Source organism: Lemur catta, chromosome 2, assembly GCF_020740605.2.
Source record: "Lemur catta isolate mLemCat1 chromosome 2, mLemCat1.pri, whole genome shotgun sequence".
In the NCBI taxonomy this organism is placed as follows: Eukaryota; Metazoa; Chordata; class Mammalia; order Primates; family Lemuridae; genus Lemur; species Lemur catta.
Genome location: NC_059129.1, coordinates 23,209,440 through 23,349,756, shown reverse-complemented (window position 1 = coordinate 23,349,756; position 140,317 = coordinate 23,209,440). Strand labels below are relative to the sequence as shown.

The 140,317-nt window shown below is 48.7% G+C and overlaps 5 protein-coding genes and 1 long non-coding RNA gene across 13 annotated transcripts in view; 3 read left to right on the top strand and 3 right to left on the bottom strand.

Moving 5' to 3' along the window:
* Positions 1–17,977, bottom strand: part of KDELR2 (KDEL endoplasmic reticulum protein retention receptor 2) — an 18,142-nt gene extending 165 nt beyond the window's left edge. Inside the window, exons 1-5 of one of the 2 annotated variants that reach the window (XM_045541302.1) lie at positions 17,735–17,977; positions 7,918–8,018; positions 4,538–4,696; positions 3,111–3,363; positions 1–1,903 (exon numbers count right to left, since the gene is read on the bottom strand). The exon at positions 1–1,903 is cut by the window's left edge and continues 165 nt beyond it. In XM_045541302.1, coding sequence (XP_045397258.1) covers positions 1,869–1,903; positions 3,111–3,363; positions 4,538–4,696; positions 7,918–8,018; positions 17,735–17,825 — 639 coding nt within the window. In that variant the 5' untranslated portion in view covers positions 17,826–17,977 and the 3' untranslated portion in view covers positions 1–1,868. The remainder of the gene's footprint in view (positions 1,904–3,110; positions 3,364–4,537; positions 4,697–7,917; positions 8,019–17,734) is intronic. The other variant, XM_045541303.1, reaches the window with a different exon arrangement.
* A 14,760-nt stretch (positions 17,978–32,737) lies between these two features.
* Positions 32,738–64,352, bottom strand: LOC123631533 (Grid2 interacting protein). Of its 5 annotated transcripts, none has more exons than XM_045541266.1 (22): positions 63,922–64,352; positions 59,414–59,568; positions 50,705–50,953; positions 50,400–50,485; positions 47,597–47,666; positions 47,169–47,263; positions 46,620–46,803; positions 43,919–44,073; positions 42,625–42,774; positions 42,325–42,422; positions 41,990–42,107; positions 40,948–41,303; positions 40,140–40,556; positions 38,318–38,405; positions 37,515–37,592; positions 36,798–36,994; positions 36,324–36,479; positions 36,093–36,179; positions 35,604–35,733; positions 35,393–35,511; positions 33,183–33,347; positions 32,738–32,940 (listed from the first exon to the last, which is right to left on the bottom strand). In XM_045541266.1, exons 1-22 carry the CDS (start codon positions 64,315–64,317, stop codon positions 32,869–32,871), a joined length of 3,621 nt encoding a protein of 1,206 aa, XP_045397222.1. In that variant the 5' UTR covers positions 64,318–64,352; the 3' UTR covers positions 32,738–32,868. The 5 variants fall into 5 exon arrangements, with proteins under 5 accessions (XP_045397222.1, XP_045397226.1, XP_045397224.1 ...); XM_045541267.1 differs by having other exon boundaries at positions 32,869–32,940; positions 42,625–42,771; positions 63,922–64,317; XM_045541270.1 differs by lacking the exons at positions 59,414–59,568; positions 63,922–64,352 and adding an exon at positions 58,329–58,378 and having other exon boundaries at positions 42,625–42,771.
* Positions 64,353–80,928: 16,576 nt separating this feature from the next.
* LOC123631553 lies at positions 80,929–87,253 on the bottom strand. Its single transcript, XR_006733187.1, has 3 exons — positions 87,015–87,253; positions 85,273–85,317; positions 80,929–81,028 (listed from the first exon to the last, which is right to left on the bottom strand). It is a non-coding gene; the product is annotated as an uncharacterized LOC123631553 (long non-coding RNA).
* Positions 87,254–87,354: 101 nt separating this feature from the next.
* On the top strand, positions 87,355–101,277 carry ZDHHC4 (zinc finger DHHC-type palmitoyltransferase 4). Of its 2 annotated transcripts, XM_045541297.1 has the most exons (8): positions 87,355–87,400; positions 87,868–88,279; positions 88,625–88,749; positions 89,517–89,590; positions 90,004–90,182; positions 92,440–92,565; positions 94,525–94,769; positions 100,923–101,277. In XM_045541297.1, exons 3-8 carry the CDS (start codon positions 88,633–88,635, stop codon positions 101,211–101,213), a joined length of 1,032 nt encoding a protein of 343 aa, XP_045397253.1. In that variant the 5' UTR covers positions 87,355–87,400; positions 87,868–88,279; positions 88,625–88,632; the 3' UTR covers positions 101,214–101,277. The 2 variants fall into 2 exon arrangements, with proteins under 2 accessions (XP_045397253.1, XP_045397252.1); XM_045541296.1 differs by lacking the exon at positions 87,355–87,400 and having other exon boundaries at positions 87,661–88,279.
* Positions 101,278–102,483: 1,206 nt separating this feature from the next.
* Positions 102,484–116,658, top strand: C2H7orf26 (chromosome 2 C7orf26 homolog). The gene is made up of 6 exons (XM_045541293.1): positions 102,484–102,948; positions 103,474–103,695; positions 105,702–105,867; positions 110,337–110,864; positions 112,304–112,343; positions 115,860–116,658. Exons 1-6 carry the CDS (start codon positions 102,757–102,759, stop codon positions 116,059–116,061), a joined length of 1,350 nt encoding a protein of 449 aa, XP_045397249.1. The 5' UTR covers positions 102,484–102,756; the 3' UTR covers positions 116,062–116,658.
* Positions 116,659–127,938: 11,280 nt separating this feature from the next.
* ZNF853 (zinc finger protein 853) lies at positions 127,939–134,814 on the top strand. 2 transcript variants are annotated; one of them, XM_045541279.1, is made up of 3 exons: positions 127,939–128,340; positions 129,101–129,218; positions 131,560–134,814. In XM_045541279.1, exons 1-3 carry the CDS (start codon positions 128,329–128,331, stop codon positions 133,635–133,637), a joined length of 2,208 nt encoding a protein of 735 aa, XP_045397235.1. In that variant the 5' UTR covers positions 127,939–128,328; the 3' UTR covers positions 133,638–134,814. The 2 variants fall into 2 exon arrangements, with proteins under 2 accessions (XP_045397235.1, XP_045397237.1); XM_045541281.1 differs by having other exon boundaries at positions 129,096–129,218.
* Positions 134,815–140,317: the final 5,503 nt, after the last annotated feature.

Sequence of the window (140,317 nt, the reverse complement as noted above, 5' to 3'; positions counted from 1 at the left end):
GAATGGTGGTAACAACTATGCCTGTTTTATTTTTACTTCAGTAGAATGGCTACAGATGCCATCGATATGCTGAGGTTCCAGATCCTGTTCTGCGCATGGTGCTCTTCAATGAACGGTCCCAGCTTGCATTTGACCTTTACGTGCACAAAGACAGGTGTGAGCCTCCCCCCCTACCCCCAGTCTGGGCAGCAAGCAGTCTGATCGACTTACTGCGACTGGACTTTCCACCCTTCCACACTCTCAGAATCTCTCAAGGATGATGAAAACAGACCACAGAAACTAAACGAAGACTAGGATGCTGGAACAAAAGATACTCTGGCACACAAAAGCATAAACATGAGGCAAGGGGGGAAAAGTAAAATGAGGGAGACAAGATGGGAGGTTAAACTATGCAGTTACACTGCCAATTTGGAAAGATGTTAAGACACACGCTGTATAAAAATAAAACCCATCCTGCTCCCTTCCTCCACAAGATGTTTTAACGCAGAAAGCAAAAATACTAGATCCTTCTTGTAGTAAGCACTGTTAGTATTCAACACTTTAACATTTATGGTGCATCACATAAAAACGAAGTCAGCCTTTTGCATAAATCAAAAAATGTAGCAAATCAATATAATGGCAAAATCAGGAGGAAAAAATTCTAATATTTTCACAAAATACAGAAAGCTTTACAGAGGAAGTGGACTTTAAATGTTTGTAGCCCTATGGAGCTTTTGTTGCCAATTGAAAAACAAACAAAAAATCATCCCAACAAAGGATGTTCCAAAAGCCTAATTCATAAAAAAGACAGTTTATTCTGTGTTTAATGTTTGTTTAGGATGGTAACACAAGGTAAGTCATGCAAGAGCTCAGTAAAAAAACAAAAACAAAAAAAACACAAAAAGAAAGAATATAAGGAATGGTAATTGGTGCTGCCAATTAAAAAACATTATAAATCATTTTACTACCCAAAAATGATACGAAAAACTGTTTGAATCTGAGCATGGGCATGGTTGTAGTAATCTTTTGTAAATTACTGTAAATTAAAGTGAACTTGTGTTCATGTCCTCAGAGGAGTAGAGTCCTATATCCAAAATATATCATTAATGTCCCTCCTGCCCCACACTCAGATGGCAAGTGGCCAGCACCCCTGCCCACTGAATTCTTCAGTACCCTCAGGACAGTCTCAACTGACACGTCTCACCAGGGAAGGAGGGCAGGCACCTTTGGTGACTCTTAAATGAGACTCCATCTACATTCAGAATCTTAAAATTTTGGTAATGAAAACCATAAGGCTTGCAAGTCATCCTTACCGACCTTAAATGTAGTGTTTGATGTTCAAGGAAGGATTTCCATGTCAGGTAGGAGTAAATTTGAACAGATTTACCGAATTGAACATAGTGTCTCAGATTTCAAACAAATATAACTCATCTTTTGGCAAAAAATAAATATAGTGGAATGCAAGTTTGATAGATGGAAGAATATATAATCTACCAACTGTCAAGGAGTACAATTTCATTGCAGACACAAAGACTCAACAATGTCAGAGAATTTTTTAAAATAAAAAAAAAGTTTGCACTTATTCCTCACAAAATCTTCACTTTTAGAACTATTCCAATTGAAGCTACACACTGAATTTATTAATACAGCATTAAGTTTCTTTGTGTAAAAAAATCTTTGTACATAGTAATAAAAAAAGATAAGGCAAGATGCATTAAACAGAAACCTTCTGGTTCTTTTCCTCTGTGTTCTTACAGAGCCACTGATGACTATCTGCAACAAAAGAGTTAAGTTTCTGTTTTTCCGTATCAAGCATCTTATGCCTTTGCTGTGGTAAGAATTCTGTCCGAGCACCCTGAAGGACAGATGCTGGTGATGGTCTTTGGCACTTACGCTGGCAAACTGAGCTTCTTTCCCTTGAGTACTAGAATTTTAAAGAGAGGAAGACAAAACAAAAGGTTACTGATATTGACAAGCTTACATTTTCCTTCTTCCCATTACTAGAAGTATGTCATACACAAGATTCTACATAGTAAAGTATATGGGAATAGCAACTGTATTTAAAAAATATAAATTTGATTGAAAGCGCCACAAAATTCATAGCAGCTTTTTGTTATCATGACTTTCACCCTAATCAACATATATTAAAATATAACTTATACAGGGAGGTCTATGAAATTTGGGGTATTAAAAAAGTATCAGATAAGATGTATATGCTCTTTTACCTAGTAATTCCACCATCAGGAATTTTACTGTACAGCAGGAATTCTTAGCCTGGGATCTGTGGTTGGGTTTTAAGGGCTCATAAATCCCCTAAAAGTATATGCATAAATTTGTGTGCATATGTATAAATATACATTTTCCTGAGCAAGGACCATAGCTTTCATCAGATTTTTGTAGAGTCCACATGTTCTACATTCATATGAATGCAAAAATATACAACGTAAGTGAATTATGGTACATATTCACATGAGATACTCTATGGCTATTGAAAATTATGTTTGTCTGTTTATTTTAGATACAGGGTGTTGCTCTGTCACCCAGGCTGGAGTGCAGTGGCATAATCATATCTCACTGTAACCTCGAATTCCTGGGCTCAAGTAATCCTCCTGCCTGTCTCCCAAAAAGTTGGGACTGTAGGTGCATGCCACCACACCTAGCTAATTTTTAAATTTTTTGTAGAGATAGGGTCTTGCTATATAGTCCAGGCTGGTGTTGAACTCTTGGCCTCAAGTGATCCTCCTACCTCAGCCTCCCAAAGTGATGCAATTATATACATGAGCCACCACACCCGGCCAGATTTCTACTTATTGACATGAAAAAATGTGAGTGGGATAAAAAACGGGGTATAGAATAGCATGTATAGTTTAAATCATGCATCTATGTATATACATAGTGAGATATCTGGCATTATGTTTACGGAAACATTAATTAGAGATTATCTCTGAGTGGTAGGATTCCAGGTAATACCCTGATCCAGAATTTTATTTGGCAATCATTAAAATGTTTTCTGAAGCCAGTTCTGCTTTGGAGAGTGCCAGATTAGAAGAGTGTGGGGCAAGGGAGCTGGGCAAGCAAGCTCCTAAAAGAACACGTGACTGTAGGAACAATGCAGGTAGCACCCGACATACCTTTTGTAATGTACAAGTAGAAGAAGTCACAGTATAGAATGGTCTGGACTACGCCGGCCACAACAGCAATGAGGTCAAAGAAGCCCTCAAAGTAGAAGCGCCAGATCCAGTTGACAAGATACAAAGCTCGATAGAGGCCCAGGAAGAACAGGTAGTGGGTGGTGATGGTCTCGGCCTCGCCAGTCTTGCTAATCATAAAGAGCTGTGGGAGGATAGCCACTGATTCAAGGTAGATGGAGAAGGTCCATAAAATCTGGAAGAGAAACAGCAAACTTCAGTCAGGATCCAGTGCCCACCAATATTACAGGGAACATTCCTGACTTACTGTAAAGCAGCTTTAAAAAAGTGGGGATTCTGAGGGTGTGGGCATCTCAGCCCAAAACAGAGCAGTTTGGTATCTGTATAAATCACAGAAATTTAAGGAACATTTAAGGGTCAGGGCACTGCCAATGACAAGCTGGGTAACCTCGTCATTTACCTCTTTGAATGTTCATTACCTTGTCTGTCCAATGTCTTGTTCTTCCCTGTACAATTTTCTGTGAATCTACATATAGATGTCCCTCCTAGATAAACTAAGCTTGCCCTAATCCAGATCTGGGGTCCCAAATCAACCCTGCTTTCCACCAAGGTTGACAATACTGATAAACAGATTCCTTCCACTTCCTCACTGCTGTTTTCCCTCACCAACTGATCTCACCAGACTACCTAAATATTTTCACTGATTTTCTTAATCGTTAAACTTTTTGGTGTGGTTGAATCAAAGCTGTAAAAAACTGGAGTTGTAACTATGCAGACTCTCTGCTCAACATGTTACTTTATTCTGCTGATGACAGAAGGACTTGCAAGTAGTCCTTGAGTGTTTTAAAAGTCCAGGCACTCCCAGCACCTGTCAAACGCCAAGAGCAGCACTGTAACCTGATAAAACTCCAGAATACTAAGCAGCAGCTCTTAGGAGCAGAGCAGAGCAGAGCACTGCACAGTGCCAGGAGCACCATACACCACCTTTCATAAAGGTGAGGAGTGCAGCTGCGGTGCTTAGGAGAGTCACAGACACGGTATCAATGTGCAACTGCTGTACATGAAGAGGAAACAAAATTTGGGTCAGAGTAGGGAAAAGACCATGTTCTTCAAACACTGGGACAGGCAGGGCTCTCTGTTTGGTACCACAGAAGTCAAGCTAATGAAATACAGTTTCAAGTTTATATTCTAAAGGAGTTAGGCAATAAGCTGCCTGTAGACACCCAAATACTTGGGTGCTTAATTTTTATCCATGATTTTTTTTTTTACACCAAATAGTGAATGTTGCACCAGAAGTTTGGGAAATTAGAAAACAAAAACCAAAAAATCCACAAAAACTCACATTATCTGCAAACAGGTCTATTTACCTAAGGAACCAGACATGACCACCTAATAACCTCTGAACTAACCTCAAGTGGAGAAAAATCATGATTGACTAGGAATGAGAGGCCTCCCACAGGGACCACCAGAAACTCCACTCGGAAGGTATCGTGATTTCCATCGTAGGTAGCCTTAAATTTCATGTAGATCAGGTATACTGTGGCATAGGAGCAGGCAATGTAGATAAGCTAAAAAGAAAAGAAAAAATACCAGGTTGTCAATACCTTTCAATGGTTCCAACTTCCTTAGCTTTTTATATTGCCCATGTATTTAGAAAGGCAAGATTTATTTCTCCTTGGCTTTAAAGTGTGGTTTTTTGTTTTTTTTTTGAGACAGAGTCTCACTCTGTTGCCCAGGCTAGAGTGCCGTGGTGTCAGCCTAGCTCACAGCAACCTCAGACTCCTGGGCTTGAGCAATCCTCCTGCCTCAGCCTCCAGAGAAGCTGGGACTACAGGCATGCGCCACCATGCCTGGCTAATTTTTCTATATATATTTTTAGCTGTCCGTATAATTTCTTTCTATGTTTAGCAGAGATGGGGTCTCGCTCTTGCTCAGGCTGGTCTCGAACTCCTGAGCTCAAACGATCCACCCGCCTCGGCCTCCCAGAGTGCTAGGATTACAGGCGTGAGCCACTGCGCCTGGCCTGTCCAGCTAATTTCTTTCTATTTTTTTTTTTAGCAGAGACAGGGTCTCACTCTTGCTCAGGCTGGTCTTGAACTCCTGAGCTCAAATGATACACCCACCTTGGCCTCCCAGAGTGCTAGGATTATAGGCATGAGCCACCACGCCCGGCCTCCCCTTGGCTTTAGGATAGTAAAATTCACTTTTGGTGGGTATATAGTTCTATGACTTATATAACCACCACCACAATTAGGACACAGAACAGTTCCACACCCCCAAAATTCTACTATGCTGCTCCTTTGTAGTCAAGCCTCCCTCAGACTTAACCTCAGAACTCATACATTCTCTGTCCATAGTACTGCCTTTTCTAGAATGCCACATAAATGGAGTCACACAGTGTGACTTTTGAGTCTGGCATCTTTCAGTTAGCATAATGCATTTGAGAGTCAATCAAATTTGTGGCAGGTACAGCAGGTCCTTGAATAACGCTGTTTCAAAAAAAAATTGATCCCTGACTGTGTGGAATATGCATGTTCTCCTATCTCTGTGGGTTTTCTCCAGGTACTCAACTTTCCCAAAGTTGTGCACATTAGGTGAATTGGCATGTCTACAATGTCCTGTCCCAGCATAAGTGAGTGTGGGGGGTGTGTGTGAACATGCCCTGCGATGGACTGGCGTCCCATCCAGGGTTGGTTCCTGCCTCACACCCTAAGCTGCTGAGATAGGCTTCAGCCACTCGTGACCCTGAACTGGATGGAATTGGAGAGTTGGAAAATGAATGAATGAATACAAATTATTGTAAAAAAAAATTTTGTAAAATCTATGATAATCATATGAATGTGTAACAATAAACAATGTGGCATGAAAGCACTCATCAAGCCTGCCATATTTGATATTATCTGCTTTTGACCTGGCTCCTTACAATTTTCACTTTGCAAACATGTATTCCTTGGTTTAACCCACCACCACTATAACCACCATCTCTTACTGATTCACCAAAAACTGGGTAATTATCTTGTTTTTATTAATCTTTCTTAGAAGTATGTATAGCTTACACTTATTTCAGTGTTTAATATTAGAAGTCTTTTGGTCTTTACTTAGAAGTTTGGTGATGTTTTTGTGACCAGAAATATGCCATAGGAACTTGTTTATATCAATTAGCCTATGGTAAAATTGGTTTCATTATATTTCCTTTCAATTAGAGTCACACTTCCAAGAACCTATTGATGATATTAAGTGAGATTTACTATACTAATAATTTGTTTCTTTTTATTGCTGAGAAGCTGTCCATTGTTTGGATGTACCATAGTTTGTCTATTCGCTCACTAGTTAAAGGGCAAGTGGATTGTTTCCAGTTTGGGGGGATGATGGATAAAGCTGCTATGAATATTTGTGTACAAGCTTTTGTGTGAACATAAGTTTTCATTTCCCTTGAGTATATACCTAGGAGTGGGACTGCTAGATCATATATTAAGTTTAACTTTAAAAGAAACTGCATTTTCTTAGTTTCTTATAAATCAGACTCCTATTACCTATTCCAAGAGCCCCTACACTTTTCCTTCACAGTACACATTTATTTATTTAGTAATTTATTTGTGCAGTCATTTATTTAGTATTGTGATGCTCCGTCTATTATCCCCCACCAGACTGTAAGACTTCTCCTTGTTTTCTTCCATATCCTCAGTGCCTGACTCTGTAGGTATTCACAAGCATGAATTCAATGACTATGGGAAGGAACTGAGGCTCACTTAGTCCAGTACTTCCCCACGTGTGGTACGTGGACCACCAGTGGCATACAAGATGTTAAGTAGTATGCCAACATTTTGTATTTTTTTTTTTTTTTGAGATAGGGCGTTGCTCTGTTGCCCAGGCTGGACTGCAGTGGAGCAATCACAGCTCACTGTAACCTGGAACTCCTGGGGCTCAAGCAATCCTAACTCAGGCTCCCAAGCAGCTAGGTGTGCTATCACACCCAGCTAATTTTTAATTTTTTTTTTTGGGTAGAGTCAGGGTTTCACTACGCTGCCCAGGCTGGTCTCCAACTCCTGGCTTCAAGCAATTCTCCTGCCTCAGCCTCCCAAAGTGCTGAGATTACAGGCTTGAGCCACTGCACCTGGCCCAACGTTTTGTATTTTAATAGTTATACATTTGTTTTAATGTGAATTAGGAAAAATACATGACAAAGGTGTCATGGAAACCAATGCATAAAACGAAAAGGTTTAAAAAATATATTATTAAGTAAATTATGGTACATATTATTTAAGCATGGCAAATGTAATAAAGATGACACACAGCAGAAATTTAAGAAGAACTGACTAAGTGGAAAAGAAAAAAAGTAGAAGCCTACACACAGTTCCTCACACAGCAGCAAAATGAGACACCGCAACTAGGAGTCCTGGCTTTAATTCCTTGTTATGTACCAACTTGCTGGATTTCTCTGGGGAGTCTGTAATTTTCCACTGCTTGAAAATATAATAGTTATCCCTCTCTCTTACAGGGTTATCAAGAGCTTTAGAAGATTTATCATACTTGAGGAACTTAAAAAATCTCTAACTTCTAAGTACTTTACCTAGAAACTGTTTTAAAACAGAAAGAATATGCACAATGACAGCTATTTATTCCCAGTTATACGTACAAGGTGGTCTAAGATATTTAAAGGCAAGAATAGCATATTTAGATATTATTCTTGAAGATTTTTAATTAAGACTACAAAGTTGACATAAATTAACAGTTTCCACAGGTCTGTGCATTACAGATAAAACACATTCTACTGGATGCCATACCATACCTTCATAGATGTATTATATAACGAAATAAATGAAGTAAAAAGATCCAGGTAACGAGTTGTGAAGACCAGTGCAAACAGAAGCTGGCTTTTCCCAGAAATACCTAAACAAACAAAAAGAAAGTATTAGAAAAGCCCTGAGGAGTTTCATGATCCTGTAGATCAGCGGTCCCTAACCTTTTTGGCACCAGGGACAGGTTTCATGGAAGACAATTTTTCCACAGATGGGGGTGCAGGGGGAGGAGGAGGTGGAGCTCAGGCAGTAATGGGAATCACACTGTGCAGGAAGTACAGCTAGGGGAAGTGGGGCTCTTGGGGTCAAAAGCCCAGGTCTGGGGATGACACAGAATAAATAAGAGCAGTTTTAGAGGTTTTTTTCCCCTTAACATTTTTTTTTTTTTTTTTTTTGAGACAGAGTCTCACTTTGTTGCCCGGGCTAGAGTGAGTGCCGTGGGATCTGCCTAGCTCACAGCAACCTCAAACTCCTGGGCTTAAGCAATCCTCCTGCCTCAGCCTCCCTCGTAGCTGGGACTACAGGCATGCGCCGCCACCATGCCCGGCTAATTTTTTCTATATATATTTTTAGTTGTCCAGATAATTTATTTCTATTTTTAGTAGAGACAGGGTCTCGCTCAGGCTGGTCTCAAACTCCTGACCTCGAGCAATCCACCCGCCTCGGCCTCCCAGAGGGCTAGGATTACAGGCGTGAGCCACCGCACCCGGCCCCCCTTAACATTCTTGAACATGCTTCTTTTGGGAGGCTCTAACAACTTTTCTGTCTTACTATGATGGGTGAATGGGGGACTATAGCAAAGTGACTTTGTTATGCCACCTCCAATATACCAGGATATACATCATTCAAATGAACATTATATTTCTCAAATATATCACCTTAGGTAGGAATAAATTTCTTTCAATAATTCTGCTGTTATTTAGTGTTGTAACTTAACTGTTACCTTTGGATCTTTTTTCCATTTTAAAACAATATCTCCATAGTGACAAATCTTTTGAGAATGGAGTTGGGATCTACTCTGATTAAGGGGACGAGGAATCATGTGAGGAACACTGACTCCGGTAAGAGTTTGAGCAGTAACTCCCACTGGAATAATGGCATGACCTCCCCCAAGGTGACTTCTTTGCTGAGGGCAGCATTTACTTGAATGTTAAAATTTTTTAGAAACTCCGTCTCTTAGAGTCATCACACAACCAACCTATTAGTATAAAAACGTTCCTGGATGCTATGGCAACATGAGGGTAGGAACCTGGAACTACAGCCAATCTTTTTTAATGCCTTGAAGCTGTTTCCACTTCCAACCAATCAACCCACCTCCAGAGCACTGTGGCACAGCCAGACTCAGCTGGGAAGACTTGAAGTTCACAGCGTGTGCACATGGCTTTTCTGACATCTATATTTGGCCAAATATTTACGTGACAAAGGACAAGAACTATAGGTTTCAGATACTGGAGAGCCAGTATCTGAAGTAAGGAAACTAATGGTTGACTAAATGTCAGAAACCACCCACCCTCATCTACAATGCAAACATCAGACCACTGCACATTTTAGTAAGTATGTATTTAACAGAAATGTCACTGCACTCACATCCTTCACAACACTCCTCAGAATGTGAAAATCTCACTGTTTTTTAATATTTTACAATCATTTTGCAGGTTGCTGAAACTAAAAGCCTGGATGTAAGAACGTTACTTTTTAAAAAAGTTTTTTAAGAGACAGAGTCTAGATCTGTCACCCAGGCTGGAGTACAGTGGCGTCATCATAGCTCATTGCAGCCTGGAACTTGTAGGCTTGGGGCATCTTCCACCTCAACCTCCTGAGTAGCTGGGACTAGTTGGGACTATAGGCGCGTGCCACCGTGCCCAGCTAATTTACTTTTTAGAGACAAGGTCTTGTTATGTTGTCCAGGCTAGTCTTGAATTCCAGGCCTCAAGCGATCCTCCTGCCTCAGCCACCAGGGTCACTGGAATTACAGGCATGAGCCACCGTGCCCAGCAAGAATGTTACTTTCTCAGTGTGAATAATTGCAGTCTCAGCCTGTTCACAAGAACACCTAAACAGAAACTGAAAAAAAAGTTGACTCTACCCTTCCATATCCATCAATAGAAACCAATTTTAACGGCCAAAGGAGGAGATACAGACAGTAAATCTGCTGCTTATTTTTTTCCCCAGTAATGGAGAACATTTTTTTTTCTATCAGAGATCAATGATCCAAAGCAGAAACAACGAGGCTGATGCTAACATAGAGAAATTGGAGAGAGAATACAAACGGGGGAAGAAAGAATAGGGAGCAGGCAGACCACATTTGATATTTGTTGAAGGCCTGAGAGATAAATTTGCAGTTTATCTCCTATATGGTTCTTTCCCACATTATAAATAAAAACTTACAGGATACAGATAGGCAAATATTCTCATAAATAGTTTATTCTAATGGAACTTTGAAAGGCAAGCAGATTTGAAATTTCATCCTCGTTTTCAGCATTCCTATACTAAAAACCAGGCAGGGACCATCATATTGCTTTTACCAGCCTCCTTTGAGACCTGACTCACATACCACCTCCTCTGGGAGGTCCTCTCTGAAGACACCTTCCCACAGGGCTGCTGATTCATTCAACAAGCACATAATGGGGACTACTTCATGCCAGCTGCCACCCTAGCAGCTCCAATTACAGGACTTATAAAAATACACTGTGATGATCTGGTTCCTGCCTCCCCTTTCCCAAACCCCCCCACTCGATACCGAGACCTCTAAAGGCTGGGATCATGCCTTATTCCATCTTATATTCCGTGTGCTGGGCACTGGACCTGACACACAGCAGGGCTCAGAAAATATCTGCTGAATGAATGAACAAATGGACAAAAGAAAACAGAATTCATTTTATCTTTATCATGGCAAATTCTCATTTTGTGGTATTTTGGGATAACACTTCTGAAGAATTTCCAAGTCATACTGTGTCTCTTTGACTGTAAATAGGCAATGTGCTCTGGGCTCTGCCCTAATTTACTACCGGCTATAGGGTGGGAGAGCCCCCTGAGTGAGTGTGGGGCAGAGAGAGGACAGGCAGCATGTGGTCTGAAGCTTGTCCCATGGTATAGAATCCATGCAGGAACTGCCAAGCTGGAAATCTGAGGATGCTTACACAGTTCTACACTGTTCTCCTTGGCCTGGGATCTTGATTAGCAAGTAGTAGCTTTTTCCTTTAAAACAGTAAAACTAAAAAAAAATAAATAAAAAATAAAACAGTAAAACTGTCCTGTCTTCACAGGAAGTTGGGGATCCCTGCTGAAGACAGAAGGGGGTAGGGCAGGAAATCTTCTGTGGGGGAGAGAGTGGAATACCTGCTACTAAGTCAGAGAAGCTTCCATAGTCAGTTTCTGTCTGTTTTGAGATCAAAGCATGCAAATGCTATCAGGTAATAAGCTCTCACAGAATACTCCGGTAAATGTTTCTGAAACTGATGTCTCAATATCAAATGTACCAAACATCCGTATTAAGAAGTATAACTTGTTAAATGGAAATCAGTCATTAAACATAACATCATTCTTGTCTTATCCCACTGGACCAAGTTAAATTTATTATTATTATTATTATTTCAGAGACAAGGGCTTGAGAGTCCAGTGGTGTAATCATTGCTCACTGTAGCCTCCAACTTCTGGCAGACCTCCTGCCCTAGCCTCTCGAGTAGTTAGGACTGCAGGTGCACATCACCACACTCAGCTAATTTTTCTGGTCTTTTTTTTTTTTTTGTAGAGATGGAGTCTCACTATGTTGTCCAGGCTGGTCTTGAATTCCTGGGTTCAAGCAATCCTTATGTGCTAGGATTATAGATGTGAGCCACCATGCCCAGCCAAAGTTAAATTTAATAAAAGCCCACAACTATACACTTCAGTGAGTGTTGTTTTAAATTATACTGCAGGTTAGAAGTTGCATTTCTTATATTCCTATTGGTTTATAGAACAGATCACTCAACCAAACAGAAAAGCTTCAATCAATGATTCTTGTCCTGGTAACAGCAGGGAATGCAACCAAGCAATATAGGTTAGACCACCAGGAAAATATATCCAGCAACACTGAACAGCTGCGCTCCTACCCATGGTTCCAAAGGATCTGGATATTCTAAAATCCATTAGCTTTCCCTGGAATCAGCAGCCCAATAGTTGAGAACTGTTTTCATAACAGTTTTTCACTTTTCACTTATCACAGAATGTGAGTTTGGAAAAAAGAGGCTTTCGAGTCAAAGAGGGTCTAAGTTCAAGCTTACCCCTTGAGGCACAGGGTAAGCCTGGGCCCATAATATACTTGGCCTCCCAAACCTAATTTTTTTTTTTTTTTTTTCTGAGATAGAGTCTTGCTCCGTTGCCCAGGCTAGAGTGCCACGGCATCAGCCTAGCTCACAGCAACCTTAAACTCCTGGGCTCAAGTGATGCTCCCGCCTCAGCCTCCCGAGTAGCTGGGACTACAGGCACTGCCACCATGCTGGGCTAATTTTTCCTATTTTTAGTAGAGACGGCGGGGGGCGAGGGGGAGTCGTCATCTGGCTCTTGCTCAGGCTGGTCTCAAACTCCTAAGCTCAAGCAATCCTCCCGCCTCGGCCTCCCAGAGTGTTAGAATTACAGGTGTGAGCCACCGTGCCAGCCCCAAATCTCATTTTTTGCATCTCTCAAATGCAGACAAATTATACCAACTTTGTGGGATTGTTGGAAAAAGAAAAAGTTAAAGTGCTTTACACTATACCTGCCCCTGGAAATGCTTGATAAATGACAGCTCCTACTATATATACTGTTTTGTCTTTTTTTCCCCTTATTTTCAAAGAAATCCTTGTTGATTATTTTATTAAAAATTACAACTGGGCTAAAATATATGGAATAAAAAGTGAAAGGACCTTTCAACACCCCTCCCACCTCTACTTAAGTGTAACTTTCCAGGCTTTTTAAAAGTCCCTTTCCCAATGTGTGTTTGTGTGTGTACCCACGTATGTGTTTACCCCTTAAAATGCAGTCAATCTTCTGCTTTACAACTTGTTTTTTGAATTTAATATCTCAGATTCACCTTTCCCAGCTGTTAATACTTATAGCTCTAGCTCATTCTTTTTAATGGCTGCACAGTGTTCCAGTGTGGATGTACCACAATCTGTGCAACTACTCCATTAATGGACATTTGGGTTATTCATAATTTTTAATTATAAAATTTTAAATTATATTTATAATACCGCACAAACATCTCTATAGGCAGTGTTTTGTACTTATTTAGACCCAACAAACATTTTTATTCACGTATATATAGTCTGTTCACACAGGTGACAAGTTCTGTAGTACAGATTCCCTAGAATTGTTGGGATAAAAGACCTGAACATGGAGGGGAGAGGTCGGTCAATGGGTACAAAGTTACAATCAGATAGGAGGAATAAGTTCCCGTGTTCTATTGCACAGTAGACTGCCAATGGTCAACAGTACGGTATTATATATGACAAAATAGCTAGGTGAGAGGTTTTTGAATATTATCACAAAGAAATAAAGCAAGCATGACGTGATGGATATCCTAACTACACTGATTTGATTATACAACATATACATGTACTGAAGCACCAAACTGTGTCCCATAAATATATATAATTATATTGTATCAATTAAAAAATTTAAGAAAATTAAAAAAAATCCATAACCCAAAATAATGCAAATAAAACACATAAACTGAAAAAAAGACAAACATTTTAAACTTTGATAAGTATTGTCAAATTTCTCCTAGAAAGGCTATGCCAATTTACATATCCACTAACGTCAGATGAGAATGCCTTTTTCTTCACACCTTTCCCTACATTAGAGGTCGTAAACCTCTTTTACTTTTTCCAGTGGGCAAATAACAGTATGCACTGCTGTTTTAATATTCATGTTCTTAACTCCTAGTGAGGCTGAGCATTCTTTCATGCTTAATTGGTCCTTTGTTAGTCTTCCGTGAACTGCCAACTTTGCCCATTTTCCTATCAGGCTTTTTTTACTTGCAGGAGTACTTTATTATGGATATTAACCCTTTGCTACTTAGATATATTACAGATTATTTCTCTCAGTTTATCGTCATTAACTTTGAAGATATTTTGAATTCATAAATTAATTTAGAGAGATGTATCACCTTGCTTCCTCATCAGCCTGCCTGGTCCCATCCAGGACCATGGTATGAAAATACATGCAGGTTATCTTCTTTGTCCATCAGCGAAGTTTTATACTTTTCTTCACAGAGGTCTTATTCACGCCTTGTTGGAAAGCCAGAGGATCCTTCTTGCCACTTTATACCCATAAGATTTACTATCTAGACGGTTTGACACCCTACATTTTTATCTTTTCCTATATTTCATATCATTTCCACTCCATTGCTCCTTTCTTGAGAGCAGAAACTTTAATATCTGCAAGCTGCTGCTCTGAATTGTATGCCAGTGCCTTGCACATAGTGGGATGGTCAAAGAATGTTTGAGAGTAATGATTGCTCAAGAGACTGGTTCTCAAAGAACCAAGGTGACAGCTGCTACAAAGAGGGAGCTGACAATGTGAAGCAAAAGCTTCTTGAAGTACTCAATGTTGACAATAAAAGATGAGGTGTTTCCCATTTACTTTGGAAATACAAACTGTCCAATTATGTGAAATGTAGGGACACCAAATGCCCTTGTATAGTGTTTGGTAAAATGAAAAGTTTACAACCTAAGTAACAACAATCTAAGTAACAGTGGAAGGAAGGGAGGAGAGAGACTAGGGAGGAAAGCTCAGGGCTCATGGATCTCAGAAGGATTCCACTAGTAATTTAAACACAGTAGATACAGCACTATCAAAAACTATCAGCCTATAGGAAAATTTACATATGAAGCCCTTTATCTAAAAACCACAGCTTGTTCTCCCAAGGTTATCCAGGTCAGTGTTTGGGACAAAAATAAATTGAACATACTGTGGATTAAGCTGCACTGATAATTCAGGAATATGAGAAACTCACATTTCATTTTGGCACCCCTCTGTAGCAGATAAAGCCACAAGAGAATACAGATTCAAACAAGATCAACTCATTGCCCCCACTTTAAAATAGGTACTTAAAAGCATCTGTTCTGGAATGAGACTGCCAGGAAAACAGAATCTCTAGCTTCTTCATTAGCCTGGCTCATCCTTGATCCTTAAGGGAAAAAAGCATCCTGGTTCTGAGGCTGCAGGCATGTTCAAAACAGGTGCCAAAATCCAAAAATGAACCTCAATACCAGTATTTTCAAAATGAGAAACACAACCTGGATATACATGTCTCCTATTCCAGTTACTTGAGAAACTCGTATCAAATTCTTACTCTTTCAAAAGTCTCTGAACAACTTTTATAATTTAATATGGAAAAACAAAGCAGGCTGTCAAATTTAACATTTAATTCTGAATAAATGATCTTGGCGATTTTGATTTTTAAAAGACCAGGAAAACTCAAAAATCAGAACAAAAATCATCCTAAGTCTGAGAATGAGAATAGTTTAACAATGCCCAAGGAATACTTGGCAAACACACATGAACTTGACTCACCTATTTATTTTCCTTTTTTAGCATTTTAGCTAAAGTATTTTATATTTTCCTTGATACTCCTAAATCTCTCAAATGAAAATAGTGAATATTAAAAAGTAAACAAAATAGCACACCCTCTCCCTTTCTCCTTGTTACTCAAGGTTCCCTTAAGAATTCTATTTCTAGAGTTGCAGTAAATTCTCCCAAACATCTCAGTTTGAATATCAAGTTTAAGAGACAGCACACTTCAACGCTTAATGACTTGCCAGTGGAGGGGAATCTGAGAAACATATGGAAGACGACGAAGAGACTCACACAGATTTTGGAACAAAACTAAAGATTAAAAATAACATCATCTGGGCCAGCCGCAGGGGCTCATGCCTGTAATCCTGGCACTTTGAGAGCCGGGGTAGGAGGATCGCTTGAGGTCAGGAGTTTGAGACCAGCCCGAGCAACAGCAAGACCCCATTTCTACAAAAAAACACAAAAATGAGCCAGGCGTGGTGGTGTGCACCTATAGTCCCAGCTACTCGAGAGGCTGAGGCAGAAGAATTGCTTGAGCGAAGGAGTTTGAGGTTGCAGTGAGCTATGATGATGCCACTGCACTCTAGCCCAGGTGACAGAGCTAGACTCTGTCTCAAGGAAAAAAAAAAAAATCATCTGAGTGCAACCAAAAAATGACCTAAGCCACTGGTCTGGCATCAAATGTTTAAACTAAAATTACTTAGGCTAAAGTAGACAGACAGTTATCTAATCCTTAACTGTTAGTTACTAATTGTGTTCAATCTAGCTCTATCACTAATTCACTCACCTCCCTGAGACTCAGTTCCCTCCTCCAGAGAATGGGGACAACAGCACCTACCTCCTAAGGTTATTTTAATGATTACCTGGGATAAGCCATATAAAGCACTCAGAAGACCACTTAGTACATAGCAAGTGCTTCAACATCAGTACCATAATTAATGCAATTAATTTGCTATCATTGGAAACCATACAATTGAGCCTCTCGGATCACCTCCAAGTCCCACACACTGTTACATGGACTTTGTAACATTCGTTGTGATGGCTCAAAGGTCATTCTTGTTTTTGGTTACTTCCTGGATCTCAGCTAGGTTCCAGGGAGATAGGTGAGGCCTGCAGACAGCAGAATCAATGATGTGGTGTTACTTTAGATGTGGAAATTTTTAGAAATAAATCTGGTAAATGGAGTCTCTTTCACCTAGGTCCTTTAGGACTCCATCTTTTACTGCCTTTGTAAAAAACTAAGTTCTTGAGTTCAACAATAGTTATTCTGCTGAGGCCATATCCATGAAAAATAAGTTTAAGGAATTTTTAAAGAAATTATTTTAAAATTTGCGATTTTTATACACTTAGGATTAATTAGATGTAAAATTCCACGGCTATGATCTGGGAAGATTCGTTTCACTGCCTCCCAGCAATGCTTGCATGAAATATGTACTCCTGAAGAGGGAAGCAGCCAACTCACTGGTGACGTGGAGCAAGGAATTGCATGAGACCTCCTCAGTACCGGCGCCGCAGACTTAAGAGAATCCGTTATTAGATGGAGGCACTCGGAGTTTGACAAACCAGTTCGCTTCTCAAAGCTGCATTAATTACGCCAAGAAATTCACTTAAGACCTCCCCACAGCTCCTCCCGTGGCAGGTGTGATCCTGGACCCGAGGGCTTGGGTGAAACCCACACAGTTCTAAAGACAGGCCCGACCTGACCCCCTAACCTAGAGCCCAGTCCTATAAGGGGCAGAATGGGGAGTAAGATGACCTCTCTCCCCGCGCGCCCCACCTCCCGAGCTGGCTTGGCTGCCACGTCAGGCCGAGCCAGCCCTGGTCCTGCCCATCCTCCTCCCGCCCGTCCCATTGATTCGCGGGCTCCCTGCACCCCGGACCCTCCACTCAGAACCCCGCCCGAGCGCCTGGAGAAGTGCCCCATCAAAGCCCAGGGTGGGGACACGGCCGACGGACTCCCCACCCCAAACTTTTCAGACAGAACAGGGCCCCGCGCCGTCCAGTTAGCTCCTCCCCACCACGACAGTTCAAGTTCGCGAGCGGAGCAAGTGCGGAGCGGGGCCCGGCGATGCGACACCTTGGCCCGGCCTCGCGCTCACCCCGAGAGCCCACAGGCTACCCCCCGGGGCCTGGTACCCGCCCCTGGCCAGCCGAGGGGGTGTGTCTGGCCGGCGCAGGCCCGCTGGGCTGCGGGGCGGCGGAGGTCGGCGGCTCCTCCAGGCGACCCAGCCCCCGCCCGAACCTCTCCGGGCCTCCCCGGCCGCTCACCGGCGCAGGAGCGCGTCTTCCAGATTTTCAGCAGCAGAATGACAATGGCCGCCAAGTGGGACAGGTCCCCGGTCAGCCGGAAGATGTTCATGACGGCGGCGGTCGGCGCAGCGCGGCTGCCCCGGGGCTCGGCGGCTCAGGCGGCGGCTGCGGTCCCTAAGAGGAAGCGGCGAAGATGGCGAGAGCTGGCGCGACGTGGCCAGGGACGTGGCCGAACTGCCGGCGCGCGCGCGAGGCAGTCTGGGAGAGCGGGCCTCTAGGCCCCGCCCGCCGCCCCGCCCCTTAAAGGGGACGTGCCCGAGCGCAGGCCCGCCCGGCAGCCTGGGGGTCTGCCTGCGGAAGACCCCGGCTCCTCGCCGACTTCTCGCTGCCGGCTTTCCGGCCTCCCATCGGATGCCTGCGCTTTCCTTTAATTTTTGAAATGATCCCTTTTTGTGAGAGTTTTTTTCTTCCTCTCACTTACCATAAGAGTTCTACAGGCTTATTGCATGAAAAAATATAAGAGGAAAAAAATTAATCCGTAATGGCGTCACTCAAGATAAGGTCGACATTGGAGATGTTGAGAATGCGGTTTGTGTGGGGGTCCGAAGATTTTATCAGTCTAGGGACTGTCTTTAAGAAGGAGAATGCAACATTAGAACAGTGAACATTTCTGTAGGATGAGAAAGTCACAACAAATCACAAAGGAACCAAAGCTGACAAACGACCTGCTTACAGAACGTGCGGTGCCTGGTGCAAAATGAAAACGCGGGGTCCCCGGTTCAAAAAGCAGGGGAGGGGGGAAGTGCTCTTAAAGTACTAAAAGATAAAACTTTTTTCCATTGCAGTCTCCCTCTCTCAACTTGCGGTGTTTATTAACGTGGTTCTCAGTAAAGAAGAAATAAAAATTTAAATTATGATCATGAATTTTTACCGTTTTGTCTTTATATCGGGCAATGTCAGTTTTGAATGTAAATATCAGAGCATTTAACTCAGCTAAGGAAGCTCTGAAAGTGCACAATTCGTGTTTCATGGCTTGTCCATGGAGGGTGTCTGCAGCTGTCCAGAAGAAATGGACACAGGCCAGACCCAGGAAGACTGGAAGGAAGGTGGGGAGGAGGTGGGTCCATCAGGCACCGAGCAGGCCAAGGGAGCACACCCGCCTTCAGGCGTGGGGTTGCTGGATGGGACAGTGCAGATGCCCACGTGTGCCAGGGGAGCACTTGACAGTCTACACCGAACTTGGACAGAGTATGCACTTGGGCCTGATGGCTGGTTCCCTCTCCCACCAACTGACCAGCCAGGGCAGGGAGGGTGAGTCAAGCATCACCCTTTTCCATGCACCACCACTCCAAGCCCTGGCAGACAGCAACCCTCACCGGCATTGCAACCTCCATGCTAAGTACCTGGATCAGGGGTGGGTGAGAGACTTGCCCCTGCTGAGTTGCCCGCTAAGTACACCATGGTGACGGACAGCTACCAATATGACCAGAGAGGCCACAGTTTACCCACTCTGACCTGACCTGACCCACTCTGCACCTGCACCCAGGCCTCCACCTGAGTGGAAGGCAGCAGTGGCCACTGGGCAAGGGCGGGGGCGGGGGGTAGAGCCCAGCCTGCCAGATTGCTGGGGCAGAGGGAGCAGGCTAAGGAGAACCCATCATGGGAAGGCAAGGAGGCAGCAAGAAGTGGAGCCGTGTGTGTGTGCAGGCTTCAAGTCTCTGTTTCATGCTCTGCTGTCTCATTGGCCTTCACTTGCAAAACACAAATTCAAAGATAAAATTATTAAAAATTTCAAGACAATGGCTGCAAAACATTAAACTTTGAGCATGGCTCCTTCCAAGCACTGGACTCTGGGAAACTGCCCTGGTTTCTCTCCCATGAAGCCTGCTCTGCTCACAGATACCACAAAGAACACAAAATCCAGAAAATATTAATAATACTTTTATTAGCTACCTCACATACTTCAGTAATAGCCTTTCTCTTTGATTGCCTCTTCATATAACAATGATTTTGACATATTTTCTACAGAGACAATAAAAAAGTTGTCTTTAGCATGGTTGATTGAAAAAAAATTTTTTTGATAGTTTGGAAACATTTCTTTCATCTTCTCAACTCATTCTTGGTAATATCATGGAAATTTTTAGGACCATTGTCACATTTGGGAAATTTTCAACCATGTTTCTTTCATATAAGAGCTGCAAGATTTCAGGATATTTTTGGTTTCCTTGTGCAGGAAATAATATGTAATACTTTTTGAATTGGTGATACTAGTTAACCAGCTTGTTGGCACTCAGTGTTGTATTTCATGGTTTTGGTGGTTTTGGAATATGTCCACAGATTACTTGTCACTTCCTTTAAGAGGTGAAGCTTAATTACCCTTCCCTTGAATGTGGGCTGGACTTAGTGACTCACTTCCAACAAACAGAGTATGATAGAGATGGCAGCTGGTCACTTCTGAGACTAGGTTATAAAAGTTATTGTGGCTTCCTCTCCCTTCCTCTCTCTCTCTCTCTCACACACTCTCACTCTCTCTCTCTCACCACTCAATCTGGAGGAAGCTAGTTGTCTGATCATGAGGACACTAAAGCAACCACATGAAGAAGTCTTATTAACAGCCAGCAAGGGGCCTTCTATGTATAGCGACGTGAGTGAACTAACTTGGAAGAAGGACTCCAGCCCCAATCAAGCCTTCAGATAAATGCAACCTTGACCAATGTCTTAACTGTAACTGTTGGGGAAATATAATGAAAAATAAAATCTTCTGCCCCTAAGAAAGACTTCCCTGGGATGCAAAACTGGCAAGAGGCTTATTTAGCTTTTAAAAAGACTTACAAACATCCGAAAGAGATAAGAAAAAAAGATTTATGATTCCAACTTTTCTAAAAGAAATGCTAAAAGAAAACATTTGTGGGAGGGTCTTTTTTTGGCCCCAGGGAAAACTTAATTTTTTTTAGATTTTTATTTATGAAACTTCATAAAATTTCCTGATCCAGAGGCACCCAGCTAAGCTGCTCCCAAATTTCTGGCCTTCAGAAACTGTGAGATAATGAAAATTTGTTGTTTTAGAGTGCTGAGTTCTGCAGTAATGTGTTACCCAGCTACAGACAACTAATACAGGGTGATGCATAAAATATGCAATTTTATCCAAAGACACATGGGATGTTTGAGTTCTGCCAGGGTTTGTACCTCACACAGAGGTACAGAGGAATTTGATCATTCTATTTCACTGGATTCTCATTAGAAAACAAATGTTCAATGGAGTTCCTGTAACTAGAAAAGGAAATATACATAAAATTTTTAAAGTATAAAAGAGAAAAAAAAAAGAAAAAGAAAAGTAGATCATGTGTCCATAATGGTATTTACTGGATTATCAAGTCTAGTCATATAGGAGAGAATTTCCATTTTGAGCTTCACTGAAAATCAAGTCTTCCACTTACTATTTTATGATTTTACTGGTTGGAAAGATTTTTTTGCAAACTGGCTTCTGACTCTTTACATTTCACACCTTGTTTCCTTTCCATTAGCCACACACAGAGACACAGAGATGCACCACTCAAGAAAGGGCTCCCTACATACTTCAGCAAGTCTTACTCAGTCACCCAGGCTAGAGTGCAGTGGCCTGATCATACTCATTGCAGCCCAAAACTCCTGGACTCTAATGATCCTCCTGCCTCAGTCTCCCATCTAGCTGGGACTACAATGCATACACTACCATGTCTGGCTAATTTTTCTCTTTTTTGTAGAGATGGGGTCTTGCTCTGTTGCCCAGATTGGTTTCAAACTGGCCTAAAGCAATCCTCCTGCCTTGGCCACCCAAAGTGTTGGGATTGCAGGCATGAGCCATCACACCCAGCTGATCAGGCATATTTGAAAAAGAACCAAATTGAACTTTTATAAATGATAAACCATAATAATTGACATTAGAAACTCCATAGGTGAGCTGAACAGGGATTAAACATAGCTAATGAGAGAATTAGTGAACTAGAAGTGAGATATAAAGAAATTAAACAGATTTTAGTACCATGAGGCAGAGATGGAAAATATGAAAGAGGGAGTTTGAAAGAGAGAGTTAAGAGACAAAGAGAATAGAGTAAGAATGTAATGAAAATGTTGAACTGAAATTTCAGAAGGAAGAAAAAATAAAGAGGATGGAAGAGAAACAATATTCAAAAAGAAAATAGAGAATTTTCTAGAACTGTTGAAATACCCCAATTTTCAGATTCAAGAATCTCAAGTGATATAAAGAAAATGAAATCTCTTTCTAGATAATGTAGAATTCCAAGGGCAGAGAGAAATCTTTGAAATCAATCATGAGAAAATACAGATAACTTACTGCAGTATGTTGAATAGTGCCCCTCCCCAAAATCATGTCCACCAGAAACCTCAGAATTTGGCCTTATTTGGAAATAGGGTCTTTGCAGATGTAGTTAGTTAAGATGAAGTCATGCTGGATTGGGTGGGCCCTAATAGAATGACTAGTGTCCTTATAAAAAGAGAAACAGGCCAGGTGCAATGGCTCACACCTGTAATTCCAGCATTTTGGGAGACTGAGGTGGGAGAATTGCTTGAGAACAGGAATTCAAGACTAGTCTGGGCAACATAGCAAGACCCTGTCTCTAAAAAAAAAAAATTAGGCCAGCTGTGGTGGCACATGCCACAGTCCCAGCTACTTGGGAGGCTAAGACAGTAGGATCGCTTGAGCCCAAGAGTCTGAAGTTGCAGTGAGCTATGATGACACCACTGTACTCTGGCCTGGGTAGCAGAGGAAAATGCTGTCTCAAAAAAAAAAAAAAAAGAGAGAGAGAGAGAGAAAACAGAGAGACATAGAGAACACCATGTGATGACAGAGGCAGTGATTGGAGTGATGAATCTATAATCCAATAATTGCCAAAGATTGCCAGAAGCTAGGAGAGAGGCTTGGAACAGATTTTCCCTCAGAGCCTCCAGAAAGAACCAACTCTACCAACACCCTGATTTTGTACTGCTCACCCAGAACTCTGAGAGAATAAATTTCTGTTGTTTTAAGCCACCCAATTTGCAGTAATTTGTTACAGCAGCCCTAAGAAATGAACATACCTACATTTACAACAGAATGGTTATTAGATAGACAGCTGACTTCTCCAGACCAAAAATGGAAGTCAGAAACCAGTGGAATAATATCTTCCAGATGATGGGAAAATGTAACTGTCAACCTAGAACTGTATGCCCAGTGTTTTAGTCTGTTTTGTGTTGCTATAAAGGAATACCTGAGGCTGGGTAATTTATAAACAAAAAAGGTTTATCTGGCTCACAATTCTGATGGCTGGCAAGTTCAAGATCAGGCATCTGCATCTGGTGAGGGCCTTGGGCTGCTTCCACTCACACCAGAAGGTGAAGTGGAGCTGGTGCATGCAGAGATTGCATGGCGGGAGAGGAAGCAAGAGAGAGAGAGGGAGACAGGGAGGAGGTGCCAGACTCTTTTTAACAACAAGCTGTCACGAGAACTAAGAGAGTGAGAACTCACTCCCCACAGACAATCCCCCCAGGTAGGGCATTAATCTATTCCTGGGGGGATTCATTCTTGTAACCCAAGCACATCCCATTAGGCCCCACTTCCAACACTGAGGATCAAATTTCAACATGAGGTTTGGAGGGGACAAACATCCAAACTATAGCACCCAGTAAAACTATCTCTCAAGAACATGGGTGATGGCTGGGCGTGGTGGCTCACCCCTGTAATTCTAGCACTCTGGGAGGCCAAGGCAGGAGGATCGCTTGAGGTCAGGAGTTCAAGACCAGCCTGAGCAAGAGCAAGACCCTGTCTCTACTAAAAATAGAAAGAAATTAGCTGGACAACTAAAAATATATATAGAAAAAATTAGCCGGGCATGGTGGCGCATGCCTATAGTCCCAGCTACTCCAGAGGCTGAGGCAGAAGGATTGATTGAGCCCGGGGGGTTTGAGGTTGCTGTGAGCTAGGCTGATGCCATGGCACTCTAGCCTGGGCAACAGAGTGAGACTCTGTCTCAAAAAAAAAAAAAAAAAAAAAAAAAAAACGAACATGGGTGAGAAAAAGACATTTTCAGATATAAAAACAGAAAGAATTTACTACCAATGGACTCTCACTATAGAAAATGCTAAAGTAAAAAACGTACTTGAGGAAGAATAAAAATAACCCCAAAAGAAAGGTATGAGAAGCAAGAAGGAATGACTCTTTAGAATTGAGAATGCAGTTAAGGTAAGAATTCTGCAGTAGTAGAAACTTCAGGAGTCCCAGAAAAACACAAGAACTCAGCAGTCATCCTTCCATTCGGCAGAAAATGTGCCTCAAGGAGCCAATGGGCCGGATGACTCCCCAGGAGGGAGTTTTCCACTAGACAGGAAAAGAAACTGACAAAATAGAAAACATCTCCTATACTAGTAGTCCTTTAAGGCTACTCAGAAATTCAGCTCCTGAATCAGCATTAGTGTCCATTTACACAGCATTTTTCAGAAATATAAGTTGGTACTGAGTATAAAGCTAATCAAGGTCTTGGGACAAATTTCTTGAGAAAGGAGGAATGGCTCTGAACTCTTGGTAAAGGTGTAAATCTTCTCATTTATTTTTGCGACACTTAGATAGTTTTGGGCAACTAAGTAATGTATTTTCTGCAAGTATTGTGTATTTCAAACACATCTACCAATGGGTAAGTGTAAAAATCTTAGATCACCCTTAATATTTTGGATTACTTGATGACAAGCAGAACATTGCAAAATAAATTGATTTATATGCTAAGATGTTGCCAACTTTATAAATATTTACACATGGTGTGTACTTGTGTATTTCAGCAGTTTGACTAGAGTCCTGTCCTGTCATTTATTCCTTTTTTCCCCTGTAAATGAAAAAGATTCACAGCACATGACTACTTCTCATTCTTAGAAATAGATGTGGAAAGTGACCTTCTACCAGGGCAGTGCAGATGTAAACACTGAAAATATCAAATACTTGGAAAGAACTGTCCTCTTTTCAGCTCACCCTCCATTTTGGATAGAGTACGTGTACCTTTCTTTGAGCAAAGAGTAGGTTTTGTGAGCTACTTTTTGGGTAAAAATTATAGCACACTGGCTGATATTGACATGGTCATATGTAGGAGGTTTGTAATTCCTTTGTATCTCTGTTTTGCTCTTTCCTAGAGTTTATGAGATAAAGTTTTAGTCTCAAGTTAAGCGTCATGAAAACTATCTGCACACATTTCTGTCTGTTATGTAATGTAGTGATACAATATTGTATTTTTCCTCTTCTTGTTTCATTTTGTAAGTTTGCTGCTGAAATGTAAATCTCTGAGGTTATATCTGAGATTAATTTCTGCATACCAGGTATCTGAGTGTATTGTTTTCAGAAAGACTGGATTATTTTCTATATTCATTTTCGGAATAGTGTGAAGTTATTTGAAGAGAACAACACTCTGCAGTGTTTCACCAGTTAGCATTAAATTAACGATTGCTTAGAGACTCTTCACAGCCTCGGTTTAATTTTCTCATGAAGTAGATTTAATGGCTGATAGAAGACACTTAGAAATGGCAAAGCAGATGCAATGGCATGTACTTCATTCTTCTCTCCGACTCTGGAGGCTGCTTTTCTCTGCTTCTCTGGCCCCCACCCAGCAAGGTTACATTTCTTCTGTTCCAGAGAGCAGCCACAGTGAGGCTGGAATCCCTGGGTATTTATTTAATATTCTCCTAGAAAGGATTCTGATTGGCCCAGCTTAGGCCGGGGGCCCACTCAATATTCAATAAATGAGCCAGGTGGGCAAGGGTGCCTTGCAGGAAATGGTTGCTGAGGGTCCACTGGGTTTCCTGGAAGAAGGGGCAATGAGTGGGACCTGGGCAGACAGCTCTAGAGCTTTCCCCCAGCTCCACATGGCAGGACATGCTCACTTGCTGCATTGAAAACAGCCCAGGCATTGTCCAGTCTTGGAACTAAGGCCAGAGAGAAAGGTCACCTTCCAGGGACCAGTCCAGTCCAAAGCTTGCTTTTTGATTCTTCATCTCAGGCCCTGAGACTCACTTTTTCCAGGGTGGCTGATAACTGATAGTATCATTTTATATTCCATCAGGAGAAAACTCATCTCCCAGAAAGATGGCCACGTAGAAGTTTAACATCAGTATATCCCCCATCATATACATTCCTCAGTTTCAAGTGACATCAGATCTGGACAGCGACACTCCGGTCCAAGTTCTGTTACCTTTCTCTTGTTCCTTTTTAGTCTCTCCTTATCAAGGGTTCAGAAAAATCACATTGCACCCCAAGTCACCTTGTTACATACAATTATGTATTTTTCTTTTTTTAATTATTATACCATGAACATTTTTCCATGTCCTTGACATTTCCTCAACATTTTAATGGCTACATTATATTCCAAAATATGACTGTCACATTATTTATTTCACTGATCTCCTATTTTTGGACATTCAGTTTCCATCTGATCAACTCCACAATGAACAACCATGTGCCTCAGTGTCCATTTGCATTTCTGACTCCTGTGCGGTCCGTTTACTAGTGACTGATATAGAGCATTTCACCAGATTGGGGAGGGACAATAATGTGCTTTTCTTTTGGTGCTCAAATCACACCTATGGTAAGATTGCTCTGGCTCACACTGGCAGGACATCTGGTAATCCTCCTGGGGTTCTCCCCTAAAGGAGATTCTGGGGGGCTCCCTGAGAGATGTGGCCACGTGCTACAAACCTGACACCCTGGCGCACCTTCCGTGCTCTGAGCCAGCACTTCTGCCTCACTTCTCTAAGCTTCTTGAATTCTCTGAACCAATTCTCCCCTAACATGCACAAGCCCTGCCATTGCAACTAAGGTCACATGGTGGTGTCTGCCCAGTGCTCCTCGGGGGACAGCAGCACCTGTGGGTCAGTGGCCCAGGTCCCTGCTACTGGTTTGTGAGTCCCCAGATCCACCCCGAGGGCTCTCCCCTTTCACACCATACTGTCCTTCCTGCCCTGGATGCTTCACAGTGGGGACATCCATTCCCTCCTGTGGAAACCCCCTCACTAACCCCACAGAGTGTGTGGCCTGGTCCCACGGTTCACGGAAACACCATCATTTCATTTATTCAATGCTGGAGACATCAACAGTCTAGTCCAAATTTCTTTTTAGAGAAAATATTTTCCTTATCTTTCAGGGCACTATAACATAAAGATGTAGCATTTGCACAACTAAACAGACCTGTCATGTCTCAGTCTGTAGACTCATGTTTGGTTTTTTTTTTTTTTTTTGAGACAGAGTCTCACTCTGTTGCCCAGGCTGGAGTGCTGTGGCGTCAGCCTAAGCTCACAGCAACCTCAAACTCCTGGGCTCAAGCAATCCTCCTGCCTCAGCCTCCCATGTAGCTGGGACTACAGGCATGCGCCACCATGCCTGGCTAATTTTTTCTATATATATTTTTAGCTGTCCATATAATTTCTTTCTAATTTTAGTAGAGACAGGGTCTCGCTCTTGCTCAGGCTGGTCTCGAACTCCTGACCTTGAACAATCCTCCCACCTCGGCCTCCCAGAGTGCTAGGATTATAGGCATGAGCCACCGCGCCCGGCCTCACGTTTGGTTTTGTGATGACCTCACAGTCTTCACCCAGCACACTGTGCGGGTCTTGCCTTCCTGTGACTCAAAGGCCCATCCAGACGACTTTCCTAAAATGAAGGGCATCTTCCAAGTAAGGTAATCAGCACCTGTCCATCCAGAAACCATAACTGCCCAGCTAGCTCCAAACACAGTTCCCTTGCTAAAATTTAAAAAGACAAATCAAGTTCCTGCTTATGGAGTGTCCCACCATACCCCAGGCTCGAATGAAGATGTCAAATGGAATAAATGTCTTATTTCCAGTGTTGTCAAACTTGAAGCTGGGCTCCATTTGGGTCACGGAAATGTTTCCTTTGGCTCATAACTGATAATCTTACATAAAGTTTTGAATTGGTTGCCAACATTTTAAAAATCAGGACATTTTCAATAAAAACCTGGATTTCTGCCTTATGTTGCCAGAAGATGAGGCAGCACAAGGCTCACCTTCCCACGTGGAAGTCCACCAGCTAGAGGGGAGTAGAGACACCGCCTGCCCCAGGACAGGGCACCCACCCTCCAGGTCCCTCAGTCCCCAGCCCTCTGTCATCTCTCCTGTCCCTATGTGTCAGCTCCCCTTCATCCTTGGCCTGGAGCAGTTGTTTTCTTATTTGTCTTACTTCAAACAATGTTTGCATTCCTTGTCAGTCCTCTGCACGCCTAATTTGCAACCGTTGTTTTACAGCTTTTTGCTAAAATGTTTTCTAGAAAGGAGCCAGTCATTTTCTAGAGCAACTTGGTAGTCCCCTACCCTGATGCAATTTTGGTTTGACTTAATGGGCAATTAATCATTGAGCACTTGTATGCAAAGGCTGCAAGTGGCTGGGCTGATGCGAAATCAAGCTGATGACAGTGAATATACACCTGGCAGCTGAACCCTGGGTGTGTGTGAATTTGTCAAGGGTGGGTAAACAGTGCTGGGTGCTGCTTCAGGGTCAAGGTAAGGACAGGTTCTCCCTGTGGCTTCCTGTCAGGTGCCATAGCAGGCTTAGGGGAAGGAGGGGCAAGAACGCCAGGCTGCAGTGTGCCCCGAGGTGAGTGGATGGCGAGGACACAGAGGCAGCGAGTGGAGACAATCATTCCGAAAACTTTGGCTCTGAAGAGGGAAATGAGAGAGCAACAGCCACCGGGGCCAAGAACTGTTCTGGGGATGGACAGCAGGGGAGATTTTACATGGGAGGGGGAAGAGCCAGTGGAGAGGGATTCGTGGTCACTGATGGGCTGAGAGCCCTGGGGTCTTGGGGAGGCAGGTGTACAGCACAGACAGGGAATTAGCTCTGCATTGGAGGAGCCCAGAGAGAGGCCTGGATGCCCTGCGGTGAGGATGGGGCAGATGCAGAAAAGCTTGCAAAGGGGCCTGGGAGGGGGAGTCCTGCCTGGTAGGATCCTTTCTCTCTTGCTTTCCTTTTTTTTTTTTTGAAACAGAGTCTCAACTCTGTCGCCCCGGCTAGAGTGCAGTGACATCATCATAGCTAACTGCAACTTCAAACTCCTAGGCTCAAGCGATCCTCCTGCCTCAGCCTCACGAGTAGCTGGGACTACAGGTGCCCAAAAACCATCACCAGCTAATTTTTTTCTGTTTTTAGTAGAGAAGGGGTCTTGCTCTTGCTCAGGCTGGTCTTGAACTCCTGAGCTCAAGCGATTCTCCTGGCTCTGCCTCCCAGAGTGTTGGGATTACAGGCGTGAGCCTCCACCCCTTTCTCTGTGAAGCATCAGCTCCCCCAGAGATCTTTGAGGCCTCGTTGGGACTAGGACCATTATATCTCTGGCACCTGATAAGAGAGTGTAATGGTCTGAACTGTGTCCCACACATGTTAAAATAACCCCCAGTACCTCACTATGTGAGTGCATTTGGAGACAGGATTTTTGAAGCGGTAGTTAAGGTTAAATGAGGTCATATGGGTGGGCCCTAATCAAATAGGATTAGTGTCCTTGAAAGAAGAGAAAGAGACAGCAGAGATCCATGTGCACCAAGAAAATCCCAAGTTAGGAAAGCAAGAAGGCTAAGAAGGCAGCGTCTGCAAGCCAAGGAGGACAGCCTTGGGAGAAACTAAACCTGCTGACACTTTGATCTTGGACTTCTAGCCTCCAAAATTGTGGGAAAATAAATTTCTGTTGTTTAAGCCCCCTGATCTGTGGCATTTTGTGAGGACAGCCCTAGCAGACTAATACAGGGACAGGAGGGGGTGAGAAAGAAGCAAGGGCTTTATGATGAAGTCACCAGCATCTGTGGCCCTTGGAATACGGATATATAAAAAAGAAGTTGTATTAAGTAAGACAAAGAAGATATTTCCACTCAGAAGATGGGCTTTTAGATTTAGACAGACTTGGTTTTAGATCCAGCAAGTCATAACCTTCCTGAGCTTCAGACTTTTATTTGTAAAAAGGAGATAACAAAATTCACTGCAAAGGGTTGTTGTGAAAGTAAAATGAAATGAGATACGTAAAAACATCGAGCACACTACCTAATAAACATTAACTGATATTATTATCTGGAAAGGTGGTGTATAAGTAGGTTATGTTATTTTGTCAGTATTATTGAGAGATAAGTAAATTCCTGGGCAGAAGTGCCTGTATTCACACCTTGTCATTTGGTGAGGAACTGGAGAGGGTGGGGTGGACATGGTACACGTGTTGGCTCACATCTAGGGCTTTGCACTGTATAGACTCACCATAATATATAACCCTAGGGAACCAAACTCAAGGTGACCCATAAGATGTTTGCACCCAGCATTGTGCCTGGCACATGGCAGGCAGTCAAAAAGTATTGGTGAATGCACGTAGGAAGGAAGAGGCCTCACTGAGCATGTTAAAAGACTGAACATCTATAAGCAATAGTTGATGGGTGTATTAGCCAACCCTCTTAGGGTTGCAAGTGGCAGAAACCCACTCAAACCAGCCTAAGCCAAGAAATTAAAATAAATTTTGAAAATTTAAAAATGGAGGGGGAATTTGTTGGTTTGGAGACTGACAAGTCCAGATGTCTACTTCAGGCATGGTTGGATCCAGGGACAGAAAGCTGTATTATGGTGATCTTCTCTCCTCTTTTTCTCCACAGTATTGGCTTTATACCCAGGCAAGCACCCTCCACCTGGTGGTCCTGGTAGCCCCTCCAGGCTTCCACCCCTAGACACCCAGCAATTCCAGAGGAAAGGGAGCCTCCCTTTTCAAACAGTTCCATCTGGAGTCTTGGAGTGACTCTGAGCCACCCAGCCAGAGTCATGAGACCATCCTCATCCAATCAACACAGACCCAGGGCCTAAGAGTAGGGGAGGGACAATTTCCTAAAGGAAGAACAGGGAGCTTTTCCCAGCAGAAGAGTGAGACTGGTTGCTAGACATGCACAGACCACTGCTGTCCACTGGACTGAGTATCTGGAGAGGAGTCGTGGGTGACCAGGTGAGAGAGAGAGAGAAGCATGCTGTCTGGAGGACACATGGGAACAGGTAACCAGAGCTGTGCTGGGTCCAGGCAGGACAGGAGACACTGGGGATTTCAGGAGGCTGGGACCTGCACCAGAGTGCCTGGCTAGGGGCGTATGTTGTAGATTGATTGCAAAAATGGCTCTGATTCTCCATCCATTCCTGAATCCACACACTGTGTAATGTGATTTTGCAGCATCAGGAGTGGAGCCCATTTTTCTCCCCCTAGAATTTGGGCTGGCCTTGCCACTTTGACAATAGAATGTGGCAGAAGGGATGGTGTGCCAGTTCTGAGCCTAAGCCTCAAGCCATCTTCTGTGCCTTTCCTTGTTAGTCTTCTTGGACTGCTGCCTCCATCATGTAAACAAGCCTGGCCATTTGAGTATAAAATGAGAGACCACATGAGGCTATCCTAGCTTTCCCAGCCAAGGCCTCAGACATAAGAGAGAGCTCTCCGTGATCAGAAAAGCTGCCTGGCTGACTCACAGCTGACTGCAGATGCATGATGAGCCCACTGAGTCCAGCTCAGATGAGAACTACCCAAGTGACCCACAGACTCATGAGCAGTAAGTGGTTGCCATTTTATGCCAATGAGTTTGGGGACAGTTTGTTACATAGCATTGTGGCAAACAGATAACCAATACAAGGCATGTTAGGGAGAAAATCTAGCTAGGGCTTGGCTTGCCAAACTATATAATCCTGAGCCTGGAATTCCTGGAGGGAGCATGTGTTTCTAACTTGCAGGAAAATGCCATATGGGCTACCTGGGTGTGGGGATCACCCCTGGTGGAGTCTACAGTCTCTACAAATCTCATCTGGGGATTTTAACTGACCTTCCGCAATGTTTCCCAGAGACACAGGCATTGGGAACTTGCAGAAACTACCCAGTTTGAGCCGCTGGGGAGAAATGTACCCCACTAGCCATAGTTCCCCCCTTGAAGTATATATTTCGGTTTAGACATTTGTATGTGGTAGTTGTGAGCAGGGAACAAAAAAAGAATAAAGATGGCCTCAAAGAAAGGCCTGTGGGAGGCTGGGAAGAATCGAATGGGGTCCAAATGCTACCCAGGAGCAGCGCTAGCCATTTGACCATAGTGGGAGAGAAGGAACCCAAGAGACAGGTTTAAAGCGCACTTCAGATTTCTCTGGAAAAGAGAGAATAGCTAACAGGGGCAGCTGCCGGATGCAGGGATCTACCTACTGGAGAATGAAAAAACTGAAACAAGTCACACACCCTCCTACCCACAGTGCACCTGTTCTTAGCATCCACATAACTCCCTTCTCTATCCCCAGACACATATAAAACAGCCTCTCAAATCCCAAACATGTCCCAGGTTGTGTCATCTGCCCCCAAACTTCCCCTGCTCACATGACCTGTGAACACGCATCAGGTGAGAATCTGGCAGTGGGCCGCCAAATCCTGCTCCCCAAGGGCCTAAACATCTCCCCGTTCTCTCTGTCCCTACTGTGACAATCCCCATCCCACTCCCAATCTCCCGGCTTCGAATCTGGCCACCTCTAAGGTGGTTTGAGTTTGTTGTCCACTGGAATAAAACCTCAATTCTGCATAGAGGGTCAAGACCCAGGCTCGGCGCGCATGTCCCCGGGGCGCTGGTACCCGGGCTCTGCACCCCCAGCCTTCGCTCTCAAGCCCTCTGTGTGGCGCGCTCAAGGGCACGCCCTTTCCTCGTGGGGGCCCCCCACGAGCGGGTTGAGAAAGGGGTTCGCACGTCCTGGGACTGTCCAGACAAGCTGTCCAGCCGATGCGACGACAGACCCTGCCCCAGGGTGGCAGCACTTTACAATCCACCCACGGACCCCCAGAAGGACAGTGGCGCAAGAAGCGGATGGAGCATGGGGCGAGCAAGCGAGCGGTCGGGGAGTCTGCGCCGGACCGGGGCGGAACGAGGGCGGGCGGAGAGGCCCGGGCGGAGCGCGGTGGCTGAGGTAGCAGGAGGCGCGGCGGCGGCCGGGCCCTTCCCTCCCGAAGCCGAAGCCGGGCCGCTCTGGCCGGCAGGCGGGCCGCGTGCTCAGCGCCTGGGGCGCAGCGGCCCCGGGCCTCGGTGGCGTCTGGGCAGCCCCATTGGGCGCAGCCTCCGGCGTCCGTCTCTGAGCTCACGTCGCGGAGGACGCGGCGTGGCCGCTGTCACCATGCCAGGGGCGAAACCATCCCGGAGCTGCGCGGGCCCTCCCCGGCCTGCAGGTCGCTGAGCGCTCGCTGGAGAGGGGAAATACAGGGGGACGGGTGGTCAGGGGTCCCGGGAGCCTCCGACAAGTCTTCTTCCCACCCCAGACCGCCAGCGCTGAGGTTGCGTCCCCGCCCACGGGGAAGGGGTACACGTGTCACTTTACTGGGGGCCCTCTTCCAGCCCGGGCTTCACGGGTGCAGAGGACGCCTCTCATTTGGCCTCTGGCCCTGACCTCTCCGAAGGGGCCCCTTAGGCCTCCACCGTGGCTTACCTCGAACTTGCTCATGAACTCCGCAAAGATGCCGAAGAATGCCTCGGAGGTGGTGGCCTTGGAATCCTCCCCGAAGAAGGCCAGCGCCTTGCCCAGCTCGTCCATGGCCTCGCGCTGCAGCCCGTCCAGCGCCCGAAGCGCCGGCTGGGCCGTCTCCAGGAAGGACTGACAGCGCCTCCGTTAAGGAAACAGCCACCCGCTGGGTGCCCCCAGGTCTGGGTGACCCCAGAAAGCACACTACCTGCCACATTCGGGCTCTGGCTGAGTTCTTCGAAGGGCCAGGCCCTATGTCAGTGGGGAGGAGGGCCCTGTTCAGGGTCTCCAGTCCCACTGCCTAGTAAGCTCATCCTGGAACCTGTCACAGCCCTTGTCAACTCAGGCCTTTCACTCCTGCTCTCTCTGCAGGGCCTGGGTGGCTCTCTCTTCCTTCGGACTCTGCTCAGAGGCTATCAGCCCCTTTTTCTCCAGCCACCCACTTACAGTGGCCCTTCTGTCACCCAGAGACAGGGTCTTGCTCTGTCACCCAGGCTGGAGTGCAGTGGCCCAATCAAAACTTTTTGCAGCCTCAAACTCCTGGCCTCAAGCAATCCTTCGGCATCAGTCCCCCCAGATAGCTGGGACTATAGGGGCACATCACCATGCTCAGCTAATTTTTAAATTGTTTGTAGAGACGGGAATCTCACAATGTTGCTCAGGCTGGTCTCCAACTCCGGGGCTCAAGCAATCCTCCTGCCTCATCCTCCCAAAGTGCTGGGAGTGAACCACCATGCCCGGCCCTCTTTTTCTATAGCGTTTGTTGCTATCTGAAATTGCTTGCAAGTTCATTTTCTATCTCCTAAGTGCAGGCTCGTTCCCAGTATGTACCTCTGGTGCCTAGAACAGTGTCTGGCACACATCAATTCCTGGGAAAAGATTCAGTGGCTGAATCGCTATCATTTTTTCAGCACTTAAAACTGTGCCAAGCTTTGTTCTAAGCCTGCTACACATTCTTATTTAATCATCATAATACCTCTAGGAGGTAGATTATCTCTATTTTACATGTGAAGAAACTAAAGCACAGAGGACTTTAGCAATTATCCCAAGATCACACAGCGAGCACAGTGTCAGAGCCAGGGCTGAACCCACTTGCATCATAATCAGTTAAGGAGCACAACAGCCCCCTGTGGTAGGGACTCTCATTACCTCTCTTACTGATGAGAAAACTGGGCTCAGAGAGGGTAAGCGACTTGCCCAAAGTCACACAGCCAGTGAGCAAATGAGTCAGGATTTGGGCTTAGTCCTGTCTGATGGGCCAGGTCAAGTCCCTTTGCAGAGGCTACCCTTAATGACCATCCTTCCTCTCTCTGGGGACCCCCCAAGCCCAAGGAAGCAGGCAGGTACCCCTAAACAGAGGGATGTTAGAATGGACAAACCCTCACTTGAACAGTCTCAGTTTCAGTATCTGCAAAACATCTGGGTGTTATGTGGATGCAACAGGATGGGAGAGAGAAGTGCATTGCACAAGTCACAGTATTTGCTCAGTGATGCTCTGCAAAGCTCTAGTCGGCAATCCCTCCCAGGTAGCTTGCCTGAGAGGAAGTGGGGATCCGATGTCAAATTCCTACCTGGACACTCACCCCCACCAGACACCATGCTCTGTGGTTGGGGATACATGATGGGGCTTTCCTGGTGGAGGCCCTTGTGTCCCAGCCATAGGCACAGTCCCCAGAGCTCTGCTCCCTGTCCAGCTTTAGCCTCAGCAAGGAAAGCCCTATTTTGTCTTTTGAGGGTGGGGGAGCAGGGAGAGGTGCCACATGCCCTTCTCTCCATCCTCCCCATCTGGGCTTGTCTCCCCTGCTGGCCGTGCCCTCCTGGGGGGCTCAGTGGGAATGTCCCCTCACCCTGGAGGGGACTTTGGCTGGCAAGGCCTGACAGGCTTCTCCTTGTATCTTGTGACTTAGGTCTGGGTTCCATTGCCCACAAGGACAGATGAGGCAAGGCAATGGCTTTGGGGCACTCAAAAGAGCTCCGGTTTCAGTTACACACAGACCTGACATAAGCACTTGGATTCTAAATGACTCCGGATGGAACTTCTTTAAGGACCCTAGGATGCCACAGAACCATGTGCCCAGAATCTCTTCTGGGAGTCAAGGTCCACTGGACCCATAGCCAACTCCACCCAACCACCCCAGGGTCCAGCCTGGTGCTGGGACAGGCTGCTCAGAGGATACCGCCATGACCACAGCAAACTTGTCCTCACTGGAGGGGGACATGCTCTGGCATGCAGCCTGTATCTCACTGATGGTGCCGTGGAGGTCAGCCAGGTCACTGGTCAGGGCCCGCTGGTTCACTGTAGGGAAGGGGACCAAAGTCTCATGGGGCCACCCTCCCAGCTCAGGACAGCATGCCTCTGCCTCCCCACCCATCCACCCAGCAGCCTACCTTTGGCAGCCAGGGGCACGGTGGGCAGGTCCTGAGCAAAGCCCAGGAGTTCGGGGAAGTGCTGGCTCAGCGATTTGGCAAGGATGTGCAGGAAGGTGGACTTCCCATCCACCGTCTTGGTGGAGTTGAGCTGCAAGTGAACCCCAACACACGTCCTCCTCAAGGGCCCCATCAGATTACTGGGCACATGGGCCCAGCTTCTCCTGGACTGGGGCACCAATTCCAGGCCTTTGCCACTCTCTTTGCAACTTCCCTGCCCTCTCCATTTTTCTAGATCCCTAGGCTTGGCTTGGGGAAGCCACCTTCCCCCACACCACCCCCAACCTTTGCTGCAGTCAAGTCCTGGCCTCAGTGCAGCTAGCTTTCCTCCCAGCAGGAGGGCCCTCCTTGGTCACGATGTTCTCTCCTCCCCTCTGCCACAACCCGAGTTAGGCTTGGCTCAGCGCCTCGCAGGCAGAGCAGGCCAATTCTTGTCAACTGGCCCCTCACCTCCGTCAAAAAGTTGATCTTGAAGCCCGTGGTCTTGTTGGTTTTGGGCTGTCCGTCGTTGAGATAGTTGCCCATGGCCAACACAAACTGTGGAGAGAAGGTGGGCCGATCCTGCCCAGGTCCTTGACCCTGACCCCACCCCTGGCCCAGCTGTCTGGATGGGCCTCCAGGCTGGAAAACCCAGGGGGCAGAGGAGCAGGTGGGGTGACCGGGCAGGGGATGGCCCCTGACCTCGAGGATCTTGGCGAGCTTCCGGCTGTTCTTGAGCTCGAGGGAGGCCTGGCGCAAGCACTCGAGGCTGCCTCGGATCTCCTCTGTCTTCTCCTGTAGGGTGGCCTGGAAGTGGAGGCTGCGCAGACGGGTCTTGTATTCGGGAACCGACAGCATCTGCCGCGAAGGCAGGGCCAGGATTCATCCATTCCCCCCAGGGGACCCACTGTCCCACCGCATTCTGGGTTGGGGGCCAGCTGGCTGCCTGGGCCGGTATGCCCATAGAAAAACGAGCGTCAGACCCCTAGGGAGACTCATCCCATCTACCTGGGACCCCGGGTGGGAACTGGGCATTAGAGGTGCAAAACTGGGACTCAAGAGGCATGAGCACGGTGGCGGTACCCGAGGGGCGCGGGGCCGAAGCAGCCCCCCGGCCGCAGCGAGGGCCCTGAGCCGGCCGGGGCCGCCGGGCCGTGGGGGTCGTGGCCGCGGCACCTGCAGGACAAACTGGTCGGGCTCGCTGAGGCGGCCGGGCGCCTCGCGGAAGGCTTGGTAGCGCTGCTCCTCGTCGGCGTCGGGCGCGAAGAGCAGCAGCTGCGCCAGGTGCGCGGGCTCCAGGCGCCGGGGCTCCATGCTCATGAGCACCTGCCGCAGCTCGGCCGGGCTCAGCTTCAGGTGCGCCAGGAGGATGGCTGCGGGCGGGGCCGAGGGTGAGCTGGGGCGGGGCCGGCGCTGCGCGGGGGCTGGGCTACCCGGGCACCGGGGGTGGGGGAGGGGAGACAGGCACCGGGGGCGGGGCAGGGGCCGGGCGGGGGCCCAGAGTCTTCTCCGTCCTTCCGCGATTAAAGCGCAAGGGCGAGGTTCTCGAGGACGTAGACTAAGAGGCTGGGTGGGGCCGGGAACCCGGGCGGGACCTGCGAGGAGGAGCCTGGACGATCCGGCTGGAGGCCGGGCCCGAGCTGGGCGGCCGATTACAGAGCGGGCGAGGCCGATACAAGGTGCGGCCAAGGCCGGAACCTGCGGCCAGGTGGATCCGCCTAGCTGTGGGGCTTGGGAGGGCGCCTTCACCCAGCCGGGCGACAGGTTTCCGGATCCCTGCAGTCTAATCTCTGTCACCCACCCTGGCAGGTCTGAGGCTCTGCCGCCCAGAGGGTGGGCCACCGCCCTCCCCCTGAACTTCCTTGGTGGGGGGGGGGGTACCCGGCCCCTCACAGGTGTTGTAGGCCTTCTTGTGGGACAGGATCTCCACCACCTCCTTCTTCCTGAAGGGCTCGGGCCGGGGCAGCGGCTCTGGAAGGGAAACTGGACAGTTTAAGGAGGGGAGGCGAGGCCGAGGCTGCCATGGGAGGGCCCGGGAGTGGTGTGGCCACAGCCAAAGGCCAAGACCCCACCCCCCTGCACGAACTTGACTGAATCGACTCCAGGTGTCCACAGTCCCCTCATTCCTCAAACCGTGGACCCTCAGGTCTGGTCAGACACACAGCATGTGTTGTGTGTGTCCATCCCCCCCCCCACTGCCATTTCCTCAAATGCCTTCTCTCCCCTGAGCCTTTGGGACAGCGGTGGCAGAGCTCATGACCTTTCAGATCATTCCGGGCTGCTTGGAGTCCCACCCAACAACTAACTGTAGGGAGATGCCCAAAAAGGGGCAAAGGTGACAGGAAGATGTATCTGTGGGTGCCTCCTGTCCACCCTATACTGTCTGTGTGACTTTGAGCAAATTATCTCGCCTCTCTGTGCTTCCTCATTAGGAAGGGGGTGATCACAGTATCTACCTCACAGAATTGTCATGGGATTAATTTAGAAGTGACAGTGGTCAGCACACAATAAATGCCAGCTATTATCATCTCTACTCTGAGACAGAAAAAACTGAGGGTCCGAGAAGTCAACTCCAGGCTTGCAGGTTTGAAGATGAATTAGGTAAATAGTCAATGCAGCCCTCAGGGACTCTAAACCTGGGGATGCCACAGACGGTGTGGTATCTGGGGTTCCCCCAGGGCCACTAGGACACTCACTAGTAGGTTTCTGGGTGCCGAAGTGGAGCTCCAGGTCGAGGTATTTCACCATGTCACTCAGCTTATCATAGTCAGAGTCTTCCCCAAGCTGCAAAAGAGGGTGGAAAGTTCAGAGTAGGAAGAACAGCAGCAGCCGGACTGCTCTTCCCCACATTCTGTCCTGGGGGCTCCCTGGAGGAAAGCACCATCAGGCCCTGGGGAGAAGCCAAGAGCAGGAGGAGACTACAGAAGCCAAATCATCCAAGTCATCGGGTGGTGAGCCAGCTCCTCTTGTGGTCAAAAATACACTCACACACGGAACTCTAGCCATGCAGAAGCCAGCAGTGCGGCTGCAGCAGGGGATAGAAAGGAGCTGTGAAGAGGTTACAGCCAACCAAGAGGCTGAAGGAGGTGGCCAAGGGGTCTGGCCCTGTTTCCAGGTCTTCTTTGCTGGGAGTGAATTCACTGGAGCTGTGCTGGACAGAGTGAGCTGTTGCTGGGGGAACTGAAGCTGTGAAAGCCTAGGGGCTGGATGCTGGACAGGTGGCCCAGATGACAGATGACCATCTGGGGCTAAGACAGAGAGGGAGGTTGGGGCAGTTGCCAAAGGGAGAGAAAGACAGGCAGAGAAATGGCTGCATGGTGGGTGCACCAGGTATGGATTTGGACTTGGCCAGATGTGTGACCTGTGTCCCCATGTCCAACTTCAGTAACTACTGGAAGGATCGTGCTGTGGAACAAGGCTTGAAGACACATCTAAGCCTGATAGGAGTGAGGTCTTCAGGGGACCTGTAGGTTCCTGTCCGTGGCCTTGTCCCACTGAGCATCTTTATTAGCAACATGGAAAGGCTCCCTGGAGATACAGGCTGATATCATCTTGGCTGCGAGGGCAGAAGACAGAACCAGGACCCAGGAGATGGCAATGGGGAAAAATGACAAGCATGCCCTGCACAGTGTGGCTCCATGTGAGAGCATGCTATTGGTCCCAAAAAGATGAAGGGACTGGGGTTGAGTATGATGGTGGGCATGAGCACTGGGATGGGGCAGCCTCAGAAGCTAGAATGGCTGCAGGCCGTATTAAAAGGAGCATGACGTTCAAGTCAAAGAAGGTCATAATCCTGTTCTGTCCTCTAAGCTGGTCAAGCCCCCCTAGGGGTTCCATTTGGGGCCTGCTCTTTGACAGGGGCATGGCCACTGGACTGTGGGGCTAGAAACCACATTCTAGGGAAATGACCTAAAAAAAAGGGATAGAGTGAGAGCCCTGTTCGTCTTACATGTTGGTTGATCTGTGGACAAGGGAATATATTTGCTCTGCCTGATTTCAAGGGCCAGGTGGAAAACGGGGCAGGGGAATCTTGGGGAGATGAGATTTCAGAATATACAAAGAAGGATGGTTAAAATTGTCCAGTTAGGGAAGGAGAGCTTTGACAGGTAGTGAGGTCCCTATCACCGAAGGTGTTCAAGTATATACTGGCAGTGTTGCATGGGAGGAAATTCAAGCATCAAAGTGGAAGGGTGCAGCAGTTTGGGGCAGCTGCCCTTTTAAGAGTCCAAGAGAACTAGTCCAGCCTCAAGAGTGACAGGTTGCAAGGGTGGTTGTGGAAGTATTTACAGGTGTCAACAGCACATCTTTGGCTAGACTGGCATCAATGCCTGCATCGAACACCAAGCATGGGCATGTCCTTGGGCTGGGCCTCCACTCATCCTCTGCCCGGGGAGGGGAGGAGCAGGGGATGTTCCAGCTGATATTGGAAGAGGCCCAGAGGATGGGTCTTGTCTTCCATGCTGCTGCCCAGGCCACCCTCCCCTGGTTCAGGACACTGGGGGGCCCCAGGTCACCCACCTGACCCCAGATGGTGCCTTCTGAGTTCTCCACCTGCTCCCACCGCAAGCGCTTGACACTCATGTGGCTGGTCTCGCTGCGACGGTGACCGAGGCCTCGGGCTAGCAAGGGAGGTGCACAGGGCACCGGTGGGGGCAGGGGTGGTGGGGGTGGTGGAGGGACAGGGTGGCTGAGTTGGGTGAGGGGCTTGGCCAGTGCCTGAGTGGGGCCCCGGGGCCCTTCAGAGGTGCGGGAGCTGGGCTTGGGGTCGTGGAAAGGAAGGGGTGGTGGCGGTGGGGGGCTGAGAGGGGGTGGGGGGATGTGGTCGGAGATGGAGGAGTAAGTCAGGGAGCTGCCTTCCTCGCTGCTGCTGACACAGTCACTAGCGCTGCTCCGCTCGTTGGTTACAAAGCTGCCCTGGTCATCGTGGAAGCTCATCTTGGGGTAAGAACGAGGAGAGGGGAGGGTGAGGCTAGGCCCAGAGAGACTGGAGCAGGTGCGTGTGTGAAGCATGGAGCAAGGTGAGGGAGAGTGGGCTAGCCCGGGGACAAGGATAGGACAGTTGAGGGTTAGCCTTGGGCTGTGGGTGAGATACTCTGAGAGGGTGTAGGATAGCCTGGGACAAGGGGTGTGATTGGGATAGCTTGAGCCAGGGAGTGGGCTAGCCTGAAACAGATTCTAGGACAGACTGGGGCAGGCAGAGGGGTAGCCTGGGAGGCAGATCTTGAGGGCAGTGGGCCTCTTGCAGGAGCCTAGGGACATGGTTCGCCTTGCAGACCTCCACACCACACCTTACCTGCCCACCCTCCATGCCTGCCTGCATGCCCACCTCCTCATAGTCATTCTCGGGGGTCAGGAAATCGTCCACGATGGTGACCCGGGGGCCCAGCTGCTCGCTCAATGCATCCAGGAAGCGGTCAGTATCTCGGCTTCGCACAGGCCGGGAGAAGGTGAAGAGCTTCCTGCGGCTGGGCGGGCGGGCAGGGTCCGGGCTTGGGGGGCTGTCGGGGCCCATGGGCCCAGGGCCTGGCTGTGGGGAGGGCGCCCTGCTGCTGTCCAGGCTGGCGTAGGGGTGGGACTCGGAGCTGCTGGGGGAGGCCAGGCCCCCCGAGCACAGCGGGTGGTAGCAGGGGGAGGGCAGGAGCCGCTCGCTGTGCCAGGAGACGCTGGACAGGGTCCTGGGCCCTGGGGTGGGGGATGGAGCATGAGGACCCCTCTGCAGCCAGCACCTGGGTCCCAGGTGCAGGCTGGAGGGAGGGCCCCAGGGCAGGTTGGCTCTGTGTCCTGGGGCATTCCCCTTTCCCTCTCTGGGCATGGTACAGGAAGACCCTGGGTGACCAAAGGCCAAAGCAGGTGAGGTGGAGCACAGCTTGGCACCAGGACAGGATAGGGATGGGATCTGGGGTCCCAGCCAGGACCCAGTGAACACAACTCAAAGGGCCAAAGACCTTCTCTAGCCTCAGACCAAGGATCATGAGGCAGCTTCCACGCCCAGCAGGCCCTGGGCTCACAGGAGCCTGTCCCGGGTGTCCTGCCTCCTGAGCTGCAGAGAAACCATCTTCCCACCTGTGCCATTCACAGAGCAATGAGTGCATTTAATAGTTTAGCCAACAGCCACAGGCCAACTCGGGGACTGCATTGGGGGCAGCCCTCTGCTTTCCTGATCCACAGCCGAGGAGAGGATAACAGGGGACATGTGAGGGGCTGGGACAACCCTGACCTCCATGACCCCTACCCATGCGTGGAGGCCTTGGGGTTCCCAACAACCTGGGGGAATAGCTCCAGGGGTGTGCCTGGGGGTGGGGACAACTGGTAGCCAAGATGGCAGAGACCAGTGCTACCCTCAGGACTCGGGGCTGACTGAGCCCTACCTGCGGTGACTGCCGGGCTGGGGCCTGGTGGGGATGACCGGGATTTGGACACGGTCCCCATCTTCCCTTTGAAGCTGCTGCTCAGGCGAGACTCAAGCTCTGCATAGACGGCTGACATCTGGAGGGAGGCGGGGGTGAGTCCAGCACACTCCCACTTCCCCACACGGCCCCAGCATGGCTCAGAGGCCAGGCCTGGGTGGTCTGGGAGGCAGAGATCTGTCACAGCCTGAGGCAGCCACAGGGGCACCTTGGCCTGGGTCTCCTGGGCCCAGCCCCATGGGCCACCCATTCCCCTCCCCGCAGACACCCCCTGGGGGGCAGCGAGAAGGTCTCACCATCTTAGGGTTGGGAGTCTCTGGGAGGGATGTACCATCGCCTGCCTGGCGCTCGCCTGGGATCAGAGGAAGAGGCATCTCAGTGCAGTCGCCAGGACCTGGCAGGGGATGGAGTCTAGTTACCACATCTGAGCTCTAAGGCTCAGGCCCCAGCCCAGAACCCATGGCCCTGCAGACCCAGGAGGGCCACCACTCAGCCCTGCTTACCTGAATTCCCTGGGATTTCTCATCTCACCGAGCCCATTTTTTAGGTAGGAAAACTGAGCCTGGGTTGCACCCTCCCGCCCGTGGCAGCCTTACCGCAGCTGAGGCTGGTCTCCATGCCCTGGGACCGGAGGCTGCGGCGGCACATGGAGGAGCCCCTCAGGGAGCTGCGTGGCTGGGGCTCGGGTGTAGGCTCCGGTTCCAGCTCAGGCTCAGGCTCCAGGTCCAGCTCGGGCTCCGGCTCTGCTGTGGGACATGCAGGGGAAATGGGGCCCCTATGTCCTCTCAGTCAGACAAGGAGCCTCCCCAAACAGGGAGAAGTCATCTGCACTAATATGTGGACCCCAGCCGTGGGGCTCACACTGCTTGCCTCTAGGACGACTCTGGAGGGGAAGCCCTGGGGCGAGAAACCAGATGCCAGGAACAGGAGGAGCACCTGGGTGCAGCTAGCCTGAGGACACAGGCCCTAGTGGGGATGGCCACAGCCCACCCCAGCAGGCCTGCTCTCACAACAAGAGCCTAGGACCTCATGCTTCTATGGTCTCAACACCCCGTGCTTGGACCAGGCCTAATCACTACTGTCCACCGGGGCCTGGGAGGTGAAATGGAAGGTTCTCGGTCTAGGCAGATGCGTGGGACATGTGCTGCCCACCATGGACCCTGAACTTCTTGCTAAAACCCTCAGCCCTCCCTAGCAAATTGTGGGTCCCTGGGACTACAGGTAGTGAGCACACAAGGGCCAGCATGTAGCAGATCTGCAGGGCTGTCACAGTAGGTGCACAGTGCCTAGAATAGGGTTGATTCACAGAGTTTGGCACACTTTCCATGTGTACAGTCTAAACAATGAGTGCATGGTTTTGAGGGCATTTAGGGGGATGCTTTAACAGGTGGGCAGCAGCGGGGAGCTGAGGCTGTGCATGGGCCCATGTGTGTGCATGTGAGAGTGCACTGGGAGCCCACCAGCCAGGCGGGACCCAACTGTGTGCTCACAGTCCAGGAGGCATGTGCTGGCACGTGTGTAAGCAGTGACCACAAGAGTTCCTTGATCTATGCACACACTCCCCAGAGTACAAAGCCTAGTCCCTGAGATCACTCCCATTCTGCAGGTGAGAAACCTGAGACCCCGGGTGGTTAGGTGGGTGTCCAAATCAGGTTGTGCTGTGCATGCTGCAGAAAGGTCAAGCTGGGAAGACACATCCACGGGGCCGAGCGTGAGCCAAGCCCTCGTGTGTCAAGCATGTATTTGCATGGCATTTGGGCACATCTGTGTGGCAGGGGCCCAGGTTGGCTGTAAGATCTCAAAGGTGAGAACAGGCATCTACCTGTTCGCCTGGTAAGCCGGACTGACAGCAGCTGCAGGCAGGGGAGTGGCAGGGGAGAGGATGCTTACCTGTCATGGCAGTGTAGCCCAGGAAGCATGCAATTTTCTCCTGACAGAGCTCCTGCTCCTCATAGGTCAGCAGCTGGTAGATGAACTGCCAAAGGACCTGCTTGGCAGGTGTGTCCAGCACAGGGTAGACATCGACGATGAGGGTGTCAATGTTCCTGGTGGGGGAGGTGCAGGAACAAGAGGTTCATAACTCAGGAGCTCACCATGATGAGTGGGGTGGGGGGTGCACAAGGACGGTGTTTCCAAGGCCACAGAGGTTGGCCTCACGTCCTGCCCCTGCCCTTGAAAGACAGGGAAGTGGGCAGGGGGGCAGACTCCATGACAGGCAAGCCAGACTCAAATCCTGGCTCCACGACTTACCAGCTAAGTGACCTTTCTCAAGTTACTTAACTTCCCTGTGCCTCAGTTTCCTCATTTGTTACATGGGGATAAAAATAGCATCTATCACACAGAGCTGTTGTGAAGATCAAAACATATAAAGTGTACCACGAAAACTGACTCACTGTATCAGAAATTGGAAAACAATGGCCTGTGGGCTAAAATTTTGCCCCGTCTCTCTTTGTAAAGAAAGTTTTATTTGAACATGGCCATGCCCATTTATTGCCTATGCCATATACAGTTTATGACTGTTTTCAAGTTACAACAGCAGAGACCTGCATGGCCCTAAAATATTTACTATTTGGCCCTGTGTAGAAAGTTTGCTAACCCCTGAATTACATGGGAAAATACAGGATCCTTACATAATACCACACATATAGGTGAACTCTAGGTGGATGAAAAACCTAAATGTGAAAGGGAAAATTAGGAGAATATCTTTTGACCTAGAAGCAGAGAAAGACTTCTTAAAATTTCAAAACCCAAAACCATGAAACCAAAAATGTGGTGACTTTTTGATTGTGCAAAATCAAGGATATCTGTTCAAAGAAGCACAATTTAAACACATTAATATTAGATATGACAGAATTAATACTAGAAGTAACAAATGGGAGAAGATATATACAATGTCCAAAATCAATAAAGAATCAATATCTAAAATATACAAGGAACTCATGCAAATCAACAATAAAAAGTTTAATACAACAAAAATGGGCAAAGGATATGAACAGACAATTGATAGCGAAGAACACAGAAAAACTTCGCAAGCCTATTAGAAGATGCTTAAAATAATGAGTAATCAAAGAAAACCAAATTAAAACAACAAGGTGTCACTTTATGGCTAAAAGACTGGCACATATTAAAAGCTGGATAATGCTGCAATGTGATCCAGGAGAATTTGTCTGCAATTATAGTCAATGTATTGAATGCACACAGAGCAATGTGGACAGAGCTGAACACATAGTAATGGATGAAAAAGTCAGACACTGACGTAATATATAACACAATGATGTAAAAGAAAAAAACACATCCTACTAAGCAGCAATGCCCACTTTTCAGGAACACCTTCAAACAAAAGGACGCCCACTAAAATCAGACTGGCAGCCATGGCAGGGGAGGGAAGTGGGGGGAGTACAACTAAAGGGAACTAAAGGTGAAAACAACCCAAATGCCCATCCCTGGACAAAAGGGTGAACAAAATGTGGGACAGCCACACAAGGGAATATGATTTGGCTGTAAAAAAGGAATGAGGTACATTCTATAACTTGGATGAACCTTGAAAACATTATGCCAAGTGAAAGAAGCCAGAGATTAAAGTCCACATATTATATGATTCCGTTCCTATGAAAGTCCAGAATAGGAACATCTACAGAGACAGAAAGTAGATTAATGGTTGCTTATGGTCAGGGGTGGGGACAAAGGAATGTGGGAGAGGGACAATGAAAGGTTTCCGGGCTTCTTTTTGATGTGACGAAGTTCTAAAATTGGCAGGATGTGAGTATAGCTGCACATATTTGTGAATATACTTAAAACCACTGAACTGTATACTTAAGTGTGTTCACTGTATGGTATGTGAATTGGACCTTAATAAAACCATTTGGCTGGGTGTGGTGGCTCATGTCTGTAATCCCAGCACTGTGGGAGGGAAAGGCAAGAGGATTGCTTCAGGCCAGCCTGGGCAACATAGCAAGACCCTATTTCTACAGAAAATTTAAAAATTAGCCTGGTGTAGTTGGTGTACACCTATAGTCCCAGCTACCAGGGAGGCTGAGGCAGGAGGATTGCTTGAGTCCAGGAGTTCAAGGCTGCAGTGAGCTATGATAGCACCATTGTAATCCAGCGTGGGCAACATAGTGAGACCCTGTCTCTTGAAAAAAAAACTGTTTAAACAAAACAAAAGGGTATAGACAAGTGAGGGGCTTTGCACAGACCATGATAATGACCCCATGGACCGAGGAAGATAAATGTAGCCTGCAGCAGTTGAGGCGAAAAATGAAAGACACCAACCTACCCCTAAGGACCTGGCCCATGGCAAGTACCCATAGGTGAGGCTGTCTGGAGGGTCCCCCCAACAATGGGGCAGGTGGTCCCTGTCTGCCAGACTTGCTTAACATCATATGGGTAGGAGGCGTCAGAGTCAGGGTCTATTCTAGAACAGCCCAATCACCCACCACCCTGGGGCCCCTGGTACCAGCTGCCGCCTTCTTGGAGCCTCCCCCAGGAGAACGGGGCTGAAGAGGCTCAGGCAGGGAGAACAGGACGTGTGTCTGAGCAGGACTTGGGGCCCACCCGGGGCAGGTCCCCACCACCACTCTGTCCCGGCCACCTGTGCTGGAAGAAGCTCTCCAGGGCCCGGCAGACCCCATAGCGCTCAGGAGGCGTGAGGAGATGCTCCAGCTGCTGGCTGAAGGTCCTCCCTTGGACTCGGATGCTGGACGGCAGGATCTCCGCCACCCACTGCAGGGAGGTGAGTGCTGATGACGGGTTGGGAGAATCCAAAGAATCGGAGTCTGGTAGGACCACAGGCAAGAGAGGCACAAGTGACCCAGAGTCCCCAGGCCAGATATGGTTTCCTGGGCAGCTGGGGCCAGCAGACCTCCTGAACTGAGGTGTGGCTGTCCAGTGCCTCCATGCACCTGCTGCCAGAAGCTGGGGACAGGGACAGAGGCAGAAGCCCCAGAAGCGTGGGGTAGGGTTGCCGACACTGAGCATGAGGTTGAGGGGGTCTATAGCACCACCTAGGGGGCAGCCCTGGGAGGGGAAGCTGCAGGTTTGCGGGAAGAGCAGAGTCCTCTGCAGACTCATAAATCCCACACATAGCGGCCCGGCAGGGTCTCTGTGGGCCAGCGAAGCCAAGTGTCAGTGGGTGTCTCACCGCTAGCAAACGGGACGAGCCCTTCCTCCACCACCAGCGTGGGCATTGCTCCACTGCCCTGCAGCATGGACACCACCTTGTCATGGGAGCAGTTCCTGCCAAGCGGAGACAGCCCAGGAGGGCCTGACTGGGGTGAGCCCTGTCCACGGCCACCAACCAGACCTCCCTGTCCTGCCCCTAGGGGCCACACAGCAAGTCCACAGTTGTGCCACTCTGCGTCCCCAGCATGGAGCTGGGTTATTTTCGGGTTGGAAGGATGAACTGGGGTCCTGGCCAGCATAGAGGTGTAGATTCAACAGTTCCCATTGGAAGAGGGACAGACCCTGGGCACCAAGTGGTCAGAGGAGGTCAGGACCATGGCCCGGATGTCCCAAGAGTCTTGGCAAATGGTTCAGCACCAAGCTCTGGTTTCCCCAACAGCCTCTGACCTCATGTCCAGTCCGTTGAGAAAGAGGATCCGGTCACCTGACTTGAGGGCAGCGTTGTCAGCCGGGCTCCCTAGGAGCAAGAAGAGAAGGTGTGATGGTCAGCAGGGCAGGGCCCTGCCCTGGGAGCCCGACGCCATTCTCCTGTCACACAGGTGACATGGCGACTCAGAGACACATGGGCATGGGTGGCAGAGGAGAGTCAGATAGGTCAGCAGATCCCCGAGATAGTCTTGGCACCTCTCTGATCTCTGCTGCTCTAAGGATCTAAGGCCAATGACAGGAGTGATCCCTGGGGGTGGGACCACCAGCCAGGCCCTGAGCTGTCGGGGAGAGCAGACACCAGGCAAGGCCTTGAGGGCAGCACTTCTGAGCACCTATGCTCCCCTGCAGGGCAGCCTCACACGCTGCTCTTGGTCCCTCGGATAAAGGTCCATGGCAGTGACTCCTCTTTTCAGGAGAAAACGTGTCTCACAAGAGGACAGCAGTCTCCTCCCTCAGGCTGGGAAACATGGTGCATTAATCATGTTTTTTTATTTTTTGCATTTCCTGATGCTTTGACATCTCAGAGCCTGGCTGATCCCGGAGAAACTGTCCCTCCCAGGACTAGCCAATCCCTAGCAGTAGCCTACTGGGCTCTAAGTGCACCCTTCAAATGCAAACCTACCAGTCCAGAGCCCACACCCCACCACCTCCCTCATGGAGCTCACACTCAGGCCACTATCCATCTGCCCTCATCCCCCCTGGGCCAGGTATCAGACAACTAGGGACAGCCCCTTTGCCCCAGAGCCTGCTGAAATTACTCCAGCCAGCCAATCCTAAACCTGCTAAGCCTGCCTCGCCCATTCCACTGTGAAAACCACAATAAAGGCTCTTGCCCATGTTCTCCCTCACTCCCTCTGCCAGTCCCCTGACCAACCCTGGCACACTCCCAGGTACCGCCCCCCCCCCCCGGCCCCATGGTGTGGCGTGCTCCCTCCTCTTGGGAACTGTGAGTAACAACTATGTTTGCAATGGCAGTTGTCTTCTGATCTGTTGGCCTCTCCATACCTGAATAATAATAACACCTGCATTTTAAAACACGTGGGAGCGCTGAAGTCTCACTCTTTGCCTTAAAGGCCCTGAGTGAAGGTCAAGGTCTAACCTAGGACCAAACACCTGGAAGGGAGGACTGGTAAGTTGGCACCTATAGACGTAGATATTTTTTCCTTTCTGCCTCTTTTATTAGTCACCACTCCAAATTTGATTTGGAAACAAGTAGGGCAAATGACAAATGCCTAAATAAAAAATACTCTTGCATATGAGAAGTGCTCTTTTGAGTATGTGGAGATTGTCGAGAGACAGTCAGGGAAGACTTCCTGGGAGAGGTGGGCTGGAGAGAGTCCTTCCCTTGGACTAAAAATGGGAGAGGGTGGTGGCAGCTAATCCAATCTGGCCTGCCTGGAAGCGGTGGGAGGGCCAGAGGGGTTTTCAAGGGGATCAAATACCACTGGGCCAGAAGTCAGGAGACCCTGGGTTTTGGTCCTTGATTTGCCAGAGCCTCTCTGGGCCTCAGTTTCCCCATGTGTAAAACCTCCCATCTAACCATCCATTTGGCTTCCTATGGCAGGAAAGGCATGTGGTTTCTAGCCTGCAAGTTGGAGGGGGAAGAACAGCACACCTGGATTTGAACAAAGCCTGCCCTAGGCCAAGTATCCCTGGCTACATGTCTGGAAGAAACTGGGAGATGGAGGTAGTGGAGGCACAGTTGGAAGAGCCACGTCCAAAGAGGAGAGATTAATTATTTCTAGAGGAAGCTCTCTTGAGAGCAGCTTTGGGCCGTTTCCCTACAATACTGTGTCACCAACTCAGCGATGCCCAAATCCAAGAACTAGAACATGCCAATTATTATTATTAGTTCTCAAAATGGTCTGAACTCTGGAACAATGATGCAAAGGCACTGAAGTGCTTCCCCAGGGATCAGAAGATGCCCGTCTCACAAATCTATTCACTGGAGATGCAAGATGCAGAGTGGGGAAAGGACACGGCATCGACAGGGCATCCATGGGGACATGTAACCAGGAGCACCATGCTCAGGTGCTGGGAGGGGATGGATGCAGGACAGATCAGGTGACCCAGCCCGGTGGGGTGGCTGCAGAGAGGGAGAGTTCAGTTCAGTGCTAGGAAACATTTCATTCTTCCTCAGTGAAAATGAGCACCTATCCCCACCCACACTGGAGGGGCAGGAAGGGAGGATTCCTGCACTGCGAAGCCTCTGCCTTCAAGATGCCACTGTTTCAGGAGCAAGAAGGGGCAGCCTGGGTGGGAGGAGGAGAGTCCTGATTCAGGGAGGGGTTAGACAGCGGGCAGAGGTCCTGAGGCCCTGCTACCTCTCTGAATCTGGCCTGCCTGGCAAGTGCCCAGTTCACAGTGGGCACTCCACGCAGGGAATGTCATTTGGAGCACAGCCTGAGCAGGCTCAGTCCTGGCTGCCCCAGTGTCCTGGGCAGTGCCCAGACCCTCTGTGGATAAAGGAAAGGTCTGGGCGAAGAACTTGACTCACTTATCTTGGGGTGATGCTGAACTTGGAGGGTGGCGCCTAGACTCAGGCAGAAGCCTCTGGCCTCAAGCACCTTAGGGAGGTAGATGATTTAGATCTGGGGCTCTGTGACACTCAGAGGACACAGAGGACAAGGTTAGTGTCTGGGAGGGGGGAGATTGCTAAGCAGCAGCCTACATAGGTAGAATTACCAGGGAAACCTATAACAGGGTCCTTCAGCCCATCCTGGGCCTTAGAGACTCAAGGAGCAACCTGCCCGCCCCTCACCAGGCAGGACAGACTCGATCCAGACAGGCCCATGGCCGCGAAGTGTGAAGCCGAAGCTCTTGTTGCCCTTGTAGACTCGGACAGTCCTGGGGGAAGAAACAGGGATGGGCAGCATGACCCGCCCTGCGGAGAGGGGGGCCTGGGACACATAGGGCACGAAGATGATGTCCCATGTCCCGCTCCCTTAAGCTCTCCCGCCTCGCCCCGGGTGCCCCCGCCCCGCCCGGGTGCCCTCTGCCCGGTCTCCATCCCCAAGCCCACGGACAGGGAGGCCTCGGCGGCCCGCGCCCCGGCGCCCCGCGTACCTGCGCGCGCCCCCCGGGCCCGCGCGGCCGCCCAGCAGCGAGGCGGCCTTGCGCGGGGGCGGCTCGTCCGGGCGGCGCGGCGGGGCGCTGGCGCGCGTGGACACCAGGAGGCGCTCGGGCCGCTCCTCGCTGCGGCTCCGGCGCAGCCGCTGGGCCCCCTGCGCCTTCCGCGCGCGGCACAGCTTGCCCAGCAGGCCCTGCGACACCACCTCGTCGAAGCGCGCCCGGTGCTTCTTGGGGATGAAGATCCTGCCGGCGAGGACCGCACAGTCGGGCCGAAGGCGCCTCCTCGTGGGCGCCGCCCTCGGCTCTCCCGCCCCTCCGCCGCAGGGCTGGGGGGACCCGCAGCCGGTGTCTCCCCTTCGGTGCCCGGACTTCTGCCCACAGCTGTCTCGGGCCACACCAGGACGTAGCCTCCTGCTCGCTCCACCTCGGGAATGTCACGTTGGGACCATCCCCCAAGCCTCTGGCCTCTTCAGGGCCTCTGGCCCCACAAAGCCAGTCCATGAGCCGGTTCCTCCTCCCGCCTCTATCTTCCATCTCCGGCCCCTTCCATCTCACTCCCTCTGAACCCGCCAGGCCAAACCCGAGCCAGGGCTCCCCACCACCCACCTTCTCCCAGCTTGTTTCCTGGTGACTTTGCTGGAAAAAACTGGAGCCCATGCGCCCAGGGTCTGACTTCCCGCAGACCCTCATCACACCTCCAATCTTCCTGCCTGCTTCTCTGGCCAGCCCCACCTACGGCGGCCTACTCAGATATCTGCCAGGACCACCACATCTGCCACCTTCCGTCCCCCCTCTAAGCTGTTGCTTGTGCCTGGTACACTCTTTGCTCCTTCAGCTAAACTGGCCTCCCTTCAATTCAATCCTATGTATATTTAGTGAGCCCCTGCTCTTTGTGCCAGCCAGGCACTGGGGTTCAAAGCTCTCAAAGGAGTCACCCTGGACTGTGGCTCCTGCTCTCAAAGGAGTCACCCTGGAAGTGGCAAAAGGCAGGGAGGGACAAGGTCCCCTGTGTGGGGTCCACACCCCGGAATGATTCCTTGGTGTCCGTGGGTCTCCTCTGCAAGGCTGGAAGCTGTCCGAGGGCTGGGTCCATAGCTCAACGGTGAGCCCCAGTGACCAGCTGGGGCTGGGCACCTGGGAGGGACTCAGTAAACAGGGGGGCCGCCAGCAGCCTAACCACCTCTCTGAGTAATGGCCACAGTTAACATCCTGGTGGACTCCCCGGTCCAAGGCAGAGGACTCAGGCACAGAGAGGATCTGTAACTTTCCAGGGTTAAACAGCTGGCCCTCAGCACAGATGGAATCAGAGCTCAGCTTTCTGAACCTCAGCACTGTGGCAGGACCTCTGACAAGGGCCCCTTGAAGGTCAGGTTGCTAGTGAAGCCTCCCTGGACACATCCCAAGGCTCCTTTCCCTGTTCTTTGTACCAGGAGACAGTGCCAAGGGCATAATGGAAAGGAGGAGGGAGAGAGATCAGTGGCTTTGCAGCCAACTGAAACACAAGCCCCTCTGCTTGCCCAGCGGCCCCCACCCCATTCCTCGGTCTTTGTGGGTAGGATTAATGAGGCCAGATAGGCAAAATATGTCACCTGGAGGGAGGGAAGGGATGTGGTGCTCCGGGAGGAGGGTGCACTTGCCCTGCCCCCCAGTGAGCTCTGCTCCAGGTCTGGATGTTCCCAGTGGCCAGGAGGCCAGAATGAATGGCCTGCTCAACACTGCCAGGGGCCTGTCCCTGCCCCCCCTGCAGCGATTCCTGCAAACCTTAAGCCTCAGCTTTATTCCCCAGATGATCACTCAAGGTCTCCAGAGACGGATGCCTCCCTCTGCCTGGCTTGTACATTCCCCACACCCTCCCAGACCTCATGCCTCACGCCCAGGCCCAGGAGGGATGACAAGGCTTGAGACTGTCCACCTCAAACTTCAGACTCCAGCCACAGGCTCTGGAAGGCACCAGCCCCTTACACCCAGCCTCTGAGTCCAACCTGGGCAGGGCCAAGTGATCATCACAGCTAATTTCCAGCGGCAACTAAAAAAGGCCCTGCCCCTGCAGTGGGAACCAGGCTGAGTCACTAACTGCACAGGTTGAAGAAGGTCAGGTGGCTCTTTCCTTGCTTGGCATCCTTGGGGCTGAGACTGAGGCCAAAGCTGCCTGGTGAGCCAGACACCCTTTTGGCTCGTGGGCCCTCCATGCAGCTCAGTCTGGCGCAGGCTCCCAGCCCTGGGTCTGCTCTGAATTGACTGACCCAGCACCGCCAGGTGCAGTGGGGCCACATTGACTACTGTGACCAATCACTACCCCTCTGACAGTATGGCCATAGCTGTCCCACGACTCCCATGTCTCTGCTATGCCAACAGACCTCTCTGAGGCCTCAAGACTCTTCTTGAGGGCCACATGATGACCTTGCACTCACGGTCAGTTCTGTTCTCTCTGCCAGGGTCAAGTCTAAGTCCAACCCCAGGTTCCTACCAGGAATCCCTTAGGGTCCTTTCTCTCCCTTCTCTGTCCCAGGCCAGCTTTCTCCACCTCACCCTTGATCATCAGCCAATGAACTGGTGGGGAGGGGGTGAGGGTGCCCTAGTTCATGGGAGTAGCGTCAGCCCGGGGTGCGGCCAGTGAGGAGGTCGCGCCCTCCAAACTTAGGACCGAAGGTGCTGGATTCTCATCAGAGCACCCGACCCCAGCCTCGGCCCTCTGTCCTGTCCCTTCGACCAGCCCAGTCGTAGGAAGGAAAGAGGGCTTTTCAAGCCCAGCCCTTCGTCCCGACCCGGATCCTTAGGGCCGTGTGCGGGTTCCCAAAGCCCAATGTGGAGACCTCAGCCCCGTAGTGCTGCCTAGTTTTTTCCCCCCTCCCCAGCCCCCGAGCTCCGCCCAGGCTCGGAGGTGCCCACCCAGGGACGGGAATCCCCTCAGTGCTCCAGCCCCACCCCCTTTCAGGCCCGCCGGAGCCCCGTCTGCTGCGCCCAGGGCGCACGGTTCCCGGAGACGCGGGGCGCCGAGGGGAAGCTACCGAAAGTGCCGAGAGAAGCCCTGGTCCTTCCCCATCTGGAGCCGGGGACCGCGGCGCAGCAGGTGCCGAGGGGCAGCGGGTGGCCGAGCCCGAGAGTGAAGCGAGGGCGCCGCTACTCCACGCGCCTCTGCCGGGCGAGCGCGCGCGGCCCCTCCCGAGCCGTCCCCGCCGGCGGCCCCGCGCCCGCCCCCTCGCGGTGGCCCCGCCCCGCCCCACCCTGCCTCTCCTGGGACCCTTCTGCTTGCTGGAGGGTGCGGGGGAAGCTGGGGGCCTTTCGAGGCCGCCACGCTCCCTCCCCTTGGTTCCCCCCATCATTCCCTTCCCAGGGCCCTCCCCAGTGACCTCTCCGTCCCCGAGCCCCTCCAATACCCCCCGCACAGTGGCGAGTCCCCAAGACCCGGCTGCAGCGAAGACTGAATCCGACAGCTCAGAGGAAGCCCCCGTTGCCTTTTGCAGAGCGGTGGAAGGCTTTCTGGAGGGGATGGCCTTTGCCCCAGCCCCAGGGCTCAGCCGGAGTCGCCAGCGAAAAGTAGCTTCCCTACCTACCCAGGGGGGCGCTCTGGGGGAGAAGAGGTTGGAGAGGGGGGCAGCTGAGAGCAGTGGGGAGCCATGGAGGGTTTAAGGAGTCAAGGGTAAGTGGAGGGACTCCAGAGGTTTTGGTAAACCAGGGGACGGGACCCAGAGAGGGGTGTTGGGGTAGGACAAGGGGCTAATAGATACTAAAATCACAGAGGAGGTAGAGTGTCTGAGGCCTGGTGAGTGAGCGAAGTGAGGAGGGGGGCCAGGCTGGGACAACTGCCAGGTGAGTGGGGAGGGGCTGAGTAGAGGACCTCCCTGAGAGGGGCACCCCAACTCTGAGAAAAGCAAGGAATAGCTAAAGGGGAGGAGGGGGAAGCGACAGGAAAGGGCACATGGGCTCCTCCCTGGCTCTGGGCCTGCCATTCCCCAAAAGTCAGCAGGAGCAGACCCAGGGATCCTGCTCTTCATTGCCATTTCTCACAAAGTTCTGACTGCCCCAGGGAGGGCCCGAATGTGAGATTTGAGGAGCAAGTGACAGAGCCTGTGGAGGGGCCATCAGCATGAAGCCCTCTTCTCCACCACCCACCGCCAGCCACCACCCACTCAGGCAGGAAACCCCAGGACCTTACCTCTGTCTCACTCAGAGGAGTATCTCACAGGGGCCGGCCCATGGCTACCTGCGGCCAGTCACAGGGAGGACCCTGCAGATCTGACCATCAGTCCCTGGTATTCTGTCCACACCACACTTCCCAACACACCTCAGCCCCCCGTTCCTGGCCCCAGCAAGGACCTCTCAGGGCCACATTTCTCCTTGGAAGCAGCAGGAAGCCAGAGCACACTCATGCCACTCCTTGTCCTCAGTCCTGCCCCAGAGACAAGTGTCGGATAAGCCTCACAGTGAGCACAACTCTCTGACATCTGCAGGGCCACAGCTGTCCCATCATGATGGAGCCATTTCTGGTTGTTTTGCACCAGCTGTGGTGGCCCAGCATCCAGAAGCAGGGATGCCCAAAGGCTTTGAAGACTGTTCACCATGTTCTGGGCAGAGGAAGTGCAACCACGGATCAAGGGCTCATGCTCAAATTCAACGCTGCTTCAGGGCCAGGTTGCTACAGGCACAGTGGAGGCACTGGATGGGGCCGGTAGCTGGTGCATCTGGACAGTTGACCCAAGGCAGCATAGGGTGGCCACCAGGGGACAGGCAATAGCTGGACTTCCCTGAAGTGCCTGTCCCGGTGACAGGGCACTGCCAAAGATTACTCTAGGGCTGTACTTCTCAACCAGGGGTGACTTTGTCCCCCCCCCCCCCAGGGACATCTGGCAGTGTCTGGAGACATTTTTGTTTGTCCCAAAATGACAGCTGGGAGGGCGGGTGTGCTACTGGCATCTAGTTGGGTAGAGGCTAGGGGTGCTACTAAACAACTGTACAATGTACAATGTACAGGACAGGCCCTAGCAACAGAGAAATATCAGGCCCAAAATGTCACTAGTGCCATACTTGAGAAATCTGCTCTAGAGAAAAAGAGATCTTCCCTAAGGGAAACCAATACTAATTGAGCACATGTTATATGCCTGGCATGTCTACCTACACAGTCTCAGAATTCTCCCAATAACTCTGTATTATGGTGTCCGTGACACTTGTCACTAAAGCAGAAAAGAGTAGAGGGAGAGCAGATGGTCTCTCATACCCTACCCCTAGATTCTCAACTAATCTCTTTTCTGCTCACAGTTGGCAGAGTTCATTTATATGGTTTCCTACCAAGAACCCCACTGGGTACACGTAGAAATTACCAAGCCTGGCCAGACATGGTGGCTCATGCCTGTAATCCCAGCACTTTGGGAGCTTGAGGTGGGAGGATCACTTGAGGCCAAGAGTTCGAGACCAGCCTGGGCCACATAGCAAGACCACATCTCTACAAAAAAATTTAAAAATTAGACTGAATGCAGTGGCTCATATCTGTAATCCTAGCACTTTGGGGGGCCAAGGTGGGAGGATTGCTTGAGCCCAGGAGTTTGAGGTTACAGTGAGCTATGATCACACCACTGCACTCCAGCCTGAGCAACAGAGTGAGACCCTGTCTCTAATAAAAAAAAAAAATACCAATCCCATTTTACAAATTATAGATGTCAGTGAACTTGCTCAAGGTTGTACTGCCAGTGAGTGGACATGGGGTTCAAGCCAGGTGTGTCAGGATTCCAAATCCCAGCTTCCACTACCCATAGCCAACCCTCCCCCATCTCATATTTTCTGAGACACTAGCAGACCACAGAGCTGACTCTGCTTTCCTGTTCCCTCCTGCCCACGTCACACTTTTCAAACTGCCTGGCCTGTCCTAATTAGAAAGCCATTTTATCACTTCATCAGACTAGGATCCCTTTGGGGACAGACCCAAATTAGGCTCTGAGTCTCAGGATTAACTGCCTTTGTAGAGGAAGACGAGACTTCTTGAGTACTTTGCAACCACTGATCCATGTCACCCTTCACAGCAGCAGTGCTGTCTGAGGGTACAGCCTATGATGAGGGACCTGTCCTATATAGCGGCCATATGTGGCTATCGAGTGCTTGAAATGTGGCTAGTGAGATTGAGAGACTGAAATTTAAATTTTATCAAGTACTAATTAAATTAAATGTTAAATAACCACATGTGGCTAGTGGTTACTGTGCTGCATGGCCCAGCTGTGTGATCTCACTGCCCCCCTCCCTCTCTCCATGCTTTCGGTTTTGGCCACTGGGACCACCCCTGAGCCAGGTCACACCTCTCTGATTTGGGTGGGTTCTAGCCTTCGGGTGGCGCCTTCTCTCTCTCTCTCTCTCTCTCTCTCTCACACACACACACACACACACACACACACACACACACACACACTTCTTTACCTCTCATTCTTTGGCTGCTCAACCTCTCAGTTAAACCTTGTCTCTCCTTGATGTGGGGTCCCATGGCCAGAACAGTGGCTCTCTGTGGCTCCCCACCCCATGCTGGCTGGTTCATAGCTGGGCACTGTTAGGTACCATGGGCCAGTGTGGCACTGCCCTCACCCTCTGTAGCTAGATGCCTGGCCCTGATGAACTCCCCTTGGGGACTGTCCTTCCACCTCCAAAGAACACACCTCCAGATCCCCCAGGTCACTGTCTGAGTCACAGTACTGACACCTGCTGCCTCCTCCCCAGAGCCTGCCCTGATTGCTTCATGCTGAGTTAGCCATGGGCTGCCCCTCAGCCCTGGCTGTCCCTCAACTCCCAGTCACAGACCCAGACGCAGCTGTCTGTGACTCCCCTATAACCCCTCAACCAGGAGGTGCTGCATGGGGATCACCATCTCTTAACTAGAGCCCAGCACATGGCGGGGCCACTGGGGACTGGCCAGTCCTGGGGAGAGGGATGTTAGGAAATGGCGGGGGGGAGGCTGGAGAGGTGGAGGGTGGCTGAAGCCTCACTGCCAGGGTAACCCTCTCCCTACAGAGCTCGGCTGGGCGCCGCCCCCTCCTCGGGCAGCCTCCCCAATTTTCCCGTTGCACTTGACACGCGCTGACAATAGAGGCTGCGATTTCATCCTCCCCAGCAGCGCCCGGGGGACGCTGCGGGGACTGGGCATCCCCAGGTGTCCAGGGTTCCCGCTTCCCAGGTTCTAAATCGAGCTCGCCCAAGGGGGCGCCCCTCCCCCGCCCGTCCTGACCCGCTGCCGCGGCTTCGGGGGCGCCTGGGGACGAACCGCGGCCGGGAAAGGCAGGCGACGGGGCTGTCCCGGGAGGCAGAAGCAGGAGGCAGAAGCAGGAGCAGGCTGGCCGGGAGAGGCGGCAGGAGCAGAAGCGGGCAGCAAAGAGGGGAGATGAGGGGGACCGAGAGGGCCTCCCTCTGAGCCCGGCTGCCAACAGCCTGGAGACAAGCGCGCCAACTTCCCGGGGGACAGCCGGGCCGCCTGCGCCCCCCTGGCCCAGCCCTGGCGGGGAGGGGCCGGGCAGGGGGCGGCCCATCCATCACCTCCCCGGGAAGCCCTCAGAGCCAGCGCATCTCCGCGGCAAATTCAGCTCTAGAAATAACTTTTTTTTTTTCCCTCCGGATTTTCCAAGCAAGGGGCTCAGCCCTTACTCACCCCAGGCAGCTCATGGTGGCCTCTTTCGGTGGTCTCCTAAGCTCCGCTGCAGAGCCGAGACGCTGCGCCGGGGCTGGGGGGGCGGAGGGTGGCCAGCCCAGTCCCTGACATTGGCCAGGCCCAGAGGGAGGGGCAGGCAGCGGGGTGAATGGCAGCGAGGGGAGGGGGCGGGCTGAGCCCGGGAAGGGGGAGGAGAGGATGGGGGAGCAGCCGCAGGCCCCAGAGGCTGGGTGGGGAGGGAAAGCTGGGCAGGATCCGGGTAGGGGAAGCATCCCCTGGGCCCAGAGGGAAGGGGAGGAAGACGGTGAGGCCCTCGAAGGATGGAGATGGGGTCGGGAGATTCTGTGTCACTCCAGGTGAGAACTCACTAGGAAATTTTTTTTTTTCTAATAAATAAACTTAGAGGTTGAGTCCAAAGCCCAGCAGAAGACCACAAAGTGCATAGCTAACAAGGTTCACGGTCCTGTGACTGCCACTAATTTACTGTGTGGCTTTGGGCCAGCCTCTTAACCTCTCTGAGCCTCAGTTTGCCTCTGTGAAACGGGGTTAATAATAGCTCTGGGGAGATTCAGCGAGGCAGTGTTCCTTTAGGGCATGGTAAGGTCTTTGACACACACTCATCATCAAAAGACATCAGAGGGCAGAGAGTACCCGCTTTGTAGGGTTGGGGTCAAGTGTTGGGGATCCACACAGCACAGTCCTAGGTTTCCTTCCTTGCCCTTGCATTGTGCCATTACTCTGTCTCAAGAAAGAATTGGACATATCTGGTATCCTGTTGGAGATTTTATGATCTGGGGTTTAGGATGAGCAGGACAGGTCATGACTTCAGATCAGGAGGTAGGTCCCCTCTGAGGCCTGTCCCAGGCCTCATCACTCAAGGTGGTGCCCTGGCCTCCAGCAAAGCCAACAGCTGCTTTCCCAGGGGTGCCCTTCAGCTCGATGGTTCACCCTTGTTCTGGGGCTGATGGCATGTTGGGGTCCCAGTTCAAGTGCAGGCCACCATCTCTGACCTGGACTGCTGAGGGAGTGGACAGCCCTGAGTGACACCCACATTGCCTGTCCATCCTGCTCCCACACTGCAGTACCTGAGGTTGTCCAAGAGTGGCCCACAGGCCTCACGGGGCAGTGCCAGGGTGAGAGCCCACACTAGGTCATCCACTCGCTGCTCGGCTGCAAACTGCTTCAGTGCCACAAACACCTGCTCCTTGGCGGTCGGCTGGTCCCCCAAGATTTCATCCACCTGTGAAGAGGGGTCCAGTGAACCCTGGAGAATCACTCCCTGCCTCCCTCCCTCCCACAGTTTACCTCCCCAGGACAGCGGACTCTGGAGCACGGACTGAGCACTTTGCCCCTAGCACATCATTTCAAACCTCATAGCTGCCTTACGAGGTGGGCCTGGTTGCATGGTTAGTATCTTCATTTCGTGTCTGAGGAAACTGAGGCTGATAGAGGTGATGGGTTCACTGGGCCAAGATAATGGGGTCAGGATTCAAACCCAGAAACAGCCATTCTAACGAACATTGTAAGGATCGAAAGCATTAATACAAAAGCTTAAAACTGTGCCAGGCACTCGATAATTGCTAGTTACTATTATTATAATACTATACTCTCTTCCACGACTACTGTTTGCTGAGAGATCCCACAGAGAACATTCTGGCTCCACAAAAAAGCCCCGGAACGCAAGCCTAGACCTGAATTGTGACACCCTCTGTTCTCCCTCCAAACTTTTGTTTCCTTTGTCTTTGGGTACAAACCAGCTGATACCAGTCAAGGCACATCTATACAGAGGAGTCTGTGTGGCTATTGGAAATGAGTGTGCAAATGGGCACACCCCGTTTCTGGAAGGCAGCTTAAGTGTGTCTAAAGCCGATCCTTTAACCCAATGATCTCACATCTAGGAATTTATCCTAGATGTGTCCTGACAAAGCAAAACAAATGCACACTGATGCATGAGTGAGGAGGCTCACCTCTGTATTATTTATAACACTGACATGTTTGAAGCAATGTGAATATCTGACAATATGGGCTAACTTGCTTACTGCCTCTTTCCCCACAGCAACATTAGTTGTATGAGATCAGGCTCCTTGTTTGTCCTGGGCACCATAGGTGCATAATCAAGGACCACTAAATGCCTGGTTTTCAGTGTCTCTACTGCCTCCCTCCTTGCAGCTTATATAAATGTTGAAGTCTCTCCCAGGCTATAAATACATACATACATACATGCACACACACACAGAGTTCTCCTTTGATCCCACGAGCTGATCATTCTCTTCCTTTTTGTAGCCTAGAACTGTCTACATTTGCTATTTCCATACCACTGCCCTTAACCGCTATAGTCCACACCCCCACCACTGCCACTTGCAGCTCTCTGTGGCTCTGCTCTGGCCAAGAACCCCAGATGGTGATTCCCAGATCTTGATCTTCAGCCCAGAGCTCACTCCTGAACTTCAGAACTGTAGATCCAACCGCTTCCTAGATGGTTCCCCACAAGGGGATTAAGGAAGGCTTTCCAGAGAGGTGACACTAGCGAGAGTAAGGGGCTTGGAGAGTTCCCAGTCAGAGGCCACGTTCTGCACATGTCTGAGTCCTAGCACATACACACCATGAAGTGTGTAACTGTCTCCCCACCAGATATGATGGCCAAGGTCTCACTCCTGTTCAGCCCCCAGCACAGGGCCAGGCACACAGTAGGCACTCAGTGAATGCTGATGGAATGGAACTGAAGCATGGCATTGCATTGCATTACATTTCCTGCAGGCCTCCAGCTGACTGCTGTCCCCCTCTGGTGAGCAGGGCAGGCTGCAGCCCCAAGCACCCCCCTCCCCATGCACCCACCGTGCTGAGAAAGGTTGATGGTTTGGAAGTCAAAGTCAGCAGCAGCCTCGATTCAAAGGAGTACATGGCTAGCTGCAAAGATATTTTATGTAAGAAAGAGGGAAAAAATAGTTCCTCCCTCCTGGGGCCGGTGCCACAGTGCGGTTTTGGTGTCAGTTATTACCCAGATGTTCTCAACCTACATCTAAGCATGAGGCACCATCACGGGACACTAATGGATTTTCTATTAAATATCAGCTACCTCAAGGAGGAAAAACTGGGGCAGGCAGAGTGCGGCAAGAACTCAAAGGCTGGTTATTGAAAACCACAGGGGGCTGCACACAAGCCCTGCACCATCCGGATGCAGTCACTCTCTGCTTTTGGGAGTGCTCGGTGAGCCCTAACCAGAATCCACCACTCCACATTCCTCCTTGCCAGAAAATGCACCACAGCTGGCCTGGGCAGCCTGTCAGATTGTACCCTTGGCTGCTTGGCACCCCATCCCTGCTTCCTGGCCAGGTGTACCTATGTCCCCTGCCCTGCTGGGGGCTCTGAGTATGCCCCCTTCCAAATCTGCAGGGATCAGATGGAGTTTGGGACAGGCCTTTGGTTCCATGGCTGGTCATCTGGGATTGTAACCGACATTACCAGTATTCACCAATATTTTTAGTTCTCTCCCCCTTTCCTGGACACATAGAAGACTACATTTCCCAGCACCCTCAGGAAACAGCCATATGACCAGTTCTGGCCAATGAGTATTGAGTGAAGGTGCTATAGTAAGAACAGATACACAATTTTCCATGCTGTCTTCCTCTTCCATGGGGAAACCTGAAGCTTCACATTGAGAAGAAGGAGTCTGGAATGCTGAGACCTCATGTGGACATTAGCCACCCTGAAAGTTACCTGAACTCCTAGAGGACTTTGTGTGGGTAAAAAGTAAACTTCTACAGTGCAAAGGCACTAAGATGTTGATTTTGTTTGTTACAGCAGCAGAGCCTATTCTGGGTATAGGAAGAAAGTCACATCTTTCAGGGAGCTGGACATTGGTGACATAGGGAAGCCAGAGCCGAGTCTTATGTGTATGTGAATGAGCATGTGTGCCTGGCTGCAGAGGCTGGGCTGTTCAGGGTTATGGGGCTGAAAGCCCAGACAAGGGATCCTGCCAGGGTACCTGATGGAGGAAAGGCTCCTGAGGGGGTGAGTTTAGAAGGAATGAGTATGTTTGTAATGGTAGGTTCAAAAAACAATAATAATAATAATAAAAGAAGGAATGAGGACTGGAGCAAGCTTGGGTGCTGGAGGAGGCCAGAGTGGGTGGGAATCTCACACATGGGCTGTGGGCTGGGAGCCATTTCTGCAATAGCCAAACCCCAGCAGGGCTTCCAGGCCCCCTGGCCTCCCAAACCTCATGGCCAAGCCCTACCAAGGGCAGGACTGAGCAGTTTCCCTTCCACAGAGGAAAAGTCTGTGAAGTCAAGTGTTCCAAGCACCAAGCAGATACTGAGTTTCCAGGCTGAGCATGCACATGGGGCCGGGGCCCAGGCAGGCGGTGGAGTGTCTGGGCTACAGACTATTTCCTGGTCACACACAGGCTCACTTTTTGTTCCACTCAAGTCTCAGTCAAACAAGGGCCTCAAGATCACATCTAAAAGCCCTGAGGGACAGGCATTCGAGGGTGGGTGGCCTGAAGTAACTGTACTGAGACCTTGCTGGTGGCTTGAGGTAGACATGACCTGACCGGGCAGCCTCTTCCTCCATAACTGTGTCACAGTCCAGGTTTCCTGGTTTGGCCTGGATTTGTCCAGGAAATAGCAGGTTTCTGCAAATCAGGGGTTGCTTGGGATTCTGGCCTGAGGCCATCCTCCATCTTTCCTTCCCAGCCCTGGGTCTCTGAGCTGTGCCTCTGCCTCTCCTTGTGGTCACCCCTTGCTTCCTGCAGGTGACTCAGGCCTTGGGCTCCTCTGGTGGCTGGAGGCCTTGGCCATTCTGGGCTCTTGACTCAATCTTTAGAGTCATCCTAACTTTTCACCTGCAACCCCCTCAGAGCCTGGTTTGTGCCAATGTTTAAGGAAATGCCTTTGGAAGGTTGGAGGACCCAAACTGGGCCCCCCTGTGACCAACCAGCCAGCCAGACTGCTGTGCAAGGCCGGCCAGGTCCTGGCTGTGTCCGGGCTTGAAACAGGTGTGGCTCTTTTAAGAAAGAACACTATTTTAGTAATATGAGCAATAGAAAGAAAGATCCTACAGCTGCACACATGGATGAAGGTCACGGATATAATATTGGGCAAAAGAAGTGCAGCATTCAAGAGCACATACTGAATAATTCCATTATATGAAGGTCATGAAGGCAAAAATCACCATAGTGATGGAAATCAGAACAGCAGTTATGTCTGGAGCACAGACAGGGAAAGGGGCAGGTGGGAGCCTTCTGGTTTCAAGGAATTATTCTATAGTCTACATTCTATTATTATCTATATGCTCTTATTTTACATCTTGATCAGGGGGTCGTTCCAGGGTGTATGTGTATGTAAAATGTATTGAGCTGTACAGTTAATGCACTTTACACCTATACTACCTCAAAGAAAAAGAAAAGCAAGTTAATATTACAAAATTAGCCGCAGGGTCTTGAAACTTGAGTATTATTATGTTTCTGGTAAACCTGTAAAAGTTTCCTCAGGGAGCGCGGCGCCCCGCCCCCAGACACCCCACCCCATAAGCCCCGCCCCTCCACATGAGCCCCGCCCCTCCGTTCTCCCCCACCCCGCCCCGCGCGCCCTACCTTGCGGCTGAACTCCTGGGCCTTGCGCCTGCGCTCTCGGTGCACGGCGTCGGGGCGCTTGCGGCCAGCCAGGCGCAGCAGCTCGCGACCCAGAGCGAGGCCGCGGCCGGACCGCTGGGCCCGCACTGCCGGGTTCAGGGCAGCGGGGCCGCCGTCGGGGCCCGGGAGCACTCCGAGGCTGGGCGGCACCCGCGGGCAGCGCCGCGCCAGGCGCACGAGGCGCTCGCGGCTCAGGCCGCCCACCGCCAACCCCTCCACCTCCAGGATCTGGTCCCCGGGTCGCAGCCCCCCGGCGTGCGCGCTGCTCCCTTCGGCCACCTCCAGGACGAAGCAGGGGCCGGAGCCGCCCAGCCGGAAGCCGAAGTCCTCGGGCCAGCCCTGGTTGGTGGCCGGCATGGCGCGGTGGCGGTGCGGCTGGAGCGGGAGACAGACAGCACGGGATTCCGCCGCCCTGTCGGTGGCTGTGCAGCCGCTCAGAGGCCCAGGGCATGTGCCCTCGAGGCCTCTGCTTCTCTGTCTCAGTTCCCCTCCATCTGTCTTTTGCCCCTTCCCCATTCCGCTGTCGGTCTGGGTATGAGTTTTTCCATTTTTCCGCCTCTGAACCACAGGAGGAGAGTGTGGCTGAGAAGACGGAGTGATTTAGAGGGGGCGCGTCAGAAGGGCAGTGGGGGCATCTGAGGGATGCACACCAGGTCTCAGGCCCCGCAGAGGCAGCGCGAGGGGTGGGGTGAGAACTGTGATTAGGGTGTGTGGTCTTTAGGGAGGGCTGGGACTGCTGCTTCAGTTGCCCAGGGGACACCAAGGCCAGAGTGGGCATCTCTGAAGAGACCCACTGATCTCTATATTGTTGTTAGCTCTGGACCTTATAATTTAAAAACAATATGGTGGGGATGTAAAAGACAAGTGGCCCTTCCTTAAAGTCTTAATTGGAGTGCCTTGGTTTTATACCAATGAGGTTACCCCTTTCTCTATGGGTCTACTTTACTGTCTGACTTACATGGTACACTTTGCCTTCCATTGTCCCCTCTTTCCTCGCTTCCGTCCACCTTAATCCTTTCTCTTATCCCTTTTCCATCTGCCAAAGTCCCCTTTCAGGGTCCTACATCAATCACAAACTTCCAGAAGCCCAGAATATTGGAGCGAGAAGAGGCCCCAGAGACCACTCATATCCCTGGGGGAGGCTTCATAAACCTCCCCAGACCGAGGAGGTGGAGTGTCTACACCTTGAGACAGGAGGGTCCTAACCCAAGGTCGCCCAGCGGGGCAATGGTAGAGCCAGCCCCCACCCCCACTTCCACCCAAGGCTCTCTATACAGTGCCTCCCTACCCATCTTGGGCAAAGTCCTCAAACCTCTGTCCAGAGGGTTTCTACCTATCTTGAGAATGCCCTCATAGGCTTCCCCTCGCTTGTGTTGTAGGAGATGGGGTAGGTTGACAGCTGGGCATGCCCTCCCTCTCTCCCATGCCTCAGGATTCTGGGAAACAAGCAATTACATACTAGCCCTGGTAGCAGGGGTGGGCATTGGTCAGGCCTGGCCAGTCATTGTATCCCAGCCCGTGTGTCCCAAGGAGGGTTCTTTGGAGCCCCCTCAGAGTTGGTATGTTGGCTTTGGAGGGTCTTTCCCTGGGCCCATTAGCTGTAAGGACATTGCAGGTTTAGGGCTGCCGCCATGTTGCCACCACGTGGAGGATCAGTTCTTATGATAGCATCACAACTCCTGGATCCAGCTATGCCTGAAGTTCACCCAACTTCCATTTGACAAAAAGACCTCCCAGTGACGTGGGCTCATGGATTCCTTTTTTTTTTTTTTTTTTAAGGCTGTTTAGAGTTAGGGTTCCATTACTTGCAACTGATAAGATACTGAGTAGTAGAAACTGCTAAGCAAAGAGGATACAAGAGGAGGTCTTATATGGAAGTACCATCTCCTTTCCTACTGACTTTTGGTAAGAGTTGTAAGACTCTCCTTGGGGAAGGATGGTATGGCTGATTTGGTGTCTCTGGGCTCCTGACTCTAGGAGGGCTCAGGAGGAAGAGGTGTCTGTCCTCCAAAAGAGGCTGATTGTATGGGCTGGTGAGGTATACTGGGACCATGCCATAGTGGGGATGGACTATTCTGGATGGAACAGTTGTGTGTGTATTTTTGTCTGTCTGTCTGTTTAGAGTTCCTTAGGGAGTCTGTAGGGGGAGCCTCTGAAACCGTAGGCAGTACGTGGTGTGAAGGCTTATTGTTCTGGTCACAGTGTCTGCAGGCTTCCTGACCTTGGCTTAGAGGATCCTCTGGGGGCTGGTTTGCAAAGACCTTGGTCTCTGGTGCTCCTCAGCCCCCTGCAGATGCTTGGAGACCTGTTCACGGGCATCATCCTCTTAATAGTTCCCTCTCCAGGAACCACCACTGCTGGGAAGCCTGGAGAACACTTCTTGGAAGCTGGGGGGCTGGGAGCAGGGGGGAGGCCCATGATGGAATGAATAGGAGGAAATGTCCCTGAGTGACATCCAGTGAGCACCTGCGTCACCTGGCCAGCAGAGGGCACAATGTGAGAACTCCTCATGCTGGGTGGAGGCTGTCACACCCTGATCTGGCAGGATCAGACCTTAGCCCACCCCAGGGGACCTCATTTTCATCTGTGGGGCTGTGATGCTGGCCGCTGGGCATGAATCCTCAGGGAAACTTCCTCTGGTGCTTGGTGGCAAAACACTGAGCCCCTACGGCCCACTATGCCCAGGCAGGGTGGGGGCATCACCACAGCATGGAGGGACCTGCGGTTAGTCCTTGTCCTGTGAGAGGAGCCGTCAGCTCCTCCACTACCAAAGAGGGGCTGGGTGGAAACAGAATGTGGGGCTTGGCACATGGTTCCCTTCCCCATGCACCTCTGTTCTGACCAGCACACCTGTGCTGTGTAGCACAGCTGCCCGGCAGAGGTCAGAGCAGGCACCTCCTAACACCTCCACACCCAACTTCGGGAGCCCACAGGGTCAAAAAGGCTGCCAGCACTTGACCCCCCAGGCCTTTTGAACCACGTCAAGCCCTCCAGTGTGTCCCCAGCCCTACAGACTGACCCAAGCCCTCTCTCCCACCCACCCAGAGTCCCCAGTCTGAGCCACCCTCTCTTCCCCAGAAGCAGGAATCCAGGCTCCTGACAGCACTGACTGGGGCTATCTCAGGGCACAAGAAAGAGGCATCAAAGGGGCCCCCATCCCAGATGATCAAGTGCTGTACCCGTCCCAGGTCTGCTCACCTTCCTTGCTGATGACTGCAGTAGCCACAGAGACAGAGCACAGCACTCAGGGAACACCCAGGACACTCTCCTGTTGCCGGGGCCTCTGCTGCTCAGGGCCTTGGCATCGGTTACTGATGCACCCGAGGTGACAGCTGGAGTTTCTAAGGCAAAGTGATCCTCTGAGTAACCTGAGAAGGCCCCGTTACCAGGTAGACCAGCAGGATGGCTGGACGGCTTGGCCAGGACCCAGGCTGGCCGCCCCTGCTGTGATCCTGGGGGACAGTGGTCCTCAGGTGAAAGTGAAGACTGCCTGGGACTGGGCCTGTCCACAAGGTCACAGAGCTTGGCAGATGGGCCCAGAGGATTCCACAGGGTTGTTCTGGGGCGGGTATGTCACTTAGTTCAGTGGGACCAGTGATGGTAGAGGGGATTGTGAGACCCAGCAGGGCGTGGGCATCCAGTTCCCGCAGAGAACACCCCGACGGGAGCCCCCCAGGCTGAGCTTATTGGCAGGAGAAATGGAGACTCAGGCCAGAAGAAACCGTTTGGATGGGGGAAAAGGCAATTTCCTACGTAATTGTGGAAATGAGTCAAGTCTGTAAAACTAAAGGCAAAAGGAGTGGCACATAGCACTGTACTCTAGTCAGAGAAAGTTGTGTCCCTTGGGGGTGCTGCTTAGCAATCTGAAATCACACTATATATGCATTCTGGAATTGAACACTTAAGTGCGTGGTGGGAGCCAGGCTTCTCCCTTTTGGAGTGGGAGGTTACAGGCAAGCAAGAGGGGGAAGCTAGAATAATCCATGTGGCAGTGGATTAGAGTTGTGGACATCAGGATGAACTCATGTTTAGCTTAATATAAGTATAGATGGATCCATGTAGAAATCTCTACAGGTACGTGCATGTGCAAGGGCTAGTATATGCTCCTGCATTTGCCTGCACTGTCTGCTGAAAGGGCCTGGGAGCAAAGACACCCCAGGAACAATGAGCGCAGCCAGTGCCCAGATCTTGATTTCTAGTATCATTCCCAGTGACAGGAGCCCAGGCTCCCTGGAAAAACGGCTGATTCCAGGGCTGGGGCAGGGAATATCCAAGATGAGCCTGGAGCATGTTCTAGTGCTAGAAAGTAAAGAAGTGCTAAACACACACAGACACACACACACACAAACACACGCGCAGAATAATGGGATTTACCAAAGGGACACAGGAACCAATTGAAAATGCCCCCAATGGCCAAAGCTGAAACAATTTGACAAACAAAATAACAAAGCATTGGAGTATAACCCAAAGTACACAATAAATACCCACAAATCCATATCATATAAATAGATGATTGATTAAATCAGTAAATGAGAGGAAGAGACAAATCTCCCGTGTTTAAGAATTCATGTAGCTAATTCCACCTTAGGGAGGTGGAGCGTCACCCCCCACACTTCAGTGTGGGCTGCACAGAGTGACTCCCTTCCAAAGAGGACAGTATGAAAGGGTTGGGAGAAAGGGAAGAGTAACTTCACCGAGGAGAAACCTGACAAACACCACCTCAGTCAGGATCAAGGTTAACAACAACCCTGACAAGTCACGTGGGTAGGATGTAGCCTTGACTTGACGCGATGAATGGCATTTTGCCTCTTCTCCCCAAAGCCCATAACCAGGCTAACTATGAAAAAATGGCAGGGAAACCCAACTGAGGGACATTCTACAAAATACCTGACTCTAAAACTGTCAAGATCTTCAAAAGCAAGGAAAGTCTGAGAAATTGTCACAGATTGGAGGAGCCTGAGGAGACATGATATTAGTAACTGAATGCAATATGGTATCCTGCATCCTGGAACAGAGAAAGGGCATTAGGGAAAAACTAAGAAACTCTGAATTGGTTAATAATAATAATCAATTTTGGTTCATTCATTGTGACAAATGTACCATAGCAATGTAACATGACAATAAGGGAAATTGGGTATGGGGTATACAGGGAGTTTGTACTATCTTCACAACTTTTCTGTAAATCTAAAACTATTCTAAAATTAAAAGTTTGTTTTTAAATCCTCTTCTCAGGGTGCAGGGAAAGGGACCAGATAGACTAGAAACTACTCCTAATAGGTCACCATGATTGTAACTGGATGTTTTCCAGAATTCTCTTTACCCAAAGATGCTCTCTGATTTACTCTCTCTGTGTGTGTGTGTGTGTGTGTGTGTGTGCACTCACCACAGGGTTCTCTTGGGGTTCCATGGGGTTCTATGTGGGTTCTCCTATATACCTTATAAACTCTGCTGGGGAGCTTACAGTATATCCTCACTGGAAAAAAAACCATGAGTGAACAAGAGTATTCCCAGAGCATGATAGAAAAGTGTCTGGTGTTGTAACAGAATACATCTTAGATCACAGCTCTGCATGCTTGACAGGCTGCTTGATTGTGCTGCATGGTAATTAGACATAAACAGCAGCAGTCACGTGGGTGACTTGGCATGCTCTTTTGTCTTCTTGCATGAACAAATGGATGTTTCTCCAGGATGGCAAAAAATGGGGTTACCTGACACTGCTGGAGGGAATGTAAAATGGTACAACCATTATGGAAAACTGTTAGGCAGTGTCTTAAAAAGTTAAATATATGGCCCACCTGTCTTTATCTGTTCAAGCTACTATAACAAAAATACCATAGACTGGGTAATTTATAAATAATAGAAATTTATTGCTCACAGTTCTGGAGGCTGAGAAGTTCAGGATCAAGGAGCCAGCAGATTCAGTGTCTGATGAGGGCCTGTTGCTCACAGATGGCACCTTCTATGGTTCCTCACTTGGCGGAAGGGACAAATAGGCTTTCTCAAGTCTCTTTAATAAGGGTACTAATCCCATTTGTGAGGGCAGAGCCCTCATGACCTAATCACTCCCCACAGGTCCCACCTCTTAACACTATCAGATTGGGGAATAAATTTCAACATATTAATTTGGGGGGTGGGACACAAACATTCAGACCATAGCACCGCCCATTCCTCTTGTCTACCATAACACAATACTACAGACTAGGTGGTTTAAATGGCAGAAATGTATTTGCTCCCAGCTCTGGAGGCAGGAAGGCCATGGTCAAGGTGCTTGGCCGGTTGGGTTCCTGGTGAGGGCTCTCTTCCTGGTTTGTGGACTGCTGCCTTCTCACTGTGTCCTCAATGATCTCTTCTCTGTGTGCCCTCAGAGAAAGAGAGTTGACTGAGGCCGAGCATGGTGGCTCATGCCTATAATCCTAGCACTCTGGGAGGTTGACACGGGATGATCTCTTGAGCTCAGGAGTTTGAGACCAGCCTGAGGAAGAGTGAAATCCCATCTCTACTAAAAATAGAAAAAATTAGCCGGGCATGGTGGCACACGCCTGTAGTCCCAGCTACTCGGGAGGCTGAGGCAGGAGGGTCACTTGAGCCCAGGAGTTTGAGGTTGCTGTGAGCTAGACTGATGCCATGGCACTCTAGCCAGGATGACAGAGCAAGACTCTGTCTCAAAAAATAAATAAATAAATAAATAAAAGAAAAGAAAAGAAAAGTAAAAAGAAAAAAAAAAGAGTGAGCTCTCTGGCGTCTCTTCTTATAAGAACACTAATTCTATCAGATCAGGGTCCCACTCTATGCCCTTAGTTAACCCTAATTACTTCCTTAGAGGCCCTATCTCCAAATACAGATGCACTGGGAGTTAGGGCTTCAATATATGAATTTTGGGGGGCCACATACAGTCAGCCCATAACACCACTCCTAGGTGTTTACTCAAGAGAAATGAGAGTGTATGTGCACACGGAGACTTGGACATGAATGCTTACAGCAGCACTCTTCACAGTAGCCACAAAACGGAAACAATCTAAATATCCATCTACTGCTGAATGGATGAATACATTGTGGTACATCTACACAATGGATGGCTACTCAGTAATAAAAAGAAATGAACTATTGATACATGTAACAACATGGATAAATCTTCAAAACCTTATGCTAAGTAAAAGACGCTGTTAACAAAAGGCTCTCTGATTCCATTTATTTCAAATTCTATAGCATGCAAACTTACCCATATTGTCAGAAGGCAGAGCAGTGATTGCTAGGGCAGGGATGGAAGACAAGATAAATTGCAAAGGGACATGAGAAAGTTTTGGGGTAAATGCAATGTCTCCTGTTTTGATTGTGGTGGTAATTTTACAGGAACATAAATGTCAAAACTCATTGAATTGTGTACTTTACGTGTATGCAGGCTATTGCATATAAATTACATCTCAATCAAGTTGACATTTTAAAAACTTGACTTCCTTGAGAGCTACATCCCTAAGCCCTGTAACCTAGAGGGGATGGGAAGGTAACCTGCATTGAAGCCAGACCCAGTCTTGTGCCGGACAATTGTCATACATTTTTTACCTCATTCAATTGTCACAACTTTCCCAGCAAAGCCAGAATTGCTAGTCCCAGTTTGGAGATGAACAAACAGAACTTCAGAGAGATCAAGTGACTTGTTCAGGGCCACACAAGCTCATGAGTGGCTGAAGTGGAATTTGACTGTCTGTGGCTCCAAAGCTCACGGTTCTGCCCACCACTCTCTGCTGCTGTGAAATAATAAGAAATATATATGTTGGTCTCTGCCCCCAGTTCCCCACACAAAGCTCCTAAGACCTTTGTAATTTCCTAAGTGATAGGAGCATCTGACCTCCAGGGAGGAGAGAGACGCTGATGGTTAAGTTTGTCACCAACGACCAATGATGTAATCAATCATGCCCAGGTAATGGAACCTTCATAAAAACCCAAAAGGACAGGGTTTGGAGAACTTCCAGGTTGGCAAGCAAGAATGCATCCATGGGCCAGGAGGGTGGTGCACCCCAACTTCATGGGGAGAAAAGTTTTCGAGTTTGGAACCCTTCCAAAGCTTGCCTTATGCATTTTCTCATCTGGCTATTTGTATCCTTTAAAATATCCTTTGAAATACATTGGCAATAGTAAGTAAAGTATTCCCCTGAGTTCTGTGAGCCACCATGAACCCAAGGAGGAGGTGGTGGGGACCTATAATTTATAACCAGTTGTACAGCTCACAACCTGGGGCTTGTGCTTGGTATCTGTGGTGATGCCAGGCGAGTGGGACTGAGCCCTTAACCTGTGGGATCTGACTCTAACTCCAGGTAGATAGTGTCAGAATTAACTTGAACCCTAGGACACCCGGCTGGTGTCCACTGGAGAATTGCTTGGTATGAGAAGAGAATTGCTTCTGACAATATAGGTAACTTTGCATGTTATAGAATCCCCCTGTCTGGTGTCAGAAGTGTTCTGTGTTGAGTGTGAGAGTAGGAAACGCCACTCAGTTTGTCCTGTCTCTTACGTCAGCCCTCAGGGGACAATGAGTCCATTGCTCTTTCTACTGACAACAGAAGAAAGCACATTGCTGAACTCCTGGCCTAACATTTTTTTCCATGCTCCGTGTTCCACCTTCTTGCCAGAAGGTGAACCAAGGGACGCCAGGCCCAGGGGCCAGCAGGGTTTCCTGGGGGTGTCTGCAGGTATGGGAAACCCCCGGAGACCCCTTGGGTGGCTGCCACTGAGAAGGGCTGGCATCCTTGATTCCTCTCTTTATTTTACACCCCAAATTCAAACATCAGCAAATCCTACGATCTCTACCCTCTAATTTCAAATTATAACCAGAGCCCACCCACTTCTCTCCACTTCCGCTGCCACCACCCGCCACTTCCTCAATGGTCTTCCTTTGCCCCCTGCAGTCTATTGTCAACATAGCAGCCAGAAGGAGCTGTTAAAAGAAAGTCAGATCCCGTCTCTCCTCTGCTCAAAACTCTCCGATTGTGTAAGTCCTCACATGGCCTGTAGGACCCTACCCAATCAGGCTCCTTGCACCTGCTGACTTTCCCCCTGCTGCCCAATCCCCTGCCTGCTCACTCCTTGCACGGCCAGGCACGTTCTCACCTTGCACTAGCCCCTCCACCCAGACCATTTCCCCACATGCCTGCAGGCCTCCTCCCTCCCCTCACAGCCTCTGTTCAGATGTCTCCTGTTCCGTGAGCCTCCCAGCCCTCCTCTGCTGCCTTCCCTGCTTTCTGTTTCTTCATAGCACTTCTCACCGTCTGACGTGCTGCCAAGTGTCCTACTGATTCACCCTGTTTGTTGTCTGTCTCCACACATTAGCATGCAAGCTCCAGGAGGGTGGGTATTGCTCTCTGTTTGTTCATTGCTATGTCTGCAGTACCTAGAACAGTGCTTGGTGCTTTGAGGGTGTTCAATGCCTATTTGTTAAATGAATGAACACATGAATAATCCCTACACTGAGATCCCGTACCGCCCATAGAAGGAAGTGCATCCCCTCCTCCAGGCTGCCCTAGGTAATCTCCAAGACAGACCCCAGAATGGCACACGGGAAGTATTATCTTGTGATTATTGTTATTATAATCACTAGTATTATGCTCTTTTGACAATTCAATTATGTTCCCCAAAGTTGCAAGTGGTTTTTCAACATAAACTTTTTGTTTTAGAGTCCAGTAGCTTCACCTATCGAAGGACATCTGGGTTGTTTCCGGCTTTAGGCAACTGAGAATAAATCTGCTATAAACATTCCCATACAGACATAAGCTTTCCCACGAGTTGGGTAAATATCTAGGAGAATGATTGCTGGATCATATGGTAAGTCTATGTTTAGCTCTATAAGAAACTGCCAAACTGTCTCCAAAGTGGTGGTACCATTTTGCATTCCCACCAGCTGCTCCACATCTTTGTGGACAATTGTTATTGTTAAGCTTTTTACTGGAGGAGGGGAGGGGGATTTTAGCCATTCTAACAGGTATGACATAGTGTCTCATGGATGCTCATCGATGTTTTCATTTGCCTCTTCCTAATGTCAAATGATGTTGAACATCTTTTCATAATGCTTATTTGCCATCTGTATATCTTCTTTGGTACAAGATATTCAAATATTTGTCCATTAAAATTTTTTTAATTGCTGAGTTTTAAGAATTTATGTGTGTGTGTGTGTGTGTGTGTGTGTGTGTGTGTGTGTGTGCGTGCGCGCGTGAGCGTGTATTTTGGATACAAGTCCTTTTTTTTTTTTTTTCCTGAGACAGAGTCTTGCTCTGACATCCTAGCCCTACAGTACAGTGGTGTTATCCCAGCTTGCTGCAACCTCAAACTCCTGGGCTCAAGTGATCCTCTTGCCTCAGACTCCTGGGTAGCTGGGACTACAGGCATTTTCCACCATGCTTGGCTATTTTTTCTATTTTTAGTAGAGATGGGATCTCTCTCTTGCTCAGGCTGGTCTCAAACTCCTGACCTCAAGTGATCCTCCTGCCTTGGCCTCCCAGAGTGCTAGGATTACAGGAATGAGCCACCACGCCCAGCCAGACACAAATTCTTTATCCAGTATGTGATTTACAAATATTTTCTCCTACTAGGTGACTTGTCTTTTCATTCTCTTAACAGTGTTATTCACAGAGTGAAAAATTTTTAATTTTAATAAAGTCAAATTTATCAAATTTTTCTTTTGGGATTGTGCTTTTGGTGTTGCATCTAGAAACTCAACACCAAACCCAAGGTCATGTAGATTTCCTCCTAAAATTTTTCTTCTATCAAACTCTGGAAAGCATCCAGCCCAACCATGGCACCCTGTTAAGAGTATCTTGAAGTTGATCTGTCTTCTCCATGAGAAGAGGCATTTTTCCCTGAAAATAATCCTCAGAAATATGACCATGAATATCATGTTACTGAGTTGTGTCCCTCCAAATTCATACTTTGAAGCCCAGTACCTCAGAATGTGATTTGATTTAGAGGATTAACCTTTAAGCAGGTAATTAAGTTAAAATGAGGTCATTAGGGTGGATCCTAATCCAATCTGACTGGTGTCCTTATAAGAAGAGGAAATTTGGACACAGACATGCACAGAAGGTAGACCACGTGAAAACGCAGTGAGAAGGCGGCTGTATGCAAGCCAAGGAGAGAGTCCTCAGGAGAAACCAACCCTGCCAACACCCTGATCTCAGACTTCTGGCCTCCAGAACTGTGAGGAAACAAATTTCTGTCATTGAAGCCACCCAGTCTGTGGCATTTTGTTATGACAGCCCCAGCAAACTAATGCACTGCCAAAGTGAAATTTTATCAGAGTCTGCATAAAAGGCTCTTCATTCAGGATGGAAGAGCCTGGGTAAGAGGCATTGGCCAGGGAGAACAAATGAGGGCAGACACGGAGTGAGTGGGAAAACCCAGACTTCGGTTTAAAATTGGCTGGTGTCTCGCTCTCTCCCTGCCAAGTCTACCCTGACATATCCAGCTACTCTGGAGACAGTGTCCAAACAGAGGATTTATGACTTGCAGTCATGCACTCCTACCCAAAACTTCTGTGTGTCTGCAGTGTGCTTGTAAGACCTCAGGTTACAAAGGATGGGGAGTGGGTGACAGCCTGCGGGGGAGGGGGCATGGGGGTTGGGGTTGATCTAGATGATTGCCCATCCCCATGGCTGAGAACTGAAGTTGACCAATGACGTAATGGCATTTTGTGGACAGGCTTGATGATTGGCACTGGCCATGCTGTGGCTTTCACTGACATCTTGGATAGCGTATCAGTCAGCATCGTTAATGCCAGCTGCTATAACAACCGACTTCCAATCTCAGTGACTTCGCACAATCAAGTTTCATGTGTTTCCTCCATTGCCTGTCTGGCACTGGTCTGTGAACCCAGGTTTTGCTGAGAGCCACTCTAAGGACCCTTGCTTCGAACACAGAAGTGAGATCAGCCCAGTGGCACACCTGGTTCCACCGTGTCTTTTTAATGTTCACTTCTTCTGTGTCTTGTTCTCCCCTTGACTCTTTTTTTTTTTTTTTTTGAGTCAGAGTCTTCCTCTGTTGCCTGGGCTAGAGTGCTGTGGCATCAGCCTAGCTCACAGCAACCTCAAACTCCTGGGCTCAAGCTATCATCCTGCCTCAGCCTCCCGAGTAGCTGGGACTACAGGCATGCACCACCATGCCCAGCTAATTTTTTCTATATATTTTTAGTTGTCCAGCTAATTTCTTTCTATTTTCAGTAGAGACGGGGTCTCATTCTTGCTCAGGCTGGTCTCGAACTCCTGAGCTCAAACGATCCACCCGCCTCGGCTTCCCAAAGTGCTGGGATTATAGGCGTGAGCCACCATGCCCAGCACCTTGATTTTTTTAAAGTCGTTTTATCTTGTTTTGTATGTCTATGCCAGCCATCTTCAGGAATTAGACATCCGCCTGGGCAGGGCGATATAAATAAATGTAGTGGACATTTTGAAGTTTCTCTTTCTGTTCCTTCTCCCTGGGGCCCTTCCCTGAAGGGTCAAGCTAGCTTTCCTGGATACTTGAGCATATGGGGGTGGGGAGATTTAGCTTAAAAGAGCCATCTTTTCATCCTTTCACCTCCTGAGCAGACATGTGTCTGTTTAGAGAAAGGTCTAAAAGCCAAACTATTTTTTTTCAGTGTCAAAGGTGGGGCTTTTGGGAGGGGAAAAAATATTGCAAAACTCACAGTTTACACCATGAACCATAGAGTGGGATCACTTGTACCAGGACTGAATTTTTGGACCTGAAAGAAATAAGAGTTGAGTGGTGGGCTTGGAAGGTAGACTCAAGAAGCAGGGTGGAGGGGTGGACTTGCTGCCAAAGTAGATCCTGGGTCACAGAAGCCACTCTAAGCCCAGTTGTGGGGACACAAAGGAAGCTACATTTGGCACAGCTGACTTTGGAGCTGTGTGAATTCCCATCAGCTGCACACATGCCCTCTTAGGGGCATCCTCAGAGGGGGACAACTAGGGTGACACGTGCCAGCCGCTATAACAAACAACCTCACTGCATCTGTGTATCACAAACCACCAACACTGTGCATTCAGATGCCTCTTGCTTCAAGCTGAAGGAAATTAGAAATATTTTTACCCCAAAATAAGACATTTTAACATTCTGGACTGACTAAGGAAAAATGAGTTGAATCCTCATTTTTCTGGGTGTTCCCATTTATACACATTAAATAAATTTGGTAGATTTTCTTTTATTAATCTCTTTATTGTGAGTTACTTTTCCAGCGAACCTTCCAAGGGTGAAGGGGAAGTTTTGCCCTGGTCCCCACGGAGCTAATGTTCAGGACCCTTTCTGACACTGCAGTCTTGGGTGTCCCCCTCCTCCAGGCAGCAGGGCTTCCAAGGCCTGCCCAACTGACTTTGGAGGCCCCCGGCCAAGGATGCGGCATCTCCAGCGGTCAGGGAGTGGTGGCACCTGTAGTCCCAGCTACTCCAGGGGCTGAGGTAGCAGATCATTCAAGGCCAGGAGTTTGAGTCCAGCCTGGAGATATAGTGAGACTCCCATCTCTAAAAAACTTTTTTTACTAAAAAGAAAAAAAGGAACTGCCATGGTGGCTTGCTGGCCTGACCTAGTCTAAAGTCATCACTGGAGTCATTCCCAGGACATTTTGTGGAGTCTGTGGGAGCCTCATTCCAGCTCCTCCCACTGGCCTCAACCGTTTGAACCTCCCTAGGGAGATTATTTTATTTTTTATTTTATTTTTTAGAGACAGTCTCCCTCTGTCACCCAGGCTAGAACTCCTGGGCTTAAGCAATCCTCCTGCTTCAGCCTCCAAAGTAGCTGAGTCTACCGGCAGGTACCACCATACCTGGCTAATTTTTCTATTTTTTTCTATAGGGTTTTGCTCTTACTCAGGCTGGTCTTGAACTTCTGGCCTCTAGTGATCCTCCTGCCTTGGCCTCCCTAAGCACTGATATTCCAGGCATGAGCCACTGTGCCAAGTTGTCCTGGGGAAATGAGAGTGGCTTCCTCTCTTGGCTTTTGCAGTTCCCCTCTTCCCTGGTTCTCCTCCTACCTCTTTGACCATCCGACCTGGCTTTCATTGCCAGCTCCTCTTTTTTTCCCGGCCCCACAATGTTGGGGAGTCTTGGCCTCTTCTCTACTTACACTCATCCTCTTCCTGCGCAATCGCATCCGTTCTGGGTGACCTTGCACAAGTACGTGACTGCAGCCTTGTGGCTAAGATTTCCTTTCCCTTCCTTTGCATACACATTTTCTTGATCCTGCACCAGGAGACGGCTGCCTGGAAGGAATTTTATTAATAGATTCGCCTTTGAGTCTGGGAAGTGAAGGACATCCACCACAAGGTCCTGCCATGGCCCAAGCATCCCACGTTTTCACTGTTGCACCTTCATTCATCCTGGGCTTACTCTTAATTTGGGGGGATATTTTTGAAGTATTCCTCCCTTCATTCCGGATATGCCTTATTAGATGCCCACTTATTGATTGCCTACCTGGCCAGCATCCATATGCCTTCCTAGTAGTACCCAGACTTCCCTTCCAGAATCCAATCTCTCCCCTAAGCAGCTTGTGTACTTTGGGAGAAACCGATCCCTGTCGTTGCAGCAGAGGGCCTTGTTTTACTGAAGCTGAACAGCACTTTCAGTCTTCTGGCCCCGTCATTGGTTCAGGGGTGAGCCTAGACCCAAGACAGCCCAATCATGGTGAGTCTCGGTGCTCCCACTTGGAGTAGGGTAGACCGCCCTCCTCTCCCCTCATTGGCTGTGAATGTGGAAGCATGAAGCCCCAGCTGTGGCTGGTGGCCATCCCACCACTAGGAGGAAAGCCAGTCTTGGGATGAAGCTGATACTCCAGTGGCAGGGCAAGGGACAAAAAGAACCTCTGTCCTTGGTGATGCCATTGAGTTGCTGATTCATACCATTCCTGAAGCCAGAAAAATCTCTGGACATTCCAGTGGCAGAGGCCAAGACATCTCTTTTGTTGTTTAATCTCATTTGCATTGGGCATACTGTTACTTGCAACATAAAGAGCCCTGACACCCCAAACCTCTTGTACTAGAAATACTTCCTGCTGTGTCTGTCTGAATTGATCACATGTTAACTTTGAGGATTTGCATCTAAGATATTAGTGGCCAATATTTATTGAATGTGCTTTATACACATCATCTCATTTAACCCTCACAACAACCCTGCAATGGTTTGAACATTTGTCCCCTCTAAAACGCACGTTGAAATATAATCCCCAGTGTGGCAGTACTGAGAAGTAATTGATTCATGAAGGCTCTGACCTTGTGAATGGATTAATCTATTCATAGATTAAAGGATTATTAATAATTATTAGCGATTAAAGGGTTATCACAAGAGCAGGACTGGTGGCTTTATAAGAAGACGAAGAGATACCTGAGCTAGCATGCTCAGCTTCTTGGCATGTGATGCCCTGAGCTGCCTCCAAACTCTGCAGAGTCCCTACCAGCAAGAAGCTCTCGCCAGATGTGGCCCCTGACCTTGGACTTCTCAGCCTCCATAACTGTAAGAAATAAAGTCCTTTTGTTTATAAATTACCCCGTTTCAGGTATTCTGTTATATGCAACAGAAAACAGACTAAGACAAACCTTTTGTGGTAGATTCTCTTCTCCTTACTCTACAGATGAAGAACCAAAGCTCAGGAGTTTAAGTAGCTGGCCTAAAGCCAAAAAGCTAGAAGAGATGGATCCTAGATTGGAATCCATGTATTGCTGAGCTCATCCTCTTAACCCCTACCTGGCCTCCCATCTGGTATTTTCATTCTGTATTTCCTCTTGGAATTACATGCACATCTGGCCTTAATAGAGCCTAGCATCAGACCTGATTCACTTGGTGGCAAGTGTGTCAATATGAAAGTCATGGGACTTTGGGGCACTAACCAGTAATTACCGTTCATTTCTTCCCACAACTCTGAGCACAGCATTTACAATGTGCCTTGGCCTTCTTTAGCCTCATTCTGAAGACAGATGTCACAGCTGATGGGGAATAGCAGTCTTGGTGACCCGAGTAATGGAGCATTTGGGACAGAGTGCTGAACAGTGCACTGGCTTGAGACCAGTTCGGAAGTGACTCAGGAGCTGGAGATGCCACCCTTTTACGTGGTGCTTGAGCACAGTTGCTTTAAGGGGCAGCAATCACAGTAGCAAAGGCAAAGTGGAAATTTGAAAGTGTAAATTGAGCACCCATAAATCATGCTCCAACCCGGGGAAACGGTGACAACAGTGGCCCCATCTACTGGCCAGAGGAATTTTTTTTCTGTTTTTGTTTGTTTGTTTTTTTGTTTTTTAGAGATGAGGTCTTGCTATGTTGCCCAGGCTGGTCTAGAACTCCTGGGCTCAAGCAATTCTCCTGTCTTGGCCTACCAAAGTGCTGGGATTAGAAGCATGAACCACCATGCCCAGCCAGAGCAATTTTTGTTTGGGTGATATCTAGGCTACAGATTTCCTTCAAGTATAAACTTTTGCTTTTATTCATTCATTCAACACATTTTTATTGAGCATCTACTACGAGCTAGGCACTAAAATAGTTGCTACTAATACAGTATAATAGGAAGCCAACACAGACCCAGTCCTTGCCCTCTAACAAAAATACAATTGTTATGTTCCTTTTTGGCTTTTTTCTTCTTTATTTCTCCATTGCAAAATTCCTCACAAATCACTGATTGTAAACAAGCACCATGTACTATATGCCTTTTGCAAAAGTAGCTATGAAGTCCTGTATCCCATTTCCAAAGTATTGCCTGAGTCATTCCCTCAGGGACAAGAGATCGTGGTGTAAAACGTTGTTGATCCTGTCAACTGATCTTGCAGCAGGTAAAAAACTGATACCACAGGTCCAGTTTCAGGAGCTGAAGGAGGGTTTAGGAGCGCTCCAAAGGGGGATTCTTTGCTACATGTGTCCAAAGCCATATACTCCTTTCGATCACAATTGAATTAAATTTTTGGTTTTAGGCTTAGTGTGTTTTCTCCTATGTGATTTATAAAATGCAGGTGTTAAGGCTCATGCTTAGAAGTTTTAAAAAATGGAGGTGAAAAATAAAATGCCAGAAGCAGCTGGGTTTCAGGAACTGACCGACAATGGAGAGATTCATCCTGAGAAAATAATTCAAATAGGAAAAAAAAAAAGCTATGAATATGCTAATTTCAAAACTATCTACAACATTGAAAAGTAGGAAATAATACAAATGCCCAACAATGAGAGAAAATTAGTTCATTATATTATATCCTCAAGGAATAATTAAAACTATTTAGATGAAAAATGCTAATGATAAACCAAATAAAAAAGGCAAAATTCCAATATTTTTTTAGACACTATGATTCCAGCTATGTAACCCTTTTCATAAAGTTCACAGTTTTGTATATACATAGAAATACACCAGCCAGGCGCAGTGGCTCATGCCTATAATCCAACACTCTGGGAGGCTGAGGCAGGAGGATTGCTTGAGCTCAGGAGTTCAAGACCAGCCTGAGCAAGAGCTAGACCCTGTCTCTCCTAAAAATAGAAAAAATTAGCTGGGTGGGGTAGCGCAAGCCTGTAATTCCAGCTACTCAGGAGGCTGAGGCAGGAGGATCGCTTGAGCCCAGGAGTTTGAGGTTGCAGTGAGATATGATAATGCTACTGCATTCTACCCAGGGTGACAGAGCAAGACTCTCGTTTGAAAAAAAAAAAAAGAAAAGGAAAGAAATATACACTAATAAAGCAGCAGTTAAGAAAGTAAGATATATAACCTTTTTTTCTTTGCTGTTATGTACATATTTCTCAAAAATTGAACATGAGTTTAAAAGGAAAAACATGAAGTAGGGGAAGAAGGGCTGAGCAACTACACATTTCTGTTAGGATTAGAATGTTTTCAGTTGCAAGTTAGAGTAAATGTAACTCAACATGGTTTATAAAATGGCTCGTCTAAGTAGAAAGTCCAGAAGTAGCACAGGGAGATGGACCCAGAGCCCTGAGTGAACTGTGCCTGAAGCTTACTCTACCTCTGGACTTTGTACTTAGATGAGAGGTCTGCCCAACACCCCCCCACGCCCACCTGTTGGCTTTATCCTCAGGCTGGCCTTCCCCACGGTCCTGAGATAAGGTAAGTGAGGCTTCAGGCTTCCTCTTTGATACCTTTCTTCACCTCTAGCGAAGAGGAGTTACCACTGAATGCGGGAATCCCAGTTTCATTCTAATTGGTTCACTTGTATTCCAGAGGCTAGCCTTGCCCTGGTTGGCTTTTGTTTTGAAAACTTATTGTAATAAAGGTGGTAGGATTTTGAGCCCAGGATTTTGAGGTTGCAGTGAGCTATTATGACCCTACTGCACTCTAGCTAGAGTGACAGAGTGAGACTCTGTCTCAAAAAAAAAAAAAAAAAAAGGTGATTGGCTAAAACCAATTAGGACCCATCCCCTATAGCTGGGGGTCGGCTTAATACTATCCAAAGAGCCTATAGGGGAAGAGTGTAGCAGACATGCTGAGTAGGAAACTTCAGTGTCCACTGCACTGTTTATGTGCAGGAGATTGTCACGAAAAGCAAGAATGTAAGCTGGAAGGCAGTTGAGAATTTAATATACAGATAGAGCCTTGAATAAATACTTGAAATGTCTCCTTTTCCTTCTGAAATGATCTCAGCCATCATGAGAAGACATTCCAGATGAATTAGAGATAAAAAGTATAGATCTCAAGCTATCCATGATGTGCTAAAAAAAAGGGGAAAAAAAGTACAAATCAACTAGAAGAAGGTATTGGAGAATGTGTGTGTACGTGTGTATTTTTTCGGTATGTGTAATATTAAAGAATACCTTTTTTTTTGGAGACAGGGTCTCACTCTGTTGCCCAGGCTGGAGTGCAGGGCATCATCACAGCTTACTGCAACCTCAAACTCCTGGGTTGAAGCAATCCTCCAGCCTCAGTCTCCTGAGTAGCGGGGACTACAGGTGTGCAGCACTATGACTGGCTAATTAAAAAAATTAAAAAAAAATTTTTTTTTGTAGAGACCAAGGTTGGGGTGGGGGTGGTCCCACTATGTTGCCCAGACTGGTCTCAAACTCCTGGCCTCAAGTGATCCTCCTATCTCGGCCTTCCAAAGTGCTAGGATTACAGCCAGCTTAGTTGGAGACTACATTTCCCAGTTCCCCTTGCAGCCATGTGACTGTATGGCCATGTGATTATGTTCTGGCCAATGGAATCTTAGCAGGAAAGGCAAGACATCATTTTTAGGTCCCCTTATCAAATGGGAAAAGCCTTTCATTTCTGTCTTTCCTCTTTCTTAGGAGCTGAAAGGAGGTGACCATGGGTAACGACAACATCCTAGTGCTGTGGCTCCAAAAACCGTGCATGAAGTGTCTCAGGGTGCCACAGCGAACTCATAGGGGTGCTGTGGGAACATTTGTCCTACATGAAATTGCTAGCTTGAGCTAGTTCACAGTTTCAACATTAGATTGGTAAATTCTTCTCCTAGCACTCTGGGAGGCCGAGGCGGGTGGATTGCTCGAGGTCAGGAGTTCGAGACCAGCCTGAGCAAGAGTGAGACCCTGTCTCTACTAAAAATAGAAAGAAATTATCTGGCCAACTAAAATATACATATATATAGAAATAAATTAGCCAGGCATGGTGGCGCATGCCTGTAGTCCCAGCTACTCGGGAGGCTGAGGGAAAAGGATCGCTTAAACCCAGGAGTTTGAGGTTGCTGTGAGCTAGGCTGAAGCCACGGCACTCACTCTAGCCTGGGCACACAAAAGCAAGACTGTCTCAAAAAAAAAAATTCTTCATGTGTTGTGAAAGTGGATTTGAGACTGGTGGTTTCTGATCTAGTTTTAAGTTTTGATAAATTGCTCAGTGTTGAAGGGGCACTATGTTGTTAGAACACAAGTACAGTGCTTAATTAGTTGTTCAGAAGTAATTATTTAATAGATGGAGTTGTTAGGTTTCTTTGTTTTGGATTTTTTTTTTTTTTTGGCTTAGGGGCTCCATGAAAAAACATGTCACTAAGGGTGCTGTGAACAGAAAAAGTTTAGGAACCTCTGCCCTAGTAGTGAAGCAAGACGAGAAGAATCTGGGTTCTAGGGTGATCTCCTGGATCTCATGCAGCAGAACCACCCACTGCTCCTGTGCTATCTACTAGCCTTTGGACTACTGCATGTGAAAGAAAAACTTTCTTGTTATAGCCATAGTGTTTTGGGGTCTCTCTGTTACAAAAGCATGGTGGACATTATAGGTACCCTGCCCATTTCCCATCAGCCCACCACAGAGGTCATTTGCAGACAGTTCCTGTACATGCTGCCTGAGTCTCTTTGCCTGAGGGTGTTCTCTGTTCTAGGGGCTGGGGAGTTTCTGTTCTAGGAGTGGCTGGGTGAATACTCCAGCTCCCTTGCCCCTCAGGAACAATTCTGAGGCATGTTCGATGGAACGTCTCGGAGGATCCGATCCTGGGATCCTATTCACCAACATCTGCTTTCTTGGCTTTCCATTCTTTTCTCTCTCACTTCCCCAACCATTCACCATGTTTCCTGGAAATATCTCCAAAAATAAACTACTTGTACCAAGTTCTTGTCTTTGGAGCTTTTGGAGGAACCTAAACTAAGAGAGGAATTGGCTAATAAACACATTAAGATGTTCAACCTCACTAGAAATCAGCCAATTGTAATGACCGTGGCATGGTACAGTGATTAAGAACAATGACTAAGCCTGAGCAACATAGCGAGACTCTGCCTCTTCAAGAAATAGAAAAATTAGCCAGGCATGGTGGTTGTGCCTGTCTGTAGTACCAGCTACTTGGGAGGCTAAGGCAGGATCACTTGAACCCAGGAGTTGGAGGTTGCAGTAAGCTACGATGCCACTGTACTCTAGCCTGGGCAACAGATGAGCAACATCCTGTCTTCAAGAAAAAAAAAGGAACATTGACTGATTCTCTGATGCTTGAGCCCAAGTGTCTGTGTTTGAATCCTGGCTTTAATACTTTCTAGCTCCATGCCTCAGTTTCCTTATTTATAAAAGTATCCTCCTCCTCCTCCTCCTCATCATCATCGTCACAATACCTATTCCATAGTTACTATATGGATTAAATGATGAGTATTTAAGATTTTTAGTGCTTAAAACAGTGCCTGGAACATAGTAATCCCTGTGCATTTGCTTAGCAAATAAATACTTAAATGCTGTTTCACCCATCAAAACAGTAAATATTAAAGGAATTGATCATATTCGATATTGGCAAGGGTCTGGAGAAACAGGCTCTCTTGGACATTTGTAACTGAAGAGCAATTTAGTAGTATTTATTAAAATTAAAAAATGCCTGTGTACTCTTTAACCCACAAATTCTACTTCCTTGTAACTGCCCTAGAAAAATACTCTTACCTGTGTGTTATGAAGCTTGTGCAGGTATTTCCACTGCAGTATTGTCTGTAATAGCAAAAACTGAAATTAACCTAAATGTTTAGCAACAGAACAGTTAGAGGTTGCAAATGGTTAAACTGTCCTGCAGGTGTGTTGTGCTTAGCTTGAATGGTGTTTTAAAATCTTGAATTAGCTGACAATTTTTTTCAGAATATTATGGGGGTATACATGTTTTGGTTACATAATTTGCTTTTGTATAGTTTGAGTCAAAGTTGTAAGTGTGCCCTTCACCCAGGTAGTGTGCATTGTACCCATTAGGTGTGAATTTACCCATCCACTCCTTCTCCTTCCTACCTACTTGATTTTCCTTGAATTTTACTTCCAAATGTGCACATAAGTGTTGATCGATTAGTTCCAATTTAGTATTGAGTACATGCAGTGTTTGCTTTTCCATTCTTGTGATACTTCACTGAGAATTGTCTCCAGTTCCACCCAGGTTGTCAGTATTTTAAAATATCAGGAATTTATGTTATAAAAATCCACATTTTCAAGTGCTCTTTAAACACTGGAATTCTGTATATTTGGGTTCAAGTTAACAATCCTTTGGTCTGTGTAAATAGCCACTTGTGCTTAGAACAAAAGATACCTGTTCCAGTTTATCACTTTACCTGTTTGGTTATCTGCATAGCCGCTTTTGGGCTTTGCAGATTCTGGAGGATACACACTAAATAAGAGTGATTAATTCCCTCAAGGGACTGGGATTTGGGAAGTGTGGTGGTCAAGGCAGAGTTTAATTTTGTGTAGCTTGACTCTCACCAGAACATAATATTGAATTACTTGCCTAAATTTGTTAAATATTAAACAAAGGTAATCTAGCACAAAATACAAATAGGTGCTCAAACCAAGACTCAAAGTTGGTCTGAACTGAAACCATCCAGAGAAAAATGAAAGGGGATAAAAATAAAGTTCCACATTTATGAGCAAAAAAGTTAATTCAAAATATCTAACCACTAGCTCAGTATCAACCAGCAGGGTGTGGGTCAGCTGGAGACACTGATCAAAAGTAGCCCGCTCTGGATATACGATGGGGCTCCATGCTTCACCACAGCCTGCCCCGCCCTGGTCACATCATATATTCAGATTTTTTTTGTTTTTTCAATTCTGCGTCCACAAGTTCATGAAGACCTTAGATACAATGTATACAAGGGAAGGTGTCCTGCTTGGCAAAGAATTGTTTTTAAAACGAAAAAGAAAAGGAATCAAGAAGCTGGGGTGGGTGGCAAAGACAGACAGGAAAAGAGAAGAGCTTGAAGGGCCAGCGTTTGGAGATCAGACATTTACCCTCAAAGGGAGGATAGGCCTGACTCAGGTTTTCAGAGGCATCGAGAATAGACTCGACCTCAGAGGATTCAGAGCAAAGGAACACCCCATGGGGGCCTTCTCAATGCTATGTTTGGAAGTAGCTCTTCTCGCCCCACGTCTGCCTACCATCAAACAGTCTTCCCTATTATCCTCAAGGTTTGGGGTCAAGCACTTGTCACTGCAGCCAGGGGGAGGATGTTCAGGGCTGTAAGGAGACATCAGGAACAAGGACACACGTGGACCCGAATCTGACTCTGATGGGCACCTACTGTGACCTCTATCTGCTTCTGTAGTGTAACGTTGCTGAAATGGTTCGGACAGATTCCAACGGTGTGGCTGACTGAAAGCAAACTCTGTCCACCACTTAGACGCAATAGATGAGCCCCCGAAGTGTGACTGACCTGGGCCACCCAGGTGCCCCCGCTCGGCTGTGAACGGGGCCACGCTAGGCTCTGCCCAGGTCCGTTCCACAACACCGGCGTTCTCGCCCCCAACAGGCCCAGGACGGTCCTCTTGTAAGTCTTCCGACAACAGTACTCTAAAATCCCACTTCCCACAGGTCACGCGCCGGACCACGGCCTGGGGTCGCCAAGGCTGGCTGCGAGGAACGGCCCCGAGCGCACAGAACGCCAGCAGCTAGCCCCACAACCCGCGGCCGCTAGGGTACACTTCCGCCGGAAGTCGGCGTGGATGCGGCGCCGCGCTGACGTCACGGGCTCGCAGGAAGTCTACCGGAGCGCCCGAGAGGTGGCGGAGCCGTCTGGCTGGCTGTGGGCTGAGGCTGGCGGTAAGGCCACCTCCGCGGAGCTTTCTGACACCTCCCTGGCTGTCCAGGGCCGCCCGTCTTCCTGTCTGGCCCTCCCTTCCCCCTTGTGTGTGGGGCGGGGCTGTAGTCCTGCCTTCCCGCCACCCGAAGCCCGGGCGCCAGGTGTCTCCTCTGAGCCTGCTGCACCCTGCATCCCTCTACCCGGAGTCCGGCTCCCGGGAAAAGTTCTGGACAGACCCATCCGCCGGGAGCCTCGGGTGGGAAGTAGCCTTGGGGAGGTCGTCTGGTCTCCCGCGTCCACGCCTCAGGGATACGGATAGACCCAAGGCTACCGGCTACCAATTAGTTGTTTTTCCCAAAGTCTTAAAACCTGTTCACACTGCGGGGGCGCAGCATCCTCTGATTCCAAATCATTTTCCACAGTGTATTCGCTGCTGACTCCTACTCTGTCTTAATACGTTAGTGTTGAATTGCTCTGTGTCTTGCAGCCAGATCCAGCTTCTTGGAGGACCCATGTCTCCAGCTTTGGGTGCTACCTGTTGTGCCAGGCGCACACTGCTGCCCAAGAGGAGCTGCTTTTTGAATTCTCTGAATGTTGGGAGGAGGAATGCCAGAGCTGCCGGCTGAAAATTATCTAACCAAGAGAAATATGTAGGCTGGGAACACTGAACCTCCTTTGTTGGAATTCCAGGCCAGAATCCTATCTGCTAAGGCAAAAAGTAACCAATTCCAATATCTGAACACTGTGTTAACTCTGGTCCCCGAGGGTGATCCGTGATGGTTGTGCCGTCTGTGCTGGAGGGATGCTTCTTAGGACAGGATGCCTGATCCTGGGTTCAGAACCCCTGACTGCCCCTGATTGAAGCTTCTTTGGATGGTATCGTCGGCAGATTCTTTTGGGTACGTTCTGTATCTATATCTATGTGGATATTTAAGGAAGTACAAGAATGATTTCTTGCTGGGGGGAAGGAAGGTAGATGCATTTTCTTCCTCACTTTACTTTGGACTTGCAGGTAGGAGAAGTCCCAAAGGCAGACCCCACAGTATTAGATTCAAAAACTTCATCTTGAAGGAGGGATCTTCCATCTGGGAGGCCCCACTAAGGAGCAGTAGGGCTCTGTGGTGTGTGCTTGAGGACTGATGGATTCTGTTGTGGGACCCATTTTGAGAGTTGATGTCTGAGCATATGTGCCATGAAATAAATCCCTCAGTAGCAGATAGTCAACTCTTTTTGTTCATTTGTAGCCCCCAGGATGGACTTTCTGGTTCTCTTCTTGTTTTACCTGGCTTTAGTGCTGATTGGTGGTGTTATGATCTGCATCTGCTCAAAAACCCATCGCTTGAAAGACCCGGTCAGGAGAGGAGCACAGGTAACAGTGATCCTGGGGTTCCACTGGATTTTGAATATTGTGCTAGTCTAGGAGATGCACTGGTTTCCCAATGAGACAAAAAAAAGCGGTGCCATTTAACTTCATTGGTTCATTTATTCTTTCATTTATGGCAATTGTGGTATATTCCAAAGTCTCTCTGTTTTTGTTACTGCTGAAGGTAATCTTGTGATGTTGCTTTGGGATAGCATTCTCAAGGTTGGCTGTTTTCCTCTGGATTTGATGCCTGTAATTGGGCATGGATGTGAACAGGGTCCACGGGGGGGTGGGGGTGGGGGGGCAGCTTGATGAGTGGAACTGGAGGATGCATGGGTGGAAAGCTCATCATCAGGCTGTCCACTCTCCTTCAGGGATCAAAGTGTGCAAAACTGGGGCAAGCAGCCCATGGGATGGGGTTGACTTGGGAGGGAACTGGGCTGATGCCTAGTGATCTGGAGGTGGACTCTGGAACCTGGGCAGGGGAAGGAGGGCCCTTCACATCAGCATTCCCTGACCCATCCCCTCTGCTCACCTCCCTTTCCCTGAAGACCCTGACAGGTGTCTTTATTAGGGTCAGAGTGGAAATGGATGAGTAGGCATCAAAGGAAGGCCATTAGGAGAAAGTCTTTCTCTACTCTGTCTTAAATCAATTCTTTGCTCATACACAGAAACAAAACTTAGTATCACTTATATTGCTGGCTGTATGTGGAGCATCTAATGTGTTTGGGAGTGGGAGGAATGAGAAATGAAATTGAGTCTTTTTGTTTCAGATATTTTCGTATATAATTCCAGAATGTCTTCAGAGAGCCATGGGGAGATTGCTTCATTACCTCTTCCATTCAAGGTATTTATTTACATTTCAGAGTTTAAATGTCACCCTCTCTTCTGTTTCTGATTATTGATTGTTGCCGCCCTCTAGCTTCAGGAAGCTACTTGTGGTTTCCAGCATGGTGACAAAAAGGATGCTGGAAAGGATCAAGAGTCCTGGGTTCAGAGCCTCTACTCATAATTAATTTGCCTTTTGTCTCTGGGGTTTTGACGTGTCTACTTTTAAATAGAGATATGTAAAGAGTGGGAAGATATTGACATGTATTTCTGTAAAATATATGCGAGATGTTTCACATGTTTTTTTATTTAATTCTTACTATTTTCTCAAGCCCAAAGGAAGTAGTTGACCTTTGGTTGTTTTCCTTAGTATTGTATGATTTCTTCATGGAGAAGTCCCTATGAGCAAGCCATATGCCTATTTTCTTTCAGAAACCACACCTTCATTATCTTGCACTTGGTCTTGCAAGGGATGGTTTATGGTGAATACACTTGGGAAATATTTGGCTACTGTCAAGAGCTGGAGTTCTCCGTGTATTACCTTCTTCTTCCTTATCTGCTGCTGATCGTAAACCTGTTTTTCTTCACTCTAACTTGCGTCACCAATCCTGGTAAGTTGAGTCTCTTATTATACATATAGACTGGTGACAGTTCCATTGTCGTATATAATACATAGTGCTGCAAACAAAGAGCGGTCCCCCTAATGCAAAAGATTTGATATGAAGTGTTTTCATTATCTTTCAGTTTTCTAATTTTCTTCTTCTTTGATTCATGGATCATTTAGAACTGTTTAAAATTTTCCGATATACTTTTTTTTAGTTTACCTTTTTGATGCTTTCACTTAATTGTGTTATATGTAGAGATTGTGTATGATACCGTTTCCTTTTAGAATTTTATTGGCTAGGTATGCCTGTAATCCTAGCACTCTGGGAGGCCAAGGAGGGAGGATTGCTTGACCTCAGGAGTTTGAGACTAGCCTGAGCAAGAGCAAGACCCTGTTTCTACTAAAAATAGAAAAAAAAAATTAGATGGGCAACTGAAAAAAAACAAATAGCTGGTCATGGTGGCGTGTACCTGTAGTCCCGGCTTCTCGGCAGGCTGAGGCAGGAGGATTGCCTGAGCCCAGGAGTTTGAGGTTGCTGTGAGCTAGGCTGACACCATGGCACTCTACTAGGCCAGGCAAAAGAGCGAGACTCTGTCTCAAAAACAAAAACAAAACAAAACAAAACAAAAATTTATTGATACTTGAATTATGCCAAGGCATGTGGTCACTTTTTGTAAATGATCGTGTGTCCTGGGAGAGAGTGGGTATTTTCTAGTTCTTGGGTATAGTGAATCATATAAGTCCATTACCTCAGGTTAATAAATTATGTTGAGATCTTTTATATCCATGCTAATTTTTTGTTTTATCAATTAATGAGAGCTGGATTTTTTTTTTATCTCATTCTGATGGTAGACTTGCCAGAGTGCTCCTTGTAGGTAGTCCATTTTTTGTCACGTATTTTGAAACTATTTACATACATATGTATTCTTATTAAATACATTCAAGTTTAGAATTAGTATTATTTCTTCCTGGTAAATTAAATCTTTTTTCAAAATACAGTTATCCTTCAGTATCTTTGGAGGATTGTTTCCAGGACCCCCCAAGGATATAAAAATCTGTGGATGCTCCGGTCCCTAACATAAAATGGCATAGTATTTGCATATAACCTGCACATGTCCTCCCATAAACATTTTTAAACATTTTTTAAATTTTTAATGATTATGGATATATAATAGTTGTATGTCTATAGGATATATGTGATGTTTTGGTACAGGCATACAATGTGGATTAGTCAAATCAGGGTAATTGGGGTATCTATTACCTCAGGCATTTATCATTTCTTTGTGTTAGGAACATTCCAATTCCAGTCTTTTAGTTATTATCAAGTATACCCTAACTTATTGGTGATTATAGTCACTTTGTTGTGCTGTCAACTGCCGTATACTTTAAATCATCTCTAGATTACTTATCATACCTAATACAATGTAAATGCCATATGAATAGTTGTTACACTGTATTTTTATTTGTATTATTTTCAATTGTTGTATTATGTTTTGTTTTGTTTAAATATTTTCTGTCTGCAGTCGGTTGAAACTGCAGATGCAGATCCCAGGATACGGAGGGCTGACTGTATAGTGTGCCCCTTCATCACTATCAGTGTCTTTGTTTTCAAGTCTTTTCTGTCTGAATTTAATATTATAATATTACAAGGTCTTTCTTTTGATTTGTATCTGGTATTTTTTTCTGTCCTTTTAAATTTTTCTGTCCTTGAAGCACCAAATGTTTATCAACTGATGAATGGGTGAATAAAATGTGTTATTTTCATTCAATGGAATATTATTCAACCATAAAAAGGAATGAAGTATACATTCATGTGACAACACGGATGAACCTTGAAAACATTATGCTGAGTGAAAGAAGCCAGACACAAAAGGCCACATATTATATGATTCCATTGAAATGGAATGTCCAGAAAAGGCAAATCCATAGGGATAGAAGGTAGAATTGTGGTTTCCAGGGCCTGGAGGCATTAGAGAGAAATGGGGAGTGACTGCTAACAGATTTCATTTTGGGGTGATGAAAATGTTCTAAAATTGATTGTAGTGGTAGTTGCACAGCTCTGAATATACTAAAAACCATTGAATTATATACTTCAAATGAGTGAATTGGGTCTGTGAATTATATCTCAATAAAGCAATTATAAAAAATGTATTGCTTTAAATATTAAATATAGCAATTTTAGTTGTGTTGTATCAGGGATAGGTTTTGTGAACACCCAGTCCACCATATTGTTTGAAACTGACCTATGTCCTTACTTTTTTCAGCCATTATAACAAAAGCAAATGAATTATTATTTCTTCAAATGTATGAATTTGATGAAGTGATGTTTCGAAAGAACATGAAGTGCTCTACTTGTGATTTAAGGAAACCAGCTCGATCTAAGCACTGCAGTAAGTATGGTTCTCATGGCTCCAGTGGCACACTACACGGTGATATGTGGGCTTTGTTTATAAGGGAATGTTTCATGAGTCTAAGAGCAGAGCCAGTTGATGCCTAGACATGGGATGGCCACTACTTTTAGAGGCCAGGTAGTGGTTTCTTTCAGATGACTGAGGGTAAAGTCTGTGTTCTTTTTTTTTTTTAAGAGACAGGGTCTCAGGCCGGGCGCGGTGGCTCACGCCTGTAATCCTAGCACTCTGGGAGGCCGAGGCAGGTGGATCGCTCGAGGTCAGGAGTTTGAGACCAGCCTGAGCAAGAGTGAGACCCCGTCTCTACTAAAAACAGAAATAAATTATCTGGCCAACTAAAAATATATATACAAAAAATTAGTTGGGAATGGTGGCGCATGCCTGTAGTCCCAGCTACTCGGGAGGCTGAGGCAGTAGGATCGCTTAAGCCCAGGAGTTTGAGGTTGCTGTGAGCTAGGCTGATGCCACGGCACTCACTCTAGCCCGGGCAACACAGTGAGACTCTGTCTCAAAAAAAAAAAAAAAGAGAGAGACAGGGTCTCACTGTGTTGCCCAGGCTGGTCTCACATTCCTGGCCTCAAGTGATCCTCCTGCCTCAGCCCCTCAAATAGCTGGGATTACAGGTGCAAGCTCCCGTGCCTGGTTCAGTCTTGTGTTCTTATATAGTGGACAGCATTCAGCCTGAGCATAACAGCTCTTCCTTTTCCATGTGACCTTGGCATGTTGACCAAGAGATGTTTCTATGGGATGTTGTGTTTGTGGATTTCAGTCCTAGTAAAGCCTAGTCTTCTGGGGAGTGCCCAAGATTCTAGACAAGCGCTACCTAACAAAAATATAACGTGAGCCACTATGTAATTTTAAATTTTCTGGTGACAACATTATGAAAGTGAAAAGAAACAATTAATTCATTTTAATCAATATTTTATTTAACCTAACATACCTAAAATATGTAATCAGTGTAAAAAATTATCCGTGAGATAGAAATAGTTTATATTCTCTTTTTCATACTAAGTCTTTGGAATCTGGTGTGTATTTTACATTTACAGCACATCTTGATTTGGATGCTAAATTTTCATTGAAAATACTTGATCTATATTTCGATTTCATAATTTTTTTTTTTTTTTTGAGACAGGATTTTGCTTGTTGCCTGGGATAGAATGCAGTGTCATCATCATAGCTCACTGCAATCTCAAACTCCTGGGTTTAAGCAATCCTCCTTCCTCAGCTGGAACTACAGGTGTGTGCCACTACACCTGGCTAATTTTTTTTATTTTCTGTAGAGACAAGGTCTCGCTGTGTTGCCCAGGCTGGTCTCGAACTCCTGGCCTCAGGTGATCCTCTTGTTTTGGCTTCCCAAAGTGCTAGGATAATAGATGTAAGCCACCATGCCAGCCTAGATTTTATAAAATTTGTAGCTGAAAAAGAAGACTCACATATCCAAGTTATATTCAGACAGTCTTAAAAGTTTTCCAATAACTGAATTGAGTACCAAAAAAAAAAAATCATTTTCCTTTACTATCCACATCTACATTGACATAATGATTCATCTTTATCAGAAGAATTGACTTGACTTTAAAGCAGAAATATCAGTTTTAAAACTCTGTCCAAGTTAAGCAGTTTCACTAATTCTTGTCTCTCTTCAGTATTATTCACATTGAATTCAAAGAAATATTACAGAAATTGAAAACCAGCTGTAAGTCCGTCAATATTGACCAAGTGTTCTTTCAAATTTTTCTTGTAGCCATATTTCAAGTGCTCAGCACCCACATTTAGCTAATGGCTGCTGTGTTGGGCACTGTGGTTCTAAAAGTTCTAAAAGTGTCAACAGCTACCATTCCCCACTCATAGGGCCAATGGTCAGTTTGTAAAATTCTGAGTAGTTGTACACGGTGTCATTGTCTCATCAAGGACCAACCCAGCACCTCCCTCATTTCTTTGCAGGTGTGTGTAACTGGTGTGTGCACCGTTTTGACCATCACTGTGTTTGGGTGAACAATTGCATTGGGGCCTGGAACATTAGGTACTTCCTCATCTACCTCTTGACGTTGACTGCCTCGGCTGTCACCCTGGCCATTGTGTGCACAGCATTTTTGGTCCACTTGGTGGTGGTGTCAGATCTGTACGAGAAGTCTTACGTTGATGACCTTGGACACTTCCAGGCTATGGACACAGTCTTTCTTGTTCAGGTAAATTATGCTGTGGGCTGTAGGTTTCCGACTTCAGGTTTAAGAATTGGAAAAAGAACATCTGTTTGCCAGTAAAAACACGAAGCCATTCCATTCTTTAAAAAATTGATATAAAATTCATGGCTAGGCACATGGTGGGTCACACTTGTAATCTCAGCACTCTGGGAGGCCAAGGTGGGAGGATTGCTTGAGCTCAGGAGTTCGAGACCAGCCTGAGCAAGAGTGAGACCCCCATCTCTACAAAAAATAGAAAAATTAGCTGGGTGTGGTGGTGTGCACCTGTAGTCCCAGTTACTCCAGAGGCTGAGGCAGGAGGATCACTTGAGCCCAGGAATTTGAGGTTGCTGTGAGCTGTGATGATGCTACTCTAGCTGGGGCAAAAGAGTGAGACCCTGTCTCAAAAAAAAAAAAAAACCAAAGAGACATGATAACTATGTATTATGTATGATCCCTCAGAGCAAAAAGAAAAGATATAAAAGACATTATTGGCCAGGCATGGGTATGGTGGCTCACATCTATAATCCCAGCACTTTGGAAGGCTGAGGTGGAGGATTGCTTGAGGCCAGGAGTTCAAGAGCAGCCTGGCAACATCTCTACAAAAAACTTAAAAAAAAATTTTTTTAAATTGACGTAAAATTCAGATACCATAAAATCCACCCTTTTATTTATTTATTTATTTATTGAGGTAGAGTCTTGCTCTGTTGCCTGGGCTAGAGTGCTGTGGCATCAGCCTAGCTCACAGCAACCCCAAACTCCTGGGCTCAAGCGATTCTCCTGCCTCAGCCCAAACATTTCATCACCCCAAAAAGAAATACTCCCCATTCCCTCCTCCCCCAGACCCTGGCAACCACTAATCTACTTTCTGTCTGTATGGATTTGCCTTTTCTGGACATTTCATATAAGTGGAATCATACAATGTGCAGCCTTTTCCACTAGCTTCGTTCTTATAGCACGTTTTCAGGATTTGTCTGTGTTGCAGCATGAATCTGTATTTCGTTCCTTCCTCTGGCCGAATAGCATTCCATTGTGTGGACGTGCCACATTTTATTTATTCGTTCATCAGTAGATAGGCATTTGTGTGTTTCCAGTTTTTGACCGTTTTTGAATCACGTTGCTGTGAACATTTGGTGTACAAGTTTTTGTATGGACATATGTTTTTATTTCTCTTGAGTATGTACCTAGAATTGGAATTGCTGGGTCATATGGTAACTCTATTTGTAATCATTTGAGGAACTGCCAGACTGTCTTCCAAAGTGTCTGTGCCATTTTACTTTCCCACCACCCATGTATGAAGGTTCCAGTTTCTCCACATCTTTGCCAACCCTTTTTATTACCTATCTTTTTCATTATAGCTATCCTAATGGATGTGAAATGGTGTCTCATTGTGGTTTGATTTGTATTTCCCTAATGACTAATGATGTTGAGTATCTTTTCGTGTGCTTATTGGCCATTTGTATATCTTCTTTGGAGAAATGCCTATTCAAAACCTTTGCCCATTTAAAAAATTGTGCTGTAAGAGTTTCTTGTCTATTCTAGACAGTAGACCCTTTCAGCTATATGATTAGCAAATATTTTCTCCCATTCTGTAGGTTGTCTTTTCACTTTTTTGGTAGTTTTCTTTGCAACACAAGAACTTTTAATTTTGATAAATTAAATTTATCTATTTTTTTCTTTTGTTGCTTATGCTTTAATGTCATATTTAAGAAACTGTTGCCTAATCCAAGGTCATAAAGATTTATACCCTATGCTTTCTTCTAAGAGTCTTATGGATTTAGCTCTCACATTTAGGTGTTTGATCCATTTTGAGTTAAGTTTTATAAATGGTATAAGGTAGGGTTCCTACTTTATTCTTTAGTATATGTGGATATCCAGTTGTCCCAGCTCCATTTGTTGAAAAGACTATTCTTTCCCCTTGAATTATTTTGGCACCCTTATAAAAATTAATTTACTATAATGTAAGGGTTGAAGCCATTCTTTGAAAAAACTCACTTGATCACTAAAAGATTTCTACTTAATTTATGGGAAATAGCATATGAACAGGTTTTTTTTTTTAGGTAATTGTCCAATTCTTGAATTTTTTTTCCTTTTGTTTCAAAGAAAGTAATGTGCCACGAACAAGTGGGATGTAGTCCAGAATTGCAAGATTAGGAAATTATTTAATATTGTCCACCATATTGTTAAATGTAAGGAATGATGACATGGTTATTTTTCTAGATGCTGAAAAGAAGCCTTTCACAAAATTCAACACCCATTCATGCTAAAAGCACTCAAAAATAGGAATTGAAGGATATTTTCTTAACATGAAAAAACATGCATATACGCACTGTTTAGTTCTAAAGCCAGTATCTTTTTTTTAACTCTTGAAATAATTATGATTATAGATTTACAAGAGGTTACAAAGAAATAATATGCATTCCTAACCCTCCTCCTCCCATGCTAACCCTAGTGTGATACTAAAATCAAGAAAGTGACAATGGCATGGTCCATACAACTGATTCAGATTTCACCAGTTATGTGTGCACTTGTGTGTATGTGTGTGTAACTTTGTGTAGCCTTGTCACATGGACAACCTTGTACAACCACCACTACAATCAAGATGCTCAGCTATTCAGTGGGAGGCTGTCTTGTGAAAAAAAAGAAAAAGATGCTCAACTGTACCAGCACCACAAGACACTCTCCTGTTACCCCTTTATGGCCATACCCATCTCCTCCCCTGCATCCCTAACACCTGGTCACTGCTAACCCGATCTCCATCTCTATAATTATGTTATTTCACAAATGTTTCATAAATAAGAACCATATAGTATGTATCGTTTTGAGATTGGCTTTTCTCATTCAGCATAATTTCCTTGAGATCATCCAAGTTGTTGCATGTATCAGTAGTTCTTTGCTGTGTAGTATTCCATGGTATGGATATACCAGTTTGCTTAACCCATTCACCCTTTGAAGGACATTGGGTAGTGTCCAGTTTTTGGCTATTATGAACAAAACTGCTATGAACTTTTGTTTAGAAGTTTCTACATGAAAATAAGTCTTCAATGTATTAATAATTGTTGGGTTATATGATAACCCCCTTTTAGGTTTGGAAAAGGTTACCATAGTATTTTCCAGAGAAGTTGTGCTATTTTACATTTCCACTAGCAATGTGTGTGAGAGACCCAGTTTCTTTGCATCCTTGTTAGCTTTTAATGTTATCACTATTTTAAACTTCAGCCATCCTGACAGGTGTGTAGTGATACCTCATTGTTTTAACCTTGAGTGGTTTTTATTCTTAATTTTTTCTAATTATGGAAATTTCCAAACACACAGAGGAGTTAAAAGAATAACAAAAGTGACTACCCATATACTTCACTTAGATTAAACATTTAACATTTTAATCTGTTTTCTTTCTGTGTATGTGTATATGTTTTTCTTATTACTAGAAATAAGTTGGAGACATGTTACTTCACCCCTAAATACTTGCATGTGTATGCATTTTTAAAGAATATTTACATTCTATATCGCTACAATTCTATTATGCCACCTAGGAAAAATAATTCTATGTTTTATCTAGTCTGTATTGCATTTAAATTTCCCTATTGTTCCACATATATCTTTCATAGCTCTTTTAGCTCTCCGAACCAGAATCCACTGTATAGTTATGCCTTGCATTTGAATGTTATATCTTTTTAGTCTCTGTTAGTTTAAAACAATGCCTCCACTTTTTTTAATGGCATTTTTTGTAGCCTAGTTATCTTTTAGAATGTCCCATGTTATAGATGTGTCTGTTTCCTAATTGTGCCATCTAATTTTTCTCTGTTCCTTTATATTAGTGTAAACTGGAAGTTAGTTCTAGAGGCTTGATTAGATTTAGGTTAAATATTTTTGGCAAAAATACTTCCTAGGTAGCGATGTGTATTTCATAGTGTATTCCATCAGGTGGCACATAAGTGTTAGTGACACCGAGTTTGATCCATTAGTTAAGGTGGTGACCATCAGCTCTCCTTTGGTAAAGTACTTTTTCCCCTTTGGAATAGGTAATCTGTGTATATGGTTTTGTTTTTGTACTTAAGACTATTTCTTTAGGAGAGATTCCAAAGAATTATACATACTGGATCAAAGATTACCAACATACGACTTTTGATAGTAATATATATTATCAAATTGGTTTTTTAAAGCTTGTGCCTAGAGCAATGTAAAAGTATTAATTTCACCGTATCAGAGCAGGCATTACTGAGGCCTGGGGTGGGAAGGCTATTCTAGTTTGATAGGAAAGTATGGTGTGCCTTTTAAAAAAAAATCATTATTTCTTGGATTACTTTTGACTACTCTCCTTGTCAGTCATTTGTATAGTTTCTTTTGTGAGTTATGTCCTTTAACTGTTTACCTATCTGATATCAGAATAACTTTTGATTTGAGATCTTTATATAATAATAGTTAATCCTTTGTTTTATTTTCTGTTTGTGTATCTTTTGGACATTGGGTATGGGTTTTGGGGGGATGTTTTTTTTTTTTTGGTGTAAAAAGGTGTAGACATTCTTCACATCTGTTCCCTCTTTTCTTTGCAACTTCAGTTAGAAAGTCTCTCACATCTAGAGTTTTGGTAAATGTTAACTTCTCTTTTCTTTTGACTTTTAAAAATATTGAATTCTTTCTATTCTTCATTTTGCTTATTACAAAAGTAACATAAAAATTCAAGCCAGTCTAGAAGTAGTGTTTCAAATGAAAGGTGAGTTATCTCTTCCACCCAGTTCCACTTCCCAGAGGAAGCCACTTTTGTAGTTGATGGGTGTATTTCCAGGCTTTTTACCTGTGTTGATTCGTATGGCCACACACCATCACAGAGTCAGTTTTTTGTTGTTGTTGTTGTTATTTTTTTTTTTGAGACAGAGTCTCACTCTGTTGCCCGGGCTGGAGTGGGTGCCATGGCGTCAGCCTTGCTCACAGCAACCTCAAACTCCTGGGCTCAAGCAATCCTCCTGCCTCAGCCTCCCGAGTAGCTGGGACTACAGGCATGAGCCACCATGCCCGACTAATTTTTTTTTCTATATATGTTTTTAGCTGTCCATATCATTTCTTTCTATTTTTAGTAGAGACGGGGTCTCGCTCTTCCTCAGGCTGGTCTCGAACTCCTGAGCTCAAACAATCCGCCTGCCTCGGCCTCCCATAGTGCTGGGATTACAGGCGTGAGCCACCGCGCCCGGCCCCACAGAGTCAGTTTTGTTTTGTTTTCACACAAGACCACAGTGTGATCCTCGCATCTTGCCTTTCTCATTGATCAATATATTAAACCTTTTAAAAATCATTACATAGAAATTGACATCATTTTTTAAAAAAATTATTTAGGTAGAAGGAAGGTCTCTCTCTGTCACCCAGGCTAGAGTGCAGTGGCATCATCATAGCTCACTGCAACCTCAAACCCCTGGGCTCAAGCAATCCTCTTGCCTCAAACTCTTGGGTTGCTGGGACTACAGGCATTTGCTACCATGCCTGACTAATTATTCTATTTTTTGTAGACACAAGGTCTCATTCTTGCTCAGGCTGTTCTCAAACTCCTGGCCTCAAGCAACCCTCTCACCTCGGCCTCCCAAAGTGTTAGGATTACAGGCGTGAGCCACTGCACCCAGCCTTGACATCATTTTTAACGGTACTGGCTCCATGCGATTCCATAGTGTGACTATTCCGGAGCTTATTTTACTCTTAAGGATGGACATTTAACTTATTTCTTTTGGGAAGAGGGGCTGTTAAATCAAGGCTACAATGAATGTCCTTGTATGTATTTTTGTGGTTGTATTGTTTTAAGAGAGACATTGATCTGGACTTTAAAATCCATTGGGATTTTATTTTGATGAATGAACTAAGGTCTAAGTTTATTTGTTTATTTTATAAATAGCTAACTGGCATAGCCCCATTTCCTGAGTAACTTTTCCCTTTTCCCTCAATGTGAACACTTTATCCCATAGTGAACTCCTGTACATACTGGCGTTACTTCTGGGCTATTTGTCAATGCCGTTTATGGTTCTGATTTATGTTCAGTGGGTCATACTTGGACACAGGTAGGTGGGCTGAGGAGGCAGCTCTGGTGTGTATGGACAGGACCAGGGTTGGCGGGTGCTTACTCTTACCGATGTCACAGTCCAGCTACCTAACGTGCTGCTGCTTCTTTGTCCCCAGTACCTGTTCCTGAGCTTTCCAAGAATTGTCTTCATGCTGGGGTTTGTCGTGGTCCTGAGCTTCCTCCTCTGTGGCTACCTGTGCTTTGCTCTGTACCTGGCTGCCACCAACCAGACGACTAATGAGTGGTACAGAGGTCACTGGACCCGGTGCCAGCATTGCCCTCTTGTGGCCAGGGCACCATCAGCCACACCCCAAGCCTACCAGAACATTCACTCCCACAGCCTTTGGAGCAACCTTCGAGAGATCTTTCTACCTGCCTTTCTACATTATGAGAGAAAGAAGAAATAAGAATGGAAAGAGTGTTACTGCCTTTTAAATATAGAATACATTTATTTATACATTTGGATACTTATTTTCTAAGCATTGTTTGTTTTGGTTTTTGCTTTGTGTTTGTAAATCAGCTTTCAGTGGGTAAGGAATGGAAAGTGCCTAATCTGTGCCGGGTGCCGTGGTAGATAGCCCCCTTGCTTTCCCTCTGTTCCACCCAAGCATCTCTGAAGTCCTGGTGTCAAGGGGATGAAGAGGTGACTTCTCAAGAGGTTCCAGGTGACTCTGAAACCTTGGTCTCTCAGTCTAAACTCTGGGCTCCTGGACAGGAGGGGCCTTACAGCCATGTCCTTTGATGTGCAGCAGAGTCTCAGTGACTCAATTTCTTGCCCTTGGGCCTGGCTGTACTTTATTTTATGCCTGTCCCTATTCTCTGTCCCCTCTGCAGGGGATTTTCATCTCGGTAACCACACGCAAAGTCCTTACAGAGGCCTGCCTTGGAACCAGCATAGATAGGCCTGTTACAGGAGGCACATTTCTGTATTTGTGACCTCCTGACTGTCCTCCACTGGCCTCTTCTGGCCATATTCAAGTCTTTCCTGCCCTGTTTTAAAAAAATCCAAAAACTAGTGCAGAGTAGAACAATGAATGCAGGGAAAGAGGCCATATAAAGTGCTGAAGGTTTTTAGAGTGGGAGGGTTTTCAGGAGCAGGACCGGTTGGGCTAGACCTTGCTGGCTACCTAAGATTCCCATGGTCCTCCCAGGCTCGGTCAAGGAGGCAGCCTTCGTGAGTACAGGCCTCCGGAAAGGGCTGGGAAATAGGGACCCTGAGGACAGGTAGTGGGAGCCGGGGGTTGGAGGGAGGTCCCTACTAGGCATCATCTGTCATAGCAGCCCGTGAGGTCAGAACAGCTGTAATCTTTAAGATGGATCGCTGGTGCCAGCAGGGAACCCAAGTCTGCTGGCCCCAAGCCAAAGCCTGTACCATCCCCCCTATCCTTGGTGGTGGAAAAGCGCAGTGAAATGAAATAGTGGGGGCTTTGAACGCCGCGCAATGCACAAGGCTTGACGGCTTTCACTGGTGAGTGTGGCACCCTCCAGCCTTCGCGGTCTGAGCCGTCTCCTGGCCCGAAGGCGGCTCCCCGGCTAGGGGCGCGGCCCGCCTCTGCCCGCCGCAGCGCCCCTACCCCGCCGCGCGCCAGGAAGCGCCGCCAGGGGGCGCCCTCGAGAGAGCGCGCCCAGGCCGCGGCCTGTGTTTGGCCCCTGCGGGCCGCCGTCGCCGCGCCCGGCATTCCGCCGCGGTTCGGCTGCGCGGCGTCGGCTCCCGCGGCTCTCGGCGGCGCCGCAGTCGGACTCCCCGGCGCCCGACGGCCGGCAGAGGCGGCGATGGCCCCCTGAGGAGGCCGGGAGCAGGTGGCGGTGGGCGGGCGGGCGGCGGGGCCCAGGCCCGGGGTCGGGGCGGAGGCCCGGGTCGCGCCTCTTTGTCTTCGCGGGCGGCGGCGCGGCCCCGGGCTCCCGGCGGAAGTGGGACGCGCTCGGCGCTGGGGCCGTGGCGACCGCACCATGAGCGACATCCGCCACTCGCTGCTGCGCCGCGACGCGCTGAGCGCCGCCAAGGAGGTGCTGTACCACCTGGACATCTATTTCAGCAACCAGCTGCAGAGCGCACCGCTGCCCATCGTGGACAAGGGCCCCGTGGAGCTGCTGGAGGAGTTCGTGTTCCAGGTGCCCAAGGAGCGCGGCGCGCAGCCCAAGGTGCGGCTGGGCGAGCGGACGGGTGGCTGCCCCGACTGTGTTCCGGATAGGCAGATTGGTGTCCTTTCCCCCAGTGCTGACCAATGTTTGTCAAACCGCACCCGCCCTTGGTTGCAGGAGCTCTGTCCTCGCCCTTGGCGTGCTGCTGCAGCAGCGTTCAGACCCCATCTCTGGGGCCCTGAGGCATTGCTCTGCTGTGTGCCTGTTTCGCGGCGCGTGTTGTAGACGAGTCTCAGCGGTGTTAGAGGAAGAGACTTTGGAGACTGCCCACTCACTAAAGGCCTGTTAGCTTGTCACTGAGAGGCGCAAACCGTTTCGGGTCATCCTGGGTCCTCCAGGATGATGTATGATGATAGATGCTACTTTTTGCTGAGATTAACAGCAAAGTTCTATCCACTGGGACTGGAGCTTCAGAGTGAAAAGTACCCGGGGGAAAATAATGTATTTTCTGTTTTCTTAGTGTGGTGAACTAATAATCATGTTGGAGCGAAATTTCTTATAATTTTCCCTGGATTTGTTTTACAGAGACTGAATTCACTTCAGGAACTTCAACTTCTTGAAATCATGTGCAATTATTTCCAGGAGCAAACCAAGGACTCTGTCCGGCAGATTATTTTCTCATCCCTTTTCAGTCCTCAAGGGAACAAGGCCGATGACAGCCGGATGAGCTTGTTGGGAAAACTGGTCTCTATGGCTGTGGCTGTGTGTCGAATCCCGGTGTTGGAGTGTGCAGCCTCCTGGCTCCAGGTACTACTCTAGAGTAGCCTTGCTCCTCGGTGCCTCTGAAAAGGAGTTTATTGTCAGGAATTTTCATTTAATTGGATTTCTGGAGAGGTTATGTCCTTGATCCTGTGTAGTGATACAGTACCCAAATCCCATTTTTGTATACAGATCGTAACCATTCTTGAGAACGCAGTGGTGTGTAATGGCAAATGATTTTTTTCTTTTAATGAATAATGAAAGAAATGGGTTCATCTTCAGAACACTTGAAAATCTTGTTTCTTAGGTGAAAATGATAAAGTAGGGTTTTGAAAACAGTATGCATGCAGTCTCAAAGGTAGCATTTTTTTTTTTTTTTTTTTTTAAGAAAGATCACTATATATCTGACTATGGCCATAGTACCCTGAATGTGCCTGATCTCGTCTGATCTAGGAAGCTAAGCAGGGTCGGGCCTGGTCAGTACTTGGATGGGAGAAAGATCACTGTATATCAAATTATGGTGGTGTTTACCTGTCATTAGAAGGTTTTTTCATATGTAGTTAGGTCAGTAAGCATGTGAATTGTTTTGCTTTGTTCTAGGGTAACACCACAAAGTTGATGGATCTTCTAATGGGTATGGATATAAATGCCTTCTGGAGTGTTTTTAAATGTTAAAGGAAAAATATCTGTCTACAGTACATTTAGTATTAAGGTGGTATTTAGGAAGATTCAGTTTGTTTTGTTTTTTACTACTCAAAGTCTGAAAAATTGATTGAGAGAAATTATTCGCCAAAAATTTTGACTAATCTGATCCTCAGCTAAGCTAACAGAATTTACTGCTATATTCAGTTTCACAAGCCTGCTTCATTCGCAAGCCTTTGAAACCTTTTTTTCCCCAGTTTAATGTTTTTCTTATAAGCTTGTTTATCCTTGAAATTTGGCTAGCAAAAATATGTTGTTATTTGTAATACACAGGTAAATCTCAGTGGAATCTGTGCCTTAATTCTCTCTCACCAGTTCAATTTCTGGAGCATCCAAATTCATCATGCATGTTGTATTTAACCTCAAGATTACTTTATTCCTTGACAACCTAGTGAAACCAAGTTTAGCATCTTTTAACTTGTCGTATAGTTTTCCATTTATCTTTTGAGGTGCTGTTGTGCTGGCATTTTGGCAAAATGAAAGGTGTCAATGACAGGAAAGGGGCTTAATGGTTTGGGTCAGTACTTGCCATGCTGGGGCGAGGGGCTGCAGCTTCCTCCTGGGAAAAGAGAGAGAAATTGGTGTTCTCAACAGCTGGTTTGGTGTTGTGGGGGCAGGTTATAGCCTGAGTGAACAATCTGGCCTGCTATCTCCTTGTAGTCTCTCCCACAGGACAGTTGGCACCCTAGCGATACAGCTTCCTAAACAGCCGCTGAATGTGGCCAGAGCTTCAGATTGACATATGGATGGGAAGGAAAAAAGGCAGGGAGGGTGATGATGTAGGATTCAAAGGTGTTGTAGAAACCTTTTAAAGAGAGCAGGACTGTAAGGGAAATTTAGAAAGTACTGCTCTAGACAAATATCTTAATCATGGAATTCACAAACTCTCCAAAATCTCTTCAAAGTGGTAGCAGCTGTTAATCAAAAGTTATCGCTCCGTTACCTGAGGTCAGAAACAATCTTTCCTAAGTAAACTTTAAAGCAAGCATTGGCAGATGTTTTATGTAAAGGGTGAAATAGTGAAATATGTTAGGCTTTGCGGATCACATAGTCCCCCTTCACAACTACTCAATTCTGCCCTTGTAGTGCAAGAGCAGCTTTAGACAGGAGGCAAATGAGTGAGCATGGCTGTGTCTCAATGAAACTCTATTTACAAAAACGAGTAGAGGGATGGATTTGGTCTATGGGCTTTAAATTACTAACTCCTGCTTCAAAGTAAGCTGTTAATTTCTTTTTCCCCTCTTGGAAGTGGTTCTGCCAGTTCTAGTGGTATTCGGCATATATACATAGTCTACTTGCCAGTCTCCACGCTCATGACACCTGTAGTTATGTGGACTGTGGCTTCTTTCCAGCGGACGCCTGTGGTCTACTGCGTGAGGCTGGCCAGGGCCCTGGTGGATGACTACTGCTGTTTGGTGCCGGGATCTGTTCAGACGCTGAAGCAGATATTCAGTGCCAGCCCTCGGTTCTGCTGCCAGTTCATAACTTCCGTCACTGCGCTCTACGACCTGTCGTCAGGTAAACTTTAAACAGCTTGTTTCTGTTAAAGAAGCTTCAACTGATAGCCAGATTTTGTTTTCCACTGAATACCCAGGAGAAATGTCCAGTGAATGTTTTGGCCTTTTCTCTCTGAAATGTGTGTTTTTATTTTAAGCTAAAGGTGTGGGCCACCTTGACTCATGTAGTTTGCTAAGAGGGAGCTTAGCCATTTGCCTGAGTCAGAATGGTCCAAGTGGCAGACAGCCCAAAAAGCCAGGGTCTGGCATCTGATGAGACGTGGCCTGCTCCCTACACATATGGTTTGTGTTTTTAACCCCTACTTTTTATTTTGAAAAATTTCAAAACTTCAGAAAAGTTTCAAGAATAGTACAGCAAACATTCATATACTTGTTACCTAGATTCAACCATTAACAACATTTTGCTATATGTTCTCTTCTCTCTTTGTGAGTGCACACGCACACACACCCCCAAATGTTTTTTTTTTCCTGAACTATCGAAAATTTGTTGTTGATATCATGTACCAATTACTGAAGCATGTATTTCCTAAGAACAAGAACATTCTTTTACACAACCATGGTACCATTATCACACCTAAGAAATTTAATGTTGATGAAATACTATTATCTAATATGTAGCCTATATTCAGATTTCCCTGATTATGTCAATAATGTTTTTTTTTTTTTTTTTTTTTAAAGAGACAGGATCTCACTGCTGCCCAGGCTGGAGTACAGTGTTGCAATCATAGCTCACTATGGCCTTGAACTCCTGGGCTCAGGCGATCTTCCTGCCTTAACCTCCCATGTAGCTAGGACTACAGGTGCGTGCTATCACACTCAGCTAATTTTTAAATTTTTTGTAGAGACGGGGTCTCACTGTGTTGCTCAGGCTGGTCTCAAACTCCTAGCCTCAAGCCTCCTACCTCTGCCTCCCAAAGTGCTGGGATTATAGATGTGAGCCACCACACCCATGCCTGGCCAATAATGTCTTTTATATTCTTTCTTTTTGCTCTGAGGAATCATGCATAATACATAGTTATCATGTCTCTTTGATCTTTTTTTTTTTTTTGAGACAAGGTCTCACTCTTTCACCCTGGTTAGAGTACAGTGGTGTCATCATAGCTCACTGCAACCTCAAACTCCTGGGCTCAAGCAATCTTCCTGCCTTCAGCCTCCCGAGTAGCTGGGACTACAGATATGCACCTGGCCTGCCTTAAGTTTTCTATTTTTTGTAGCGGCAGGACGGGGTCTCACTCTTGCTCAGGCTGTTCTCAAACTCCTGGCCTCAAGCAATCCTCCTGCCTCAGCCTCCCTAAGTGCTAAGATTACAGGCATGAGCCACTGTGCCTGGCCTTCTTTGGTCTTTTTAAATCTAGACCAGCCCCTGGTATTTGAAAAACAATCTCTTATGGCACTGACATTTTTGAATAGCTCAGGCCTGTTGCTTTGTAGACTGTCTCTTAATTTGGATTTGTCTGATTGTTTCCTTATGAAAAGAATTGACTTAAACCCTTTTGGCATGAGTACTACCTAGGTGATGATGTGTTGTTAGTGCCCGATGTTAGAGGCAAACATGTTGGTTCTACTATTAGTGATGTTTTGGGGACTTCCTCAACAGGATGCCAGTGGAGGTCCTCAGGACAACCATGATATATTTAATAGCATTTGGCTTTGGCTGGGAGAAGCCCAATGTCTGTCATCCCTGAGCCCTGTGATCAGACTCCCAATGAAGAAAATTTTTTTTTAAAAAACCCAGAAGTTGACCCGCTATGATCCAAGCAGGGCAGGGGCTCAGATCCCTGCTGTTGAGCTCTGCTGCTCACTTCCCTCCCCCAGGGATGGGTTCCAAGGAACAGGGATTGACAAGCAAGGATTTCCAGTACACTGAGTCCTTCCGTGTCTGTGTCTATATCCTTGTGTGGTCACCACTGCCCTGTGTGGCTCCCAGGCAGGGGGTTGTGGTCCTTGTTTTCCATGTGGGGAAGTTACAGGCCCTGGTGTGTGGCATTCTGTCCAGAGCCGGGCTCAAAGCCTTCTTTTCTGCTTGTATTTTAGCTTCCTCCTTCTCTGCCCTCGGTTCTTGCTGCTCAGAGGGCTGACAAATGGTCTGTTTTTTATTCTGGTCTGATAGCTAAACCAGCATTTTGCGAGCCTTCAACATTTTCCATTTTTGTTCAGTCCAGTATTGGTCTCCTGCCAGCCCCCTGACTATATTTGAGCCTCCTTTTATTTATAACTTTTCTTCTTGCTGTTAGACTTTTAAGCTCTCTTGAGGAAGTTCGTGTGGAAATGGTGTGAACATGCAAGTGCATACCATATTCACATGCTCATTTCTTTTTTATTGTTTGTTTTTTGTTTTTGCAACAAGGTGTTGGCTCTGTCACCCAGGCTAGTGTGCAGTGATGTAATCCTAGCTCACTGTATCTTCAAACTCCTGGGCTCAAGCCATCCTCCTGCCTCAGCCTCCCAAGTAGCTGGGATTATGGGCACATGCCTGGTTAATTTCTAATTTTTTTCTAGAGACAGAGTCTTGTTATGTTGTCCAGCTTCTTGGACTCCTGGTCTCAAGTGACCTTCCTGCCTTGACCTCCCAAAGTGCTGGGACTACAGGCATGAGCCACCATACCCAGTCACTAAATCGCGTACTCCCTCTTTGTAGCAGTTTGCCACTGGAGTGGGAAGCAAGTCTTGTAGAGCAATGCTGTACCACTAGAGTGGAATTTTCCCTGGCTCTCTGCTGCAGAGGCTTCCTGACAGCTCTTAATAGCTGGGAACAATATTCAGGCCTTTTTTTCCCCAATCAGAAAGATCTGATTAAACTCAGTTTATAGCCTCATAGTTGCCTTTCAAGTCATCAGGCAATAAAGACAGAAATTGGCCTTACCATTGGGAATGAATGAATTAGCAGACGGAATAGGAAATAATATTCAGGGAATACCACTGATATAGAGTAGATCTGAGACACAGTATCTTTCTCTTAAATCAGTGTGTCTGCCTGATTGATGGGTTGGTGATTTCTCAAGTCCCTGAGGACGCAGTGGTGGCCTTGGAGGCCACTGTCAGAATGGTGATTGATGCTGCTCTTGGGTGCTTCTGGTAACAGGAGAGCATTCTTGAGGGGTCTGTGCCTTCAAAACCACAAAAAGGAAGAAGCTCAGCTGGCCATACAGAACTTTCTCTTGCCGAAACAGTGCTAAGAACTCGTGTCTCTGAGTAGGAAGGTCACTGAGATTGAGGACTCACTCACAGTGTACACACACACATATGGCTGGGGCACACGTGTACTTGTGCACACATTGCTTCCAGGCTTGTGGAGACGCCTCAGCTTAGACCCGGGGGAGGTTACACTGGCGGAGTGGGTGTGAGCCTGGCGTTGCCCAGACACAAATGTCGCTGGGGAATTAAGGGACTGGACACAGGACAATAGCTGCTACCTGCTGTTGCCATCATTTCACAACAGAAGGGGTGGGTTGGGTGGGGGCTGGTTAATAGTAAAACAATCAGTAGGAATAATCTTAGAACACAAGACCAGTCTCCTGAGAAAGAGCAGTTGGAAACCTTATACCAACATGTATCTTGCTCTCCCCACACTCTGCTTCTTTGTGCGTGGCCTTGAGTGACCTCAGCAGCCTAGACAGGGCTCTGTCATCCTTAGTATTTTAAATAAAATTCCACACATTTTATGTCCAAAACTACTTCACCCCTTCCCTCGTGAGTAGGTTTCCTCCCTGTTTGGGTGTCTCCTGCATGGTACAGTGACAGCTATGGTGGCCTTCAGGGGTCAGCTGCCCAGGGCCATCCCAGCTCCAAACCTGGAACCCTTGTCGAAGCAACAGCCTGATCTGTGATCCTTGAGACCTGGCACACTCCACAGCCTAGACAGAGAATAAGAACAAGTATTGACACTTACTCTGGGCTTATAAGTGTGCTGGGCACTGTCTCAGCCCTTTACACAGATTAACTCATTTAGTCTCCCAGCAACCCCATCTATCATTGCCACACAAAGGATGAGGAAACTGAGGCACAGTAATATTAAGTAACTTCCCCAGGACTCATCAAAAGTACGTGGTGGACCCAGCCTGGCTGTCAACCACTCAGCTACGCTGCCCATCCTGGGATTGGCGTGCAGTGCCCTTAGGCTGGTAGTGTGCATACAAGTGGGTCCCCAGCCTCCTCTCTCTGGGCTGTACACCTCACAGCTCATAGGAAAACTAAGCCATTCTAGGATTGTTGACTTAATAGAATATTTCTTGAGCCTCTCTCTTGGCCCAACAGTCCTGGGCACGGGTGAGGTAACACTGTCTAAGCCAGAAGTTCCAGCCCCGTGCGGCAGATGTTCTCGGAAAGGAGGAGGGAAACAGGCAGGCAGGGAGCAGTGATCTGAACGCCAGGGTCAGTGCTGTGAGCCTGGGTGTCCATCTTCTCTCTTTCCGCTTCCCACTCCTGTCCCTGAGCTGAGAACTCGTCTGACCTGACAGTCTTTGTTTGCAGATGATCTCATCCCACCTTTGGACTTGCTCGAAATGATCGTCAGCTGGATTTTTGAGGACCCAAGGTTGATTCTCATCACTTTTTTAAATACTCCGATTGCAGCCAATCTACCAATAGGATTTTTAGAACTCACCCCGCTCATTGGATTGATCCGCTGGTGCGTGAAGTCCCCTCTGGCTTATAAAAGGAAAAAGAAGCCCTCCTTATCCAATGGCCACGTCAATAACAAGGCTGCCAAGGACTCGGGCGTGGGGATGGACAGAGACTCCCACCTCCTGTACTCGAAACTCCACCTCAGTGTCCTGCAGGTTCTCCTGACGCTCCAGCTGCACTTAACCGAGAAGAATCTTTATGGGCGCCTGGGACTCATCCTGTTTGACCACATGGTCCCGCTGGTAGAGGAGATCAACAGGTTGGCAGATGAACTGAACCCCCTCAACGCCTCCCAGGAGATTGAACTCTCGCTGGACCGGCTGGCACAGGCTTTGCAGGTGGCCATGGCCTCAGGAGCCCTGCTGTGCACGAGAGGTGGGTAATGCCCTGGCTGGGGCCTCCTGGGTTGGGAACACCACTGCCTGGCAAAAGGAGAACAGGGACTCCACCAGACAAACACTGTTTTTGCTTCTGTTAGGATGTCTCTTCTTCTTGCTGGACACGGGAGGTTGGGGGAGGTGGGTGGAAGTCACAGAACATCCCCCAGTAGTCACCCCCCCTCCCCCCCATCTCCCTGCCTTCCCTGCCCAGCACCGTCAGCCTTCTAACATGCCACAGATGTGACATCTGAGCGTCTCCTGACACTTTTTGCCCAGGACTGGGGACCTCTCAAGAGCACAGATAATAAATATCTTTCCTCTGGAGGAGTCTCATTTTTATGTATCCTTTTTTTTTTTTTAATAATATTTTTAGTTGCCTAGCTAATTTCTTTGTTTTTTTTTTTTTTTTTTGGAGACAGAGTGTTACTTTGTTGCCCTGGCTAGAGTGAGTGCTGTGGCGTCAGCCTAGCTCACAGCAACCTCAAACTCCTGGGCTCAAGCGATCCTACTGCCTCAGCCTCCTGAGTAGCTGGGACTACAGGCATGCGCCACCATGCCCGGCTAATTTTTTCTATACATATTTTAGTTGGCCAGATCATTTGTTTCTATTTTTAGTAGAGATGGGGTCTCACTCTTGCTCAGAGCTGGTCTCGAACTCCTGACCTCGAGCGATCCACTCGCCTCGGCCTCCCAGAGTGCTAGGATTACAGGCGTGAGCCACCGCACCCAGCCTCTTTGTATTTTTAGTAGAGAAGGGGTCTCACTCTTGCTCAGACTGGTCTCGAACTCCTGAGCTCAAACGATCCTCCCTCCTTGGCCTCCCACTGCACCTGGCCTCTGTGTCCTTTTTTATTGAAGCATAACTTATATACAATGAAATACACAAATTTAAGTCCAGAGTTTAATGAATTTTGACAAATGTACACATGCATGTAACTGCCGCCCAGGCAAGACACACAACATTCCCGTCACCTGCTTTGAGGGTTCTTAATTCTGCATTTCCATGCTCAGAGTCTCCCAGAGAATGATCTGGTGCTAATGACACTTGGGTTTGCTTTTTAACTGTTGACTCTCTCATGAGGGTTGCCTGTGGCCTAGATGGGTGGTCACTGGCTGTGGGTTTCCCTCTTAGCATGGCTCTTGGAGTGCCTCAGGTGTCTGGTTGCCAGTGAGAGCCCTGCCACCAGCCTCCTTCCTGGCCATCTGACACTGCCAACAGGGCTACCCCCCTTCCTAAGTGATGTCTTCTATTTGGGGCCTACTTTGCTAAAGCAAAAATTGAAGGAAATGAGAACTCAGCTTCTAAGTGATGTTAGGAAAATGCAGTGTAAGGCGCTGTTGCGGTCTTGCTGGCATCCTTGAAGAGAACATCAGTGACTATTTCACTGCGTTGCCTCCCGTCTGTTCCTTAATCGTTTCTCTCCTTAATTTCAGATGACCTGAGGACCCTGTGCTCCAGGCTGCCCCATAATAAGTAAGTGCCCTCTCAAGACTTCCAGCGGAGCCGCGTTCTGGGCCAGGGTGGGGAAGGCACAGCACAGTGCACCCCTTTGTCCTGGGCTCCTTGGGGAGGGGTGGTCTATAGGGTCTAGAGCTTCTCCCTATAAGGAGCCCCTTAAGGCCCCGGTGATAAGTGGGGAATGGACATGATGGGAGAACCCACGTGGGAGGAGCCCTAAGTAGAGAGTAAACATGAAAAAATGGTCCTGGGAGTCAAGGAAAGAAGCCAGAGTAGCTCCCGGTGTCACTGAAAGCCGCTGAATGAGCGTGCCCCTGGGAAGTGGTGGGCTGGTGCAGTGGCGCCCTGTCGGTGACATTGTGAACTGCACAGCACTTTGGGAAGCACCGCAGAGCCACAGCCCTAGAGGGCAGCGCATTGGTTATGCTGGTGCTGGGCCATCAGGTGGCAGGGACCCCGGTCCTGAACGCAGTTCTGTCTGTGATTTGCTGTGATGCTTGGGAAATCTCTTCACCTGTCTCTGGGCCTCGGTTTCCCCTCTTATAAAATGGGGAGCAGTATTGTAAAGTTCTCAGCATAGTCCCCGTCACGTGGAAACCTCTCCATAAATGCACCCATAGGGCTGAAAAGCAGGAACTGTGGTCACACAGATTCTCGTAAGAATCCCAGCTTGCTACTTCCTGTCCATGTGACCTTGGGCAAGTTTCCTACCTTCTGCTGCCTCGGGTTCCTCATCTGGAAAATCAGGATAATCATAGGACCTGCCTCATGACCCGGTACTCCGCCACCCCCCACCATAGGGTTTCGGTGAGGATTAAATGAGTAAAACCACAGAAAGCATGTAGATCAGTACTTGATCTGCAGTGAGTGTCTAACAAGGGTTAGCTGCTGTGCTATTACTATTCTTTCAGTAACTTAAAAATTTCGCTTCTGTGACTCTGCCTTTAGAAAAAAGGCCAAAAGGCATGTGGGCAAATGTGTTTCATACAGTTGCAGTGTTACTCCAGCAAAAAACCGGAAGCAACCTAAGTATCCCCTGCGCAGGGATACTTAGTAAGCTAGTTGTGATACATCACAAGGATAGAATACTTTGTATCCACTAAAAATAGTAATTGTGACAACTATGTGAGGAAATGTTTATAGCTGAAGGCAGAACCCCTGTGCACAGGGACGGGGTTTATAGAAACGAAAAATGACTGAGTTAACTTGGTAGATTATTAATGTTCTTTCTTCGGACCCATCACATTGGTCTTGAGCAGGGAGTAGCAGGGTTCCAGGTGCTCACAGCCACTCGGGGCCTGGCCACAGGCTCTGCCCGGAGCAGCGAGTCTGGGTGTGCTGGCAGGTTGAGACAGAAACATGTATAATTTGAGTCCAGGGATTGGCCAGCTACTGATTCACAGCCAGCAAAGGAAGCGTGTCCTTGTGCTGTTTGGGGACTCTCGTTCCCACCATACTCCGCCAGGTTTTGCGGGGCAGGTGTCTGCATAGATGCAAAGCCTGAGGCGGTGGAATGGAATGGTCTCAGAAGGGATGAAACTGCTCTGCCTGAGATGTTATGTCAACACAGCGGACAGACTGTTCAGGGGCCACCTTTCCCTGAGGAGCCCCCGCTGTCCTTTTATTCCTTTTTTTTTTGGTCTGGGCTCCAGAAGCTTCCTCAGCATCTGAAGACATTGTTGGTATCCATTGGCACCTTTTCCTCTCTTGCAGTAATCCCTCCGTGATATTCCCTTCTTTGTCCACAGCTTTTATTTAATGTTTTAGTGTTTTCAGGGAATTAAAATAAGGATAGGATGTAAATCTTCACAGCATTTTAGTCTTATAACTAGGGGTCTGCGTCAGAGTCCCCTCTGTACCTTCTCAGCAGTCTCCTGTTGGCCCTGGCCTGGAGGCTCTGACTCCATCCCTTCCTGGGAGCCTGTGGCTGCCTCTCCTGACACAGATCCAGCGGAGCCCCAGCCTCAGGAAAGAGAGGGGACAAGTAGCCGCTTGCAGTGTCTCTTTGGTTTCTCATGGCCTCTGTGTGGTCTTCCCACCTAGACTGGAAACTTCCTCAGACTATTTCTGTCTCTGGCAGGGTGTGCAGTTTCAGATAATCCCACATCCTGATTTTCACCTCTGTAGTGCTCCCTCCTCCTTGGGTTTGTTAATATTTTGTTGAATTTCTTACTCAGAGTTATAGAAAAGCAGTAACGGAACTGAAAAGGGGCCCAGAAGAGCTTTGGACCACTGAAGTGCACCAGGGTTCCCTGTGCCCTTGGTTTATTGCCCAGGCCCCAGCCTTTGTCCTAGGGGAGGGGAGGGTCAGTCTGCCACAGACCAGAGCAAGGGTGTAGGCAGGAGGCAGTCAGGGCCACAGAAAGGTGAAGTGGCCCAGAGGACGGGCTGTCGCCGGGGCCCCATGGGGCCGTGTGTGGGGAGGGTCGGCTTGAGCAAGTGATGGGGCTTGAGCAGGAGCTGGCAGGTGGCTTTGGGGAGGGAGAGACCAGCAGAGGCGCTGCAGACACAGGAGACGGCCGGGCAAGGGTCCCTGGTGAGGTCAGGAGAGGAGCCGGCAGCGCAGGTCTGTCTTTGGCCGGGCCTGCTCCACGGGGAGGCGGGGTTGGAGGAAGCTGTGTTGGGAAGGTGGGGGGTGGGTTGGGAGACCTGAGAGGTTGTTCTGATCAGGGTAGAACCCGTAGGGAGTCGGTCACTTCAGGCTGACGGCAGGACTCGGGGGGGCCGAGGCTGGGAGAGCCGGAGGTGTCGGGCAGAGATGCGGGGGGCGGGTTCTACTGCTCGTCCTGGGAGAGGTGGGTTAGAAAGGAGGGCCAGTGAGAAGCTCTTTCGGGTGTCTCAGAAGGGACTCAGCGCTGGAAAGAACTGTTGGAATCAGGAGGCAGAAGGGTATCTAGAAGGTGGCGGCTGTGGGGGTGCTGGACCCCAAACACGGGGAGCCTCAGGCGCCTGGGCCGGGTGGTCAAGGGCGGAAGCACGGGAGGGCTGCGGACGGCGCGTGGCTGTTCCCGAGACCCCGGTGGAGGTGCCCCTGAGCAGAGGGTCTGAAGCTCCACCGGGCGAGGGTGGGAGAGGTAGTGGGCCCCAAAGGTCGGTAAGGGCTGCCCGGCCTCGCCCACCCCCGAGGGGCCCTGCGCCGGGCTCTTGGTTTCAGGGTCCTGTGCAAGGCCAGCTTTCCTGGGGCTTACGCTTGGATTCAGTTAGGACCTGTCGCAGAGGGTGGAGGGGCTGCGCCTGGAGCCTGTTTGTGGACCAGAGGCCCCTCCCTCCACGCTCTGTTACCTAGGGGCCTGGCCTTCCCGCTAGGTCCCTCCTGTCTGGCTCTGCCTGTGTCCCCATGTAAATCCTCCGGCCCCAGGTCACCTCGGTGCTCAGTTTCCACCTGCCTAGAAACCCGTGTGACCGGTGTCTCTCCTGGCCCGTGGGCGTGTCCCGGCCAGGTGCAGGGAGGGGCGGAGCCGGCGTGCAGTGCGTGTGCGCAGGCGGTTCCCTTGCACTCGGCGGCACTAACCCCTCTCCTTGTGTTTGCAGCCTGCTCCAGCTGGTGATCTCGGGCCCAGTGCAGCAGTCGCCGCACGCAGCGCTCCCCCCTGGGTTCTACCCTCACATCCACACGCCCCCGCTGGGCTACGGCGCTGTGCCGGCCCACCCCGCCGCCCACCCCGCCCTGCCCACGCACCCCGGGCACACCTTCATCTCAGGCGTGCCGTTCCCCTTCAGGCCCATCCGCTAGGCCGGCCCCTCGTGTGCCGCCGCGTGGCAGTGTGCCTTCCGCGCCTGGGCGGGAAGGAAGCCTTCCGAGAGAGGGGTGACGGGCCCCACCGAAGAGGACCGTAGGGAAGCAGCCGCGGCCCCTCCTCACCGGCAGAACCGACTTGGTGCGGCAGTTCTGAGTCGTCGCAGTCCAGGTGCCTCGTACCTGGTCACATTCTTAAAAATCCAGATTGGATGGATGAAAGGAAGAACGCACAGCCCTCCGCTGAGAGAGTGCTGTGGGTGTTTTTAAATATGCCAACCTGTGAGCCTTTGTTCTCACGTGTCATTTCAGACACACTCTGAGCCTGTGCGTGAGGAGTGCTGCGGGGACAGCTGCATTGCAAGTCCTTTAGGCTGGCCTCCTCGTGAAGGCCACGTGTCCCGCCAGAAATGCAGGCTCTTTCTGCAGCTGTCGGAGCTCAGAGCTGAAGCGTCTTGACCGTGAGCTTGTGCACAGCGCACGGCACCGCTCAGGGAAGCCTGTCAGAATTTCCCATCACCTTGGAAAGGAACTTCTGTTTTATTGGGGGTCTCAAAATTTTCCTATGTTCAAATAAATTTTTTCTAAACAGTTTTATAGAGTTTATGGAATGTATTTTAACACCTTTATAAATGTGAGCTGTGGGAGTTTTCTCCCCAGTCTGCTGTGATCAATGGTAAGAAGATTGAACACAAGGTTTTAGCCACTTCTTTTGACAGAAACACCTTGGACACTTGTCTCCGCCCCTGGCCCGGCAGCTGAGGTCAGTTGGCAGCAGAGCGCTCCTGACCTGTTTGCTCCGGGCCCACGTTTTTTTTCCCTCGGGTACAAAATAGAGCCTTCAGGAATGTTTTTCTAGTACATGATTAGAAGATGTCTGTTTAATTTTTTAATTTTGGTAGGAAGGAAAGGTCAGGAACCATGTTACTGTCCCCCAACCCCCTTCCCTGCAGGCTGAAAGTGAGCACTCAAGGACTGAGAGTCACTGGTAGGGATGAAATTGAACCTGTGATTCATTATCCTTCTATTCCTGGTTGAAGGCCATGACTTGGAGGACCAGACCAAACAAGATGATCTCTCAGATTCTGTGTACATGTGCACGCAAAAGGTGTTTCTCAAGATCAGGAATGTGTGCTGATGTAGTTGCATGTAAGGGCCATCCTTGGTTGACAAGGACCAAGTTTCCTTTCTTAGGACAAGAACCTGCAGCTTTCCTTGGGCCCCTGGAATGTCAACCAGGTCCCCATGGCCATAGCCAGAGCATAGGACCAGCCTGCAAGGTGAAGCCTAGCAGGGATCTGTTTTCAAATAGCTTCCGAGAGCTGTGGACTATAAAGGAACTTTTCTTTGGGTTTGATTTCATTATCTCTGATTGACTGTGTCTCCCATTCATTGTGTAAATCTGCTGATGTCAGATCAGGAACTGGAGTAAAATGTCTGCTTTCCATCTCTTCTAGTGGGACCATCTATGAAACTGAAGAGATTAGTGCTGGGCTGGTTCTTAGTATTTCACTCTTGTACCAAGTGTTGTAGAAAAGGATCCAAAAGTAGCTCTCATGTTGCTTCCTAGTTCAAGAAGGTCTCTGAACAGTGGGGCTCTCACGGCTCCATCTCACAAGGTGTCCCACACCAAATGTTTCCAGGGGCTAGATAGGTCTCAGCCCTTCTCAGACCCAAGGTAGTTCTTGCCAGAATACAAAAAGAAAGAAAAAATGTAGGAAATAAAGCCACTGGACCCACAGACTTCCTTTGGTGGTATTCTTGGTAGCGTGTGAGTGAGTAAATCAACCCATTAAAAATGCAGATACAGGGAGACTGTTCACACCTTCACCAATTCTTGCCTTCCTCCTTATTAATAATGAAAAAGATGCCTCCTGCTTAGTAATTATTATGTGCTAGGCACTTGCAAAGTGTTTTACATACATTAAAAATTGATGTATGAAAAATATTTGCAACATATCAAAGTGTATCTATACAGAATGTATGAAGAGTTACAAATTAATGAAAAAAACATTGTAATAAAAAATGAGTGAAAGACATGAACAGAAAATAGAGAAGATACAAATGGCCAATAGATACGAACAGATTACCTAAATGGTAACCAGGCAAATGTAGATTATATTAAGTAGCAGGGCACCATCTTTTTACTTACTCTTCAGATTGGCAACACAAAGTGTAGCTAAAGGTGTGAAGAAGCAAGCGTCATGCTGAGGTGGAGTATATTGGTTTGGCCATTCTGGAGAAATTGAAAAATAGAATGGCCTTGTGACCCAGCAATTCCAGAAACAAAACGGGGTGTTCAAAGATGTTTGCTAAAGTATTGGTTTTTAAGTAGCAGTTTTATTGAGATACAATTCACATGCCCAGCTCATCCATTTAAAATGTGCAATTCAGTGGTTTTTAGTATATTCACATAGTTGTGCAACCATCATCACCATCTATTTTAGGACCTTTCATCTCCCCACACCCATTAGCAGTCACTGCCCCTCTCCCCTCATCCCCTGGCAACCACTAATCTTTCTGTTGTCTGGATTTGCCTTTTCTGGACATTTCATATAAATGGAATCATACCATATGTGGCCTTGAGTCTGGCTTTTTTCACTTGGTATAATGTTTTCAAGGTTCATGTTGTAGCATGTGTCAGAACTTCATTTCTTTCTATAGCTGAATAATCAGCCATTGTGTGGATGGACTGCGTTTTTTGTTCATTCATCAGCTGGTGGACATTTGGGTGGTTTCCACGTTTTGGCTATTGTGAATAGTGCTTCTGTGAACATTTGTGTACAAGTTTTTGTGTGGACATGTGTTTTCAGTTCCTTTGAGAAACACACACACACACACACACACACACACGCACATTAATGGAATTGCTTAGGCAGTATTTTTTTGACAAGGAAAATCCAGAAACAGCTTGATTAGCCATCAGTAGGGGACTAGCCAACTAGGAGCTGTAAACTCAGAAGTCCTTAGGGACCAGGCAGGTAATGTCAACGTCAACAGTTGACGCTACCAGGATCAGACACCAGGAGGGGCTGGGTGCTGGGGACTATGCTAATGTGGGGGACACAGCTGATCGTTGCTGTACGTGGGCTCTTACTTAGGCCAAGGAGTTGCCAGGACTTCTGGTTTTCAAGAGAAGATGAAAATATTTTTATGCTGTATTTTTTTAATTAACCCCCCCCACCTTTGGAAACTATGGTGTTAGAAGTCAGGTTAGTGGTGGAAGGTGGGTAATACCAGGTATGTATTGCCAGGATTTATTGCTAAGTATTAATAATAATTTAGAAAGCAAAACACAGAAAAGTATGTGTAGTGTGCTACCTTTTGCGTGAAAAAGGGGGTGGGGAAGGTATATGCCTGGGTTTCGGGGAGGAGCAGACAAAGAGGGTAGGAATGGAAACGACCATCGACTGCACCATGGCTTGAAATTTGACTTTGGAACCATGTAAATGTGTAAAACAATGAAGTCAGGCAGAAACAAACTGAAACAAGTGAAGTGGACTTGGTATACAAATTGCTAGCATAACCCCATGGAAAGGGGATTTTCCAATTCCTATAAAATATAGTAAATTGTATCTCTGCCTTCTCCAACTTATGAAACAATGTTCAACATCACAAAGCATTTTAAAAAATGCACACTAAAGCTACAAGATGCTTTTGCCTCTCACAGGGCAGTTGTTAACAACGTTTGTTGTTGGCGAGCAGATGGGGCATCTCCCCCATCCTGCATCTTCTTCTTGATAAGGAACCTCACTGGGCAAGTGCTAGACAGGTGCCTGCTCAGGGGAGGCTGGGTCCCCCAGCAAGGTCTCCACCGGCACGTCCTTCTCTACCTCCGGACAGAGTGTGGTTCAGTAATGGGCAGAGGCCATTCCCAACGTAGGGCATGTCTGAGAAGATGGTTTCCTGGAAAGTTCTCAACTAACCCCAAAGGGACCAGAAGTAGGGACATGTTCATTTTGGTGTTGGATATTGTTGAGGATTTGGTGCCTCTATTCTGGGGCTCTGATCATCTTGCAATTCCCCTGAGAAGTTGATCACTGAGCTGTTGTTGGGCCACTAACCAACCCTACAACATCCTGCTATTGTATAATTTTTTTTGGTACAATGAGATAATAGTGTTTTCTTCTCTAAGCCTGTTTTAATTGCATGTTTCTGAAATTTGGAACCAAAAGAATCCTCGATATAGCAGAGTGATGGGGAGACAGACACTCCCATTCTTGGCTGGCGATGATAAAAATTAGTACAATTTTGCCAGGGGTTCATTAGGCAATATCTATCAATGTTTAAAATATGTGTATGCTTTGACCAACAATTCCATTGCTAGGGACATATCTCACAGAAGAATTCCCACAATTAAAGTTTTATGCACAAGCTTATTTGCAGTAGCCAAAAAACAGAACACAGCTTAATCATTTGTGGGGGACTGGTTAAATAAATTAAGGTATATCCTTGCAATTAGAGGCTAAGAAGAATTTTAAAATTTAAATTAGGTAGCTATTTGTTCTACTTGGAAAGACATCTGAAGTATATTTTGTTTAAAAAGCAAGTTGTTAGCTAGGTGCTGTGGTGTGTGCCTGTAGTCCCAGCTACTCAGGAGGCCGAGGCAGGAGGGTCACTTGAGCCCAGGAGTTTGAGGCTGCAGTGAGCTATGATGGTGCCACCACACTCCAGCCTGGGCGACAGAGTGAGACCCTGCCCCAACCCCCAAAAAGCAAGTTGTTGCAAGTCAATGTGTATATTATAAATAAATAATGATATATTCTAGTTATGATGGCTCACTGTTGTTTTTGTGCACCCAACATCCAGTCCCTCAGTCCCTCTTTTCCTTTTACTGAGAGCATCCTTAATGCACCCCTCAGGCCCTGGCTTCCTTGACCCCAGTAGGGGACACAGGGCTGAGCATTGCAGCCCCTGTGCTGATTACCTGAGAATGAACACGTGACCTGACCAGGGTGAATGAAAACCAATTCTCCTCTTTCTGATGAGAAATTCATAGTCATTTGAATTGTTATCTCCTATTTGTAATGTGAAGTTTTCCTCTAGCTGCTCTTAAGATATTTTTCCTTATCTTTGGTTTTTAGCCATTTGATATGATGTATTTGAGTGTGTGTATGTGTGTGTGTGTGTCTACTTTATCTTTTTTGGGTTCACTGAGATTTCTGATGCTGTAAATTTAAGTCTTCCACCAAATTTGAGATGTTTTCAGCCCATTATGTCTTCGAATGTTTTCTCTGCACTAATCTCTTTCTCTTCTCCTTTAAGAACTCAGTGACACTAATGTTAGACCTTTTGATAGAGATCCATAGGTCCCTGAGGCCTGTTTATTTTTCTGACCTTTTTCACTTTGTAATTTGTCAATATCTATCTTCAACCGTACTAGCTCTTCCTCCTGTCATCGCCATTATTTTATTAAGCCTATTCAGTGATTTTTTAAAAAAGATTTCATATGTATATGTATTTAAATTATAGATTCTTCATTTGGCTTTTTGTTTTATAGTTCCTATTTATCAGCAAAAACTTGTTCCATTCATTTTGAGAGTGTTCACCTTTCCTCATGGAGGACAGTTATCATAGTTACTTTAAAATCTTTGATAATTTTAACATTTGCATCATCTCAGGGTTGACATCTATTGACTGTCTTTTCTCTTGTGAATTGGTAAGATCTTCCTGGTTCTCAGCATGTTTTGAAATTTTGGATTATGTCTTCTATATTTGCAATACTGTGTTACTTTGTGAGACTCTGAGTCCTGTTACATTCTCTGGAGAATGTTGGAATGTTGTGTTCGTTTGTTTGTTGTTTTGGTTTTAGCAATCAACCTGATTAAGACCCCAGGCTCTCTCTTTCCTTCTGTGGGTCGTGGTCCCAATGTCAGCTCAGTTTTCAAAGCCTTTGCTGCTTGGGTCTGCCCCTTGCACGTAACACTTGGGGGCTTCGCTGGTGCTTTATATCATGGTTCAGTTCTCAAACTTTTCGCTGTTTTTTGGGGGTGTGCTCCATGATCGTGCTGTTGGAACTTGTGTGACTTCATATGTAGAATTAGGGAAGCCCCTTCTTAAGCTCTCTCCTCTCCAGAATTTCCTCCAGACTCGCTGACTCCCAGGAGCCCCTTTTCCAATTCTCTCTGACCAGGAAGATGAGGCTCTCCAGGGAGATTTGCCCCCTGTGCCGTAGCAGGCTCTGTGCGATAGAGCCTGCCTTTATGGTGAAAAGGCAGAGAAAAAAATAACAGAGCTTCCTCTCACACTCTTCACACAGGAGGGACGCTTTTTCCTGGTTTTTCTATCCAGAAATACAGATTTTCTTTCCGGACTTCAGATGCCCACACCACGACCACCATAGCAGTGTGGTTCTGCGGCTGGCACTGGCTCAGGGTAGGACCCAGAGAGAAAGAGGAAGAAAGATATGGAGATTCTCTCCCACTCACTGCTCAGGTGGCCACTTTCCCAGGTGTTCTGGCTGTGAAGACAGGCACTCTCGGGGGTTGCTGTCTTTACCTGCTACGCAGTTCCTTCCTCTGCCCACCGCAGCCCCAGGCCAGGAGACGCTGGGGGAAAAACACCAGCCGGGAACCCAGCCTCTGCCATACTGGTTTTACTTCATGTTTTGCCTTTCCTTCCTGACCTGGCTGCCGTTACTTACTTTTCAGTCATCATGTAATTGCTTTCTGTGTTCTCCAGACTTTTCAGTTGTAATCAGTGGGAGAGGAAGTTGAGTTTCCTCCCACCTTCTTAGAAAACCTTCCCACAGATGCCGTTTGCTCTTTCCTTAGACCTGCGGATCACCTGAGAGGCAGAGAGCCGATTACAGACACTTGTGTGCCAGGCTTGGGGGTTTTCTGGTGACATAATACTATCTCATAAAACCTAGGCTGATTGCTAAGATGACAAATTTACCATAGCCAATGATTTCTGCAGGGCAGGCCTCTCTTGGGCCCCAAATACCTTGCCAGCTCGATCACATGTTGTGTTGACTACCTGGCTTAGTGTGGACTGGTTAGCTGCCACTGACTCCCAGACCACCCCAGAGTCCTCCTCCAGTGGCCTTGGCCTTGGGCCTGGATGGAGAGCCCCAGGCTGGGGTGGGGTGGGAAAGGACCCGTAGTGGACGCCAAGATATACTACCCGGACCCTCACCCCTTCAGGACTAGAGGACTTGTTCCCCTAGCTGTCGGCTGGCGGACGTCTTCAGAACTGCCTCCACCAAAGAGACCTTGCCCAGGGTCACATCCCTCCCCAGGGCAGCCCATATGTAATGACTGATGCAGGTTTAGAAAGTCCCTGCCTCCTTGTCCCAGCCTGGGGCAACTGTGAAGAGCCCTCCTGGCTTCCTTGGTCCTCATGGGGGTTGGGTCAGTTAGGCCCGTCCCTGAGACCGTATCACAGTCCAAAGCCTCCCATCACCCCATGTCCCTTCCTTCTCTTTTCCCCTCTAGTTCACAAATGCTGGTTTCAAGAACCCTCCCCAGGGAGGCTCCTGCATGCTCACCTCTCTCCCCAGACGCAGCTTCCCGGGAACCAAACCTGTGACACAACCTTTCTTCACCAACAGGCCTGGGTGTGTCCCCTTTTGTTCCCGTAGCCTTAGGGGTACTAATCTCTGGTAGTCGCATCTTCTCCTTTGTCATACTCCAGCCCTTTCGACATTTCTGCAGTCATTTCCCAGTGTTCAATGTTCTGTTCAAGTACTTAAGAGTTCTTCTGCTTTCTCGACTGGAGTTTGAGGGGCTCAGACCGACTGAGGTTCTCCTACCTTGCAGCTGCACCATCTGGAACACATTTCCCCCAGTGCCACCATGGCAGGGGGGAGTGGGATGGAGGTGGCACACAGATCCTCAGTGCTTGGGCTCAGAAGTAGCGTGTGTCGCTTCCTTTCATAGTCCCCTGGCCAAATCAATTATTTAGCTCTAACTTCATTGGTTGAAAGACTTGGAAATTTAGGGGAGCACTTGGAATGTTTGGTGAGCCCTAAGTGTCTCTGTCACAATGAGTTAATCAAGAAAGAGAACGGCGTGGTGTGAGAAAACAGAGATTAGTGTGAGCGAGCGTAGGAGAGACAAACAAAGTCGTGGAATGACGGCAAGGGAGACAGTCCCAGGGGGACAGCTGGGAAGCAGTCCTGAGGGCAACCTGCCCAACACGGATCCACAGGAAGGAGGCTCCAGAAGGGACGTCCCCAGGAAGCAAAATAAAACAATAAATTTCCGACCAGTTTGGCTGGGTGGAAAGTTGGAATGAGTGGTGTTTATAGAGCCAGAGGAGGATGTGGGAAGATTTATTAAGAGATTCTAAGAATGAATCAAAGCAAATAAAAATGAAAAAACAAAAAAACCAAACAACCAAAACAGAAAGGAGAGTGATTAACTCCAAAAGTTGTACCGAAGGAAACTAATAAAAATACTAGGCTCGGCAGTGAAGGATATTACATAGATATAATTATGGAAACAGTAAACATGGATGTAACCAACACTGTGATAAAACGGTATTGACAGGTGCAGCACTGCAATGCAATTCTGGTGCTAACCATCAGAATTAGCACAGACAGGTTGAGGGCACAGTCCTCCAAAAGACGCCTTTCCTTCAGACATTAGATATAAGTTCCAGGGTCCCCAAGCCACCCACACACTTCTAACCAACTGGGTACAAGTTGGGGGTTCCCATGACGCACTCAAGTTTGATAACTCCCTAGATCCACTCATGGAATTCAGGAAAGCACTGCGGTTATAATTATAGTTTTTATTATAAATAACACACATCAGGACCAGCCATGGTCTAGGAAGAGACCTGTAGGGCAGGATCTGGAAGGGTCCTGAATGTGGAACTTCTGTATTCTTGCCCTGTGGAATCAAGACACATCAGTCTTCCCACCCATGGGTGTTTATCATAAATCAGGAAGCTCACCAGAGCCTTGTGTCCAGAGTTTTTATTGGGGTCTCCCTATGTAGGCACGATTGATTTAATCACTGGTCATGTGATTGAACTCAATCTCCAGCCCTCTTCTCTGCCCAGGGGCCAGGTGGATGTCACAGGGCTCAATACCCCAACCCCAATCACATGGATGATCTTTCTGGCATGACCAGCCCCCATCCAGAAGCTATCTAGGGGCCCACCTTGAGTCACTCCATTAGCATAAACTCAGGAAGGGTCCACTATGAATAACAAAGACATTCCTATCACTGGGAACAGGCCAATGGTTTAGAAACTCTGTCTCAGGGACTCAGGACAAAGACCAGACAAATCCCTTATTATACAACAGCATGATGAGAGGGAGAGTGTGCATGTGTATGTACGGTTTCAAGAGTTGACTCTTCATCTTCCAAACTGAGATGTCAATAAATACTATCTAAAGTGGGGGGAAAAGGTGAAGTACTAGCATTATAAGCATACCACTTAAAAATACGGTGACAAATACCAGAAGAGAAGGGAAGTGTCCACTCTTCAGAAGTAAGGAGAGATTTTTGTTGTCGTTGTTGTTGCTAAAAGCCTTATAGAACTAATTGACTTATTGGACTAGGCATATATATTACCTTGTTGAAAATTAAAGAGAAAAGGCCAGGCACAGTGGCTCACACCTGTAATCCCAGCACTTTGGGAGGCTTAGGCAGGAGGATCACTTGAGGCCAGGAATTTGAGACCAGGCCTACATTGTGAGACCCCATCTCTACAAGAAATAAAACAATTAGCCAGGCGTGGTGGTGCATGCCTGTAGGCCCGGCTGCTCAGGAGGCTGAGGCAGGAGGATCACTTGAGCCCAGGAGTTTGAGGCTGCAGTGAGGTATGATGACACCACTGGGCTCTAACCTGTGCAACAGAGCAAGACCCTGTCTCAAAAAAAAAAGAAAAAGAAAAAAAGAAAAGAAAAAGAAAAGAAAACTAAAGAGAAAAAAAGGAAGAAAAAGGACAGATTTTGAGTAAGGTGCTCAGGAATGGGTGGGCAGCAGGAATGGTCCTGGAGAGAAACTGAATTCATCGAGACCTTCCCTGCACGTTTCCATGCTGCATGGGCAGGCAGTGAGCCCGGGGAAGGAAGCAGAGCCCACGAGGGGTCAGAGAAGGGGCAGACAGAGGAAGGGGAACCAAGGTGTTTCTCTCCGCAGCTCGGCAGACTTGTCCAATGTTGCCCAGAGGTGAAACAATGAGATGCGGGATTTAGTGACACGGAGGTTGCTGGTGACACTTGGCAGGGGGAGTGCTGTCTGGCTGGATTGGTGCGGTGGAGGCCAGGCTGGAGAAAGGGAGGGATGGGCAGATGGGACATGGAGAAAGGAAGTTTGGCCACTGAGGGCAGGAGAGAGAAACGGGGTTGCATGTTCTTAAGGTGGGAGAGCCCTGAGGATGGACGGGTGCTTGGCAAGAAGCCAGCAGAGGGAGAGGCTAAAGACTGGGGGACGTTGGGGACAGGTGTGAGGTCTGCAGGAGGCAGAAGTGGAGGGACCGTGCACCCCTGCCCTTAGCTTACACTGGCCTTCTCCTCCTCATCTGCTCACTTACTCCACCTCTCCCTATCTGTAGTGGCTGCTGTCTCCACTTCACTAGCCTCAGAGTACCTGGTGGCAGGAGGTCCCCAGATGATTCTGCCTCCAAAGCTGGGTTCCTATTGCTGCACTTGTCCCCCCACCAAGTGTCACACGTGGCCCTCTGCCCCCCTAAGCTCCTAGTCTGGGGGTGAAGCTGCCAGACTGCACGTTTTTCAGGCAAGGGCCAGAGGGGAAGCTCAAAACTCCAGTGCCTATGGGGCCCAGGCAGGAGTGGCACAAAGGTGCCACCCGTGGGACAGCAGTGTGAGCAGGGAGACTACGGGGGGGGGGGGGCCACGCCCCCTCCGTGGGGGCATTCGTACTGCACGGGAGGAACAGCTCTCTGTCCCCAGATCTTTGCGGTTTTCAAGAGAATTTGAGCATCCGGATTTGAATGTGAATTCTCCAGATTAGAGGGCTGTGCTTTGAGGACAGGGAAGCAAAGCGCTGGGATGTTGAGATGGTCGGGGAAGGCTCCCTGGGAGGAGACCCCTGACCCAGGCAGGAAGCAGCTTGGCAAGTCCGGAGGGGAGTGGGTGGCGGAGGTGGGAGGGCCTGACGACCGGCCTTGGCGGCCAGAGGAAGGAGGCAGGGGTGGAGGGGGGAGCCCAGCTCTGCCAGTTCACCAGAGTGGCCTCGATGGATGGCCCGTTTGACCCATGCGGGTCACCAGCCCACTGACCGGGTTGGCACGCACTCCCGCCCTTGCCAACCAGAGGTCCGGGAGGAGGGCTCCAAGGTGTGGACAGGGGCGGCCACCTTAGGGCCTGCTCAGGCGCAGGGTGGTGTCTCCCCATTAACTCAGCGCCATCTAATTGGGCGCTAATTAGCCAAAATTTGTACCCTGGCCAGCGGCGCCCTGAGGCCACACCTGCCCTTCAGGGGGTGGCAGGGATCAGGCTGGGAGCCCCGCAGACACCCAAGCAGCGACAGTCGCCAGCCGTGGCGCGCGCACACGCGCACCAGGGATGCGGCACAGCGCGCGCTGCGCTCCGCGCCGGCTGCCCGGGACGCACGCAGGGCCCCGCATCCTGTCCCCCGGCCCGGGTGAGTGGCCGGGCCGGGAAGGGTTAAGCACACCGAGCAGCGGCGGCCTAGAGCGGCGGCGGCAGCGGGGGCCGGGGCGCGGGGCGCGGGCGACAGGGGCGGGGGACAGGATGCGGATGCCGGGGGGACTTCCTGTGCCGGCCCCCGCGCCCCCGCCCCCGGCCCGGCCCGCGGCCCGCACGGACGCACGCACGGGCGGGCGGGCGAGCGCAGGGGGACCCGGCCCGGCCGCGGCGCCCGCCCCCCGCCCCGGCCTGCGCGGCCCGGCGCAGGCCGCCCGCGGGCTCCGGGCACCTGTGGCCGCCGGCCACCGAAGACCCGTGTCTTCCAGGCACCGCCGGCCTGAGACTGGCCCACCCCGCGGTGCCGACCTCGGGGGCGGGCCAAGACCCTGCTGCTCGCGATGGTCCCGCCGGGCCAGCCCTGAGCCCCGCGCCCCTACCCCCAGCCCGGGAGTCTCCACCAACTTCTGCTCGGGAGCTCCACTCTGCCCCTGCTTTTGGCGCAGGGCCACCTCGGCAGCCCTGACAGTGCCGACCCTACGGAGTGCCCAGAAAGGCCACGGGGTGGGCTCGCGCCTCCCTGGCTCTTTCTGGATGGAGGCGCTTCCAGAAGGAGCCAGCTGCATGCTTTGGCCTTCACCTTGCAGCCTCTGCTGACCACACCTCCCTTAGCGCAGAGGCTGCCCCGGGAGCAGGAAATGCTGTACCAGGTGAGGCCCAGTGGGCAGCTGGCCTGGGCGACCGGGATGCTTCCCTGAAGAGAGCTCGGACTGGATTCCGAAAATCTAGAGGGACGTGGAGTCAGCCTGTCCGGGCTAGAGGGGAGGACGAGATGTGGGGCCACCAATGTGCCGCCAGGGCCGACTCTCAGGAGCGCTGGGCACAGGGCCAGGCGGGCAGCCTGCGCTGCCATGTGTTATAGTGCTCTGGACACATGCCTCCCAGGGAGCTGAGGTGGCACCACGCACACGTGGCCTGCTGGTGGCCTTAGAAAGCTGGATGAGCCCCCAGAGCAGGCCACCGAGGCAACAGAGCTGAAGTTGGGCAGGGGGAATGTTGGTGGACAGTCTCTCTTTTGTTAGAGAGCTCTCCCAAATGTCCCTTCTGTGACCTCAGCTCCCCTGCCTCGTGAGGGGCTGATTCCTGCAGTTGTCTCAGTGAGACACAGCTACATGGGCTGCCCTAGGAGCCCTGTGCAAAGTCAGGAGAAGCAGTCGTGCCTCTGCAGGAACGGGGTCCAAGGGCTGTCGCCACTCCCCAGCCCTGACCCTCCAGGCCACTCTCGCCCCCTCTTCCTCGCTGTGACCTGCCCTGTGCTGCTTTTGCAGCTTTTGTAGCAGGGGTGGGAGCTCCCAGCTCTGGGGTAGCCTGAGGCAGAAGTGAAGGGCCTTTGGGGATTGGTGGCACCCAGTTGGGGGCTTGCAGCACCCTGGCCCATCTGAACAGCTTCCTTCCTTCCTCTCAGCACAGCCGGCTCCCCGGGATCCGGGTCTGACCGCTAGGATGGAGGTGGGGCCGGCAGCCAAGACCTGCGTGCTGGAGCTGCGATGTCTTGAGGATGGGGGCCCGGGGCCTGGCACCCTCTCAGGTGAGAGACTGGGAGGGGCTCTTAGATCCCTCGAGGATCCTTGACGAAGCGCCAGGCCTGCTGTGGCAGAAAGAGGCCAGAGGGTGGTGGTGGGCAGCCCGCATTGGCTCATGCGGGTAACACGGCAGCTTTGCCTGGGGTTTTTCCACGGCGGCTCTGTCAGGCTGAGGTCCCACTGGCGAGGGGCTCCCCGGCAGTATGACTGTCTCAGCCCCTGGCCCCCACATTTATGTTGGCTGGAACCCGCTGCTCTGTGTCCCCAGCAGTTAGGGGCCACCATTATCCTCCCACCTGGCCCTGGCTCCTGACTCAATTTCCTTGATGGAATTCAGGTGCTGGCAGGCTCTCTTCCTCTGCCCCTCCTGCCTTAGACATTGGTCCATGGCTTCTTGTCCCCTGTGGCCTCTAACCTTGTCCAATTTTCCTCAACCTCTGCTTCCATCTGTTTTTCTCCACCTGATGCCCAGAGGCGCACATGGTCCTGCAGAACCTCCCTCTGGGACCTGCGCTGGGCAAAGCTCGCTGGTGGCCACACTCTCTAGAGCTGGTTTCCTGTTCTGTGCTTCAGGAGTGCTAGGGGGCGGGGAGGGTTGGACAGAGCTTGAAAAGGACCAAGGGAATTGGAGGGGTTGGATGGGGACGTGCAGACTAAACAAGGATTCTTCTGACTTACAAATTTAACTGACAAAATCTTGCGAGGGTGTACACATCAGACAACACCTAACTAGATGCTCACTAAAATGCCTTCATTAAAAATACTGAAATTGCTGCCCCAGGAAGTCAGAGCTGCCATATGGCCAAGCACTGTGCTAGAAATGAGGAGATTTGCATGGAGGCATGATCTGTCCCTCTTGTTTCCAGAGCAGGTGGGAGAAGGGCATGTTGATCAGACATTGGACTCACTGGGGGACAGGTTTCTGTGGCTGTCTTCATCTGCCATGTGCATCCTCCCAAGCGGTGTGTCTATGAAAAAATGAACTCGCTGATCCATTAGCCTAAGCAAAGGTTATTAGGAATATCTTACTGAAAGGAAATTATATACATGCAGATATCCTTTGGTTTTGTTAAATCAATATATTCCTGGAAATATGGCCAGAAAGCACAATTTTATAAATCAAACCATGACTTTCCATGACAAGACTGAAACTGTGGTGCTGTAGGAAGAAGAGATGTTGAAACCAGACTTGGGAAGGGAGAAAGCCTCCTAGGGTCACCCATGCAGAGAAGAATTAGGATTTCCGGACAGCACAATAGTCACACTCAGAATGAGAAGCTGAATGTGGACACTGCACAGAAAGGGAAACCTCGCAAGGGAGTGACTCTGGGTTATGCAGCGCTTACCCTGTGGCCTGCTCAGCGCCAGCGCTCCGCAATTATCCTCGTTCTCACAACATCCCTGGAAAGGATTTGTGTCCTTTAGCAGAAGAGGAAACTGAGGTTCCCAGAGGTTGAGTAATTGGTCAGTCATCGCATCGAGGCTGTGAGTCAGTTCTTTCCGTTCCTGAGTGACAATCTAAACACTTCTGGTCTAGGAGCTAGCTGTATCCTTGGGACTCTTTATTACTTTGCAAACTACTCCTGACCTGCAGGGAGAGGAAATTTTTAAGCACCTACTAGGTTCTAGGGATTATGCCAGGATCCTTCCTGCTTTACTCCTTCAGGGGATGGCGTGGGTCTCACCAAGCTGTGAGCCTGCAGGGGGTTGTACAGCTGCCAACTGGTAGAGTTAGGTTCTGAGCTGAGGACTTCCTACCTGGAACCTAGTGGTTTCTCTGACAGGTTGGTGATTTTTGGAGACTACTAGTGGTAACACTTGTAGGCAGCTTTACAGAAATCTTTACTATTTACAGGGAAGGTGAGTTGCATTTATTTAAGGTGTGACTGTGGCTGAGGTCAGAGTTCAGCACAGGGTTGATGGCTTGGCTGTTGGAATAGTCGGTTCACCGCGTTCCACTGGATGGCGATTAAGCACAAGAGACTTCGCAGGGAATGGTGTCAGGGAGCCCCAGGCACCCGTGCTGGTGTCAGTGTCACACAAGCATGGAGCTTGTGTGAAGGGAAGCCCAGTGGATAGGTCAGGGAGCTGGCATCCATAGTGGGGTGACCAGCAGTCCTGTGGGCATATTGTCTAAGCCACACTCCCACCACCCCCACAGCATTTCAGTCTCTGCCATGCTGCCATTGTCATTTGATCCAGCACTTTTGGGTCCCTGCTGAGAGCACACGAGTGTATCTTTGAGTGGCTGTACATGGGCAGGGGAAGGGGACAGGTCCTGGGGTTCTGGATGGGAGAGCTATCTGTAGATCTTTCTTTCCTGGCTTCCTGCCATTTCTGCTACAGGTGGCAGCGGTGGGAGCAAGAGTCAGGAGGAGGAAGAGGCTCAAGAGGGGAGCAGCAGCCCACAACAGCCAGCAACCGCAGCCCCAAGAAAGGCCAGGGAAATCACTGAGAAAGTCAGGCTGAAACAACAGGAGTCACAACAGTCAGAACAGCAGCCAGAGCTGCAACAACAGCCACAGCCTGAGCAGCTGCAACAGCAGCAACCACAAAACCAACTATTAAGACATAGGCCAGAATTGCAACAGCAGCAGCAGCAGCAGCAGCAGCAGGATGGGCAACAGCAGCTGTCTCAACGACAGCAGGAACTACAGGAAAAACACCAATCCATGCAGCATCAGGAACTGAAACCAGAACTGCAGCCAATGCAACAGCCACAACAGTTACGGGAGCAGCAAGTGCAAGAGCAACAGCTATTACAGCAGCAGCAACAACAGTTACAGCAGCAGCAAGTGCAAGGGAAACAATTGTTGCTGCAGCAGCAAGTGCAAGAGCAACAGCAGAAGCAGTTACAGCAGCAGCAAGTACAAGAGCAACAATTGTTGCTGCAGCAGCAGAAACAGTTACAGCAGCAGCAAGTGCAAGAACAACAGCTGTTGCTGCAGCAGCAAGTGCAAGGGCAACACCAGGGGCAATTACAGCAGCAGCAAGTGCAAGAGCAACATTTTTTGCAGCAACAGCAGGAACAGTTACAGCAGCAGCAAAGGCAACCATTGTTGCAACAACAGCAGGGACAGTTACAGCAGCAGCAAGTGCAACCATTGTTGCCGCAACAGCAGGGACAGTTACAGCAGCAGCAGCAGCTACATCAGCAGCAACAGTTCCAACAGCAACATGAACAGCTACGGCAGCAGCTACTGTTGCTACAGCAGCAGGAACAATTGCAGCAGCAGCTATTGCAGCAGCAGCAGGCACAGTTACAACAGCAGCTGCTGCAGCAGCAGCAGGTACAGCTACAGCAGCGGCTATTGCTGCAGCAGCATGAACAGTTACAGCAGCAGCAGCAGCTGTTGCAACAGCAGCAGGAACAGTTGCAACAGCGGCTGCAGGCCCCTCCACTGGAGCCAGAGGAGGAGGAAGAGGTGGAGCTGGAGCTCATGCCGGTTGACCTGGAGCCAGAGCAGGAGCGGGAGCTGGAGCAGCGGCGGCAGGAGATGGAGCGGCAGCGGGAGCTGGAGCGACAGCAGGAGCAGAGGCAGCTGCAGCTGAAAATGCAGGAGCAGTTGCAGCAGCTGGAGCAACAGCTAGAGCAGCAGCAGCAGCTGGAGCAGCAGCAGCTGAACCAGCAGGAGGTGCAACTGGAGCTGACCCCCGTGGAGCTGGGCGCCCAGCAGCCTGAGCTGCAGCTGGAACTGGTGCCTGCTGCAGGGGGCGGCGGGGCGGCTGTGCCGGGGGCTCCTGCAGCGGTCGTGGTGGCCCCGCCGGGCTACGTGGTGCTGCAGGAGCTCATGGTGCTGCCCGCCGTGGCCACGCCGACCGTGGTGGCCATCCCGGGCCCGGCGGGCAGCGCGACGCTGACACCTCCGCGGCAGCGGCGGCGGCGGCGCGGCCGGGACCGGCCGACCATCTGCGGGGAGTGTGGCAAGGGCTTCAGCCGCAGCACGGACCTGGTGCGGCACCAGGCCACGCACACGGGCGAGCGGCCGCACCGCTGCGGCGAGTGCGGCAAGGGCTTCTCGCAGCACTCGAACCTGGTGACGCACCAGCGCATCCACACAGGCGAGAAGCCCTACGCCTGCTCCTACTGCAGCAAGCGCTTCAGCGAGAGCTCGGCGCTCGTGCAGCACCAGCGCACGCACACGGGCGAGCGGCCCTACGCCTGTGGCGACTGCGGCAAGCGCTTCAGCGTGTCCTCCAATCTGCTGCGCCACCGGCGCACGCACTCGGGCGAGCGGCCCTTCGTCTGCGAGGATTGCGGCGAGCGCTTCCGCCACAAGGTGCAGATCCGCCGCCACGAGCGCCAGCTGCACGGCGCCGGCCGCTCGCGGGGCCTCGGCCTGCTGCGCGCCCCACGGCCCGCGGCACCCGGAGGTCCCCAGCGCGCGGAGCAGGCCACCGCGCCCGCCGACAAGGCGCCGTGAGCCGGGGAGCCACGCTGCCTGCGAGAAGCACCACGCCCGGCTCGCTGGAGACATCCTGGAATGGCCTTGGGGAAGGCCAGCTTCCATCGTGGTCTGGAGTCCGTAGAAGTACGGGGTTCACAGATCATCCCCCAAAACCATCCGTAAGAGAAAAGCCAACTGGGGCTGAAACAGCACGGGGGACACATTTGTTCCTGAGCAGCGGTGGCCTGGAGGGCTGCCCAGTGAGACACGAGAGCCACAGAGGAAAATCCCAGCCACAGTTGGTGACATTTGACGCGGACCGGACACTAACCAGGGAATCAGACACATGTCGTGAAACGAGCGTGGGAAAGATTTGATCCTGGTGAAATTATTTCAAGGAGAAAAACGGGCAAAAAAAAAAAAAGGAAACTTTATGTGCACTATGTAGAAAACTCATGAGGGCATTAAATTGTCCTCAGGGGCATTTGCGTCGGAAATACTTTCTAGGATGAAAATTCATCAGGGTGGATGTAATTCTGATGAAGATGCCTGTGTTCATAAACACAGGGTCAGAGTGTTCACGGGGTCTACGTGCAAATAAATGCCGGGCAGACGTGCTCTGGGTTGAAGGTAAAACCTTCCCTCCAAGGGAGCCCCGGGCTCTGCGGGGGCGCTCCCGAGCCCACTGTACCCCTTAATGTCCTCTCGAGTAAGAGCCTATGGCTGAAGCAGGGGCATTCTGGGGGTGTTCGCCAAAGTGTTAGAAGAAGGGCTTAGAAAGAGCTCCTGGGTATCCCCACTGTGGCCTCCCTGGGATCCACCGGCCCCAGGGCCGGGCACCTTGAGACCAGGGGCTGGGTTCTGAACCAGGCTATGATGGGGGGTGGGGGCAGGCTGCCAAGCAGACCCTGCCCCTTGGTTGGGACTGGGGGAAGAATGTTGGGGACAAGGATGGGGGGGGGCAACAAATGTTCTTTATCACGTTTACCAAATCGTCTGGGACCGGGGCTGTGAGAGCAGCAGCAGTTGCTGACACCTTGTGGAAAGGGGGCGGGGAGGGGCAGCTACCCTCCACCTCTGGTCCCCAAGCACTTTCTGCTCCACCTGACTTTTCATGTGTGGCCGCTTCTTTCCTGCCCTTCTCTTCCCTCCCTGCTTCTCCTTTACTAACACAGCCTGCTACATTTTTACAAATGTGTTGGTAAGTGAGAAACAAAAGATGAAAAATAAATTAAAATGAAGAAATAGTGTCCTGTCTTCGTGTTTTCGCCCTGGATTTTGGGTCCTGCCACGGGATTTCATTTCTAAGGAAAATTGTTGTGGTTGCTCTCGAACATGGAACTTCCCGTTCAGGTTCATTGCTGGGTCCTCCCCACCGCAGACCCACCTTCCAGCCAGAGGCTCTTGGCTGAGGAATGAGTTACCTAGTAAGACCCTCATGGGAAAGACGGGGACCAGAGGTAGCGGCTTTGTAAGGACAAGCCTGGATCAGTTCAGTTCAGCTGCAGCCAGGAGTGCTGCCCTGGTGGTGAGTCCCCGTTGTTGGGTGGCCACTTCGGGGGGGAGTCGTGAGCCTGGACGCCCCATTCAGCACTGAGGGTCCTTGACTCTAAGACTCAACCAGCCAGATACTCTCAGGCCCCTGTTACCATTCTTGTGTCCTCCTGCCTGCAGCTTTTGCCCCAAGCAGTCCCTAGCCCCAGCCCTTCTTTGGAGGATGACCCGAGGGCTGCTGGAGCCCCTGTAACCCACCTGTGCAGAAAGCCAGATGTCCCCGAGAAGTGCCTTCCCCCATGGTGGCCCTTGACCAGTCCAGACAGGTGTGGGAGGAGGCTGCAAGCCTTCTGGCCAGGATGACTCAGAGGCGTGAGTCACGTTTGGTTTTGGCTGGGATCCAATGAAGCATCCTTTGCAGGATTTTGCTTGAGACTGCACCTTTACTCTGCTCCCTCTCCTTCCTTGTCCCACTTCTCTTAACTCTGACACCACCAGGGAGTACGTCCTTAATACATCACTCACTCATAAATCCTCGTTTCGAGGTCAGTTTCTCAGGAGCCTGCCCTGAGACTCATGGTGTCGCCAGTGAGCCTGGGAAGTGGAGTCTAAAGGTGGGATTCTGGGCTTGGGTCACTTGCCCATCAGGTAGCAACAGGGAGCTGCTTGGGGGTGGGGGTGAGTGGCGGTTGCCTCTGGCTGCTGTACTGATAAGCAGGACAGGCTAGCGGGTGGGAGGGGGCGCCGAGACTCATGCGGTACCTTGAGCACGGGAGATACGGAGGGGCAGTTGTCACTACAGGGACTGTGGGATTGCTTGGCTTGGCTGAGCACTGTTCATGCCATGATGAAGGACAATGAGGGGTTCAGGCCCACAGTCATCAATCGAAGTCACAAATGGGGCAGTCAGAAGGCCCCCGTGCAGGGTTCAGAGACCCCTATATCCTTCAGCCAAGGGCAGACACAGGGCCCGATGCAAGGGCAGAGAAACTTCAGAGATGGCTGGACTAGACCTACATCAGGGTCCTGATGTGGAAGGAGTGGGACCCTCTGGCTTGGATTGGGGACATCTGGGTGACATGCTTGAGAACACTGACCCTCCACCCTCTGAGCCTGCAGAAGGGGCCCATTTTCCCTCCTAGAGACAGCAGCTATGTTCCCCATCCCTTGCCTGAAGACCACACAAAGCTCTCACTGAGGTAGATGTCTTTCACGGCGACACTTGTCCCCCTTACGGCCTGCCCCCACCTCCCCTCCTGGCCCTGAGACCTATAACCAAGTTCTCATCCCAGCACGGCCTGGCTGGGGGGTGCTGACTTTGTGAGGGGAGGGAAGGGCTTATTCACCCAGGAAGCTGCAAGACCAGGCTGCTGCGGACCCGCAGGGCCCAGAGAGCATGCCGGGCTGGGCCCTCCTCCACTAAGGAGAGCAGGCATGTGCAGGGGGTGGGGGACCTGCTTCCTCAAAGAGCTCAGTGGTGGCACTTCTCTGTGGGGAGACCAGCGCTGACATTGGAGGTGCTGTCATGGAACTTGACTCTCAAGTCCATGGGGGTGGCAGGATCCAAGAGCAGCAGTGGCCACATGTAGTGCTTAACCGCTGGGGCAAGATGGACGTAATTACAGAGAGGTTGGGGTGGCTCAGACCTGAGGGGGCCTGGGATGGCGAGGAATAGACTGGTGTCCCCAGGGGTGAGAAAGAGGCAGCCAACTAGGGCGTAGCTTGACCTATATATGCTCCCCAAAAGGTCAAGTGACCTTGAAGGCAGTTGTCAGTTTCCCCAATGGGAAGTCACCATCTCTTTCCCAGCTTCTGACTTTACAATGCCACTGTGTGTGGTATATGTAGACAGCAGTAACTTCCCCAGCTCTTCCCCGAGTGGACCTAGAGCCATTAGCCTGAGCTAAATTTGCTGAGGAGGTGGATATCCAGATTGTCCAATAGGAGCTCTGATCCTGTGGGGTGGAGGTCTGAGTCCCCCATCAGGGCAGCCCCTAGCCCAGCAGGAGGGCTGGAGGCAGGAGGCCCTGGAACCAGATGGAACGGGAGAGAAGGAATGTCCACCAGTGTTCTGCACCCACAGTGGGATTAATTCAAGACGTGCGTGCATCCATGGGGGCAAAGAGTGGCCTGTAGCAAGCGTTGATTCTCCGCCTGTCTCTCTGCATGGATCCTCTGGATGGATGTGTGGCCCCAGCTGCCGACACCTGTGGCTCTTCTACGCCAGCAGAGGATGGGCTGTGCCTGGGAGTGGATGTCCCTGGAGAGGCCCTTCGCCAGCACTGGGATATGGGTGGGAGAGCCCGGCTCCCGTGCCTGCATTCAGGACGACTCTGAGGCTTTACTTCTGCTCCAGTGTGGGAGCAATTGGGTTCCCTCTGTGGGACTTGCCCTGAGCCTCTCACCCTTCCTGTTCCATGTCCCCTGCTCTCACTGGCCTCCCCTGGCTGCATTTCCTTGATTAATCACATGCACACAAATGGGCTTCTCAGGGCTGCTCTGGGAAACCTAACTTAAGATGCCCAGATGGGGCGGACTGGCACAGCCTTGTCTTAGGAGGGAGGGAAGAGCCCAGCAGGCCAGGCAGGCCCCAGGGATTGAAGGACATTGGCTGAAGAGCTCCCAGTGGGAGAGGGAGATGCAGATAAATGACCATGCTGTGTGATGGGCAGTGGGGACGGAGCAACTGCCTCTGCCTTGGGGGAGAGTCTTCATGGATCAGAAGCATTTGCAAAGTGCATGCTGGAGAGACCGGAGGGGGAGGCATTCCAGAAAGAGGCATTCTACGTGCAAAGGGTCAGACTCAGAGAGGGCCCGGTGTGGCTAGAATAGTAAGAGTTTCAGGGCAGCTGGGAGGGAGGTGCTAGGGGAGAAAGGAGGTGGAACGAGGGGGAGAGCTAGGCAGGGGCTAGATGTTGTGGAAACACATGGCTTCTAAGCCAGAAGTGTTTAATCCTATTGGTCAGTGTCTCCCATGCTTTGATCATTTGCATGTTGTATCTATTATAGCCACCTGTACTACTAGTGACAATACTTTTCTTAAATGACTGATATTGTTCTTTTTAAAAATTTTATTTATTTTTTAATTTTTTGTAGAGACAGGGTCTCGCTATGTTGCCCAGGCTGGTCTTGAACTCCTGGGCTCAAGCGATCCTCCTGCCTCGGGCTCCCTAAGTGCTGGGATTACAGGCATGAGCCTCCATGCCCAGGTTTTTTAAAATTATTTTTTTATTTTTTTGAGACAGAGTCTTGCTTTGTTGCCCAGGCTAGAGTGAGTGCCATGGCGTCAGCGTAGCTCACAACAACCTCAAACTCCTAGGCTCAAGCAATCCTTCTCCCTCAGCCTCCCGAGTAGCTGAGACTACAGACATGCACCACTATGCCCAGCTAATTTTTTCTATATGTTTTTAGTTGTCCAGCTAATTTCTTTCCATTTTTTTTTTTTAGTAGAGACGGGGTCTCGCTGTTGCTCAGGCTGGTCTCGAACTCCTGAGCTCAAACGATCCACCCGCCTTGGCCTCCCAGAGAGCTAGGACATGCCTAGCTTTTAAATAGATATATTTAAAACAGGGACTTTGTTTCATCACCATAGACAGCAGACCAATGGGGCAGCCTTTTATGGAGCGGGTGAGTACCACTAAGCCTGCTACGTTTCCCAGAATTCTCTTTTCTATTTCAGGGCAACTTTGGCCACACCAGGTGCTCACTGTAGGCGCAGAGAATACGGACTGGGTGTGAAAGGAAACAGCTATAAACGTCAGCTACAACCACATGACCAGTTGCAGAAATGAGGGCTGTAATAGTTATAACTAGTTCATTCTTATTTTTATGTGAAGCCACTTGTTTATATTAATATATTAACCAGTTTTTTCTCTGCCTCTTCCATTTCCCAAACATCTAACATAAAATACACTAATCATAGTTAACTTTATAACTCAGTATTTAAGTTACTAGAAATCTGTCTCAGCAAGAGGAATGACATCTTCGTCTAAAGATGGAGAAAGGGCCTTTGTATCCTCTTTTGGGGAAAGAGTCCGTGGGGTTTTGGTCACACGAGGGTGGTTGCGCCATGTCAGGCGGGCTGTCGTCACTGTTTGGAGGTTAAGTAGGATTTGTTACTTTGGCTCCACACATATCTGAGTCCATATTAGTGATCACCTTGGCTCCACTTCCATCGCAATCCTCTGCTTTACACTTTAAAAATCTCATTGTAAACCACTAGTCCGTGATGGGTTTCTTAGGAAAAAACAACCAAATCACACTTAAAAATAGAGAGCATGGGTCGGATTGTAATCCCCAATGAGCTGACACGTGCATATCTCCCATCTCAGCAACGGTCTCCTGGAGGTGGTTTTTTACTGCCGTCTCCTGGAAAGAGACGTGTGGTGCTGAGCAGGGAAAGTCACCAAGGTTCTGTGGGTTCCCACCTGCGGAGGGACCTGCACTCGCTGGGCACTGCCTCTGTCCTGGAAGTTTGCCGAAGCTTCCTGGGTAGCTGGGACTACAAGTGTGTGCCACCATGCCCAACTAATTTTTTATTTTTTGTAGAGACGTGTTCTCGATATGTTGCCCAGGCTGGTCTCAAACTTCTGGCCTCAAGCAATCCTCCTGCCTCAACCTTCCAAAATGCTAGGATTATAGGTGTGAGCCACTGCATCTGGCCTCTCCTTCACTTTTGAAGGACAATTTTGCTGGATACAGGATTCTAGGTTGGTAGGTGTGTTTTTCAACACTTTAAATATTTCACTCCACTCTCTCCTTGCTTGCATGGTTTCTGAAGAGAAGTTCAATGTAATTCTTATCTTTGCTCTTCTGTAGGTCAGATATTTTCTCTTTCTGGCTTCTTTCAAGGTTTTCTCTTTGTCTTTGGTTTTCTGCAATTTGAATATAATGTGCGGAGATAGAGATTTTTTGGTATTTATTCTGATTGGTGTTCTCTGAATTTCCTGGATCTATGTTTTGGTGTCTGCCATTAATTTTTTTTTTTTTTTTTTTTGAGACAGGGTCTCACTCTGTTGCCTGGGATAGAGTGTAGTGGTGTCATCATAGCTCACTGCAACGTCACACTTCCAGGCTCAAGTGATCTTCCTGCCTCAGCCTCTCAAGGAGCTGGGACTACAGGTGCGTGCCACCATACCTGGCTAATTTTTCTATTTTCTGTAGAGATGGGGTCTCACTCTTGCTCAGGCTGGTCTCAAATGCCTGACCTCAAGCGATCCTCC

Bases quoted from the DNA above. Each gene is read 5' to 3' on its own strand.
- LOC123631533 (XM_045541266.1), bottom strand. From the start codon at position 64,317: ATGCCGGCCACCAACCAGGGCTGGCCCGAGGACTTCGGCTTCCGGCTG. The intron at 50,486-50,704 runs GTACGCGGGGCG...TTCTTCCCCCAG, and splicing joins GGCCCGGGGGGCGCGCGCAG to GACTGTCCGAGTCTACAAGG. The intron at 40,557-40,947 runs GTGGGCATGCAG...TCTTACCCCAAG, and splicing joins CCGAGAATGACTATGAGGAG to ATGAGCTTCCACGATGACCA.
- ZDHHC4 (XM_045541297.1), top strand. From the start codon at position 88,633: ATGGACTTTCTGGTTCTCTTCTTGTTTTACCTGGCTTTAGTGCTGATT. The intron at 89,591-90,003 runs GTATTTATTTAC...ATTTTCTTTCAG, and splicing joins CATTACCTCTTCCATTCAAG to AAACCACACCTTCATTATCT. The intron at 92,566-94,524 runs GTAAGTATGGTT...ATTTCTTTGCAG, and splicing joins AGCTCGATCTAAGCACTGCA to GTGTGTGTAACTGGTGTGTG.
- ZNF853 (XM_045541279.1), top strand. The intron at 129,219-131,559 runs GTGAGAGACTGG...TTTCTGCTACAG, and splicing joins GGGGCCTGGCACCCTCTCAG to GTGGCAGCGGTGGGAGCAAG.
- C2H7orf26 (XM_045541293.1), top strand. From the start codon at position 102,757: ATGAGCGACATCCGCCACTCGCTGCTGCGCCGCGACGCGCTGAGCGCC. The intron at 105,868-110,336 runs GTAAACTTTAAA...CTTTGTTTGCAG, and splicing joins GCTCTACGACCTGTCGTCAG to ATGATCTCATCCCACCTTTG. The intron at 110,865-112,303 runs GTGGGTAATGCC...CCTTAATTTCAG, and splicing joins AGCCCTGCTGTGCACGAGAG to ATGACCTGAGGACCCTGTGC.